Genomic DNA, 126,767 nt, shown 5'->3' with positions numbered 1-126,767 from the left:
CTTGTGAATATCAATTTCACTCGTTTTTGTCCTTCTCAACAAATGGATTGTCACATGAATCTATGTTAGATCACGTTCCAAACAAATTAACAAAACAACAGCCATGTGAAGGTCTGGTCTATGTGCATATTGTGATATATTACATCCGGGGCTGAACTGGGTTTATTTATTTCGCTCCATCATTTCGACATGAGGTCTTTCTTTGCGTAGTATAATTGCTGAATTTGTTAAAGAAGACATGAACAAGGTTTGGAGTACTCTCTGAGAGTCTCTTACCGATGCCACCAATGTGCTTAAAGGACAAAATTTGCATCACAAGCACATGATTCAAGATGGCCAATCACTTCTTCGGCTGCTGAATCAATGAAGTACAAATTATGAGCGTGTTTGACAGGGTAATCCATCTAATTACCTAACTAATGACTGCATGTCTGTTGTTTGTACTGTCAGGTTACAGTACTATTAATCATGTTGACCTTTTGAAGTCGTTTTTTCTCCTCGCACATTCATCCATGCGGGAGCAGGGTCTAATGAACCAACGCACTATATCAAGAAAAGGAGAGAAAGATACACGAAAATGTGTCGCAAATGTTTGTTTGTTTTTATTCCGGTAAGCACTTAAAAAGCGGAATGCAATAAAGTCATTATGTCGACAGTGAAAGAAGGCAAGAGCCATTGAATGGAAGTTCCGAGTGCGTCCTGAGTAAAATGGTATACGTCCGTTGTTATGTTTTGGAGAATTAAAGGTCATCATTTCGAAGTGTGATGAATTTCATGCGACACATATGTCGATTTCATTTCCGGCGCATTGCGCTTAATTGAAAAGGAGTATTTTCCACAATGGCCTCTTGACTCGGGTGATCACACCATGCTTCATTAATAGAGACCAGAATGTATCGTACACAAGTCTTGTAGAATCAGATCGCGACGACTGGATGTCGAACAATATTTAAAAAAAACGCAATGACAAACGTAATTAGAAAATCTATATATAAAAAAGAAAGTGAGTAAGGCTTTTTCTTTAATCGGCCCTTCCTTTTTTATATAGTGTCAATTAACAACATGCATTTTACTGTGGTCTGCCTTTCATGCCTTTAGAGTTTGTTTCCCTTCACTGTGAATAGTAGGTTGCAAATACCAACATCATCTTCTGAACAGATACATAGGAAATGCCGGCTTTCAGTTGTCTGAGTAAGGCACACAACTTAAAGGCCCTAGCGCCTGGTTTGTCGAGTTTGAGATGATTTATGTACCATTAGCTCTGGACCCATAAACAAATGTGTCACATCTGGATAGTTTGCAACATGACGTAAAAAGGTGCACACGATTCATGTCATCAATAAATCAGGTAGCTTTTAGCGTGTTTTTTCTGAGACCATCGTCCGTCACAGGTTTCATAAAGACTGATATCACGCGGGTTATTATCATCTACCCCTAAGTTCGAGGGCAGCGCCTGCTATTCAACTTCTACCCAAATAATTCTTGTTCAATGAATTGTGCATTCAAACTTTTTTTTAATCTCATTGCGCAACGTGTTGACGTAATATATCATTGTTGTCTGCATTTTTCACAAGGTGACATTCCAAAATATTGATTTTGAGTAAAGATCAAGGTGTAAATACCTAAATATAGTAGATCAGATAACGTCATCCATAGCGTTCCTATTCTTCTTTTCCTTCAAGGTGGGTACGAATACACGTAAGACTGTTCAGGTGTTGTTATTTCACTTTCTTTACTGTTCTTGGTTCACCCTGGCGTTTTCCACGTTTTTGCACTGTGCACGAAAGTGTGTTAAATCAACGCTGCGGGACTGATCTAACGTCGGTATACACACGAGCAAAAATGAATGACTTTTGTGCAAGACGTCTTGTCAAAAGAAATTCGTAACTCATATTTCATGCAAAAATGTAGGTTGACTTTACATCTTACTTCCATCACGCTGTGACAACAATGCACAATGCACACATAATTCCCCTCAACTCAAATTTCAATTCTGACGTCATCGACGGAGGCAGTGATCATTGTTTCATTATTTTCTAAAGCCTCAGACAGTAACGTTCGCCGATTTCATTTGGATACCTCGCTGGCAGCCAGAGCACACGGGGCGCGAAGTGAAAGTAAAGATGCTTGTTCAAATGTAATGTCATCAGGACCTAATTTCCCGTTCAGGGCAAAGTAAAACGCATTTCACAGCTTAAGGCGCACAGAAATGCATGTTTAGTAAGAGTCGCTGGTATGTCGCCCCCTCCCCCCCCCCCCCCCCCCCAAGGAAAAGAAAAAAAAAGAGGTGAGTTCTATTTCTTTCTATTTCCCGTGGGAGGAGGAGTTGCACAAAGAAAACTCAATGACGAACCTGTATATCAGGGCGATAGTTCATCCTCGTATTCTGGCTGTTTTGAAGCGCTAGTTCAGATAGCTTGATATTTTGAGTGGGCTTTTTCCAATTTGAGCTGAAATCTTGGCTGTAATCCCGCTGGAAATTGGCCTCCTCAAACTCTCACGATCGACCAATTTTGTTCTCTTTGTTTGTTTGCGTTTGTTTGTTTGTTTGTTTGTTTGTTTGTTAATTTGTTTGTTTGTTTGTTTGCATGTTTGTTTTGATTTATTGTATGATTTCAGAAAGTCTCTCCGAGGTCGAGTCTCCTCTTTGAGGACTCCATGTGTTGTTTGTGAAAGATTGTCTTCATTTCTCAGCCTATATCCATAATATTCCTGTTAGTCGTAAATAGATGCAAGGGGAAAAATGTGCGTGGCCATATCAATCAAAGTTGGGAGTCAGTGCACGGCGAAGTGCGATCCCGCCTACGCCGTAGGTTTCCTATTCCTGTTGAGCGATGGCATAGTGCCCACTAATCCTAACTTTTACAGGACAGTTGGGAATGAGATTTAGAATAATTGCTACTGTTTTACTGGTTTTACACGACACACATTTTTAAAACAAAGCACACAATTACAAATCCACACAATGAAAAGGAGGGAGCGTATATTTTTGGTTTGTCAGAGTAGGCGTTGTTTATCCCCCGACCATCCAAAAAACAAAAGGCAAGAATGTTTTGAACAGCTCTCGGTACACACAAATGTGAAGGCTGTGTGCTACTTTATGATTTGTACAATGTGTACAAGAGCTCGACATGTGAACCAAGCAGTGGACACAAGAAGTATGATCAAGTATGATCCGAGATAAATCTCGCGACGTTACACTTAGCCTTGTACCATTATACTTGATCGATACGTCGTGGCGCAATTTGCATACGCGCCGTACAAAAGGAAAAAAAGATACGGCTACACAGCTAGACTGTACATTACAATAAAACAAAAAAAAAACCCAACAAAACAAGACGAAGTGTTTTGTGGTCGATAGCAACAGCTTTGGGTTTTTATCTGTTTTTTTTTTTCTGTGAACGGTATCTTCAGTGCATCTGAGCTGTTACGTATACGGCTGTTTTGGTTGTACGTTTTGTTTTGACGCACGGCTGTGCTGGATATTTCGCATCGGCGACACGTGGATTTCATGTCACGTTGGGTGGTATTCTAAAAGAAAGGTGGAATGGACAGTATAAGACGCGAATAACTAGAAATTTTTGCTCATCTTTCATATGTCCAGCTAACAAAAAAGGGATAGGCATAAAGGAATAAACTAGATTTAGCTTTGATAGCGATAGGCATCAATAATACCTTAAACTGATATCAGTACAGATTTAGAATATTTTCTCCTCAAGGAAAATTCATATTTAAAAAATTACCGGAGGAATGTTGTTTGCTTTTGTTTTTGCATCTGCTTCCATGTTCTTCTCTGCTGAAAACACAAACAAACAAACAAACAAACAAACAAACAAAGAATATCATTCATCAGCTATTCTCACCATCAATTATGTGAAATTGCATCCTAATTCTGTATCTTTGATAACTCGTTAGTTATCAAGGAATGAGACATGTAATGTTGGCAATGTTTGTAGGCGATGATCGAATGTACGCGTCATCGACAAAAACAAAAAGCTGATAATGAAACTACGATGTACAGAATTTGAAATCGTATGTTTTCTACATGCTGAAGTGAATCTCTCATTTAAGATTACAGTGATTGTGAGAGGTTTTTTGATTAACTTTTAAAGGCCAAATGTAGATTATAATTTGAATTTCTGTGTAACTCAGCGTTGATTGTTTGTGGAGAAGACTGGAAATTTTGAATTGAATTTTGTACTTGTCATATTCTTGCTTTCTTATGTTATTACTGTTTCCAACGAAATGTCGCATCCAGCGTGAGAGACTTTCACGTGTCGGCCGGCAAATAGGGAAAAGTAAGATACAAAAATCCGTTCAATAACTTCGCTTTAGCTCACGAAGGACACATTTTATGAGTTACCACAGCTTAAGTACCAGGTTGACATGGTTTGTAGCATGTCAGCTGTGCTCAATATACTCGAAATGTTCACGGACCGTAAACTACTGGGTTACGATGCGCAGCCGTTGTGATTTCATCTGCCCAATCAGTGGATTACTTTTCTTGCATTGCACTCCACGGCAGCTATCATCAGTTTTCATGATACAATGTTTACCTTTGTAACCTGCACATGTCGTAAAGTACGTGGGGGGGGGGGGGGATGGCGATGGAAATTTTTCAGTACAAGGAGGTTGAAAAGTATTCGCTGATGAGGTGTGTATTATGTGTTTACAGTAGTGCAATATGTACTATATAATATTATATTTGACATGTCGATGATAATGTACATCTTTGTAATGTATTGTATCATACGGAGACTTGCATTTAAAAGTGCTCGTGTAAATGAACTCGCAGATGTGCTTTATATGAATATCAGAACATTTTATACATCAAATAAAAACAAAAGATGATTATTTTTCATCTCACGATAAGTAAGTCCGTCTGTTGGTATTATGTTCCTAAATTTGTCTGTGTTTTATCATCTACTTTTATATAATATCGTCATCCACATCTACCACATGTACATTCCAACAAACAAGACGTTAGTGTACGCCTAAATCATGCTTAACTATAGTGTTCGTACATAAGTATGCATGTATAGGTATGTATTATACATACATTGCATATACATACGAAGGCCCTACGTATAATAATATACAGGACATATATATATATATATATATATATATATACACATATATATATACATACATAATACATATATATACATACATACATAATACATACATAAAAGCATACATACATGCATACATACAGATACACATACATCCATTCATTCTTATATACATATATACATACATACAAACAGACAGACATACATTATGATGTGGGTGGATTGAAATACATGCACAAAGCACTTATCATGCTTATTATGCACGTGTGTGTGCTTCTTTCAATATATGACATGATGAACCTGCCGGCTGGTCAGACATCCTGGTTTCAGCGTTGCTCACAGAGCATCTGATGTTTTCTCTACCGCCACTTCCTGTTCACTCTTAAATGCAGACAGCCTCATTCCCGTCGTGTGTGTAGTACTCGCACGCTCGACGCCAGCGCGACAGCATCGCCCTTGTAAGAGATGGAGGATTACATTTCTGGTCGTTTCGGGTCAAATTTCGTTACCATGGCAACCGAGTGAACGGCGGGTGAGGGGGATACAATGGCAGGTGCGATCCCGGAGAGCGTTATCTTTTGTTGTCGATAAATGATTGTTCTTTTCTCTATCTCTATCTCTTTCTTTATCTCTATCTCTCTCTCTCTCTCTCTCCTCCCCCCCCCCACCCGTCTTTCTCTCCTTCCCATTCTGTGACTATCTCTTTCCGTCTGTCTGTTTGTTTATCTGTCTGTTCTCTCTTTCCTTCTGCCGTTCCTTTCCCTAGCACGTACGGAAGAACTGGTTGACTCTTCCAAGGAGCATCATTTCCTTAATGGTACAATCCCCCCGAGGGTTGCGGTGTGGACTGTCGCAGCTGGTAATATGAATTATGATTTCGTTTCGTGGGAAATTTGAAACTCGCAACGGATGTTGAAAGAGATAACGAAGGAGCGCAACTAGAGCAGGGGATTGTTCCCGTCTTCTTCTTGTATGTATCTGTTGCCTTTGTAGTCGCAATAGTTAACGGGAAAGCAGTTCCCTTGTATTTCTTGTTTCAACGCTGCCGGCATTGAGATCGATTTCGATTCCATTGTGCCTGTCACAAAGAATGATGACTGCACGTTTTTTCTCAGCATAAATAATTACGATGCATCTTGATTATTACTGTAGATCGAATTTCGCGTCATCACAATGAATCTATTGAAATAATCACACTGCTACATTAGATGATACCACTAGTTCTATTGCAGAGAAAATACTTCAAACCACGACAGAGAATATAATGCTGACAAAGACGACGATATCAATGACAACATTAATCCTCACCAATATCACTTCTACAGCTACAATATTAGTTCTTCTCTTACGACAGGTGAGGGCCGGTACATGAACATCTGCCACTGAGATCACGGTTGACGTGACTGCAATTTCTTGGCCCCATTTCATAAGAGATGGTCGGATAGCAACTCTTGCTTGAATGGCAACTCCCTTAGCAACAGCCTATCAGGAAGCTAGATTCTTGTCGTTACCATGACACCATTCCAGCAAGAGTCGCCATCATATCAACTTTTATATGAAATGGGTCCAGAAATAGTTGATCGAAATCGACATTGTGCTCATCTATAAAATACGCGCGCAAACAAGATTAACCTATGTCGAAATAATCCATGTTCATTTAAAATGCCGATTGGAACGGTGTGCACGAGACACCATAACTAACGTAGGCTCTGCACTTGGGTTTTGGTTTAAATTATTCCAAACATATCACCTGAGCACAATTCTACCAAAGCACATGATATAGACCTGTACACAATATTTCTTGCAGGCTTGGCTTTCCTTACGCCGAGATATTATACGCTTCAGAAAGAAAAACTTACGAATGGACGAATCAAATTTACAGGACGAACAAACTCCGTATGGTCAGCAGAAATTAGCAATTAGAATGATAAATTTCGTCACCTGTTCAATATATATTCTGATATATAAATATATATATATATATATATATATATATATATATATGATATATGTATATATATAGAGAGAGAGAGAGAAAAAAAAAGAAGAAGAAGAAGAAGAAGAAAGGAAGAAGAAGAAGAAGAGAGAGGGGGGACACCTGAGGGAGGGGATTGAGTTCGATAACTGTTTTTGAGGGGATAGGCAAAAGCAGGGAAGGAAGAGGCATCACAGAAAGTTAGCATTAACTGGAAAATTTAAAGAGAAAGCAGAAGAACTTGACATTTACATTAGAATAGATGATCGCCGTCTAGAAGTCCTATAAATAGTACCTACACGTTACTTTTTATTTGTCTTTGGAGCGCAAATGAAAAGATAAAATTTTCAACTCAGAAGCATTATCTTTCAGCGATAAAGAATTTTCCAAACCTTTTCTATCTTTTTCATGTACACCAAAATTAAATGTATAACTTTTACAGAGATCTAGAAGTTTCGGAGGAATTGATAAGATGCAAAACTTTTCTGGTCACTAAAGAGATAAAAAGAAAAACAATAACAACAAATCAATCTTCTTTGTCGTCAAGCGGAAGACGCGGGTAGGAACTGAGGCCTTGAGCTATGAGATGGTTTGTTGATGATGTCACGTGACCCTTTGATCCTTGAACATTTCAGTTCTCGTTTAATGTCTCTGTTTTCTCTTTTTCTCTACATTGTGGAGGATTTCGATTTCGATCTCCTTTTAGCCAGTCGGTTTCACGAGTTACATGCCATCCAGCTCACGAAGATTCCTGCATTGTTGCTCTGTGCATTATAGCAGTCTTGTTCCTGCAGAAATATAACGCCGACAAAATTGAACACAAGACAGGTTTCAATGTAAATCACAAAAGTATGTCCGTTTCCTTTATTCTGAATAAGTAATTAGTCTTGTTTAGTTTAATTACAGTTTAAAGATGCATGACGGAGTAACAAGACAAAAAAATACTCCTCATGCCCTTAATATTCTTACAGAGGAAAAAAAAGGAAGCAGAAGAGCTAAGAAATTATTCTTAAACTCCTTGGGAAATCTTTATATCTATTTCCCTGTCATAAAGGGTATGACACACTGGGTCTTAACAAGTGCTCAGTTCCCGGCTATCATCGAAATAATGATTACGACCTTTGTTTTCATTCCGGGACGATATTTGAACACACACACACACACACACACACATGTATATATATATATATATATATATATATATATATATATATATATATATATATATATATTCATGTACTTTTATGATATGATATATAGTGTGCATTTTCTCATTCTAATACACATTATTATGATTATATGTGTATGTGTATGTCCGTTTGTGTGTATGTACAAATATCAAATAATTCACATGGTTTCATTTATAAAACGCATGAGCAGTTAATTTCATTTCATTTCTTTGTTGTCCAAAATATGTATAAAAACATGGTATGGAAAATTGGCTTTGTCACACATTCATCATGGACACATCTTCACATTATTAAAAGAAAACATTTTAAATCGATCGTTCCGTATGTTCTCCTCTTTTCTTTGAAGACAGAACACAAAAGAAGTTTCACTGAAGTATGAAATTGTTTAAACACGTCTTCTTTCTCGCTGCGGTTATCATGCACTGTCTTTATACATCGCTATAAATCTCGCATCAGTCCTTGCCCTCCAAAATTCTTCTTGGCCGGATTGGTAATTGATCGGTCAAAGTTGACAAGTGCACATCTATAACTGCCAACGATTGTCATCTTTTATGATGGCTTCATACTTCTCTCGGGAGGAGATCATTGGCGGAGGAATCCGATGAGGGATGCGGCTTGGGGTCAGTGCTATTATACTCTTCCGTGCTCGGCACGTGATCTATATCGTAGATTAGGAGGAGAGAGAGAGAAAGAGAAAGAGACACAAACAATATTATTGTGGGTATAAAACATTTATGACAGTTCGTGGAAATCCGTTGGGACAATTTTTATTCCCCGCATGCGTCGGAAGCAATTGAAGATTCACCTAACTTTTTACTGTGCGTGATTAAGATTATCAGCATTCCAAACAGAGCAAACAAGGCTTAAAGGGTTATATGGATGAACGCAATCAGCATTTTTGTTTTGTTCAGTTTTGTTTCGTCAGTTGCATTGTGTTTAGTTTGATCGTGTTTAGATTTTTGTTCCCTTAGCATATATATATCTATCTATCTATATATATATATATATATATATATATATATATATATATATATATATACAGTGCGAGGAGAAGAGCAATTGTGGATGTAGCTAGTGGTCAACGTGCGTGTTTGTTGCCGAGCTTTCGGTCCCGTTAGGACCTTCATCAGGGCTGTAACAATACAAAAATTGGATTCTGTTATATAATTACGAATTGATTGATTATAGACTCACGCCAGTTAGGTTTGTATTAGTATATATATGTATTTATGTATTTATTTATTAGTGTAGCCATACGAGTGAGTCATTTTTGTATCGTTACAGGCCTGATGAAGGTCCTTACGGGACCGAAAGCTCGGCAATAAACACACACGTTGATCACTACCATGATTGCTCTTCTTTTCGCACTGAATATAAATAATGAAGGAGCTACACTGGTGCTATAAATGGTCGAGACCCCTTCTCGCAGTTTATATATATATATATATATATATATATATATATATATATATATATATATATATATATATATATATATATTTATATATATTTATATATATATATATATATATATATATATATATATATATATATATATATATATATATTACCAACCATTCTGGCTTTGTGTGTATAAGTGTATGTGCGTGTTGGTAAGTTGCTTGAATGGATTTGTTAAAGACATTGTATCCCTTGTTAATGTACTTATAGTCAATAGATGGCATTATTTTGGCTATATTAAATGTAAGCGCTGCGTATCATATTCAATTATTTGCATAAACAACAAAAAAATGACAAACTCTCATTGCTGAATACATACAACTTAGGCACTATCAAATGAGAGAAAGAGACAGACGGAAAGATAGACTGACTGACTGAAAGACATGCAGAGAGGTAGACGAACATACAGACAGACAGACAGGCAGACAGATGGAGAGAAACAAGTAGTTACAATGTGTTCACGATCGTAATTACCGCATCTTCAATATAACGTTGGAGTCCTCCTACGACGCGGAAGGATTTTTTTTACTTTGACCGATCCTCCCACAAGCTGGAAAAAGAAAAGCCTATAGATCAGTACTTCCGAGAAAGTCGACTTCGTCACAGAACCATCATTCTGTAACAAGGTCTTGCTGTCACAGGAAAAAAAAAGTGGCGGAAGGATTTTTCTACTTTGACTTGTTCTTCCATCAGCTCGGAAGAGCCGGAACAAAGCCTACGTATCAGTACCCCCAAGAATTGCAACTTCGTCACAGAACTATCATCTGTGACAAGGTGTGTCTTTGGCAGAAAAGAAAAGCGATGGCGACTTTACGGCGAAATCGCGGGCGGAATAATGGCTAAGAGCTCAAAGAGACGATTTCGTCGGATATTAAATAAGCAACAGACTGCGAGCTAAAAATAAATATCGACTACTCATCTTGACTTCTTATATTCTCCGACCTACCCAGCTACATTACATCAAGTGGAGTGGTAAGAAGGGTTTAAGATTGATCTTAAATTGATTACCACTCACTTGGGCGCCTTCAATCTGATAGTGACAGAAAAAAGGCATTTTACAATGCTATATGCATGAAGAGCAGCTGTCGAAAGAATTCGACTTGAGACACACACACACACGCACGCACACACACACGCACACACACATACACACACACATACAACAGCAACAGCAGCAGCAGCAGCAACAGCAGCAGCAACAACAACAACAACAAGAAAGCCCATATAAAATACCAACAGGTCAGGAGAAGGAAAGACAGACAGACAGACTTCGTATACTTTCACGCAAATGATTGATAGAAACATAGACAAAATAAATAAATGCACACGCATGTAGCATAATATGTATATATGATATATACATATAGTATATATATATATATATATATATATATATATATATATATATATATATATACGTACCGTATGTGTATATATGTGTGTATACATATATACTGTATGTTCCCCCCCCCCCAAATTAAAAGTTGCAATCGGATTTTCTGTAACGATAACCTGAAAAGTAATGAATCGATCAAAATGCAATTTCAGGGTATGAACCACAATTCGTTACCTACATCCTGTAGAAAAAAAAAATCTATTCAATTTGCTTCAGTGGTCATAGAGAAATGGGGATCTTAGTAAAGCATGTCAGAAGTCCCTTACCTCAATGTTTTGTATAAGGTGACGCATTGTCCATCGTGTTCACGCCTTTACAAGCAAACTTCCCATTGTGTCCTCTCAGGAAATCTCTTTTGAAAAAGTGACTGCTTGGTTCTTTTCATTTTTCACTTAAGAAGTGAAAACGTGCAGATTTTTGTGTTTTGCAGACATTATTAATTTGTGAAAATGAATGATCAAAGGAAGATATGAAATCATTAACCCATGTGAAGACTGTGGACTGAATTCTTCTCCACTTTTGGTTGTTGTGGGGGGGGGGGGTTTCTCTTTTTTTTCATCGAGATGATTGTGACAGCAATAGTTTTATATTCACAAATTTGTATACTTACATATTGATGTAATTTCATACACAGAGTTTGAATTCATATTTTGGCTGCCCTGTCAATTGTGAGCAAAATGTTTTTATTTATTATGGCTGAGAAGAGCATCAACTAGTGCACTTAGGAGAAAATGGACCCATGACATGCAAAACGAAGATCTGTATTTCTTCATGACCATGACCATGGGGTTTTCTGCGATATGTATAGCAAGGAAGCTACATTTTCATACCCTGAAATGGCATTATTTTAGATTTTTTTCTTATAGTTTTGACAGTTATCAATGTGAAAAGAAAAGTCCTATTGTCATTTTAAGGGGGACATACTGTATAGATAGATAGATAGATAGATAGATAGATAGATAGATAGATAGATAGACAGATAGATAGATAGATACATACATACATACATACATACATACATACATACATACATACATACATACATACATACATACACAGAGATAGAGAGAGGGGAGAGAGGGGTGGAGTGGGGAGGACAAGAGAAAAATATACACTTTTCACCCATCCGGAATCATGAAGTAATGAATTGTGAGAGAAAATAATAAGAACCCTTTGCCAATTAGCTTTGCCATTTTCCAATTCTCCGAATCGTGTCCAAACCCAAATAAACACAATCCTCGACGAATTTAATCCAGACCGAGTTTGCCAGGTCCTCCTCCTTGCTTCTACTGACGAGTGATAGTGCAGCTAGCTATTTTTGGCAGCGTATATTTTACATAATTCATCAGACAGACGGCATAACTGGAGGGTCATAATATTGTGTTTTCCTTGCCCAGGCATGATGTACGATGGACGTCAAAATTAATGAGAAATAGCGCCCTCTTTGTCTTCACATCAATTTCATGGTAATGATTGTAGATAATACGTATCAGCATTGTAGGCATATTAGATTTGTTGTTTAATATCTGCTCCAGATGGAGCGAATTGCGGTAACAGGGCAGCTACAAAGCTTTAATTTTCAAAATGTTTATCAGTGCAAAATCTGGCGTGCGACACATAATGATCATAGCTACACCCTTTTTTTTCACATTTGCTCCATTTGACATTGTTAAAGTGACTTTTTGTTCGATTGTCACATATTCCCTAGGCATGCTAGGTATTCAAAGTCCTCATGTACATTATACGACAGTCCTGCCACGACTGCTTCTATAGAATATGCCACACGAAATGACAGTGTGCATCATTATTTAATCCCACAGCAACCGTACCTTCAACTCCGTGAAGTGATATTAGGGAGCTTTAGATTTTATACGCGCGGACGTTCAAAGGGAAAAAACATGGTCTGAGCGTGCGCAGAAGCGCGGGTCAAGTTGACACACGCTTCTGCGCACGCTCAGATCATGTTTTTTTTCCCCTTTGAACGTCCGCGCGTCTAAAATCTAAAGCTCCCTAATATAGTAGCTCAAGGAGGTCGTTCATAGCACTGGTACTTTAGTGACTTCCATTGAAGGGTTTCCCTGACTTCCATTGAAGGGTTTCCCTATTTTTAAATTTCAAGCGTCTATGGGTTCGACTTTAACCCTTTCTGTGCCAGGGACTTCGGACATCGTGCACAAAGCTACTGGGTTTTCTGAGCCAATTTGCAGTCAAAGCACACCAAGAGTTAATCACCAATAAATGCCTTTTTGTTCTAATTTAAGGTACAAGGATTTGATTAGCGACTATTTCTTTCTGGTAACGTGCGAAGGGTATACGCTAATTGGTGACTCGTTCATCTCATCATTGCCATTTATAAGTATTTACCGTAATCATGATTTGTGTGTCTGTGTGCGTGTGTGTGTGAGTGTGAAGAAGCACGTATTTTTTTTTTTATTTGAACCTTATAAACAACTATGTAACTACACTGTATATTGAATTATACAAATAAAACATTATATACATACTAGCGCTCAAAATTATACGCTTAAACCCATTTGTTATAAAAAAAAAACTCTTCTCAAATCTCGGTAAAAAAGTGCGATGTTAAAAAGAAATAATGATAACAATAAAAAAAAAATCTTCTCGTAAACTAGATCAGAATGATTGAGTACCAAAAGATCAATGAGAAGAAGGCAAATTAATACAGTTGATGATATAATTATAAAGCAATCGAAAGAGGACAGATGTAACTGCTATAAAACGGACTATATGTTTACATATAACTGTATATGGGTGAGAATTTTGAATGATGTACAATTGCCAATTTTCGTACCTTATGACATTCTTTCCCTTAGAACACGCCAGGATGATCTAAGAAACCAGATTTTTTCATGTCATCTCAAAGATTGGTAAATTTCCTTTCAGGAAATATATGGTTTGGTTGACTTTTGCCTGATATTTTTCATTTCACAAGGACTTAAAGCGTAAAAATACGGTAAAAACGCTATTTTCACAATAATTTTTGTTTTTCAAACTAATGATGTGCATTTTTAATGGTACGTGGCATCTAATATCTGACCATGTTCTGGATCTGACATATCATGGGTATGTACCACAAAATCATAAGAACTTTATGAGCACGTATAAAATTACAGAGAACAATTGAAATATCAAAGTCCTAAACAGACGAACGTCCGTGATGCTTTTATTTCTATCGCTGCTGCAAATTTTACTTTGTTGTCCCAACTGTAACGTATACGAAAATTTGGTGTTCCACCTAATGAACATATCCTGCAAAAATTGTACGTCTGCTGGCTGTACATGGGACGTAATATTGTTTTATGCAAAATTATACTCAGTTTTCGTCACGGACGTGCTTCCGTTATTTTCTAATAAAGATCGTAGCCCATGAAACGTTATTGGCGATATTGTTCTAAGTCGTAATCAACTAAGATCTAGCAACACGATAATATGTTTGTTTTGAGTTTCTGTCCATCCTTTGTCAAAAAGGGACCGAAATTATATTTTTAGACGAACCTCCGAGAAAAAAAGAACGTCCGTGATGATTAAAGCGTTTTCGAGTGGGACACCATCTTGCTTTGATGGCGAAGGTGCATTTTACCTTTGGCTCTCTAGCCGAGGAGCTGCATGTCATTTTTGGAGCGGACTGAGGTTCGTCCGCAGTTTTTGGACCATGCAATTGACCAAAAACCAAGCAAATAATTAGTATTTTCTCTGAAAATTCACCTCCTGATCCCCCTCTGAGCAATGCATATGTTGTAAGGATGTAAAATTTCTTATAATTTGCATTGACAATACCTTTTCAAATTTTTGAAAGAGTTAGGGAGGCTACGCACTCTCTGTCGATTAGTTATCCGTCCTGGAACATGACCCTAGTAGTAGAACGAACGTCCGTGACAATTCCAGCGAACGTCCGTGACGTATGCAATCCCTCCGATAGGGATAACTTGTCCCGAAAGTGTCCTGTATTCTTTAAAATTTTTGGCTCCAATAGCGACAAATAAAGTTTTACAAAGTAAACAATGAGTTTAGAGCAGTAGTTTCGGAATTTTTAAGGCGTAATGTGATCATGATGAACAAACAGTTGAAAATTTACGCACAATTTTACGCTTGTTTTCCCTCTAATTATACAAAAAACAGCTAAACACTGAAAACAAAGTAATAGGAAAATGGAATTTTGCGTAATCTGTCATTTCTGTGCATTTAAATTTCTTTCTAATGAGGTTCTTGAGACAATTTATACTGTTACAGGTTCTGAAAGTTTCGCTCACGGACGTTCTGTCCGAGAAAGGAAATTTCTGACAATTACAAATATATCACTGCACATAAGATTAATGTTAGTTGAAAATATTACCAAATCACCGAGCCGCTCATACCCGAAAGTGAATAGCTTTCAGCACTCAATTTACCTGTAGTAACAAACGGAAAACGTTTTTTTCACGGATGTTCGTTGGTTGAATAAGGCAATGGATTACATAGTAGGAGAAAGAGGATCAGTGCCACTTTTTAGTGACAGGTGCTCTAAGTGTTTATCTTTTTAGTATGGTAGTTGCCGTCTCAAACAGAACACATCCAGTTTGGGTCTCCATAACGGACGTTCGCTGTAATTGTCATGATATTAAATGCCTTAATTCATTCTTATTTTTCTCTTCATGACGATTTTTCTCTCATTCCCTCAATAGCCTGAACATGCTGCGACCAAACAGAAAACAAAAACAAAACAGAACAAACCAAAACAAATCCGAAAAGTGCTACGCAATCACATTCAGGATAATGACGGAAGAAGTCTGTAATGGGCATGTGTTGAATAAGAAACGGAAAAGTTTCAAAAGGACGTGGAAGCAGTTGAATGAAAATGACTCGAGAAACAGAGAAGGGATCGAGCTCCAACACACAGAGAAAAGAATTGCCAGTGCACTCCCGTTATACGAAATTCCTCTGGAGAAGTTTTTGTTTGTTTGTTTATGTTTTTTATTCATCGAAATGCCGTCACAAGTGAACAAAAATAATGCAGTATACAATTATTGTCTGATGAAAACACACAAATCCTCCGTTTATCATCACATGGTGTTGTTTTATACTCATCAATGAAAAGCAATATTCATTTGTAATTATTTCCAAGATTTTTTTTTTTCATTTTACATTTAAGAGACAGAGAGATCGTCAATTTGTTTGTGCTTTTGTGCTTACTTTGAAAACACATGTTAAAAAAAGTAATGATTAAGAATAGGTTTAAGGTTGCACTTTGATACGTTCACTCTTCCAAAGATTCGTTACTCCGATGTCCAAAGGTTTGTTATTCCGCAATGAAAAAAAAATTGCAGTTAATTCAGGAGGTTTGTTATTACAAATGTTCTTCGCAAAATAGATATTAAGGATCATTATTTTTAGGTCCGTTCTTCTAAAAGTGGAATGGGCCTGATATTCGTTTAGGTGAAAACGATTATTATGAGGTTTTGAAATTGGAGGATTTTAGTTGTTAACTTGTTTCTCCACATTTGGATAAGCGAACATGATTTTTCATGTTCCAATTAATAAACCTTTCGGTTAACCTTCGGAGATTCCTATCATTTACCGAATAAAAAAGCTTCATAATTATACGAACTCTATCAATTTTCGTATTGACAAACTGTATGAATAACGAGCCTCCGAAATGACGCGCTACAAAAGGTTTGTTATAACAAACCATATTGTATAATATTGAAGTCACAAACAACCATCCAAGTTATATGGACTTATTGTGTCTTGTTATGACGAAACTTCGCAGTATCGAACCTATTATCATTTCTGACTAATATAATAACACAAATTCTCCTCGGTACCAGTGTGTAACACAAGGAGCAAACACAGAGGGATTTCTTCCTAATGTATTCGTTTGTCCTCCCCAGCTAAACTTCGTATTTCTATAACGGAGCACATTTCTGTTGTTTTTTTTTTCCTGTATTAATTCTTTGTCATAATTTTAGCTGTGACAATGTTCGTTATATAAGCAATTTTTTTCATTGTAGACTTTATATAACAAGTTTAGGACCTGAATCTTTGCTTCATGATAACGAAATTTTGATAAATATATTCGTTTTCAAGGATGGACTACGTCACTGAGATTACACGTACGTTTGTACGTTCATTTACGAGAGATGGAAAAATTGTTTTCTTTGATTCCTCAGTATGAGAAGATAAGCGACCTTATATGATTGAGAACTGGTAATATCTATTCAGGATTTTGCAGAGGAGATTGTTCTCGACATGAAATTGCTGTTTGTTGTGAGTAGAATGCGTTTCCAACTCAAGAGAGCTGCATTGTTCAATATCCTGTTTGTTCCGAACGTCCGTGAGCTACATGCGAACCTCCGTGATGAAAACTATGCTATGTTTGTTGGGTTATAGAGACTGCCCAGATGAGATACATCTTAAAAAGGTATGTTATTATTTGGGAGTGAGGATTAAAGTATGGGATAGTGAAAAAAGAGGTGAAAATATTGAGTTTCTGTAAAATGCGCGAAAAGTGGAGAAAGTGTTTAGCGGAAGAGCAATATTTCCACAGAAATGACGAATTTAGTTAAATCATCAGTTGTCTACCATTACGTACAGGTTAAGAGTACAAGCTTGATATTCTGCAAGCACGTAAACATGTCCCTTAAGATATTTCGTTACGATTTTGAACTGAATCAGATCTTCGCAAACTATGTTAAATGGTATTCAAATGTATGCGCAGTACTATTCCTCACGGACGTTCGCTGCTCTGGACATGGTAAACTTCAGCGGTGAATAAAAACTTGTTCCTCTGGGAGAATCCTAGTATAATTGGGTTCATATTAAAGCTTGAGTTATACTCTTTCAGGTAAGATGAATGATTTGGAGAATTTCCTACTTTTTAAATTTTGCCTTGTTTTGGCTCAATTGTACATCGTTCAAAATTCTGACCCATATATATTTATATACCAAGCAAACAAGCCCCCCCCCCCCAAAAAAAAAACATGGAATAAAAGGAGGCATGGGATTTAAGACTTCTTTATTTGTTCACCATGCATCTAGGCTTCATGCATTATAGGGTTTCTGAAGTGATTAATGCTGTCCTTCACACGCGAGAAGTCGCTTCAGTAAAAAAAGATGAATATATATTTACACACACACACACACACACACACACATATATATATATATATATATGTATATATATATATATTACATATTATATATATATATATATATATATATATATATATATATGAAGAGTTTCAAAGCAAAAATGAATTACTATCCATTTTATTCCACTTGAAATATTCGAGGTTGAAGCTGCTGAGGAAAATTGTTAAAATGGGACAAAATCTAAAAAACATCTTCACAAATACCCCTTGTTATGAAACGAGTGCAGCATTGTTGAAAAGATTTAACCCTTTCTCAATTTGATGATAACCTTACTATTCCTAAAAAAGAAGACATGGCATTCGTTTTGAGTTCAAATTCTTCATATATGTGTGTGTGAGTATGTACCTGTAAGGTATTTTTCATACTGTTTTAAAGTGCATGAAAAGAGATAAACTTGATTTCAGAGTTTCCCTGCTGCACTTTTTGAAAAGAAAATTGTCACTTTCAGAGAAACGTAGACTCGAAAAATCTGAAAACTAAGAGAAGCTGATAATTATGATATACGTCACATCCCACACGTCAAGAAGTCATATATGCTGGACATCGGTTGACGTCATTTTTTCACGAGAGCACAGATTAACATTGCATTTCTTCCTACCGTACACAGCGCAGGCGAGCAACAGTCATGACTTTGCAAATACACGAAGAGAAGAAATTTCAAATAAATACTGTTGGCAAAAGAACATGACAGTGTGTTATGACAACTCCACGTGCACAGACGTGCACAGACACACACACAGATCCATACAAATATTGCACCCTACATAAGTGAAACATGCTCTTTTGAAACAGCCCTTCATATAACAAAATAACAACTTTATTCTTGAAACGGACAAACATTACTCTTCTTCAGCATTTACAAATTTCAAGCGGCCGACAAAAGGGGATTTGCATTAAATTTAGCCGCACAGCATAAGTAGCGTTTCATTTCTCATTTGGTAAACGAAGACATTTGAGCTCTGTAGGACCATATAGACTGTCTCGACAACAGAATTGTTCGTATAATGTGCTCAAAATAAAACCAGATATTTTTCAACTCTGTTTTATACAAGCTAGCTATACCCTTCTCCCAAGCTTTTCAAATCAAAAGAAAATGCAAAGTTGAGTGAAAATACAATAACTTTATGCACGAAAATAAGTGTTTTAAAGGCAATGCACATATCATTACTACACAAGAATTCTCAATAAAACAAAACCAAGCAGAACATTTCCCTGTAATCATAGCTACTTTAATGAGAGCAACAAAATAAGACTCCTGGTCGGTTGTATGCGCAAAGAGAAATAGAAGTAAAAAGCCGGTAGTAACAATTGGCAATTCATCATCATACTTTATCATAACTCATCCAAGTAGGCATCCACTGAGAGGTCGATATGTTTCAATCATCAGTCCAAGGAATTAAAATTACATTTATTCATTTCAATTATTGAACGTTTTAAGAAAGAAACGTCTCCTATCTTAGGAACTCGTCAAACATCGCGTCCTCGTCCAAGTTTAACTTTAAATGTAATGTGAAATAAATATTATTTTATGCATGCACGAGAAAACATTTGAAACTAATTTTTCATCTTTCATTTCTTGCATAATTTCATCCATTTCACGACTTCTTCAGATATAACCCCTTGCTGAGGAATGTGGGGAATATAGAAAATGGAGCCCTAAATTCTGCAGCATCATTTTGACAGATTACTCTTCTCCTCTAAACTCGAGATGTGTGGAGCAAACACACGACTTTGATTATTCAGACGGAGAAGTTAAACTGTGAAAAATTCATATTTAATATGCCTGAGGGTAACGTCTAAATCTTGACCTCTGTGATGCCGAGGTGTATCCTATAATTTTTCAACGAATTGCTCATTGGGTGTGTATTTCTATATATCTCTTTTTTCTTTTTCAACCTTCTTATGTACAATTATGACGATATTGTACGCTATTCTTTTTATAATTACGTCCCTCTGCGCCTCAGAATAGGCTACTAGATCGAAGGCGCACTACAAATGCTGTACTTATTATTATTATTATTATTATTATATAGCTTTAGCAGGTACAAAAATCGATATTCAGTCTCACACTGATCTATTCACTGTAAGATATATCAAGGCAAAGTCTCCACACACCCTCTCTTTGCACACACAACATAGTGGGAAAAAAAAGATGGTCGACACAGCTTGACATGAGTTTGGTTGAGGAGGGTTGTTGTTGCTGTTGTTGTTGTAATTTTCATGTTAACGAGAAGGATACGAAAATAATTATTATACAGGGCCCTCTGTAACGGATAAGAATAAAATGGTTCAACAAACTTTCATGGACTCAGGCTCCACTCAATATATTACTTTGACCTAGCACACGTAATTCCTTAATTTGTCAAATGACATTTTTACTGTAAATACTGTTAAGACGAGGAAGGAAAGGAGTCATGAACTGCAGATTGATCATGACGGACGCAATTCACCAATAATGGTAGGCCTTTTCTGCTCTTGTGCTACTGCTTTATAGAAAGACTCGGCAAGAATTCAATCTAATAAAACGACACTTTGCGTGTCTTTGTCTGCGGAAATCATCGCCACTCAGAAGAACCAATCACCGTTATACGGCAAAAACGACACTGTTGGACAAAATGTTGGTGTTCATAAAGAAGTGTGTTGCCATGGAAACAACTGACAAGGGGGGTTTTAATATGATTTTAATGGTGGCTGATTATTTATTATATCTTATATACCAATGCGTTGCTGCACTCAGCCTCACAGCCTCATTCAAATGGTTGCCAAAATCATCGAAGTGTTCATAATTACATTATTTGCTCGTAAATAGTAGACCTGCATCACATGTTAAAATGATTTTATTTTTGTTTTCAGATAATAAGCAAATTCGATCACGATAAACTAAACAAATCTACCTGAGTAAGAAATACGTTGGCATTTTTGCGACGATATTTCTCGGGGATAGTCAAATTTAGTTTTATTTGGTTCAGGTTTATTTCTACAATTCTTTTTTTTTCACGTAAAAAATTTCTACAAAGAATGTAAAAAAACACAAGTAAAAGATACAAACACTATAATACAAATTGTGGATTACGTCACAATATTGTCCGTGATAACATAGATCATTGGAAAATAGCGACATTGCATTGCGTACGCTGTAATCATACATAAACAAGGGAGAACACAACACAGGGGATCGTCCTCACAGGCGGAGCATGAATTGGGTGGGGCTACATTATTTTATATAAAATGGGTTAGTCAAATACCGGTTAGTGATTGGCTAAACACAGTCACGTGATGGAGGTACATTCGTTATGTTCGCCCATAGGCGAACATTCTTGTAATGTTCTCCCATGGGAAAACATTTTCACGTAACAAATGACAGGGAAGGCCTAAGACTGCTCGCGCACAGTGAGTTTGGCTCTGCGCGAGCGTATGGCAAGCCATATTACTTTTTAAAAAGATTTTCTGATATCACGAATTCCCTTTCGTGATATCAAAAATTCGAATTTCTGATATCACAAATTCAATTTTTGATATCACAAATACCCATTGGTTTATCACGTAAAACCAATTTTTGATATCACGAAATCGAATTAGTGATATCACAAATTCAATTCGTGATATCACGAATTCAATTCGAGATATCACGAATACACATTCTTGATATCAAGAAATACATTTTGTGATATCACTAATTCCAATTTGTGATATCATTAATTTACATGGAATTTCAGCACATATCTTTCGCAAAGAAATAATTTGATTTCGAGCATTAGTTTTGCGCTGAAATTCAATCGTAAATTCTAGCGTTTGTTGAGCGCAGAAATACACAGGGAATTCGAGCTTTAGTTCAGTGCAGAAAACCAACGGGAATTTGAGCGTTAGTTGAGCGCAGAAATACATACGGAATTCGAGCATTCGTTTTGCGCTGAAATTCAGCTGTGAATTCGAGCGTTAGTTGAGAGCAGAAATACACAAGGAATTCGAGCATTAGTTTTGCGCTGAAATTCAACTGTGAATTCGAGCATTAGTTGAGCGCAGAAATACACAGGGAATTCGAGCATTAGTTTTGCGCTGAAATTCAGTTGTGAATTCGAGCGTTAGTTCAGCGCAGAAATACACAGGGAATTCGAGCTTTAGTTTTGCGCTGAAATTCAACTGTGAATTCGAGCGTTAGTTGAGCGCAGAAATACACAGGGAATTCGAGCATTAGTTTTGCGCTGAAATCCAACTGTGAATTCGAGCGTTAGTTGAGCGCAGAAATACACAGGGAATTCGAGCTTTAGTTTTGCGCTGAAATTCAACAATGAATTCGAGCGTTAGTTGAACGCAGAAATACACTGTGAATTCGAGCATTAGTTTAGCGCAGATATTCCTATGGAATTTCAGGTGTTATCTTTACATAGTATATAACGATCGTTACAAAAAAAAATCTAAATGAAGAGTTTTGGCAACTCGTCTTCATTTAAAGTGATTAGGAATTGGTTTTAAAAGAATCAATGAAAATAAATCGTTTAGCAACATATCTAAAATGCCATTATTTATATGTTGTCAATTACTTCAAAGTCATTATTATATTCTTTTTTTCCCTCCATTTCTCGCCACTGATTTGGCAGAGACTGGTTGACTTACAACTTTTGTTTGCGTTTAATTCTCTTTACTCTGTCATGTGAAAGATATTCTCTCCCGACCTCCCCCTGTTACTCCTCCGAGTTAAAGGGGAAGGCTAGTAACAGATCAGTGGGAATCAGTGGAAATGCTGGAAGATGATTGTTCCAATCCTTATGGGATTCATTCAAGAGTTCATTGTATATCTATTGTTGTGTTAAAATGATTTGCTTCAGAACGGTCTCATATTCAAGTAATGTGCAGATTAATGCTCCGTCACTGACCAGGGACGCTAACCTGGAAGCATTAAACTGCACATTACTTGAATATGAGACCATTCTGAAGCAAATCATTTTCACACAACAATAGATATACAATGAACTCTTGAATGAATCCCATAAGGATTGGAACAATCATCTCCCAGCATTTCCACTGATTCCCACTGATCAGTTACTAGCCTTCCCCTTTAATAAGAGAGATTTCTCATTGCGCAGATTAACAAAATTAAAGTCCTTCGTACCACTGCTTTTTTCTTACTACAAATTCTAACTGTTTGTTTGCCATGCATACTGCTGCATAAACTCCTCATAAGATCTGGATATCTTCACTCTTCTTGATCTGGTCTGAAGACTTTTGGGCTCGTGCGTTCCAGTTTTGTTCTCCCCGGTTTTGGTTCTTGAATAAACTTGCCTATATGATTACACTTTAAATTATTTTACAAAATCATAAACATACTGGGGCAGGCAAACTGTACACCCAACACAATTGGTCTTAATGGATACACCCCTTTGTTCTGGAGGACTGATTTTGAGGAGTGAGAAAATGTCTCTAGGAGAAACACGTTGCTTTATGTGACCACCAGCCGACACCAGTGGTGGACATTAAATTGGCAAGTTTACGACTCCCTCTCGCACCCCGCATGACTCACAGTCTCTCTCTCTCTTATTCTCCGCTGCTGACATACACAGACCAGAGGGTTGATTGCCCTCGGTCGGTCCTCCGCAATACAAACACATGGTATATGCTTTTATAACACACATACACATACAACCACACATATTTATCATCGATTTGGTGGAAGAGTCTACTGTAAAGGGGATTACCACATGAAAAATGTATCATAATTAACAATAATGTAGTAATAGATGACAATTTGAGGACCAAAACGATGAATTAAATGTAAGCCCTAAGTGAACATAGTATCATTGAATTCATGATAACATGTTGCAAAACAATTGATTTGTATCAATAATTCATCGAATATACCTTGACGATCATTTAGGGAATGATGGATGTGTAAATCTCTCATATATAGTTATTGGTATTTTGAACATTGTTCTAAAAAAAGTTAGCAGTAGTATACCTTCCATCTGAATATCAGCTCAAAAGTAATGTTCCAATTCCCTGTGTATTTCTGCGCTAAAAAAAACAACAAACAAAACCGCTCGAATTCACAGTTGAATTCCAGGGCAAAACTAACGCTCGAATTCCCTTTGTATTTCTGCGCTAAACTAATGCTCGAATTCACAGCGATTTTCTGCACTAAACTGACGCTCGAACTCCCTGTGTATTTCAGCGCTCAACTAACGCTCGAATTCACTTTGTATTTCTGCGCAAAACTAATGCTCGAATTCACAGCGATTTTCTGCACTGAACTAACGCTCGAAATCCCTGTGTATTTCTGCGCTCAACTAACGCTCGAATTCACAGTTGAATTTCAGCGCAAAACTAATGTTCGAATTCACTTTGTATTTCTGCCCTCAACTAACGCTCGAATTCACAGGGATTTACTGCACTGAACTAACGCTCGAAATCCCTGTGTATTTCTGCGCTCAACTAACGCTCGAATTCACAGTTGAATTTCAGCGCAAAACTAACGCTCGAATTCACTTCGTATTTCTGCGCTCAACTAACGCTCGAATTCACAGGGATTTACTGCACTGAACGCTCGAATTCCCTGTGTATTTCTGCTCTCAACTAACGCTCGAATTCACAGTTGAATTTCAGCGCAAAACTAACGCTCGAATTCCCTTTGTATTTCTGCGCTCAACTAACGCTCGAATTCACAAGGATTTACTGCACTGAACTACCGCTCGAATTCCCCGTGTATTTCTGCGCTCAACTAACGCTCGAATTCACAGTTGAATTTCAGCGCAAAACTAACGCTCGAATTCCCTGTGAATTACTGATATCACAAATTCGATTTTCTGAAATTCAATTTGAGATATCACTAAATGGAATTTGTGATATCAGAAATTCGCATTTGTGATATCACAAATAATAATTCTTGATATCACAAATTGAAATTAGTGATATCACAAATTTATTTCGTGATATCACAAATTCGAATTTGTGATATCAAAAAATCATTTTGTGATATCACGAATTACCATTGGTTTTTCACGTAAAACCTATTTTTGATATCAAAAATTCGAATTTCTGATATCACAAATTCATTTAGTGATATCTCAAATTGAATTTTAGATATCACAAATTCGAATTTCTGATATCACAAATTTAATTTGTGATATCAAAAATGGATTTTGTGATATCACAAATTCGATATCTTGATATCACAAATTAAGTTCATGTACTACACTTACGGGAATTTGTGATATCACAAATTTAATTCTTGATATCACAAATTGAATTCTTGATATCAAAAATTTGATTTTTTGATATCAAAAAATGGAATTTGTGATATCAGAAATTAACTTTAAATGTAAAAACGGCTTGCCATACGAGCGAGCGATCGAGTGCGTTGTGCTGGTGGTTGACGACGTATTTGACGTATTTGACTAACTCATGTATGATGACTTTTGTTGTCGGGAACATGTACCAAACGTTCCATCCTCAGGGTTTGAAATGCTTACCTCCCTCAATAGCATTTCAAACCCTTCGGGTGGAACATTCGGTAAGTTTCCTCCCCCGCCAGTCATCATCTATATTATAATAATCATTTTGCAGTATTACGTGCAGGTCCTATTAGTATACCGTTACGTATATTTATATCCACTGTTCACCCTACATAATTATGATCGTATTCCTGAGGGAGAGGTGACACGTGGGATAAAAATTTCATGTTTAAGCAAATGGGTTTAGATGAAGTCGTTGTATCATTGACTGCAAGTGTGTGTTTATGCGTGTGTGTGTGCGTGTGTGTGTGCGTGTGTGTGTGTGCGTGCGTCTGTGCGTGTGTGTGTACAAGTGTAACAGTGCAAGTTCATGGTGAATTCTGATGTTAGTTTTGGGGTATAAAGTTTTAAACTTGTTCCCATTTCATTGGTTTAGAATGTAAATTGTTGCCCTTTTCTTGTAATCATAATGATGAGAAGATGAACGAGAGTATGTAAAATCAGAAATAATTTATATTCTACTTCAGGAGTGGACAGAACTAAGAAAAAAACATATCGAGGACACTAGTGTTGACGGGGAACATATTGGATAACAAGTAGTCCTACTTTCTCAGAAGAAAAAAAGGTGATGTACACTACTTCACTGATAGAGTAAGTTGTTTCAGACGAGCTGTAACATAAATATCTGATAGCGTTCTTGGTTAAAACAGTTTTGGGATTCACGAGGTGATAGTCTGTCTAACGGTAAATTGGATTTGTGAAAATATTCGAGTTTACATGAAGTACCTTAGTGAAATAGTGAGGAACGATTTATTTGTGTACTTGCGCATGAACATGCTGGCGTGGATGTTTGTAAAGTGTAAATTTCTTAGAGCTTTGAAGTCTTTGAGCGATAAACTAGAGGTTCCGTATGAGAAAGACACGTAGATTTACAGTCATAATGCTAATAGCACGTTCCTGAAGTAATAACAATGAATTCAGATAAGATGAGTAACGATACAGGTTTCTCAAACAAAATTTGACCACAATATAATCTGGCAGTATTAAGCATGTCATGCTTATTGAGGGACATACAAATGGGGCTTTGATACCAAGAAGGAGCACATCGCACCCTTACGTAACAATTCTATATACAAATTCATATAACAAGTAGGATAATACGGTAGTTGTACGAGATGGTTGTTATGATAAACGGTGTATATTCTTACAACAGTTGATGAAACTCATAACGGCGTACAAAAAAAAATCCTGTACGGGTAGTCTCTCCATTTGCACCATACTTTAAGTATTCTAGCCATACCATATGTAAAGAAATATGGCGGTACCGATGACGGCGCAGGCGAAGGCGTTGACGATGAGGCGGTCTCTCTTTGTCTGTATGACTTTCTCCATTTGCTGCTCCTCGCGCAGCCGCAGATCCTCGTCCGAGATCGTGTCCTCATTGCTCGGCGAAAACCCGCAGAACCAGTTGTAGAATCGCTTGAATATCGATTGCTCGGCTTCGATTGACGCGGCCGCTGTGGATGAATTGGTGAATGAAACATGGATTGATTGATTGATTGATTGATTGATTGATTGATTGATTGATTGATTGATTGATTAAGTGATTTATTGATCAACTGATTGGTTGGTTGATTAAGTGATTGATTGATTGACTGACTACTAGTAATTGATGGATTGACTGATTGACTGATTAACTGATTTATTGATTGGTTGACTGATACCCTCATTGAATTATTGATTGATTGATTGATTGATTGATTGATTGATTGATTGATTGATTGATTGATTGATTGATTAATTGATTGTATGGATTACGGGTTTGTTGATTAGTCGGTTGCATAATCAAAGATTGTTTGCTGAATTGTTGTATTTTAGGCATCACATTGGTGAATTAGCCAAGAAAAATAACTGGACTAATAAGACGAAAATAATAATTCCTTGATAGTTTGAATATTTGGTTTATCACAACAAACCCTGAAAAACATGCACCTATAAAAGAGAAAGATATGCATAAAGATAGGTCATTGCAATAAAGATAACAAGGTTTACTATTTCTAGTCGTCGTATGCCTTGAGGACGTATCAGATATAACATTTTCAAATTATTGAATGTTTGTGATTAAATCTTAGATTAAAAGTGACATTGCAATTTGGACGATTATTCGTTTAATGAAGTTCGAATTTGTCCAAGATTGATTTTTTTTTCCCCACACGGGTGCAAGGACTAGGCTTGCATCTTTCAGAGTAGATATATTATGTTCCCCGTTTCTTGTAGTGTGTTTGTGTGTGTGTTTGTGTACCTGTATTTGTGTGTTATTTTGTATTCATTCATGTTTTGTTTGTTTTAGATTCAGTTGTCGGAAAACTCGAATCAAACATGATTGTATACTCACGAGATCGATCCATGCATTCCACATCAGGGACTTTCTCGATTGCCACCGACGAGGGCGCTGCTTCGTCGTGATTTTTGGCTTCAACCCCGGCCTGTTAATGGAGAAAGTTGGGGAAATGCGGAGGATGACTAGATTTGGAAGTGAGATTTGTGATAGGGGGCAGATAAGACGGAGTTAAACCTAGAAGAAGGAGACCAGATATAGAGAGAATGAAAGAAAGTGACCTTTGCGAATGGAGATGTAAATTGAATCCAAAGGGAAATCTGAAACATTTCGTCATGCCTAGTATGCAGTCCGGCGACGAAAATTATGACCCCCAAAACAAACAAACAAACAAACAAACAAGCAAACAAATAAACAAACCAAAAAGAAGAATAAGACTATTTGAGAGAATATCTACTACCAGGGGAAATGACGTTGCCACTGCTTGAACACATCCGAGATGGTTAATGCTGTTACCAGATGAGTTGCACCATGCCAAGATAACAGTCTTTCATGTCATTTCATTACGTCATATTTTTATTATAAGACATTGTTTTGTGATCCGGTGACGGTCTACAAAAAGTTTCTCAGGCATGTCTGGAGGAAGTAAGGGAAACCATGACAACACATAAACATAATATCAATTTTTGTTTTAGGGGAAAAAACTCAAGAGGAAGGAAATAACGTGGAAAATTGGAGGTACCTCATCGACCTTCCGATAGCTCTCTTTCATTTCCATAGCCTCTTGGTCTACCGGTCCCACCGGGTTGTCAGCCCCGCTGAGCTCGGCGTTGAATTTCTTCTTCTGGGAAAACTCCACTCTCTCCTCTCGACTGAAGCGTGTGCAATACGTAAGTCGATAGAGCTGTGATTGACAACAAACACAACACATAACCACACAAAGGAACGGTGCTGACGATGATAACCATCGTCTTATTTTGTGTGTCTATTATACATGTATAGGGCCTATATGCACCTGTAAGTGCTTTCGTTCATGTATGATATTATCATATTATTATCATATTATTATTATCATTATTATCATTATTATTATTATCATTATTATTATTATTATTATTATTATTATTATTATTATTATCATTATTATTATTATCATTATCATCATTATTATTATTATTATCATTATTATCATTATTGTTCTTCTTCTTCTTCTTTGTTTTCTTCTTGATTATCAACATTACCACAACTACTACTACTACTACTACTACCACCATGACTACAACTAAAAGTACTATAACCATTACTCTTAATACTTCTACTAGCAAACCAACATACATGAATGGATCAATGGTTACCTTGTTGGTTTGATAATGATTGATTTTATAATTGCCGCTACTAACGACACTCACGTATTCTTTAGGAATCGGTTCTGTCAGCAGACTTATGGCAAGCACGATCAGAACTGTCCAACAGAAGAGGAAGAGGGCAAAATACATGTAATGGAACAAGAGGGCTCGAATGGCTTCAGGTCTGTCGTCCACCTCCCCGCAGCCGGGCTCGGGATAGACGAAGTCGAGGATCATTCGTACGGCGCCGATAACCAGCGCGCTCATCAGGCCCCAGAAGGCGCCCGTCTCGTTCACTCGCTCGATGAGGACGGCGAGCGTGTAGATGGCGGCCAGAGAGGGCGCCATATAGGAGGTAACCTGCTGGATGTAGTCGAAGAGTTTGCCGTTCTGACTGTTCTGCACGACGGGCACCCAGAGTACGCTGACTGCTACCAGAACGAGCACTACGATCCTGCAGACAGACAGACAGACAGACAGACACAGACAGACACAGACACAGACACAGACACAGACACAGACACAGACACAGACACAGACAAAGACAAAGACAAAGACACAGACAAAGACACAGACAAAGACACAAACAAAAACACAAACACAAACACAGAGAGGAAGGGGGTTCGGTATTGAGGAAGAATGAGGAGAACATGAAGAGAAAACGGGAGATAGAAACGATGCAGATGATGATTTTACCGGAAAGATCATTAAGTATAATAATTACATTTTGGATGAAAAAAAATTAACCCTCTAGTAATTGGTTAAAATGGCTTCACGTGATTATTATGTATTTTAAGCTATATGAGAATGTTTCCCTGTTTGACACTCCATTGTAGTACTAACACGTCTTCAGCTATCACCTCCAATTTCATGTCAAAAAGCAGGTGTTATGCAAATTGATGCATCAATCTGCCCCCATTCTTATTGTTGTTTTTCGTTTAATCTCCGGATTTGATAAAGCACGAGATTGCATTCTGAAGCTAATATCCTAACAAACAAATCAAATACGGGGATTTTTTATGATAAGTTTATCACAAACTTAGTGATGCAAATTTATGTTAAATATATTTAAATTTTGAACATGCATTGTCTCCCGAAGTGAACTGATTACGGTGCTAACCTCCCAACTATCATGAGCTCTCTGTCATATTTCTGCCTCGATTTGGCATCTATCTTCGCCATGTCTTTCTCCGAAGGGAAGCGCCGAAAATGGCGCCAAATGTCCATGGTGAAGATAGAGGAGCCGCTGTTGAAGATGGACGTCAGAGAACTCATGAGGGCGCTAAGCATGACGGCCATCATCAAACCGCGTGCACCTGTTTGTGTGTAAGACAGAAATAAATAGACGGGAAGGAGAGATCAGTGACGCAATGTTGTGGTTAATGCCAAATTCATGGTGGACAAAATCTAATATCTCTGTTTGTTAACTTATTGTGATTTGAAGAACACAACAGAAATATTTCTTAAGTCTTTTAATGGTCAGTGTTGCATATCGTAAAAGTAGCCTAACAGTAAAGCCAATCGGAAATAATAAAGTCCCTACCACCATTATACTTGAAAATGTCACATATTACACATACAATTACAAATGCATTATGAAATGTGCATATATGAATGTATATCTATATAATTATGATAAGCTAACATTACATTTTTGATGATTATTATATAGCATCATTTCAATTATATCTACATTCATGTAAATTGAAAGAAAAAGTAATAGAAGTTCTTGCGCAATTACGTTTACCAAAATGAATCGCATTCCTTACCTTTAGGAAGTAGATTCATGACCATCAGCGGGTAGGCCAAGTTTGAACAGCCATCTTCACTGCCGCAAATTTCTTCACAGTTTTCAACACAGGCAACAATATCTGAAATATGCAGGGAGAAGCCGCCAATATAATATGTATTCTGAACTTGTATACTTTTGCCTTTGTAGCTTTATCCCGTCATTTAGCCAATGACCTTCAGTATCGGTTACTGCGTAGAATTTTGTACACTGACACCCCCCCCCCCCACACACACACACACGCAACCTTACCACGGTATTGTATTATTGTGTTACCTGTGATAACCACACGCTTATCATGCACAAGTGGTCTTCGTATCCATCTACGATAACAATGAATATGCGTTACTATGGCATTCCATTTCACGCTGCCGTTGAACATGGCAGCCGATGTCCCATGATAATTTACATCAATAACGATATGCCTTATTTTCCGCCATAAACATGACATGGTCACCGGAGTCAAATGTCAAGGGAGGTACGTTTGTTTCCTCTATAGTGGCTTATCAATCAGCGATGAACTTTGAGCATTGTAAGGAACGTAATGCATTGAGCCAGATTTAAAACAAAAACGCATCAGCTCAGTTTGAGAATAACTAGCGGAATCATAATTATGCTTTCATAGGAGGATTAAGTTTCCTTGTTATACAACCTGAAGTTAGTACGTTATGGATAAACACAAGAATTAGCGAGCATGGGGTGTGGGTGGGTGCAATTAGGGTTTTTGTAGTCGTGCAACCTGCTGTATAAATAATTATTCTGATAGTCTCTTGATTGTCGTTTCATGTATCTTTACAAAATGATTGTGTTCAAAGCATCTAAGTCATAATATTTAAGTGGCTCGCGTCTTTTCCATTCAAAAATATGATATTGAAATAATATGATGCAATTCGATAGATTGACACATGTTTCCTTTGCCACTGAGGGCAGTATTGTAAGGGTATTTATCTGTAGGGTATACCAAGAAGGTATCACACACGTATAAAAACGTACCTGGATAGAGAATGCGAGCTACCATGCCAGGCATGACGATGAAAAACAACGGTGTGATCTTACAGATGCCGGCCAGGATTGTGCCCCCCTTGCCGTGGGAGAGATTCTTGGCAGCGAGTGTGCGCTGGACGATTACCTGCGAGTCGAAATAGGGTGGGAGATATATCGGGAACGATTATGATAATCATGACGACGATGATGATGATGATGATGATGATGGTAATGAAAGCAGTGATGATGGTGATGATGATAAAGCTATACAGAGTGTTGGAGAGCGCCAACTTCATTAGAGGGTCACTAACGCCTTAGAATTGTGCGCTCGTCCTCTAACAAAAATCTTCTATTCGGATCGGATCTGGATCATCACCAAAACATTCTCCTATAGTATACCATGAAATTTCCATCTAACTCCGTTCAAAAGTTTTCGAGTCATTTTGCTCAGAGACAAAAAAACAAACAAACAAACAAACATCTAACAACCAAACACACTGTTTTAATTGGATTGACTAGATACTTGGATCTTTGGAAAAGGAAGAAATCCTGACGTCACGTAGTCTAAGTTGCTGTTATGTTGTTGTTGTTGGTTTTTTTAAACCCTGATATGTTAATACCTAGTTGTGCTGCTGTGAATAGGTTGGAAAAAAATACCAACTCACTGCTCAGTGATTTTGACCCAACACTATACATATGATGATAGGTATTATAATGTTTGTGTCATTGAAGAAGGAGAAAGCAGAGTGGATTAGGATAAAGAATAGAAGGAGATGAAACCAGAGATTTGAAATGGCAAGCGGTGCTGAGAATAAAGATTTAGCACAGGAGCTTGGTGAAGTTATGAAGTTAGTATCTATGCCTCGAAACTTGCATCCTTCCTTAACCAACCAGCTAGGATTTTTATAGCTGAATATGTGTTGTCACTTTCAATGCCCTTGACCAGTCAGATGACAAAAATAATTTTAGAGGGATATACATTGTAATAGTAGTTGTAGAAGTAATGGCAGTAGTGGAAGGGATTAGTCGAAGAAAATAGTTATAAGTAGACGCAATACTGTCTAGCTTAAGCACACACACACACACACACACACACACACACACACACATACACACACACACACACACACACACACACACACACACACACGCAAACATCAAACATCAAACATCGAAGCACACTCTAGACGATCACGACCGAATGAGGAAAAAATGGTGTATAATGGAAATCGCTCTCGGCGGCCGGACCTGGTCGGTGGTCCAATACCACAGCGACGCCGTCGTCTGGCCGAAGATGAAGCCGGGCCAAGGGAGGTCGGAGTCGATCGGATCGCGAAGCATCGAGAAGTAGTCGTCTCGCGGCTCGCCACACTCGTTGCCCCCGTACTTTGTTTCATTAGGCACTGCCTCGCCGTAGAGCGGTTCCAAGTTATCATAGCCCCCGATGGCATTGAAGGCTGTGGATAAGAAATAGAGAAAGATATATAATTATGTATAATGTGAAGATAGATAGATGGATAGATAGATAGATGGATAGATGGATAGATAGATAGATAGATAGATAGATAGATAGATAGACAGAGAGGAATGTAGAGAGATAGAGAGAGGGAAGGAGAGAAGGAGAGGCAGAAAGACGGGGAAAAAGAAGAAGGGAGGAATGGGAAAGATTAAACGTTTTTAGATAATAACAGAGATCCTTGCTTTTTCTTCTGTCAGCAGTATACATCTCTTCTGTGAACTTTCCTCTTATCACTACTATTCCTGTTTCTTGTGACGCTACTACTATACCATTACTGCCATTTCTGTTTATTGATTTTTCTGCCATCATTATCTTCTCAAGTGCTACTTTTAACTCTATTTCCTCGGAAGTGTTATCGTTTTTTTGAGGACCAAGCCTTCCTCGAATTGATTCTAATTCTCACTGATTCATCGTAAACTTTCCAAATATTCATCATTGAAGTAACTCGAAGTGAATAGGCGTGACTTTCACACAAGCCCTACCTTCAGTGAACCACAACTTACATTCGATGCACAGCCACAGGGCGCCACCAAGCATTATGATCGCCTGTACCGTGTCCGTGTAGATGACGGCCGCCAGCCCGCCGGTGACCGTGTACAAGGCGGAGATGGCCAGTAGAACGAGAATAGAGACATACAGGTTCCATCCAAGGGCCTGTTCGATGAACAGCGCCCCCGAATAAAGATCCACCTTTAGAAAACGGGGTTAGAAAATAATTAATTATTATTCCGTTATTCATTCTTGATTTTAAGAAGAAAATACAGGGTGACACTCTTTGCTTTTTGTGCGTTGTGGAGTCGGGACATTATTATGGTAGAGAGCATCAATTCCATTTTCCTGTGACCAATGTACAAACAGAATGGGAGACCACCTGTCCCAGTATAGAGTCACCGGTGAGGTGAGAGTTTCTACTAATCAGGGAGGCCTTGGAGAAAGGAACTTAGCATTACAGAATAATACAAATAAAGAAATAAAACCACTTCGAAATGTTATCACTCCAAGACAGCGAGCATCGCGAAAATATTTAATCTTAAACAACCAGCGATTCTACAGGCATGGTAACGTGAAAACAGGGAGGAGTCCTCTCATGTCCCACCGATCCCACCCCATTTCACTAGGACCTCACTTGTTTTTATTGCTTGTTTGAGTAGATGATATGATAAAGATGTGACAAGTGCTGTAAACTAGTTTTATTGAAGCTAAATGGTGCAATTATGGGGGCGAGCCAGTCTGTATGAAGAGGCGATATGATAATTAAGTTAAGAGTAATTATCTAATGGATATGATGAATCAATTTGATTGACCTGACCTACTTTAAGAGTCAATGTCTTGGGTTATGTCGACATTACCCTGCAATTGGCAGTACTTTGCGACTATTTCCTCACATGAAGACAGTTTCTAATCAGTTTTAGATAGATTAAAAAAGAATAAACGATGGAAATTTCCATGACTGAAAATAATTCAGTTTAAATCATCACGAAGAAGCTGAGAGAATGCATAGCGAATAACACTCTGAACTTTGAAACGGCAGTCCAGTGTTCGAGGCTTAACAAGACTTTTCTTTGACAAAGGTTTGTGCCTGCAAACTAACTTTTCATACCAAGTGGTAGCTCAGGTGACGCTGATCGATATTATTTCAAAGTAGATTGTCCTGAAGCAGATCAGATGAAACAAAAAATATTTTTCAAATAGAGGTAGAAGCTTGAAACTTGGCACCAATCTTGTTACAGATAGTTTAGGACAGAATTTAGATCAACCACTCAAAAATCAGGGAGGCCCTGGAGAAAGGAACTAACCATTATAAAATGATACAAATAAAGAAATAAAACCACTTCGAAATGTTATCACTCCAAGGCCCCGTTGCTAGAAACTTTGCGTTTAAACGCAACTTGCAACTGATTGTCACTGGCCAATCAAAATCATTGTTGCATGCATGTCTTCTTAATAGGGTAGACCCTGAGCCAATCAGAACGGTTGTTTCAAAATTAGCAATTATTTGCAATTGATTGCAACTTTCTTGCAACGGGGCCCAGGACAGTGAGCATCGCGAAAATATTTAATCTTAAACAACCAGTGATTCCAAAGGCATGGTAACGTGAAATCAGGGAGGAGTCCTCTCATGTCCCGCCGATCCCACCCCATTTCACTAGGACCTCACTTGTTTTTTATTGCTTGTTTGAGTAGATGATATATGATAAAGATGTGACAAGTGCAGTAAACTAGTTTTATTGAAGCTAAATGGTGCAATTATGGGGGCGAGCCAGTCTGTATGAAGAGGCGATATGATAATTCAGAGTAACTATCTAATGGATATGGTGAATCAATTTGATTGACCTAACCTACTTTAAGCGTCCAAGATGGCCGCCATATATACTGAATTTGTTATTTGAAAGATAGAATTTGATAGAAAGATCAGATTTCAACGAATTGATGTCATATGAAAGAAAATCAAATTTTCTACAAGTTGATACCATTTTTGTGGGTTATTGTGATAACTTAATTGAGATTTTAAGGAAAAAACACTCATTTTTTATATTTGTCTGAAAAAAGGAAAATCATTAAAATGCTTGATTCAGCATAAATCAGAGAAAGTCTGAAGGATTATCTTGAAACGTTTCAAGAATTTTGTTTGACATAAAATTAATATTTGGAGAAAATTAGGGGTCAGTACCATTTTCGGTTCAGGAGTTATAATGTCTCAAACTTGAAAACTCACTATGTAAAAATGGCCACTTTAGTTGTGACAAGACCTTGTGGGTCGTAAAAAAAGTCTGCACGCCAAGACTACTATACGGCACTGGCGTTTGTAGCAGTGCCAGTGGTGCGTGTAGTAGTCTCTACAAACTAAGAAGACCATGCTTATTTTCAAGTTTTTATTGTAACAAACAACATTCCACTGGTCTACCTCAAAAAAATTGTTGCGAAAGCCTCCAAATCCAAGATGGCGTCCAAGATGGCCGCCATATATACTGAATTTGTTATTTGAAAGATAGAATTTGATAGAAAGATCAGATTTCAACAAATTTGATGTCATATGAAAGAAAATCAAATTTTCTACAAGTTGATACCATTTTTGTGGGTTATTGTGATAACTTAATTGAGATTTTAAGGAAAAAACACTCATTTTTTATATTTGTCTGAAAAAAGGAAAATCATTAAAATGCTTGATTCAGCATAAATCAGAGAAAGTCTAAAGGATTATCTTGAAACGTTTCAAGAATTTTGTTTGACATAAAATTAATATTTGGAGAAAATTAGGGGTCAGTACCATTTTCGGTTCAGGAGTTATAATGTCTCAAACTTGAAAACTCACTATGTAAAAAATAATGGCCACTTTAGTTGTGACAAGACCTTGTGGGTCGTAAAAAAAGTCTGCACGCCAAGACTACTATACGGCACTGGCGTTTGTAGCAGTGCCAGTGGTGCGTGTAGTAGTCTTGGCAAACGCAGACTTTTCTTTGACAAAGGTTTGTGCCTGCAAACTAACTTTTCATACCAAGTGGAAGCTCAGGTGACGCTGATCGATATTATTTCAAAGTAGATTGTTCTGAAGCAGATGAGATGAAACAAGAAATATTTTTCAAATAGAGGTAGTAGCTTGAAACTTGGCACCAATCTTGTTAAAGATAGTTTAGGACAGAATTTAGATCAATCACTCAAAAAAAAAATCAAGATGACAGCCATCAAAGTTAACATAGTGTATTGCGCCAAATTAAGTGTATTATTTCGATTTTGATAAATTTCGTCTGTTGTGCTATCTATTTATATGTTTTTATATATTTTGAACATTGTAATGCTATTTTAAAACGTCTTAGGTTTTTATGGAAACATTTTTTAAAACCAGTGATATTCTACTCTACGAAAAAGAAAAAAAATCGAGTGGAAGTTTTCACTTTTGAAGGAGTGAATAACAGAAAACAGTGAATTTAGAGTGAAATTGGGGTGAATTTTGAGTGAAAATGTTCATTTTCACTCATTTTAGAGTGACCTTAGGGATCACTCGTCACTCTTCGAGTGATCCCTGAGGTCACTCTAAAATGAATGAAAATGAACATTTTCACTCTCGAGTGATCCTGATATCTAATACGGGAAAGCATCCACCACTGGCACAAGTTCAGATCAAGTGATACTATAACCCACATGAAATCAGCCTAAAAACAATGTAAAAAAAATCTAATAACAGTAAATACAGTTTCAGCATGCTTATTTGTAAATGTGAATATACAGCACGAATGATTAATTTGGACAATTTTTTTTTTTTTTTTTTTGGGGGGGGGCTTTTTTTTCTCGGATCAAAAGGGCTTTCATGGACATCTACGGATCAGACATTATTACACATATACCATCATCATTTAAGTTTCTACAACAGCAGAGTAACATACAAGTAAAAAAGTATATCTTTGATACAGAAGCATTTCTGTTTTTTAATCAAAGATCGGGCCTTACCCAAACACTGGAATGAGCTCCATTCCCTCCCCCCCCCCCCCCAAAAAAGACCCTCAGTATGGTTTACACTGGTACGATATCGTTCGGATGTATATAGAAACATATAATAGACAGCAATATAAGAAGATTAAAAAATATATCAAATTATAAGTTGAGATTTAACTTTGACGCAACACACTAAAGGTATTGTTTACCATTGGGAGAGATAACACATTCGATTTATATGTGCAGGTTCGTTGTATCACAAAATATTCTACCATGTAAAAAAAAAAAAAAAAAATATATATATATATATATATATATATATATATATATATAATAAAGCCTAAAACATACGGAGATATCACCATTTCTTTTCAAGAAACCATAACCATCATAACTGTTGACAGCTTAGTATTAAAAAGAATTCTTATCAGATCTATTTAGTATATCTAACAATATTCAGCGTTAATTATACTGATTTAAGTTTGTACATTAGTTGTTCTATCCCTAACTCACAGTTTAGAACTAGTTTGAGGAATTAACTAAAGCTGGGTTTTTGTTTCACGTGCACCAATGGTAAATAATGCCTTTAACGACAACCTCGATTAATTACCGCCATCTTGAATTTTGTGTGGATACTATTTTTGTCGCTAAATATGACACATTGGCAAAATTTGTGCCAAATTCCAAGCCCCTATCTCTTTTTGGAAAATACTTTCTGTTCAATCTTATCTGCCTCAGAACAATCTACTATGAAATGCTACAGTAATAGCGACCAGCGTCACATACCACATGGCATGAACAGTTAGTTTGCAGGCACTTGCAAGTCACTAGACCATTACAGTATTACATGCGACCGTGTAAACACATTGTATGCAAAATTTATAATGCATAAATATATATATTTTTTTTCAAGTTTGAGATGTTAATTTGTCAACAATGTATGATATTGCCTGTAATTCCATAAATATGAATTGTGTCTCAATCTCAGTAAATCTCAATCTCAACCACAGGTTTCAAAATAATCCTTCAGTTCTTCTTTGATAAATACTAAATCATGCATTGTTACAATTTTTCCTTTTTTCAAAACAATATAAAAGTATTGATTTCCTCCCCCCCCCCCCAAAAAAAGAGAAGCAAACACCCCCCCCCCCCCATTCATCACAATACACAGCTAAAGTGGTATCAACTTTTAGGAAGTTTTACTCTCCTTCATATGACATCAAATTTGTTGCAATCCAATATCTCTATCAAATTCTATATTTGAAATGTTAAATTCAATAAAAATGGCGGCCCTATTGGACCGCACCTGTACTTTGGAGGTTTCTGCAACAAATCTACTGAGGTGTACTCACGGAATATTACTTATTATGTTTAATATCGTGCATGGTCTTGTTTATAGAGAGAGTGGAACTCGAAAAGTAAGCATGATCTTGGATTTGACCCTCTGTGGAGTCTTTGGGAACAGGTGCGTGTAAATACATGATACTATGTAAAATGGGATTTCAAGTTTGAGACATTATAACTCCTGAACCAAATACAATACTGACCTCTAATTTTCTCCAAATATTAATTATATGGGAAAGATGTTAATTAGGTGATCCGAGTATCCTCTCGGATCACCTTCTGTATCCGTACGGATTCTTTCTTCTTCTTCTTTCTTTATTTCTCCCCAAAAGTTGTGTAGAGGTTAGCTCAGAAAGTGCTATGCCTATCAAGGTCAAACTTATACATGTATGTATCGTGTCCCAAAGACGACAGATCTAGTTTTTACATGGTTTTCATAAACATTTTCAAATTCAATTTTGTTTCCTTTTTAGAGAATATTCATGATGGTGCATTCTGAAAAATGTCTCCATAAAAACCTAAGACGGTTTGAAATAGCATTACAATGTTCAGAATATATAAAAACCAATATAAATAGACAGCAAAAAAGACATAATTGTATCAAAGTCGAAATATTACATTTACTTTGGCGCAATACACTATGTCAGCTTTGATGGCCTGCAATCTTGAATTTTTTGAGTGATTGATCTAAATTTTGTTTTAAACTTTCTATAGCAAGGTAGTTTCAAACTTCTACCTCTATTTGAAAAATATTTTTTTGCTTCATTTCATCTGCTTCAGAACAATCTACTTTGAAATAATAGCGATTAGCGTCACCTGAGCTACCACTTGGTATGAAAAGTTAGTTTGCAGGCACAAACCTTTGTCAAAGAAAAGTCTGCATTTCCCAAGACTACTACACGCACCACTGGCACTGTTACAAGCGCCAGCGCCAGTGGTGCGTTTAGTAGTCTTGGTGTGCACAGACTTTTTTTTACGACCAACAAGGTCTTGGTCACAAATAAAGTGGCCATTTTCACATAGTGAGTTTTCAAGTTTGAGACATTATAACTCCTGAACCGAAAATGGTACTGACCCATAATTTTCTCCAAATATTAATTATATAACAAACAAACTTCTTCAAGCGTTTCAAGATAATCCTTCAGACTTTCTTTGATTTATGCTGAATCAAGCGTTTTCATGATTTTCTTTTTTTTCAGAAAAATATCAAAAAATGAGTGTCTTTTCCTTAAAATCTCCATTAAGTTATCACAATAACCCACAAAAATGGTATCAACTTGTAGAAAATTTGATTTTCTTTCATATGACATCAAATTTGTTGAAATCTGATCTTTCTATCAAATTCTATCTTTCAAATAACAAATTCAGTAAATATGGCGGCCATCTTGGACGCCATCTTGGATTTGGAGGCTTTCGCAACAAATTTTTTTTGAGGTAGACCAGTGGAATGTTGTTTGTTACAATTACAACTTGAAAATAAGCATGGTTTACTTAGTTTGTAGAGAGAGTGGAACTCACTCGAAAAGTAAGCGAGTTTGGGGGGTTTGGCCCTCCGGTTAGGTGTAAATGGATAAGTGGCAATTCTGTGTAGAGCGGTGTTAACTCCTAAGAGCCTGCACTGCGTAAGTAAGACTATTATCATCATTGTTGTTAGTAAGGGTAAGGCCTACCATGTAGGCCTTAGTATAGTAAGGCCTACCATGCACAAAGCAAAAGGTCTTGTGATTGATCACTCGTGTCCGAACAGCGACTCCAGAATCAACCACGTTGGTCATCAGTGCACTATCATTCATCACAACTGTCGAAACTTGCACAACATTTTCTGCCACCATCCAATATTTATTCGTCACCTGTTTTGTTTCTGTTTGTCGTAAAATTGAACCATTGCAATGGTTGGATTGTTGGATCATTGGATTACTGGGCTGTGCGTTCTCCGAGTTTCGTATTCCCCTAACACTTCCATTGTCATCAGTTCATGGAACTCCTGGTTAAGTACATTTTTAGGGATTCTCTTCCCCCTCATAGATAGTGGTTTTCGGTTGGTGCGGATTGATTAGCAAAATTTTGGCAGTCTGTAAATTATCGATCTTAAAGGAGCGGATGCTACGACACAGTTTCAAATTGGACCAACTCGGCGCTACAATGAGTCCACATCTTTCGATGATATTTAATATCATAGACATCTACATTGTGTCGAGTTACACACCTGTCACCTGTGCCAGTCGCAATATAGCTATGCTGTAGGAAAGTATAGACTTGCGTTACAATGGCTCCAGATTATATTAATCATTGTCACTTAGAAATGTAGGATAGCGCCCCCTATTTTTGCATTTCGATAAGAATGCATTTTTATTGACAATATTAGATTAAACCTAAACGATGATTTTTCTTTTGTTTAGAATAGATGTCATTGTCTGAAAACAAATCAGACGGGGCATGTTCAAAAGATAAATTGTACAGAACCTATAACAAACCTACAGAACATTTTTTTTAAAAGGACTAAACATACAAGTTTAAGAAGGCATGGCTTCTTTGCATTTCATGGTTGTGGCTTTACACCTTTCATCTTTGAGACATCACAGCCCATCAGATTTAAACAAAAGCGAAAATGATTTCATCTTTTTGCTGCTGTTTCACGACCACATTCCTCCCGCTTTCATGTTCGTTCGGCGGAAGATAAATTTGGCGTTCATTTCATTTCATTTTCATTTTCATTTTTATTTTAACACGGTAATAAAAGGAAACTTGCTCAGCCATCGACTGTTATTCTGCAAGTCCGTGCATGTATACAATATAACAGAACGAAAACAAAGATTCAGTAACAGCATATAACAATGATTGAAAATAAGAACAAAAGAAAAGAGAGAGAAAAAAAATCACAAGGGAAGAGAAAAGTATATCTACTTATATCCCGTGTATCTCGTTGAAGAAAACTTCATGATTAATATGACCTCTGAACCGCCTCTGAACAATCAATTTTTAATCTCCGAAATAGGCAAGTAATCGAGAAGCGATGGAATATTTTCCTCTCACCGATATTTTCGTGAAGATGTAGAGTATGAGCGAGACGAACGCAATGATCATACGAAGCCGAACTCCACCGAAGCGTTTCTGCAGGTACTCTGGCAAGGTGAAGATCCCGCTGGCCAAATAGACTGGTAGGAAAACCCATCCAAGAATCTGGAGGATGATCAGCGCCTGTTCAAACAGAAACAAATTGCATTTACCCAGAATATGATTTTTTTAATCACCGATTCACAGAATTTACACAAGTCAAAATAGAGGAATTTCAGAAGAAGCTATTTAAATAGTAATATAATATATACCTCTCCGGCAATTTCGAATCTAAGTAACCCTCTTGGTTACTATTTTCACAGCCAATTATAATGCCTGATATACATAATGTAATTTTTGCCATATCTTTGGGTGGGGGGGGGGGGGGGGGGGGTTCGACTAAAAGTTAGATTTTTCTTTCTTTTCAGACATATTCGGATCTCCTTTGCTTTTATTGTAGATTACCATTCTGGGCATTTTGGTACCATTTTGTTTAACGTTACAAATTTGCTCAACTTGAATGTGCAGAGAAATATGGACAACATTACTCTTTACAACATGTTCCCTATACCCAATCGCTGACGAGTATATCACCTTTCTCTATCCATACGGAAATATTTGAAGTGCTAGATTTTGACGGCCATTCAATTTTGGCAGCCATCTTTAACATTTCAAAAACCTCAAAGATGCTAGAGTTGTAGCATCCAGATTTGAAGTCAGCACTCTCTAAATAAGGTTAAACCATCAAAAAAACATTGGATGAAGGTAAAAAAAAGGTTCAGCCTCTGTCAGCCAGATTATAATACAGTTCGTTTTCCTGGAGGTTCGTTAATCCGAAGATTAAATATTAGATTCGTTATTCAGCAGGTTCGCTAATCCCAAAATGCAAAAATAAAAAGTTTGTTATTCCGAAGATTCATTATTTCGAAAGCGAAATAAGGTTCGTTAGTACGCACCTCTTTCCCCCCCCCCCCAAAAAAAAAATGGATTAACGAATCTAGGGAGGAACGAACCCTATCTCATTTTCGGATTGAAGAACATTGGCTGGAATAACGAGCCTTCGGAACAACGCCACAAACCTTTGTTTACTTTACGAACAAACGTTTATACGAATAATCATAGTTTCTTTAAATGTTTTTGAATAACGAACCTTCGGAATAATGAACCTTACTTCATCTAATCTAGTTGAAGATGAACGATTCCTCGAAATAACGAACAATATCATCCGTCACCCAGACCACATATTGTGTTATCGTGTTACGGGGATTCATCGGATGGCAGTATGCTTGTATTCGAGTCAAGTTGAAACGAACGTCGTGTCAGTTTGTTTGTTCAGCTGCAAGTTAGTTTCTTCTCGTATTAACACATTAAATATGAATCCTAACGAAAAGAAAAAAAACTCGGGTGGGGAGGGGGGAGTGGGTGGAGGGAAGGAGGAGTGGAACGATGTTGCGCCCTGCAGATAGGAAGAACGCACAGCACATTGTCTGGAAGTCATAGAATTAGAACAAGCAGGTTTATGACCCATGGTTGATACCTTGTATACTGGAGACAAAAGCAGTGATACTGATTATGACTAGAGTAATAATGATTAATGATATATGATTATCAAAACAATGATTATCATATTAACATAGCAATTCTGAAAATGACAATACTGATGACAAAAATAACATAGTTAGTGTGTAGGCCCACAGGAAACATAATGATATCACAGCGTAGCATCTCACCGTAGCCATAGCTACCCTGGACGTTTTGTGACTTCGCAAATTATCATCTTGCCCATCACTTGTACATCGTAATATGTAACGATTCTTCCTCCCAGAGTGTGTGAAAATAGTATGATTATGCCTAAATTGCATGAAACATGACACAAAATCCCGGAAACATGGGAAACAACCACGCAAGAACTATCATGGCGATAGCAGAGTCCCAGCTGTAATAAACAGACTGAGAAAGGAAAACAAACGAGGGAAGAATAATTATCGAAGTCTTTTTTGAAATGATCATAAAGCAAACAAAGCGTGAGTAAATTGATTAAGTGCACGTGGTCCCTCGTCATCATGTGTCAATTTGCCTTGTCGCATACCTTAACCTATAAATATGGCATGTTGCGTATTTTTCTCGTGATGGAAAATTTTGGAAGTATACGCCACGTTGACAGAGAGACCAATAATTATCAGAGTGCATCGAAGAGAGAAGAAAATGTCTACGTTCGCTACGTTTTGTTTTGCTATGTTTTGCTAAAGAGATTCGGAGGAAAGTATCTTGTTTACTTACCTGTTTTATAGTCTGTATTAATGGTTCATTCGCAAAGCCAGTATCTTATGGAGATCTTATGAGGAAGCGTTTACTCACCGCTTCGCGGTACGTCAAGCGCGCTACAACACACCGTGAGATATAAATATTTTGGAATAGCATTTCATTCACACTTCGAGCAGAATGGCGTGAGACAAGTCAAATCACAACTTCATAACTACAAAGCACATATGTTTCATCCACAATATATGTATATATATGTGAATATATATGGTTTTAAAAATATTTGTATTTCATAGTTCCCCTTATCTGATTTATCACGGGATCTGCGGCTGTATGTACAAGCTTGCTTTTACGCAGGCCCCATCATATTTCTCGCATTATGACCATAGCTCAACTCTCATGTATACAGACCTTGTGTTTATATGAAGACACACTTTTGTACATTCAGGTGAAGTTTCATCTAATTCATGTTTTGTATAATTTTCGTATTGTAGATGTAGTTACATTTTGTGTGTGTGCTATTTGTGAGAAATATGAAAACAAATTGAATTGAATTGTATTATATACATATTTCTTTCACGTTACACACTAACCCATTTCTTCTACTGGTCTGACCTGTCTGTCGGACTAGTATAGGTACACAGTTTTTCCAGTTTTTACTTTAAATTCCTCAAAAAGTTACTGGTCCGACAGTGATTTTCACTGGTCAGGGACCGTCAGACCAGTGCGGAGCATTGAAACAGGCAGCAATTTACTCACATTCAATTCGAAGGCCCCAACAGCTATTCCCGAGGCAGCCCCCGATCCAGCCAACCCGATGAAATGCTCACTTCCGATATTGCTGGCAAAGAGAGAAGCACCAACCTTTGGCCAACATAAATTAAAACAAAAGATCAAAAGAAAAAAGCAAATACTCATATGTCAGAAGCCAAGATATTGAGGCGAAAAGCACTGGCGGCTCTTGATGTCCAAAATCGTTACACCAAGAAAATCAACCAAAATCAATAGGATAGCGCTTAAGATTATTGCACATGATTATGTTATTATCATTCTGCCAAAAAGTTGTAATGAAAATGTTCTGAGACAAATCTCGATGATCACTGATGACTTTACAGAATTAGATCCGACAATTTCTTCTCAGTAGATCTTAAATTGACGTGTAATAACAATGAGTAAAAACAAAAATCACTGGCGGCTCTTGGTGTTTTGGCGAACACTTATCAATATTCTGAATTATGGAAAATCGCAGTGTGTTATGATATTTCAGATAAAATGGTTAAAATTCCTAAGACATGCATTAGACTACAGTTCAAGAAGTCATACATTTTGTCTGTGTTGCTTGCATTTTTTTTTTGGGTGGCGTTCCACGTAAATATTGGCATTCTAAAGGCATTATTTACCATTTGCAGATGAAACAAAAACCCACTTAGTGCTTCAAAATACATTTAGTTCTAAAATGTGAGTTTAGGATAGAAACAATCAATGTAAATATTTCAATTAGTATAATCAATGTTAAGTAATGTTAGATATACAAAATGTGATAATAAGTACAATAAGTATAATAAAAATGTTTCTAGACTAAACCGTCTGCAGTCAGACAGTTGATTTCTATTGAGAAAATGGTGATATCTCCTTATATTTGAGGCTTTATTACAACTTTTGTAATATGGTAAGATGTTTTGTGATGCAGCTGACCTACACATACGCATCAAATGTGCTAACTCAAACACGTTAAATCACTGCTCCTCATGGTAATGTCCCTATAATCATGTAGGGTAAAATCATGCATACAGTTGCGTTGACATTTTTACCCTTTCCTTACGGTACTATCCTTTACACCCATGCAGAACTGAAGGGTATCTGAGCAGCATATATACGCAACATGTCTCGGTAGCATTATAGCTAAATCCGACCCCCGTTTCATAAAACTTGTTATCAATAACAAGTTACAACAATTGTTATAAGCTACTGAAACCCTTGCATCTGACTGGCTGAGAGCAAATTTGTCAAAGAAATGTGGCAGTTGTTACTGATAACAAGTTTGATGTGAGACGGGACCCAGATTGCTTACTTACCGGCAACCAAATCATTGAACCACCAGCAAGAAAATAGCCTTCAGCATTTCCACGGTTTGACCTCAGCATAGACTGAAATGATAAGTTTTAGTTGAAACAACATCAATCACAACAATGATTGGAATTTATATTATCATGCAAAGGTTAAAGCAAATGTAGTGCAGCAGTAACAATATATGCAGACGAAAAAGAAAATAATAATATCAACAGCGGAGGAAAACAATGTCGAAATGCAACATCAACAAAAGTATAAAAAAAAAAACCAAACACCACAGCAATATTGGCTGTTTCTCACTCTTTTTACATGTTCTTGCATTATACGTAGATTTGCAGTAATTGCAGAAACAATACTACCTCAAGGAATTATTTCATCCTATATGTCCTATTGTCTTATGATAAAGATAGAATTAAGAAACACGCACCGATATTCGCCAATTAGTAATCACTAGCTTTAACTTTTAACTCACGAGTCTCGAAACCTTTCGTGAAGAGCTTGTTAATCTACAATTTCAATGTATAATTCTCTAGAAATGTAAATATATAATAATGTTCAAGTTCAAGTTCGAATTTATTCGTTTTTCCACAATAAAGTAATATAAACATTAATCTCACTTTCTTGAGTGACAGAAACAATGCATGTAAATTCGTACAAAGAAAACAACAATATGGGAAAAACTAACAGTATCAATACATTGCAATTGTTGCAGAGGTATAATAACGAAAATGAAAGAATTGTCAATATGCAGTGTGTAAAAAAACGGAGGGACCCACTAAAAAGACAATGCTTGTAGAGTGTGGGCCCCTCTTGTATATAATGTGTTAATGTGTATAACCTAGAAAAGACAAATAAAAGAGTAAAATAATACTTAAAGGAAAAATGCAAATCACTTACCCCAAGACCTACTGATATTACCAACACAAAGTAAATGACAAGTACCCCAATATCAAGGGGGTCCAATGTTGCATTAAGTCCAGGGAGATCCGACATCTTTCGATTACCACGTAAATGAAACTTTGGGAAACTGTATCGATTTCACAAGCTGTCTTGATATCAAAGTCACATCATTTTGTTCGTCCTTATGAGTTTCCGTCAAGATGTCTATTAGTGCGCAAAGACGAAGCACTCCTTCAGGAACAGGTTTGGAGCCAGAGACGCACTTCGGCTAACGAGGGCAAGCTACCAGAGTATTCCACTACTCACGAGGCGGTACGTTGGGTCATCAGCAATCGGCGGATTCAATACCCGTTCAATTAAGAGTCAGCGCCAATCGTATAGTTCCTCTAACTACGTTACGGCAATGTTTCTTTTGCAGTTTTGCAGCACATTCGACATTAACTTTGGGCCTTTCTTGTTATGATCACAGGTTGGGCAGAAAAGTGCGGGAATGCACCTATACCTGTCTCGGTGTGTTATATTATGACTGTGTCTGAATCTTAACGAACAGGGTTAATGAATAAACACTGGGTGGACCTCTAGGACGACCAGTGTAAAGCACACCCGCCTCACAGTGTCTTGCAGCACGGCTGTGTTTGATGTTGATTAATCCTCCTTCACTTATCTGATCATGCCAGCACTACTCTGACTCGCTGTGTGTAAATTAGGCCTTCGCACCAGTTGAGGTAACTGTTTTTAAGGGGTCCATTAGGTAAATACAAATAAGGATCTTTTAATTCCTTACCTCCCACGGCCTACAATGATGTAACAGTCGTACAAGACAAGAACTTTGACCCCCGATCGTCTTCCGTCTAGGAATATTTTCATCAATCGTTTTTGTCAATATCTTGTCAATATATTGTGTTTTTCTGAAGCCAGGTTTCAATGGCTCACCTGTAACTTACGACAAGGTCATCTTGGTAGCGTTTCCTGCCCCACCTCCTTCAAAATCATACCGTGATAACCTCTAGTACTGATGGTAGATTATTGTCGTTCACAGCCAACTGATTTATTTCTTTGCAGCTGATTGACAAATTGCCCTACATCGACGTAAATAAGCACTGAATTGATCAGTGGTTTAATTTCTGTTATCACGAAGAGTACAATCAACACCATTTTGTTGCCAGTCACAGGAAGAACATATATATACACATGTTATGTGCCTAAAACTGTTCATAAATGAATTATTTATGTTGTCATATATTTTATTGATTTTCATTTCAACAAAGAATGTATGTGTACAAAACATGTAATGCTAACAAAAAGAAAAAAATGAGGGAGAAGCTAAAAAGACATGTCTTTTGATATGCATTTCCCTCAAAACCATTATCAGTCGATTAACAGGTACAGGAAAGTGTTGGCTACAGAGAAACTATTATAACTATCATGATGAATTCATATATATATATATATATATATATATATATATATATATATATATATAATACTGAAAAAAACCCACTAACAAAGCCCTATGCAAGGCCCTCTACTAGAATGGATGTAAAATTAAATTATTTTTATTGTCTTATTTTTCATTTCTTTCAGATAGGACCCTGCATTTTACCGTTTTTACTTACTCTTATCGGCATTTATAATATACACAAAATTAATGATACTCCGTTTGAGTAAGTTTGATAACTTGGTGTTATGGAAACACTGTTTACGTGAGGATGGTATTTGATGCCAGGTGACAAAGTCCATCTTGACCCTTACCTCCTCCCCCCACCCAATACACACACACACACACACACACACACACACAAGTACACACACGCACACACATATTCACACACACGCACCGCATCCATCCAACGTATCGTTGCATAAACCTTGTTGCTTTCTTAGACGAACTGAATGATTTTGCGACTAATTGCAACTGTGTTGTAAAGATACCTTATTAAATCAGGGAGGTGATGGACCTCCCTGCTTAAATCGACTGAGTCAACCAAACTGTTGTATTTGATTTTCAGTCTGATTTTTTTCATTTTTATTCTTTTTTTTTTTTCTTCTCGAGCTGGCATAGGCATTATAAGCAGAAAAAAAACCTGAATCCAAAAGATGACGCAAAATGACAAAACTTCGAATTATCTCCTGTTAGATACAATGTATACATATTTAGTGCAAAAGGTTGCAGATTTGATCGAATATGACCATTCTCTATATAACAAGCCAAAAGACAAGGAAATAATCATATCAAATACAATGTAAATCATGGTCTTTCTGAACAAAATGTGTAATCTCACAATGATGTAAATCTAGAAGAAAAAATAAACAAACACAATTTTGAAACTATATTTTAGGAACCAAATGACATGAAAACGAATATGCAAGTATTTTTTGACTCTGATAAATACAATGGCTTGTCGAACATTTTTATTTTTCTGTAGGGTCAATTAACATACATATTAATTGCTTGCAATGCATGTGAGTGATTGACTCTTCTAAGCAAATTTAGACACAACGTGCTGAGTGAATACTTATACCTCTAATGAAAAAAAAAATGCTTTAATATGATTTTTTGGTTTCACATGCCCTTGAGTTTTGAATTTTGAACATTTAAATATTTACTGAGGTGTTGGTCAATTCATACTTTTAAATTCACGCTGTCAATGTCATTTTATCAAAATCTATATTCAAAAAATTCAAATGTGTTTTCGTGAAATGATTGTCATTGGGCATAGGGCCTATGGGAAAAAAATGCGGTTAGAACTATAGTGAAATGAATAAAGATATCAGGTTTAAGGATTTGAAATATGGGTTACTTATCTTTACCAACAGACACACAGACACACATGAATGTGATATATATATATATATATATATATATATATATATATATATATGCAGGAAATGTGCAAGAAATGCTGTGCCAACGTGATGTTTTGTCACTGACAGTGGCGCATTTGTCATTTTGTTTGTGTAGATCCTGATGAAGGCCGAAAGCTCGAACACAAAGTAAAGGAAATAGGAAGAAGAAGCCACGTCTCCGTGAAATACTATACTGTCTTAAGCCTATATACTGATATATATATATATATATATATATATATATATATATATATATATATGCATATATGCACGCGTGTGTGTGATGTGGTATGTTTGTACATGAAACATTAAACAATATACCTTAATGCATTTCGTCGATCTGTACGCTTTTGTAACTTGCATGGAGCTGGCACATAATCAAAACAAGATGTTAAGGTACTTTATGCACATATAATCCTCCCCAAAATGTGTTTATATGATATAATTATGAGTATATTATGAAGTATTTGGAAATCGTTCCATCTATCGTGGTATCCATCTGTTTTTCTATATTTCTATTTGCTTCTCAGAGGGTCATCTTGACTTAATCACTCGGTTGCACAGGCGTTCGGCAACGGCGCGCGTTTTTATAATGCATAATTGGTCCTCTGGGTTCCTAGTATAGGCTGACAAGCCTGTTATATATAATTAAGATATTTTTCCTTCCTCTCGTTTATTCCGATGGCGTACATTTCTGACTTTAAAAAAAAAGGTAGAAAGCAAACAAAGATATTCCCACTTTGCCTTTCAACCTATTCGCGAAAATGGAATATGCACTCACGCCCGATAAATGACGTTCTGCTGTTTACATAATCATATGTTGGGATTCCTTGTGTTTGGTCTGTTCCCACAGCCATGGGCGGACCTCGATCTATCGCGCGAGTTTTCCTCAATGAGGTGGTCACACGTGTCATTGTCTATAACTAGTGACCCTTGCCCTTTCTCTTGTCACGCCCCGTTAGATAGTTAGATCAACCTTATCATTCCGTAAACAAATAGTGGTATACATGCAAACTCTGTATGCACCGCACGTTTACACTTGATAATTTTACCGACAAGAAATTCATTGCCTCTTCACAGGCATCAGGTCCTTGGCATCTTGCTACCAAGGCCGAGCCAGATCATTTTGCTCCTTTACTATTAATAATCGTAATAACTGACACTTATTTAGCGCATAATAAATTCAATACTGCTCTACGCGCTTTACATACAGCTCTCCAATGTCGTTACATTACGATGAAAATAAGTAGTCTATCCTATATGTCTTTACGTTTCTCTTGAAAGATTATGTTGACGTACAAAGCCGTAAATGTGCTGGCAAACTATTCCACAGTACTTTTTTTTTTCCTTTGGTAGAAGATGGCCGTCTTTTCTTGGCGGAATAACCAGTTATTTTTTTTTTATTATCATCATTATCATTATTTTTTTATTATATATATATATATATATATATATATATATATATATATATATATACTTTTTTTTTTTTGGGGGGGGGGGGGGGGGGGGTTGTCTTTATTTCCAGTGCTGAATTTGTCTGTGGGACAAATTTCGGATGTATGGTACCATTTACAGTAAATGATAATTTAAACATATAGTTAGTTATTTATCACTGGGCATTCTCATATTTATGTTGTTATCTTTTATAATATATTCATAATTAAACAAATTCATACCCGTGCATTTTTACCTACTTTCACACACACACACACACACACACACACACACACACACAAACACACTTATACTTATACTTATACAGGTATAATGTAAACAGACAGTTGTTCGCATTGTTTCACATTCATTTACGTATATGTAGGTGTATATGGTTTCAAAGAAACAGTTGCAAACATTTAGGCCATGTATGTATTGCTTTATGTACCAGCGGGCGGAATTATTTCTGAGTTATTCATATACTGTAATGTATTATTTAATGTGTATTGTTTTATATTACTTCTTGCATTTCATATTTACATATACATTGTATACAGTAGCCTTGTATTATGCCCCTAGAGTCTTGAAAATTTTTCATTTTATGGACAGCGAATGAAATGAAATGGGATGAAATTAAATGACATTAAATTATAATGAAACTGCATGCGGCTTTATCGAGCCATTAATACTGTGTACTCGTCTTACTCCAGCATACGGAATCTGGCAGAGATGGTTAAAACGTGTGCTATACCGACTGCCCGATCTATAAACTTTGAATGAAACTTTAAAGTCAATCCAATCGAAACATTATGAATCTAGAGATGGAACGATACTCCTCAAGTTCACGCAAGTTTATGTGAGTGAGAACTGCCGATCAGAATTATCACGCAACAGTCATCTGACGGCCCACCCTGACGTACGCTCACCGACGGAGAGTCAAGCTAATGCCATTTTTTTATGCAATTTCCTACAGTGCATCTAAATGATATTGTATCAATCTCTTGAAAGGAACCTCACTGGCAGTTATAATTTTTATAAATATATGTTGTTGTTTTTTTAAAATACAATTGAGTTTTCTTACTTTGTTACTCATTTTCACATGTACTTTGTTAAATCACGTTTTTGCAATTACTGTATTACAAAATGTTCTGTTTATACATTGTATATATAATCTCTGTTTATTTAATGGAAATGAAAGTACATTTGAATCTTGAATGTTGAATGTTACGTAATTACTATATCCAACGGCATCTGCACAAAATACAACTTTCCTGTTATGCTTATGGATGGAGATATGCTGATTGAAACCTACACACTTACAGTATCTAAACATGGCACCATGTCGTACTTTGCGAAAACTCTGAATTACAAAAAGGTGATGATATGATAGGGCTACATATTATGTTTCAAACAATCCATGCACTCATATACAACAACGCATAATCCTATGCGCTCTTACCGCTCGTGCATAATTGGGAGCATCGTGTATCAAGAAAACAACCTTACATGGGGACAACTGTCTGAAAACATTGCACAATCATGCAACATTCACCTTTAATTTTTCTCTTTGTATTATTTTGATTGTTTGACGTTGTTAGCACATCAGTTACGAAACATGACGTAAATGATAACAAACAAGGAAACTTCGACACAAGTATACAGTGTATATACAATTGTAGCATTAGACCATTGGAGGTCAGTGCATAAGACCATTGGACAGTGATACGATTAGACCGCGCACTTATAAGAGGTTCACTTATACTGCAGCTTTATTCCATTTACAATTAAATGTATCATATTATTATCAAAGCGAGTGAGAAAATCGTCACAGCTGCAGCACATCATTTCATCGCCAATCTGTTTAAGATACAAAGAGTATCTCGAAATGTACTGGTCAAGATATTTTGTGCACGTGAACGGCACGTTAAAACTGAGGTGCCTATTAAAAAGTCAAGTTAGCTACAGTTGCAAAGAACACTCATCAACCAACGAGACAAGGATGACAATGACCCACGTGATCTCCTTTGGACTGATAAGTGAACTGCCCACTACAAATGATGACCTTTTCTCATTCTCACATCAACACATTGGTCAATGCTGCCAAACTACAGTGCGTCCAGCCGATTAAGGATCGTAAAATCGCGAGGAGTCCAATGACATGCAAAAATAAAAGAATAAAAAAGAAATACACTAAATAACCGAAAAAAACAAACAAACCCCAAACACACAATTGATATCCATCACCAGCATTTTCCACATTTGAGACTAGAACTTTCTATTCTATTTTTATAAGGAACACTGATTCCACTACCAACAGTTCGCATATACATACGTATTGTGTATACGCTAGTATACATACCACTGTACCAACAACCTGAAGGTTGTAGGATGTTGATCAACATCAAAAGCACATTCAAATGTCGATGTGATCATTCATCCACGGTCACACTATCAAAACTTCGAGAACTTTGATAAATCTTCGAGAACTTAAACTTTGGGAACTTTAATAATCTTCGAGAACTTCAACTTAGCGAAGTTTTGCCAGTGTGACCTCGGCTTCTGAGCGTTGTATAATGCCGGGTTCAACCATTAAACATACGTCAACATAAATTAACAATTTGAACCTGGCATTTATTCTTTTCTTTTCAGTCGCATGAGCACAACAGTACAATTTTAGCGTTATCGTCTTAACAGTGTGCACTAAGCATCTATGCCACATTTTGGCTCAACCCCCCCCCCCTAAAAACACACGATATGGAACTAACAAAAGACAGTACATTATAAACGCTAAATGAGATGTTTTCAAAGCCATCACTCATTAGTTATTTCAAAGCCATTTGAAACTTCAAATAAGAAGAACTCTCTTTTGTTTCGCAATATTTCATTGAAAATTTCAGAACAGTAAAAAAAAATATTTCAAAAGACGTTTGCTCATAATAAAATATAAAATATATAGGAATTCTTTCAAGACACTTTCTGTTGCTTAAAAAATAGATGACACAAATGGTCAGAACGCCTCGAATGTCAATAAAAATAGAAAAATATCGAGCACCATATGGGTATTCACAGGCAGTACTTTCTGAAGCATGGTTTGGTATATGATTTCAGAGGCTATATACTTTCAGTAGGGAATGAGCCACATAAATAAAAAGTATAATGTATTATATATGAATTTACATGCAAATGCAAGTCTGAAAAAGATCTACGCAAGATGTGTTATGGAGTAACAGAAATTCAAGAGCATAAAGTTTTCCCTTTGTACAATGTATATACTCAAATAAAAAGGATATCCCTATAAGCACACCAGAATATTTCACAAATTTTTCTATTACAAACAAAATACAGAAAAGATAGCCCTGGAAATAGTGACAAAAAATACTCTGTTTCTGGATATCATTATGCTAAAATATAAGAAATTTCGATATAGATAAAGAGTTTTCCAAGAAATGTCGCTATGGCGCCATGCACGTATATGCCTATCGCATTGTTCTCCCAGTAAGTCTACAGTACATCTGGATATGGAGTGACGACGTTTTTTCATGATTGGACATGTCTTTGACCCTTGACCTTTGACTCCCTGGAACAATATCTTTTCCGACAGAATAATTTTGTGGTAATGCATGTATACATACCAGTTTTAATCAAGTGTATAAAGGAGGTATATAATTTTAAAGGTATTGAGACATAAATGGTACAATTGCTGCATTTCAAATTGTCCTTAGAAACTTACTTTTGACTCATTGACCAAAAACTTCCCAATAGATACATTGTCAGGCAATAAATGTATACTCAGTTTCATGAAGATGTCTTGAGCTACTTCTAAGATATAGACAAAAAAAAAAAGAGTAAAATCATAACCTTGGACCCCATAGCCAAAAACTCTTCCGAGAGATTGTTTACATGGTAATACATACATGCTCACTCTCTGTTTCACGAAAATACCTTCAGGCATTGCAGAGATATGGGGAAAAGAGTGAAATTTTGGGATTTGACCTTGACCTATTACCGTTGACCTTGAATGCGTGCATCCACAAGATGAGAGGTGCAGCTTCGTGCATTCACAAGGCCTACATAAAAATTCCAAGTTTCATTTCATAAGGTTTCAAAAGGAAAATGGAACCCCCAAAACACATGTGGATTGAGTAAAAGCCACAATATTAGCGGAACACATTTAGTGAAGACTGAGGAAAATCGAACAATCCGTTCAAAAGTTATGAATTCTAAAAGTTTCGGTGACAGACATTGCTGGACAGGACAACGATATAAAAAAATACAAGGAGAATTCCACGAAATTTCATTTTTAATGAAAAAGTACATACTTAGCCTTTATCTTCCTTCAAATTACGTCGTCCACAAAAATGATTACAGATGAGAGGATGGACGAGAGGAAAGACGGACGGACGGGACGGACAGACAACCCGAAAACATGATGCCTTCATGGCGGAGGCATAAAAATGCTAAAATGTGTAGCAGCGTTGTGCAGCATACAGACATTAATATTCTCAGTGGGACACTTGCTGACCTAAACAGAGACAGAGGAAATAATGAATAAATCAACTCTAACAACATAAATTTCCTCACATGGCCACACCAATATACCTTGTGACTGATCAATTGCAATTTATCCCCAAGCGAGATCCCATCTTTGGAAGACTAGCATCATATTGCAGCTAACTGGCTCCAACCGTGTGCTGTAAAGAGAGTGAGTACATCTATAAACTTGTACTCCTTTGTTTCGGGGAAATTGATGGGTTTCCGATGGGTTTCAGAACAACAACAAAAAAGACTTTGACGAAAACGTGGGACATGTGGTGTAGCTCCAATATTTAAAAAGGTCACTCTCCATGAAAACAATTAAATAATAAAGGAAAACAAAAGATTACTGAACATAGACTTTTGCTAAGAGCAGATAAAGCACTAGAGGGAAAAACTACAATTACTTCATCATGCTGTAGTGTCACTGAAAATATTTGTGTCATGTCCAATTCAAAAACCTTTTTTATTGCGAAGTCTGGTAGCAATGTGCAAACATCAAGATTACTTCTTCCGTTCCCATCGCACCTTTTTCTTTTTGAAAATCACGTTTCTCTCATGAACATCCAGCATGTCTTTTTACCCCTACTTTTACTTTGTCCATGGCTGATTGCAATGAAAGACTTGTGGCATTAAGAGAAATTGTCAGCTATACAGGCACCACGAAGAAAATGTAAAAAAAAAATAAAAAATCAAACTTCGCTAGTCCCTGACTAGCACAAACATGCAGGCAGTATGGTATCACATACCCTGTGCAAAGGGCTCGACAGTGCTTTGAGAATGCATTCACAATGTGAAACGTCTGAACTCAGCACATAAACGCCTGGCCCTATTACATCAATTTGGACTCACGAACAACTGAACAAAATAACTTGATGAAGACTTGCATTTGTACACATAGATATTTGATGTCAATTACTGACTCGACATATACCTTTCTGGCAAAACCACACAGTATACAGCAGGAGATTTTTTTAAAGTCTGCTCGTTCAAAATCATTGTTCAACAAGGCATAAAAAGACTGCTCCCTTATGTGTTCAAACAAGAAATTAACAAATCTGAAATTTTCCTACACTCTCAAAGAGGAAATCCACCCCCAAAATAAATAAACTTCAAAAGAGAAAAAAATATTCCCTACAGAACGATACAAAAATGGAGAAAAAAAATCTTATAAGAAATAAAACAGACACTGTATGACACTTTGAAATTTCATATTTTTTTGGAAAACATTTCTTGACCAGTCCTTATGAATATTCAAATCAGCAAGTTGACGATGTCAAGCTCTCACAATTTTTTTATTCATTTTATATACAGAAATGCCCAAAATCTCATACTTCAGCTGTGAAACTATAAAACTTGTCTTAAAACCACCCAAAATCAAGAAAAACAAATGCTAAAAAACTCGGACATACCATGGTATGGGAACATACTTTTACTTGTATTATAGCTAAAAATAACAATTTTTCGAAATGTCATGTATAACGCACATGAAAATTTATGAGGGAATGACATCATCAACTAATACTCATTGAATATTCATAAGGACTGGTCAAGAAATGATTAAAAAAACACATTTCAAAATGTCATATCTTCCCTAGTTCTTGTCCAATATTTGTCATTTTTGTATCATTCTGTAGGGAATAATATTTGTCTCTTTCTTTGAAGTTTATTCATTTTTGGTTTGGGGACGTTTTCCCCTTTAACAGGCCTGGGATGGATGATACTGCATCAATTCGTCACCGCTAAATATTTCTCTCTATTTCTGATGATATGATTTGCCAAGAAGTACACATATCTATCACATTAACTTGTAATATTCATCATTACACGACATACAGATGAGGTAGAGGAATTCTTTTTCCTTTTCCTTTTTTTTTAACCCATACACCCTCTTGCAAGCATATCGCAGTTACATTAAACTCTTGTAAAAACATGCAAAGCAAAGTTTAGTGGTCTCTTTATGACTCTCACTTCATGAGTGAAAAAATAGTCAGAATGAATGGAATTACATTAAAAAAAGACAATCATGAATTGCTCCTCCTGCCTGTATTTTTTTTTTTCATTTACTATTGCTTCTTTCCATAAGACCCCAATGACAAGCAGTTTGTTAGGAGATTCAGTCAAGCTTGGATTCAACATTGGTCATACGATTGATAGAAGCTTTGTTAAATATATAATCTGCGAGACGTCATTTCAGCCATACTATATTTCCATAAAGCAGCATTTTTTTGTTTCTTTTTTTTTTACTCAGACATTAATGTTGACGAACATTTTGACTTGTAAAAATGTCACACGTACACGTAGCACATATATTAGATTACAGGGATATTGTACATCGCGATATATGATGAGTTGCTAAATATCAGCATTTCCTGGAATGATGTTATGATCGTAGTCAAGATTTGTCAGATTGAAGAAAAAAAAAAAGAATGACAGAGACAATGTAAAATGGTTTCATGTCTATCACAAAGATGTTCTCACAAAGATGCATCGGAAGCACATCACAATGGCTTGCCATTCTCAACCTTCACAAAAACACACGAACATGGTAACGAGATCTTGGAAGCGGCAGCATAAGAATAATGTGGAACAACAATAATGCTTCGTGCATGATAACGTTGGACGTCAAACATTTCAGTATTAAACATATTATAAAAAAGATAAAAGTAGAGCTCTGAAATACAGTGCACTCCCGTTATAACGAACACGGTTATAACGAAATTCCGGTTACAACAAAATAAAATTTAGGGCCGCAACATTATCAACTCTATGTATTTTTATTGTTTATTCATTCGGTTATAACGAAATTTCGTTATTACGAAAGAAAACTGCCGGTCCCGAGGACTTCGTTATAACGGGAGTCCACTGTATATACATTGTTTCATTTGTTTGGTTGCTAGAGGAATATTTTTAATGTACAACATAACATTTCTTCCTCATATTACACCAGAATCCCTTACTAAATGTTTCAGCTAGGGTAAGATAGATAAGGTACATTATCAAAACTAAAAGTTTCTTTTTGAACTCCTGCACTACTGAGATAAATTGTTGACATTTCTTTACAAACTTGATATGAACTTCTCAAAGTTTAGGGAGAGCAAACAAATTTGTCCATTGCATGAAGATTAAATAGCGTGGTCTAAATAATGCTGTTACTAGTAGTTTAAATGTGCTGATTGTTACTATGCAGGCTGTTACTCCACAAAATAATTCACAAGTCTTCCATTGATATTTCGACCACAAGTCTGCCATCATTTTCTTTCATTTGTATGATATTGATCTAGGCTATGGTGATGTCAAATTTTCCCTTGATCTGTAAAGCAAATTGTAAATGTATAGTAAGAGTGACTTGCAAAAAACAAACAAACAACAAACATACAACAGATAATGTTACATGATGTGAAAAATTATTTACAAGAAAACATCCCTAATGGAGGAATAAGGAGATGAATGAATTGCCATCACTTGCATGAAACAATAGGATCATTTTGATTGCCTTCGTTTTGTTTTGTCAGCACAAATATTTCTCTTCCTGTATTAGCCATGATAGGCATACATGCATAGGTCATCAAAATATATCAGCATTAATATGCATACGAGAAAGAGACAGACAATAATGTAAAGCTGCATGTATGTTTCCAACCAGTACATGCAGCATCTATTTTATTTCATTTTTTTTGCAGGATACTGCTGTAATTGGGATGCTAAGATGAATTTGCATCAAGCGAAGAAGGCGTACAGGAACACACCTATCCCGACGACGAACAAGCAGGTGACGTTGAGGATGATCTTGTCGCGACGCCTCTCGATGACCTTTGCCATCTGTTGTTCCTCTCGATGCTGCAGCTGGTCCTTTGTCATCGCCTCCGTGTTGGTGGAGAATCCGCAGAACCAGTCGTAGAAACGGCGCCAATACGCCACGTCCTGCACGTGACCTTGCGCATCACCTTATTGGGGGGGGGGGGGGGGTAAGAGAGTAATCAGGGTAGTGGCGTGACTAACAAGTGACCATATCAAAACCTTCTCAGTGGACACTAAACACGAGCAGACACATGCACTTTACACAACACTTGAATCATGAGCACATCTCCATGGATGATTGATAAGAATTTGCATATTCCAAAGTTACCACACAAAATATACATGCCTTCATATTCCTTATATGTTGTAAGGAATATACTGAGTAAAGGATTATAATACTATTATAATCATATACTAGTACAGTACTCTCCGCATAATCGGGTAGGCTCGGACAGAGCGTTTCTTACCCGATTAAGCGGAGTACCCGATTAACAGAAGAACACGTCTCATTCACACACAATGTGTATTTACATGCATTGTATACTGCACCAAACACCTACACCGTATGCTTAACACCCGTGCTTGCACGGCACATTATAGATACCTTACTCTTGCTCAGTCACGAGCAATATAATTTACACTCTTTTTTATGGACAAATATGTCTTTAGAACACTTTGTCGTTTGACTGTAGACTCTTCGCTAACACACGGACGTTCTCAGAAATGAACGCGTCTCTTTGCGTGCACACGACACGTAGAACGTCGGGTTACTTTTCAAGAAGTGACTTGTGAAAAGCAAAATTATATGAAGCTGGCCAGATGGTGCATGGCCTGATTTTCGTTGTAAACTTCTCGTATATATTGTGAATGTTGTTGCGGAGCAAGGCAGGAGCGCAAGTGTGTTCAACTTCTGTCTGTCTATGCAGTTGTGAGTGCGAGCTACATTTGAAATGTTCGTTTTCGTGTTTGAAGTCGGTATGTGTACAAGTGTTTGCATGTTTAATCACTCCCAAAATGATCGGACTTCTTTGCAAATTAAGCAGAAAATGTGATTAGCCGTGAAAAATTTGACATGCATGATTTCTTAAAGTAGTATATATCTGTGATAAAATGTGGGTAGAAATTAGATTAGAAGAAAATTTTTTACCCGTTTATGCGGAGAGGCAACCCGATTATCAGGTAATTTTAATGTGCATTGGAACTGACTCTGACAACACTACCCAATTAAACGGAGTACCCGTTTAAGCGATACCCGATTACGCGGAGAGTACTGTATGTTACAATTTGGTCTTATTATCTAAAATTCTACACGTGATTTAAGTGAGACAGACTTTCTCAATAACATTGGAAGCCATTTGCAAGCTTACAAGACTTGCAAGTCCAAAATCTTTCTTGCTCTGAAATGTAGAAGGTAGATAAATCAGCTATTTCCTAACCATTTGATGTCATTCAAATTCATGAAATTCTTCCGTCGAGATGTTTTCATTGCAACTGATTGACAAATTGCCCTACTTCGACGTAAATAATCATCCATTTGATGTCAATACCACTTTTTCCAGAAATCAGACAGACTCAAATGTTTGCTTATTTGTCTGTTTTTTTTTTAATAAAATTGCATTGTGTAATTTCTTTGTAGTCAGAGATTATTGAGCTCTGACTAGCTCATCGATGGAAAGAATACACCCTATTCATTCAAAATATAGCTATAATTCTACAAGTCTGGACTTACTTTCGCGGTTCATGGTCTGGTCTTCCACATCGCCGTTCTCAGCCGAGTAAGGCGGAGGTTGCTCATTTCTCATCTCCAGCGTTTCGTATTTGTCCTTGGACTTAACACTGGCTGCTGGGCCCTCGGCATTCTCATCATATTTCGTGATGTCTAGTCTCTCCTCCACGCTGAAACGTGTCCAAAAGGTCAGACGATAGAGCTGCAGCATACAACAAAAATTGAGAGTATAATTATGTAACACTGTCATAGAATTCAAATAGTTATTGGTTACAATTGACCCCTGACTCTCCTAATCAGTCCACAGCCCCCCCCCCCCCCCCCCACCCACCCACACACTAAAAATTATTCTGCATTCCCTGTTTAAAGGGATAGTACAGTTCTGGTTGAGACCTAATTTCAGGTTTCTAACATTTTTAGGTGAGATAATGAGATATCTCATATGAAATATGAAAGAGCATGTAATTCTCTGAGGAATTCAACATTTATTTGATAAAAATTGGTTTTGAAATGGCTGAGATATCCAAAAAGAGCAATTCTAATAAAGTGTGGGACCCACACTTTGTAACGATCGCTTTGTTTTACTTTGTTTTTGGATGTTTCAGTCATTCCAAACCCGATTTTCATCAAATAAACTTTGAATTCCTCTTAAAATGGTATGCTCTGTACTATATCATAAGTGTTTTCTTGGTATCTCGCAAAAATTTAAAAGCCCAATTCTCATCTCCACCAATACTGTACTATCCCTTTAAGACATTTATGGTGACTCAATTGGTGGATCCCATACCCACCCTTCCCCTGTGGAGTATCTCTCTCCATTCGAATCTGAATTCATAATTTTTTTTAATAGACATTTTAGATTATCCAATCTTGATGAGCAATCTGCTTTATAAGGGAAATGGTGGTAATAATTGCTGTACATATGCCATATATCAAGTGAATTCAATCTGAATCACGATTTTCAGCAATTTCACTAGTGGTTAAATTTGCAATTGTGGAGGAGAGTAACGCACAGAGAAATGTATGCATGTATGTAGAATTCATGTGAGGATCAGAGTTGATACAGTTGAACCTCTCGTATCCGGACAAGTCGGGACCGGGGCTCATCCGGATAAGGGATTTGGCCGGATACGGGAGACTCAATGCTTTATACATGTACATATACATACCAACACATGTACTGATGTAGCCCATTGTAGTGCCACATGTAGTAATGTGTATACTACAACCTTTTCATTGTTACACTCAGTAACAGACCCCAAAATAGAGGTTCGTGTTTGCAAGAATGAAATCATTTTCTTTTATAAATTCTCGGGATGATTTACCTAAATAATTATTAAGAAATGTATCAAGTATATGTAATTCATGTGTGTTTGTGTAGGAGTTCTCAAGGAGTTGGGAATCCCCCTTTCCTCCCGTAATTATTTTTTAAAAAATCACGGCGAGATTGCGTCCATATAATAGAGAGATCCGGATAAAGGGAGGCCGGATAAGAGAGGTTCAACTGTAGCTGCATTCGACTTGTAAAATTGGGGGGAATAAAAACCCTGCAAAATATATGGTGTATATAGTTGTAGAAGTGGAAGAATGCTCATCTGACAGTAATCAGAACTTACATATTCCTTGGGGATGGGCTTGGTGACGAAGCTGATGATGAAGATGGCCAGAATGGACAAGAGATAGAGGATGAGGGCAAAGTACATGTAGTGTATCATGACGGCACGCGCAGCCAGAGGGCGCGAGTCGTGCTCCCCGCACAGGGGGGACGGGTAGACAAAGTCGAGCACCATGCGAATCATGCCCACCACAAAGCCGCACGTCAGTCCCCAGAAGGCTCCCTTCTCGTTGATCCGCTCAGAGAAGATCGCCACAGTGAATAGACCTGTCCAATTGGGTGATGACAACCGAGAAAAAAAAGGGATACACACAATTATTATCATACAATTGTAAATCTCTCTCTCTCTAAAAAAAAAAAAATTATTAACGACAAAAGTGGGTCTTTCATCCTTCATAAGCTGGTGGAGTCATGTGCCACATTGGAAAATGTTTTCGACAAATATTTCTAGGAAAAATAAAGCTTCACATGACATCTTGCTATCACGCTTTAATAGCATAAAATTTGAGTACATTGCATGCTGCTAGAATCGCTTCAAGAATTATGAAAATTTGGGTCAAATACCTTAAATCAAAATACCTTTTGCCCATGACCTCGTAAGCTGAGCTCTATTTAGCTTATGTTTCTGCACTACATGTCATTATTCTGATAATACTAAACTAAGACTCTAATACTTGGGATTATACTGACATGTAAATTGACACCCCATCCCCCCCTCCCCCCCAAAAAAAGAAGCCTTAATCAGGACCCCTTGCTAATAGACCTAGATGACAAAGGACAATAACAGGAGGAAAGTGTAAAGATTTGTCAGGTACAGAATTCTACACAATGTTCATCAAAGCTTTCCTGGAAAAAAAAGGAAAGACATCAAATCAAAGTTCATTATGACAATACAAGTCACGACAACCACACACTCATCAACAAAATGGAGCTTGCGGTTTAGCACTGACCAGCTATGGCTGGAGCAATATATGCAGTGACTTGTTGGATGTAGTGGAAGAGCTGACCGCCCTGACCGCTCATGACAATGGGAACCCACAGGACACTGATGACCACTAGGATGATCACAAAGACTCTGTTGGCATGCAAACAGCAAGTGACGACACAATAAAGATATGGTGGGATCTTTAAGGAATCAACAATTGCAATAAGAGCAAAACTTTAAAAGTTCATTTTATATTTAACAGACAACTGGAAATAAAAACCTTGATAGAGAAAGCAGTTTTGAATGAAAAACAAAGCATTAACAACGAATGGAAAAGTGAATATGGATGAAATAGCAGGAGTAAGACAGCTATTAGAAAAGGGGCATACAAATGTCATTGCACCTTACATTTTATTGAAGTGGTCATGCCAAAGTCTTTTTACCTCTGTCTCTGATTTTGCTGATACAGTCAAACCTGTCTTAGCGGCCACCTGTCTATAGTGGCCAATTAAAAAAATTGCTGTAGTATAGACCCTTTACATAGCGGTCACCTGCCTAACGTGGTCAGCAGCCACTCATTTTGTATCCTGTAGAGAATATCTAACTGTGTATAGCATCCACAAAAAATATAGTTCAACCTTTAAATCAGCCATGACTACATTAGCTTTTACGTTCACTGTGTGAATTCTACCGAGTCCTATCAAAAGAACAGAAGTAGGCTAAAAGAAAGTTTAAAATGAAGTGAATTGTACAAAAGATCCCCATAATATCTCTGCTCATGCAAACTTATTTACTGTTTTTTTTTAAAGAATAACATGCGGTATTTTATGCCATTGTACTATGCAAGTGTTGAAATTCAAAATGGCCATCGACCTGTCTATAGTGGCCACCTGTCTAGAGTGGGCACTTTTGTCGTTTCCCTTGGGTGGCCGCTATAGACAGGTATGAATGTATTTCAAAAATCTGGTGCACCTGTGCTAATACAGTCAAACATATACACCACATGGTTTCTCTTTCTCTCGGGGGGCGGGGGGGGGGGGGGGGGGGGGGGCTGACATAAATACACATCATTTCATTCTAGCCTCATCGGTAGCCACTGAAATTCTGGAATTTCACTACTGTATTTATGCCGAATATTACATGAGGCTGTTATTTTTGTGAATTTTGCAAGTCAGGTGCTATTCACGAAAATATTGACTCTGATCCCGATATGAACGGAACGTGCACATATACATTTCTCTGTTCAGTACTGTACTCGACAATCACGAATTTAACTTGCGAAATTGTTGTGAAGTCTCCATTTGTGAAAATTCAGACTTGCTGAATAAATGGGGTATACAGTATCTGACTTGCTCATGACATACAGATTTTGATCCCTGCTGCATTAGTCATGTGATTGCATAATGACCAATCATAGACAAGTATTTATATCATGCATTCAAACCAGTTTAGAAACCAAACCGAACACACTAGAGTTCCAATTCATGAAGCACTTGATACCACCTATGCACATATGCCATGGAAGCATTAGGGCAGTGGCCACTCAACTGTGATATTATATAAACTTCATTTGTTGCTGAGGTAATAAAATTTGATTGTGTTTATCTACAACAATAACAAATGCCTTTATAAAGCAGGTCTCAGATGGACTTTGGTGCATGAACTTGTAACAGCAGCTGTGAATCACAATGGAAGATTCAATGATGAAATGTAGGTATATGAAACTTGTGCACAAATCGATGTCCTCATGAGTAGCTTGACTGTAATGTGGGTGTGTCTAATCCTGGGTAGCAAAACAAAAAGTATAATGAAGAATATATATATCAAATATATATATCAAATATATATATATATATGACATTATGTGTAAGTGCCTGTGTGTGTCTGTGTGTGTGTGTGAGCAGATAGTGACTGTGAGAAAGATAGATGTAGAAAGGGACAGAGAGTACATTCAAATGTAATTTTTTTGCAGGGACAAATGATATGCTTTATGCACCATTTGTTCTTCTTTTTTTTTTTCAAATGTGCCTCTTTTTATTTGTGTTTTTCGATAGAAATGGGACCCACAACAATGTGGAGTAGAACAAACTTAACAAGGTGATATCAATATTCCTGTATCTCCAGGCATTAAATTCAAGCTGCATTAATGATACAATAATTTTGTCAAAGATTGAAGAGAGCCTTTTGGCTAACATATAGAATAAACGTTTATGGGTAAGAGGTCAATTGATTACAAATAGATGAAATATCAAGCAAAAAAGGTTTACCTCCCCACAATCATGAGCTCCAGCTCATATTTCTTTCTCCTCTTTTTGTCAATCTGGGCCATGTCGTAATCGTTGGGGAACTTGCGGAGGTGACGCCAGATGTCCATGGTGAAGATGGTGGAGCCGCTGTTGAAGATGGACGTCAGGGAACTCATGAGGGCGCTAAGCATGACAGCAAGCATCAGGCCCCGAACACCTGGGAAAGAGCAACGAAACGCAGATGAATATTAAACCTTGAATTCTTTGTGGTTTTCTTTCTCTCTGCGCATTACAAGTAGTAAAGAGGCAAACACACGCATCGCATTTTAATTAATTTAAACACAGCTGCCTGAGAAGTATTTGAATATCTCTTGTAACATACAAGGTAGGCCTACTTTACAAAATATAATAAAGTGAAATCAATTACTGCTTTGGAATAATTGAAGTGTTGGGCAAACATGCAAAATTGAATGTATGACAATCATAATTACAGCTGATACATCACACATGACATCCTGTATTCAAATGAATGTATTTGTTGTGCAGTCTGAGAAATGAATTCTAATCAATACCTGTAAATGGGTTAGCATATGAACTGATGCACCAAATTCCACTGAAGAGCAGTCGCAGGTTGACACAGCAATCAATGCAATTTATCACTGCTGATCAAACTGACCTTATCCTAAATTTTTTATATCGCTGTAACATACAGATGAGGGTCCAAGTGTGCGGTTAAGCATAGCCTTGTGGGGTCTCAATTCGCATCATGCTTGTTCATCATGTATTGCACATTTTTTTGTTTTTGTTTTTGTTTTTTCAATACATGGAACTGAATTGAAGTACCATATTGTTGCACAAAGTGACTATCCAATGGGCCGAATGCATAAAACAAGCAATTGCTTGTAAGCAATTGCTTTAAGCAAAAGCACAAGCTCGTCTAGCAAAAGGTCTAGCTCAAGCAATAGCTTAAATCCATATGCATAACCTTTTGCTTGTGCTTATACCCTTTGCTTGTCCCGCACAAGCAATTGCTTGCGTTTCCAACAATAGGGACGTCACGCCTGTGCGAACACAAGAACAAAGGAGTGTGGCTGCATGTATTTGAAGGGGCATGTGTGTGCGGAAACATTTCCTGACATAGCAGAAGAGCTATGAAATGACACTCATAAATGCACACACGGACACATACACACAACTATACACACACATGTATTACTGGCTGATTCTCATCACTGCTTACAGTAGCCCGGATCTTCCAGATCGCACGTCATTTGCACGTGGTGAGAGGTCTCTTTGCTCTCCACCGAAGTCAGATGTCCTACCTGTTTTTCATCACATTTTGCGTGCTAACCACTGGACGTTCCTGTTGTTGAAATGAAAAAGTTTCTTACTCTACTTATGAGTAATTTCTTGTAGATTTGTACCACTCCTTCACAAGTGCAGTCTTTCTTTCATGAATATGAAAATAATACTTAAAAGGGAACGTCCCAATTAAGCAAAAGCTCAAGCTCATTTTACAGAGCTTGGAAAATCGTAAGCAATTGCTAGCAAGAACTAGCAAAAGGTATGTTTTATGCATACGTTTTTAAGCAAATGCTCGGCCTCTAAGCAATTGCTTGCGGGCAGCAAGCAATTGCTTGTGCTTGCTAGCAAAAGCTTCTGCTCGCAAGCAGTTGCTTGTTTTTATGCATACGGATTCGAGTAAAAGGCTAGCACAAGCAATTGCTAGCGTTTATGCATCCGGCCCAATGGATACCCTAAGTGGGACTGGATAAGCGTACAAACTGATGCACCAAACACCACTAGAGGGCAGCATGCAGCTTTGCAAGCCAATCAATAGAATTGCCCACAGCTGAGCATATTGACTTAATCCTATTTGTTCTCATTGAAATGGATACATGAACATCCCACAAACAGTTGCACTGCTTATTTACTGCCTGGATGAATGCATTGTAGATGATAATTATATGGATGAATGCATGAAAAGGCTTTTTTAACCCACGATACAGCACCTACAACAACAACAACAACAAAAATAATAGCAATTGAACAAAAGGTGGATTTCAGTTTGGTACCACTGGGTTCCAAAAACCACATCATTTATAGCTTGGATGTTATGGAAAAACAACAACAACAACAACAACAACAACGACAACGACAACAACAACAACAACAACAACAACAACAACAATAACAACAAATATTTCAACATACAAACCAAAGGAAGAATTGTGAGGAGATTGCACCTTAATCACCCCCATAAAGTCACATGATATACAACAGTGACTGATACATGTATTACTACTTTTGAAATATGTGAAACTCTGCCATTTCATATCTTCAGTGTTTTGCTTTCTTTCTTGTTTTTTTTTAAGTTTGTAGAAACTCCTACTTGTTTGATTTTATTCTTTTTATCTATGAAACTGTATGCAAAGAGCATGAGTTGCTCTTTAATAGAGTACATTTTCATCCAGTTCAATCGTTATGTACTTTTGTTTCTTTTGGCAATGGATATTCAGCACTAATGATAAACACACAACTTGACACCAACCTGGCCACAATCTGGTCATAAGCTCTGAGATCACATGACATTTTGTTGTACCACTTTTGAGTCAAAACAACATCTGAATTAGCAGCCCTGCACACCTATCAATGCATAGATTCCAACCTTGTGAAAGGCATAGCAGTATGCTGAGGGCTGAAATGGTGTAGTTTTGGTGGTAAATGAGTATTTCTAACCTTTCTAAAATAGACATGAATTGTGTAGTACTGGTATGATTTGGTAATACATTGTACAGTATCTTCTATGAAACTTATGGTATACAGTATATATTCTTCTTCTTTCTTTTTTTCAAAAAAAAAAGTGCAAAATACTGCCAAAAAAAATAATAACAGTCGGCATCTCTGACTACTGGGAAACTGATTTTACATGAACTGTGCAAGCACAAAGAATATTGTCTGATAAGTAACCTGCCTGCCCTTGATAACTTGAAATCAATCACATTTAATATCTTCAAAAACACACACAAAAAGAGCTAGAAATAAAGATATATAATATTTCAGATGTATCGTATAATTTACGGCTTGACCAGAGACAATTTCTCAGTGCCATAATGGATGAAATAATGACAGTCTTGTCCTTGGTCTGTAATGGTACATCTTAAAACTGGTTCTGCCAGCATTTGGTAAATATTTACCCTTATTTGTGAGAAATAATCGTGAAACATAAAGTATGTATTCACTTCGCTTAATCTACATTGACATAATGAACCAGTAAAACATCAACTTTTATTACACATTTTTGCACAGTGAATTCAGGGAACTCCCTATTCAGCACCTTGCATATAATTCCAAACAACTAAGTGCAGACTGAGCCTACATGTTCCAATATCATGCACCTGAATATGTAAACAACTAGTGAAGGGTACTGATATATATGAAGTATCTCTCTTTCAGCAACAGATGTAGCACTTGTCTGAAATGATTACATATTTTTCACTCTATCCTTTCACTGATACACACAAAGTATCGACCTGCACAACATCTGGTGGTAACCAGCTGATCAAAGTGGATCCGTTGATACACCTGGAATGGAGCCAATATTTGCATTGACTCACATGACGACCTGGCTTAATCATTGCTACATAACTTGAAGTTGTATAGTACTGAAATTGTTTTCCATTTTCAAAATATTATAATCCTGAATGAGGAATGAGCTCTAAAAGGAATTTGATTGTGAGATTTGATCATTTTTTGGATATTTTCACTAACCTCCTCTTGAACATTTTCAGTAGTCCAGAGTGAGAGAGAGAAAAAAAAATTCCTTTTTTGAAAGAAATTTCTGAGGGAAGAGTGAAATACACCCCATTTTTTTTAAACATTCTTGGGCCAGATTTTGTCATGTGTAAAGTTCCCCTTTAAAAGAGATTTTTGGAAAATGCAGGAATAGAGGCTCTCATTAATAGACAGAAAAAAAAAATCAACAACATACAGTAAATGAAAACAATATGCTGCAGATTAGATTTGGGTGGATGTCTGGAACACTGGCGATTTGTAAGACTGAGCGCTTTTTATCTAACTGCTTTCTTGGCCAACTGTTCTTGTAGTTTAAGCCTAGGACTCTCTCTTCGGTTTCTTGATTTTATCTTCTGTCTGTGACTAATCCTCTTTAATCTACATTGTAAGAGTGCCAGCAGCATGCACTGAAACTCTCACGAGCAATAAATTCTGCCTTTTCAGCCCGACATTACGTCATCATCTCTGCTGGTATGTCACTTTTTGTCCAAGTTTATGCCCCAACTAGGTATGAGCAGGCCATTATGTAGCAACAATCAAATTTTCTTTGGAAAGGCAACTTAAAAAATGCCAAACATACCCATCAATTTGATTAAGAAGTTAAAAATATTTAATGAAATAGAAAATTAAAGCAATGGCAAGAAAAGAGAGAGATTAAAACAAAAGATATGAAGAACGGATTTTGACAAACAGATTACGAGTAAGTATACCTCTGGTACATGAATTAACAAATAAATACATAAGCAAAGAATAAAGAGAATCAATTAAAATGTGCAATTTAAGCTATAGATATCATTCATTTTGAGTCAACTGATCCATGCAACAAGCTGCATTTCTAATCGCTACAAAATTAATGATTGCTTTCAACATAATTACCACCAAAACACGATGGCTGATTATGATGACCTAATCATACTGGATTCATAATTCCAGAAAAGAAAACCTCAGCTTGGGGCACTGTATTTTGGCATGCTTAACCAGTGACCAGTGACCAATGGTCCACAGCAATGGCGAGTTCGAACTCAGCAGCCTTTGGAATAAGAACTGCCGCAGCACTATCTTGCCAACTTGTAGGCAAATAGAAAGGGTACAGTCACCTGATGCAAGTGACCATAGATGCTTGAAGTAGAAGTACTAAATCTTATGGTGATTAGTCTCACTGGTAGCCTTTGACCAAACTTTGAATGCTAGCTGTGAAGGGCACTTTCTGTGACAACTGGGAACAAGAGAGGGTTGCTATTGTTCACACTGTCGAAGGATTAGCAGAAGAATGCAAGTTGAACAATGGGATACCAATGAGTTACAAAGGTCTAAAAGCCTGATAAGGTAAGGCCGGATAAGGCATTGTGAACAAAATGGGGTGTTTCTTCATCTTCTCTCCCAGACCTATACCTGGTCTTTGAGCTTACATGAAGATATTTTTGTCTCCATGTTGTTGTATGAATATGTCTACCGGTCATGCAGTTCCTTGCATACCAATATCAATATTTCCTTTTCACAGGTATTTGATTTCTCTTAACTTGTATCAGTTGATAGTGTATCCTTGAGCTTTCTCCTTACAAAGTACAATGGATTTTTTTAAAATAAAATCATTTTTGCACCCTTTACAAGAAGGCTCTATCATAAGTGGGAGGTACAGTGCATGAACATGTCCTCCTTTTAATGCTTTCATTTAAGTCAAAACAGGGTGGGTGGATTATTGGAAGCAGAGTGCAGGCATCTGTCCTTGCAAGGTTTGTTTTCTAAATGGTCATTCTTGTCATCACTGTGAATAGTTTGGGCGCACTAGACACATTTCTTTTTTTTTCTCACTAGCTTCAGCATTGTTTTGGCTATATACCTCTTGTCTCAAAAACAGTGATACTGGTGACTTTCGTCTTGAATTTAAGCATATGGTGAAGATGATGAAGATGGCGATGTGTCCTTTGCAAGTATCATAAATAGAATGTATAGTGCATGAACATGCCCTCCTTTTAAAACCCGTTGAAGACAAGTCCTGAGAATACTCGGGCAGGTGTCTATGGGAAATACATATAGCAAAAACAGTCCGTCCTCAACAGGTTACAACTTACATTCAAGACAACAACAAAAAAAAAAAAAAAAAAGGGGTGGGGTGGATTATTGGAAGCGAGAGTGCATGTAGGTACATGTATATAGTTGTCCTTCAGCTTTGTTTTCCAAACAGCCATTCTAGCCATCACTGTGAATAGTTGTGCTCACTGGGCAGGTTTCTTTTTGTTTCAATAGCTTCTGGACTGGCTTGGCTATATACTGTATGCCTATTGTCTTAAAAACAGTGTTACATAGTGACTCTTGTCTTGAACAAGCATGTGATAGAAATATACATTATTTGTTCTAATGTTTGTGCAAAGAATTGAATTATTGGCATTTATCTCTTGTAAGCACAGAATGTTTATAATGGGATGGACATAGTCACCTGGGGGTGAGGACGGAGTTGGAGGGGTAAACAAAACATCACCCATTTCCTCTGAATGTTGTTCATTAATGGGCAGTTAGCATCAGAATTGCATGTATCGAACTTACTCTAAGGTCATAGCTTGAGCACCAAGAAGGGAGGAAAACATATTTTGACTTGACTACCAGTATATTCCCCTTTGAATCTCATCTTTTCTTCCATACACTCACAGGAAAGGCTTCTGTTTATGGTATTTCATGAATGGAATATGAATGAAGCACCACACTGATTACAATCTCAACCCTAAGACGCTTGGTTTGAATTTGTTAAACTTTGTTTTACTATTCCCCCTCCTCCCCCCCCCCCCCCCCCTTCCTAAACAACAACATCAAAATCAAGGCCATAACCTCCATCACTCTCAATATCATGACCTTCATGCTAAGCCAGATGCTGGCTCAGGCCAAAAGAAACCAAGGTAGCCAGCAATCAAACAAGACAGCTTGGCCTCTTTGGCTCAGTGTGTCACAGGTGTGTCCATAAACAAACTTGCCATTCCCCATAATCCACTGTGAGCACATTTGGCTGGTACCTTCAAAGTTGCTTGAACTTGAATTAATTTTTTCTTTCCAATCTCAGTCAAAATTGCATGTAATTTCAAATGTTACATGAATATGTGGTTGCTGCTGAGATTTTAATTGACAGTGACGACACTAAATATTTTGATTAACCTGTTGAGGAAGGACTGATTTTGCTTCAACATGCATTTCCTTTAGACACATGCCCGAGAATACTTGGGACTGGTCCTCAATGGGTTAACAAAACAACACCTACCACCAATGGTAAACATCCATGATGATCATGGTGATGATGATGATAATTATGATGATAACAATGACAATAATAATAATCATCATCATCATCATAGTAATAATAATAACAAAAATGATAATGAAAAGAGGAAAATAAAAAGTACATTGAATGATATTAATGGTGACAAACACAAAATACAATTGTACATTGATTATAGTTCTTAGCAATTTTGAGTGAATGGTAGCCATGTACTTACCTGAAGGTAGAACATGCATGACCAGGAGTGGGTAGGCTAGGTTGGAGCAGCCATCTTTGGCACCACAGATCTCTTCACAGTTGTCAGTGCAGGCAACAATGTCTGGGAGCAAAAGGGTTAAATTCCGAGATTAATATTTTAAAAAGGGTGACACGATATCTGCTTCCATGACAATTAATGTGGTCTTATTTTCTTCAAGGACTTAGGGTATGGGTTAATGCTGTGATATTAAGGTTTTCGGGTAATAGTTTGATATGAGGAGTAGTATTAAAGTAAAGGATTATGTTTGAGGGCAGAATTTATGTTTGGCTCAGCGTACAGATATTCGATGGGAACAAGTGTTGCATGGCTCAGTGTGTAGATATTTGATGGGAGCAAGTGTTGCAGGAACAAATGTCATGGAACATGTAAAATGATAATAAGATACAATTGCTGTTGAAACATAATTAGTCTCAATTCAGACACAAAAAGAATATTAATTCAGACCGCATTTGCTAAAGGCTATGCATGACCCAGTGGCCTTCAAGCAAAATCCTCTCACACACATTTGACATTCACTGAAAAATGGGCACAGGTTAATGGTCACATACAAATACAAGAGTCAGATGGATAGATAGATAGATAGATAGATAGATAGATAGATAGATAGACAAATAGATAGATATATAGAAAAATAGAGAGGTACATGTAAGTAGGTAGGTAGGAAGGCAGTTACATTGAAAATTTTTTCTATAGATAGCTAGATGGATAAATAGAAAGATAAAATAGATAGATAGATACAGATGAGTAGATAGATACATAGGTAGGCAGGTAATTAGTAAGATATTTCGATAGATAGCTAGGTGGATAGATAGAAAGATAAAATGGATTGATAGATACAGATGGGTAAATAGATAGATGGATAGGTAGATAGAGAGAGAAGGGCGAGAGAAAGAAAAACAAAGAGAAGAGAGAGAGAGAGAGAGAGAGAGAGAGACAGGGAGAGACAAGGAGAAGTTTATAGGGAGACCCCAAAAATATTAGTTTAGAAACTTGTAATACAGGACAGTAAAGTGTACTGTGTGTTCATTAGGCACATAAACATGTTGATGCTCCTGCTCCTGAAACTTGATCTTGACCTTTGACTCTTCACATCTGTGATTTCATACGAAAATACACACACCTATTTTCCTCACCAAACAATGTCACCAGTAAACACTCACAGCTGAAGTTCAGGCCGTAAAAATGTTTTTTTTTTTTTTTACTTTGACATTCCATCCCAATCTTTCATGTAAATGATTGCACATTTGCTCATATCCATGCAAACAAATTCAGTGGCGGATCCAGAGGGGGTGCACCTCAGTATTTCTTGATAAAAAACAAAAGAAATATAAAGAAAAAACAATGGGGGGGTGCACCCTCATTCATTTTGTAGAGGCGCCTCCCCTTTACGGAATTCCTGGATTCACCCCTGAAATTAAATGATCACTGGGCACTTCTCATAGATTCAAATCATGAGTGGAAATGACAGTTTTCACTAACAATGACCTCTAACCTTGATCCCACATCCCACAATGCAATAATTGCCTCTTTATTTCAACCCTGCCTAAAGTGATGGCACAATAGTCAAAATGGACTTTTCAGCCGATGTCCCATGAACCTGATGTCAAGGAATTTGCCACAAATGTAATCATTTAAACTCCAACTAACATTGTATGCCCGGGTCTTCATGAAAATCCATTGAGAGCTTTTCTGTAACAATTGTGCATCACGCTCCCAAACCTGACTCTGTCAATGGCCCGCCATCTTTGCATATTTTGCTCTAATGCACCACGGGGCACAAACCGATCTGCGAATTGCAAAATACCTCAGTATATTGAAAGCATCACACATGATTCCATTCCTCACAATACAGCTTGTAGTGCATGAGGACTATATGGTAGTGCTCCATAGTGATTTTGGGGGTAAATTCTGAATTTATGTCTATATAGGTTGTGTCTTCAAAAAGTTATGCCTCCTGATCATTAGAGTGTGACACGTTTTCATGAATGACTCAGTTGATGGGCTGCTACCTTTCCATACATTTTGCTAAGTGCACCTGGGGCACAAACTGATTGATTAATTGCAACATGCTACAGTATATTGAAGGCCTCATACATAATTCCATCGATCACAATATATCTTACAGTTCATGGGACTGAAAAGTGGTGTTCCATAGCCATTTTGGAGTAAATTCTGAGTTTCTGTCCAGGTTGTATCTTCAAAAATTCGAGCCTCCCTGATGTGTTAATGAAGCTTCATGTAATGGTGACCACTACTACAGATTTGTGGGGTGTTTTAAGGTTGTGTTTTGAAGATCAGTCATTTGCAGGGAAAAGGTTATGACTCTGTCATGAGGGTTACATCGTACCAAAGCTTACATCTTTGTCATACTCCACTTCAAGCATGAACACTGCTAGAAGAGAGTTTCATGGCTTTGAAAATCAGATTTTTTTTTTTCCAAATGTACTGATGTTTTGCGGCCTCAGAATAATGTAGCACACAGGGGTTCACACTGATACAGGCATGTCAAAGGCTCTGGGTAAAGAGTCTGGGTGGATAAATGGATGAGCTGGAGAGATGCATGGATGGTTGGATGGGTATTAAGAATGGACAATCACAATTTTAAGACATAATGCCTCTGGCACCTTCAGGGGCAATTCCATAAAAATCTGAGCACTGATATTTCATGCAGTCAATATTTATTAGCCCGTTGAGGACAGACTGATTTTGCTACAACATGCATTTCCCATAGACTCTTGCCCGAATATACTTGGGATTAGTCCTCAACGGGTGAATAGATGATGCAAGCTGGGGGCGGGGAGGTACTATTTGTGTTCCTTGCCCCTCTGGTCTGTAGCTCCCCCCCCCCCCCCCACCTGCACTTCATTCCCAGACCACGCACACATCATTCCTTGACCAACACAACTAACAAGCAGAAGTTTAGAGAAGTTTTCCTATCTCTTGGCAAGAGTCAGGAAGCTGTCTGAAAGGACTTGTTTTTTTACTTCTTTCCTGATTGGACATATCACAACAGGAAGAGTAGGACAGGGATGAATCTCTTCAGGCCTACTCATCAAAATTGTTACAACAGTGGGCATATTTCATTCCACACCCTGGGTGCCTCACAAACAGAAAGGTATGCATAGTCCTGACCAGTGCCGTATAATATTACAAAAGAGAGTCTGGCCAACTCGGTTTTCAGCTTATGAGCTTTGTAGCTTGTGATTGGTCAAAACGGGTCTCATGATCTTCATGGAGCCATGTCATTACCAAAGTGCGCTCATATACTGTGCCCACTGTTCACTACCCCTTATTTTGGTAGGTTTTCATTATTACGTCTGAGCATAAACGCTAACCCTGTAACGCGTAACACTGGGGCAACAACATGGCGTCCAATTTAGTAGTTGTCCAGACTATCTTTATATATGGCACTGGTCCTGACTATCAATCCCCTGATCACAATAGTTAGGTTGATGCAACCAAGGAGGTACTAGGCGAGCTCGCCTAGTACCTCCTTGATGCAACCTTCTAATATGTATGATTACATACGACTTAAACTTTGATAATTAGCTTGTAGTTTTAAACTACGACACACATTCACATGCCACCTAATCTTAAAGAACAAACTTTTGAGCGAGAGTCCCACTTGAAAATGCATTCACAGGACTGGAAGAAAAACATACACACAGCGCTAGGGATGGTCAGAGGTTGACCCACCATGAAGGTTGACCTATCAGAAGCTAAGGGAATACAGTTTACAAGGAGATCTTGCTAAATTTCTAATTCATTGATTATCATGTCCACAAGATGCTAAACTAGAAGTGGAGATGCCTGTAGCTCAAGAATAGAGCATGAAGCCTAAGACGTCTTATGGTTCCAATCATCAACTGATCTTTATAAGTGCTAGCCTTCAAGTATGTCCACATGGTGCGAAACTACAAGCTAATCATCCAAGTTTTAAACTTTGAGTTAATTATTAGAAATGTTGTGTGAACCTAAAAAATGTGATGCTCACTTGACAGATCAAGGGGTAGGTACCTCAGTCCTTTTCATCAACTTCCTTGATAATTTTCATTTTAAAAAAAAAATCCACCATCAATATAAAGACAAATTGTCTTTTGCCAGTTTCTCGTTCAAATACATACTCAGTATATGGGATGAAAATGACATTTTGTTCTTCATGGAAACAAAACAGTTTAATATAGGCACCTAGTCAACATACTTAGGATTGATAGGGAATGAAAGTAAAAGATTATCAGAGATTAGCTCCTTGACCCTTGAACAGAATAGAAACAAAAATAAGCTTGTCAACAAGATCTAGTCGAGTTACAAGTGACATGTGAGGAAATGGTGCGAGGAAAAACAGACATCATTACAGGACAGAGACCTTAGGAGGAAATGAACTTTGGTTACCTGGAAAAAGGATTCTCGCAATCATCCCCGGCATGACGATAAAGAAGAGGGGGGTCACTTTGCATAGTCCTGCAAACAGGCAGCCACCCTTGCCGTGAGCCAGGTTTTTGGCAGACAGAGCCCGCTGGACAATCACCTAAAATGGGGGCAATATAAGAGGTCGAAAGGAATCGTTTCCATTTGCATCCAATTCCATTCTTGTATACTGTATAAGCTGTTATTTTCACGAGGGTTTAATTTTCGTGAATTTCGCGAATCGCAGTTGGACGACAGATTTAACAACAAGTGAAAATGTCACCATGCCATGTCACCAAGGTAGTAATGTGCAATATGAAGGCCTCTGTGTCAATATGCGAAAACAACATCTCATGAAAATGTCTGTGACCTCCTCATTCGCAAAAATATCTGTACGCGAAAATAACAGCATATACATTATTTGTGCATCCATACAAGGAACCTCACTATATTTCATCATGTAAAGGGACACATTATATGAAGAATTTCATCACAAAATGAATTGACACCATTCGTGTGAATATGAGAAATTCGCAAATAGAAGCTGTTAAAACATAAAGAAAATATTAAAGGGAACGCAAACCCAAAGAGCAATGTGGATTGAGTGAAAGCCGTAACATTAGTAGAACACATCTGTGAAAGTTTTAGCAAAATCAGACAATCGATGCAAAAGTTATGAATTTTTAAAGTTTTGGTGTTGGAACTGCTGGATGAGGAGATTACTGGATGTTATGACATATCAGTGGACTACAATATAAAGAAAATATCAAGGGAATTCAATAAAAATCCATTTTTCATGAAAATTACACATTCCATCAACTTGATATTGACATATGTTAGGGGTAGCAATTATTCCACCTGCTTTCTGAAAGTGTTTAGTCAAGTACTCATTCATTTTGCTAGAAAAGTACATTTTTGTGGAATTCCTTTTATATTTTCTTTACTTATTTTATTAACTATTTAGAAAACTGAATCTATGGGATGAAGTCAACCTTTGTAGTAAAGTTGCCATCCACCTGAAGGCAGTACATCATCCTTGTGTGATAACAGACAAATTAATGGTAAAATTGATGAAATTATCATTTTCAATATAAACTAGTAAATGTCATGCATCTGGGATTCATAACCTATTGTGATTTTACTATGTATCCTATATGTTTTGATACATTCAATGGGCCTATATGTTTATTCCTTTTTAAGCATAATGTTTTGTGCACTTATATTCTCAAAGTTGTTAAAAATAAAACTTAATAAATGAAAATTATCACTTCTTTTTTGCACACTAGGAATGTAACCTGCTCTGAAGATTAACTAGTATGATGTGATGCAGCATCCAAAAAAAGAGAGTAAATAATAAAATAAAATCTAAGCAGATTACAAAAAGAAAGAATGAAGTGAGACAGATCTTCTATCTTTGTGAAATCAGTGTCCAAAAAGGATATACAAGTGTATCATAGGTATAGCACTGCACCTGAGATACATGCTTTTAGTTTGAAAAATCTCTGTTTTAGTGATTGCTGTTTGGCCACCTTCACATATCAAAGGTCAATACTCAGATCATTTTCCATATGGATAATTATTCAAGATTTGTCACCAGCCGGATAGACTCCTGCAACAGCTTGTTGTATGGCCTTCCTTCTATACACATCCACCGCAATCAGATGCTGCAGAACATCGCAGCCAGGCTTGTCACGCAAACTTCTCGTCAACAAAGTATAACCCATACCCTCAAAATATTACACTGGCTACCTGCTGCCAAATGCATAATGTTCAAACTGATCAAACATTGCTGACCTACAAGGCACAACATAGTTCTTCTCCAACATAGCTGGCAGATTTGCTCAAGCAGTATCACCCTCCTCGCAACCTTCGCTCAAGCACCCAAGCACTTCTTCACACACCCAGAACCGACACGTCATATTACGGGGGCATATCTTTTGCAGTTGCTGGACCTAATCTTTGGAACAATCTCCCACAAATCATTCGAGGTACACACAATTTTTCAAATTTCAAATCCAGTCTTAAAACTCATCTTTTTCATCTTCCTTGATTATTATCAACATTTATTAACCCTTTTGTTAATTATTGTATTTATCACGTTGATTGTTATATTTGTTAGTCATTGGTTTGTATGTTGTATCTTTGTCTTTATTGTACAGCGCATAGAGAAGCATGTGCTTATTATGCACTTTATAAATGTAGTATTATTATTATTAAGATATTTTCACAGTTGTCATGGCAGGAAACTGCAAATCCCCTTGCCTGGTAGCCTGGGGCAACTACATGCACTACATCACTGCAGGTCAAGTGGGGTATTGTAAAACGAGGAATGTTCACATGCATTTTAATTTCATGAATATTGCAAGAGCCTATTCGCAAAATTAAAATTCATGTAAAAGTTCTTGTTTACACTGTAGCAGCACAATGAGTCACACTTTCATTTCCTCACACTACTAAGAATTGTTTTCGTCCACTCGCTGACCATATCCGCTAGTGGTCACTCTACATTGGAATACAACCACATTTTTACGACCGCTCTGGCCCACTGTATCGCGAGCACTCATATATCATTTGTCCGAACATTCCTCGCAAACAACGTTACTTCACCTCCAGTCACTCCTATGGTCACCACGACAATGCGAGATGGACATCCTTTCCATCCTTCTTTTCTTCGCTCCACGTCTCGAAGAAGTTTCGCACGCATGTTACAACTCTCCATTCATAAAAATCAACTTTTCAAGCACACAACACTTCTCGACCAGCTTTCGACGTGAAAGTACGGAAACGTCAAGTTGCAAACTCACCAAACTTCATCATCAAACATCGGACTCGCGAACTTCTCTCACTCTCTCTCTCAATCTATCTATTTCTATCCATCTCTAAATTCGCCGTCTTGTGGAGTGTACAACATTGTGCTTTACATCACTGTGCTACTTCAGGGAATCATATTCTGTGTCGTGTCATGTTCTTGTGTATTTACCAAACAGGAGAAGTGCAATAACTGAACTTTCAATTATTGGAGGACCATTTCCTGCAGCACCACCTACTCCAGGTGCCGCTCAGCAACGTGGGAGATATTGTGTGTATAGAAACAACGAATGGTGAGTAGACGGATACATTCTCTACACTATTAACTATCCTACTACAAAACACTATATCCTCTGATTTGCAAAAATTTCATAATGTGGAAAAGGGCCATTGTCTCCAATTCGTTATAATTTCATGCTGCGATAATATCATGTTTTACAGTAATGCTGTAAATGATTACTCTCTTCAAATGTATGTTTCATGAAAGTAGGAGAAATCCTACATTACTTTATAATGCCCCATCACTAGACTTTAAATTATAAAAATGTTGCATATTTCCGCTTAATTTCAGGGACCATGGAATGTTTTACTGGGTAGGTGGGGGTAGTTTGACAGGTCAAACATATACCTGTTTCATGGCTCTGGAAACTATGATATCTTGATTAAGTTTCCTTATTTGAATCAAATATAAAATCAAGTTTCCTTATTAGTATAAAATATAAAGTCCCACTGTAGATCGAATTCCTGCTCTCTTCTTATTCAAGTTATTTCTTTTCAACAGTTCCAGAAGATGTCACTAAGATATTCTTTTAGTGTGCCAGCAACCAGTCCCCACAAGCAAGCAACACTTGACATGTCAGAGGTTCACATTTGGTCTAAATTCTTGCCAGAAATTCATTACTAAGCTGCTTTACATACCACTATAGTCATTTCAAACAACTGTCTTGATGCGGGGTGAATTTCCGGTAAATTTCCATCCTTGACATAAAAAAGAGTGAGAGTATCAGGTGCTTCATAAGCATGTGATGCCAGAAACCTAGAACATTCCCTTGAACTTAAAGTTATTGGGTGGTTTTATTTTGTTTGTTTGTTTGGTTTTTTTTGTGTTATGTTATATATGTAAAGAATACGGTGAATATTATGAGGACATAATGACAGTCCCAGAGGTAAATTCTTTCTCGAAGGAAAAGTATCAAATTTCTGTTTGCTTATTTTGTTGGAAAAAAAACCACTCGTATCTGACAAGGTCACTTTCTTGTTTATGCTAAAGTGTGCATGTTCTGCGGGTGTGCATGCATGATTGGAGGGCATGTATTTGGTCATATGTTTTCATTATCACGTTTGTTGTTTATTTTGTGTGCTTGTTAGTTTGTTTTATGGTTGCATTAAAAAAAAAAAAAAGTTTCCCCCACTTGGCGTGAACTTTCCAGGGGGTTGGGGAAATGAATAAACGAAAGAAATTACTTCCCAGTATTCTAGCTTCCAGACACAATCGTGTCATTCTGTACCACCACATACAATATAAATTGTGGCAACTACTTGGACTGCACTTATGTATCTAGATCTTCACTGAAATGTACCATTCTTTGTTTTTTCTCCCCTTTTTTCTTGCCTGAATCATTATATATGCTGCTGTAAATGACACCATCTTGGGATTGATGACTGCATGAAATCTATGAATACACATTCATAAAAATACAACAACAACAACAAGTGTTTGGAGAATGCTGGTAGGTCTACTTGTGTTAGCCTTGACCATACAGCTCTGCATGCAACCACCTACCACACTTGCTCATCAGGAATACAGTGGGCTTAAAGAGGTTTACTCCAACTTTACCCACTTGAGATACAACCCTCAGTAGAACTATGAGCTGTAATGTGGACGTGACCCATGTTTTTGTTTTTACATTTTTTTTCTTTCATGATAATAAGCATGATCATTTGAAGCATAAGAAATAAGATATCAGATTTTTAAAGCGTATCATAGGTCATCACTTGCAGGCCCTATCTCCAGTAATGCATCTAGATAAAAGAAAGAAAAACCTCTGAATGAAGGAATTTTGTTTACATTTACGTCTGAAGCCTCTCACTAACTTGAAGCCACTAATGTGTTCCAGAATGCAAGCCTGTGATTGAGGTGAGATGAGTTTCAGAATCCTCCGAGTGTTTGAAACAAACAAGTTGACAGCAGGGAAGGCCTAAACCTTTACTTTGTTCTATATCACTGCTAAACAACATTACATGCATCCTGATATTCACCAGTGGGACTTCTGGAATGTTGCAGTGTAGATGAATATGTAATCTTCCTTAAATATCATAATAAAAGCTACAGAGTCATGTATGAGCACATCATATGCAAAATAACAACAGGTGCTTTTTTTTTATGCATTTACTGATTCTTTGTCAAAATTTTACATGTATGCACATACAAAGAGCAAATGGTTCTTTGACAATCTCGTCAGCAGTGTTGCAGTTCTGGCAAATATCTTGAACTGTAACACTGCATTTCTTGAAGAACTTAAGGGGATGGTATAGTTTTGGGTGAGATTGGCTTCAGGTTTCCAACTTTTTGAGATGAGAAACATCGTATGAAATATGAAATTGAATGTAATTCAAAGTTTATTTGAAGAAAATTGGAAAATTTGTTTTGAATTGGCTGAGATATCCGAAACAAAGAGATCCTAACAAAGGGTGAGACCCACCTTTTATAAGGATTGCTTTGTTTTACCTCGTTTTTGGATATCTCAGCCATTTCAAAACTGATTTTCCTCAAAGAAAGTTTGGAATTCCTCTTAGAATTGCATGCTCTGAAACATTTGTGGTTTCTTGGTATTTCACAAAAAGTTAAAAGCTCAATCCCCATCTCAACCAATACTATACCATCCTTAAAAATGATTTCATGTTCCATCCTGCAATACAAAACACACAAACTGAATGGACATTGCATTAGATGGAGAGGAAGACAGAAATGATCTGAGGAGGATTTGTCAGTAGGGACTATTCAAAAACTGACCTGATCAGTTGCCCAGTACCACAACGAGGCTGCAGTCTGCCCAAAGACAAAGCCTGGCCAGGGGAGGTCAGAGTTGACCGGGTCGCGGAAGAGGTTGAAGTAGTCGCTCCGTGGCTCCCCGCAGCTGTCATTGAAATAGCGGGTAGCATTGGGAATGGCGTCAGCGTATAGTGTCTGGAGATTATGGTAGCCGCCGATTTTCCTGAAACCTACGTTGCCATATGACATAAAAGATGGAATATAGACTTGATTAAATTAAGTGAGTGCTCTAACTTTTGCAATTGTGCCCAGGAATTTTAATAGAATAAAGTATGCAAGCATGTTATTTATGTTTGCTCCATCTAATGACAATGTTCAGGCTTTTTGGGGGGTTACGCTCCCAGCAAGCAGCAAATGAGGGTAATATCCTCTCGGAGGCCTATATAGGCTCTATGATCTCTCAACACACAAAGCTGCAATCACACAGCTTCACCATATTCATGATACCAAAACATCGATGCAATCCCAATCAAATGAAGACTTTCCCTTTAAGCTGCCAATACACAACAAAGGCTTCACACTGAGAGCGCACATCCCATTTCAAAGACAGAATTCCGCTATACTAGAAACCTTTTCAAATGTCCACTATGCAGCCAAGATTCTTCAGAGTTTGCCTTGCTAACTCTGAATCCAACATGCCATCAACGCTACACGAAGTGCAATGTTGCCATTCTAAAGTCCAAAGGAGCGACTATTTCAATATTTGTATGGCAAGACACTAATATTATATCTGAGAATTCTGCCTGAACTGTGCACGCATTCATCACCCTATTTGAACAAATCGCCACATTTTTCCAACATCTAATGTCTCAATACCAATACATTACTAGCATAATCACGGATTGCTTGTGACCAATGCTCGTATAATTAGAGACAATCAAGAATGGAGCAGCGAGACGATGAGATTAATGGCTGATGGGGGTTGGGCTCGTAAACCTTATGCACAAACATGCTGCACTGCTGGTTAGATCCACGCCTTTGGCATTTCCATTTTGCAGTGAAAGCTGTTGAGAGTGTTACAATGGAATAAACACACAAGTAAATGCAAAGATGCAGAAGTTCAGGCCCAGCATCCTGTGGTCCTGCTGAAACATTTCTAACCACACGAGTTTCAAATCCCTACTTGCTTACTTTCCACACACAGCCAGAGGGCTCCAAATAACATGATCATGGCCTGCACCGTGTCGGTGTAGATGACAGCGGCCAGACCGCCAGTCACCGTGTAGAGCGCTGTCACACCGAGTAGGGAGAAAATGGAGATGTACAGATTCCAGCCCAGTGCCTGTTGAATGAAGAGGGCGCCGGAGTACAGGTCCACCTGTTGGGAGGCGGGGAAGAAAGTGGGTTACAAGGCACATTTAAATGGGTGCAAGAATGGTAAGGTAGTGCCACCATCAAGATAATTAGCAAAAATCTACTTGATCCTCTGCACTGTCTGTACACGTGGTTAACATTAAGGATACATACAATAGGTCCTATGCAGATATTGTTTTTACCCTCTATATCGGTAGATGGGTTTGGAAGAAACTGTTAGTTCATGTATGGTTATGCAAAATACAGAGCAGTCGTAACATGTTTATTTGGATACTATAATATAGTATCCAAATAAACATGTTACAAGTTATGTTATGTTATTATAGAGAATGATATGAGTGATCATAATTGACATGGAAATAATAATCACAGTGATTTAAATGAAGACTTTTCTCTTTGCATACAGGAATACATTATTATTGTTAATATTCCATCGTTAGTACTGCATGTATCAAATATTCAGAGACTCCAACTCTCCCGTTTTCGACGGGAGATCTCCCGCCGAAAACCCATTTTTGCAAAATTTCCCGTTCTCCCGTTTGAGATTTAATTTCTCCCGCCCTGGCTCTTTGTCTCCCGTTGGAAAGGATTTCTTACATATTTCTATCGTATGTTGACAAATAAGTTTTAGATAGCACCAGAGAGCATCTAAAACCCTGGGAATTTCGCGCTTCGCACACATCAACTTTGAGTCTCCCGTTTGCTAGGGGTTTCAGTCGGGAGAATCTCCAGATCAGAAGGTACTTTGGGTTGGAGTCTCTGAATATTGATCAGACTTCTGAAATTAAATGAAGATCAACAGCTGTTGTCTGTGAACTGCAGTCTAAAGCATGCATAAAAAACCCATAAAAATGCTAAAACAGTGTTCATCTCAGCAGTAGTGCTGTACTAGCTGCAGTGTCCTTCTAAGTAGTAATAAAAGACAGCATAGGACACTGCTGGTTACCTTCACAGCAGCAACAGTATGCATATATGCCTCTTTAGAATGAATGTGCCATTCCCTTGCTTGAGTTGACTATGTCACAGTATGTGTAATACATAGTGGTAAAGTCTAACAAACAGAATGATTCAAGTTTCATCAAAATCAGACATAGATTTGGAAAGTTTTTGGAATTTCAAATGCACCTGTGTTATTCCAATTTGATACGTGGTAACGTTGTCATAGAAACACATCTCAAAGCAGTTCAGAAAAATCTTTCACATTGTCCTGTTATTTAGACCAAGTTTTACAGAGAGCGATCTTTATCCACACTGCCCTTTCACTTCAGAATGATCAATATTTGAAGGACTCATCCAAGAAATCCCATGTTTAGAAATTCAAAAAGCAATTTGAATGAGTTTTGCTTGCATTCGATAGCATCTTTCTGCCCTTCTGTTTAATTTTTCCTGAGACACAATGGAAGTGATATGCATTATGAAAGCATCATATCATATTACATGATATGATAATTATGAAAGGCTTGAGGCTATTATTACCTCACAAGTCCCAAACTGTCTGTAAAAGAAATTAAGATATCACAACACAATTCATGACCTTACGATCCACTAATGAAATTCGTATTTATTGCAGATTTGAATACCTGGGCTTGTCACACTATCATCATCATCTTACATAAATTTACATATTATGATTGTTGCAGGACATCACTATTTTGTGAAAATGTATTAAAATTTCACATTCCATAACTTCATCCTTTAATGCCAAATTTTGACCAAACTGAGACCATTCTATTTTACTTAACCCTATTTATCAAATACATTTATAAATGGATATGGAGTGACATAATAATTCAGGCTCTCTAGCAATTCTCAGATTAGCATTCTACAAACTACATCTAAACACACAATGGCAGGGTGCGACGGAAAAACACTTTCCTCACTCGAGCTCATCTCTCCCATAATGCAATATGATGATGTCATACATTGCAGATTACCTTAATTTGCAAGGGCACTTTGAAAGTTCTGTTTCAAACATGATAAAAATAGAGATACCAGGTACTTCCTCAACGAAAGCAAGGAAATTGGAAAAATCTGCTAGACTGCACATATCACTAGATATTAGCTGTGAATTGTTTTTTTCCCTTTTTGGTGAAAGGGGCATGTGACCTTTCCCTATAAACATTTGCTGTTGTCCTTTTTTTTTTTTGGGGGGGGCATTTTAGCATCACTGGAATTCTTAAAATAGTCCCATACTACAAATCATTACCGTACTTCAGTTTAGTTTAATTTATTTTGAATTGATTTATGACACATGTACAATGTTAATTCTATGGAACACATCATTTAATAGTCCAGGCTAGATGGCACCTAACCTTGTTTTTTGATATATACAATGTTTTTTGATGGTTTCTTGTCAATTCGAGGGTGCTGATTCCAAATCCGATTGATGCCACTCGCGTAACCTTGAGCATTTTCGGCAAAATGCAAAAATCCAAAATGGCCGCCAAGTATGCTAATTTAATTGGCCGTGATAATCACAATGATGTGCATTCTGTGACCAATTATTCCACCAAACTTTGTACATTTCTGTTCCTAGAGTTACTCCATGTGCATTTGCAAGAAAATTTTCATTCCCATATAGTTTCATTTGGTATTTAAAGATCATTTTCAATTCAAAATGGCCGCCATTCCTATGCTCATGTACAATATGAATGGCAAAAAGTATGCATGGAAATATATAAGAAATTTACTGTATTTCCAGTTCCGTTCCTATGCTGTTATAAAATGTTGCATGTGCAATAGGCCTACTAATATGATGGGTGCCACTTACAATATAGGGGGCCTACATGCATCTTTATTCTTCTAAATGCAAAAATTTAAAATGGTCGCCACTCTTATTCACAGGTCTGTACAATATGAATAGCAAAAATATACGTGGAAATAGAAAACTAATTTGCTGTTTTTTCTGACATGCAGCTACATAGTTTGTTAAGATTTAGTGCTGATCATTATCTCAAGGATGTTCTTAACAGAAAGTTTTTCTTTTGTGATGCAAAAGTCCCAATTCACCACATAAATTAGGATTTTCACTAGGAATTACGGATGGAGTTTCGAGCATTTAACAATCATAGACCTTGCGATGTTTAACACAATGTCAAATCTTTTATTTTGTTTCAACAAAGAATATATATACTAAGTGCACCAAACACCACGCAAAAAAAATCCATAATGTACCATCATATTCTACAAGCAGCTTGAATATAAAAGTGTAATACTAACAAAATATATTAAGAAGCCTAGATGCATATCATTTATCAAGCTTGAAAGCAAAGCTTCTATGCATTCCCCTAAAACCATTATAAATAAGGTACAGAAAAATCATATACAGTACTGTAGAAATACATGATTGCGGACAAAAACATTAATGACAAAACTAACAACCCTTTACAATGTAGCTTTTTTTTTTCCAGCTCGAAGTTGGGGGAGGGGGAGTCCTGAGGCAAGTTTTAAATAGATAATAACCTCCATCGCTTTATTATGATATAATTTAGGAGTGACGCCTTGATATTATCGAGCAAACTTGATTTTCTTCATTTTTATTGTCTTTAAAGATCTCTTTAATTGGATATTTGGCAGCAGGTGACATCAGCCCCAAATTTGCAAGATTCTCAGGCTAAAGATACATATCAGTCCTGCAATTGCCTTAATTGCAACCACATCTGATTATGTTCAGTACTTTCTCCGGGGTCAGAGGGTATTTTCTTTTTTTTTTGCCATAGAAACAGAATGAAGACATCAAAGACTTGCTTCACCACCCTGTGAAGCCCTTTGGCTTTGTCGCCAGGCAAGAGACTGTGTTGTAGGTAACTTGGGTGGTATCAGAGATGACATCAGCCCAGCATCTGCACCACCCTGTTTTGGGATCAAAACTTTGAAGCGAAGGAGGGAAATCTATAGGTTGGCTTGTGGGATTTCAAGCGCATTGATGGCAGGTTGTTCGGGGGGCATGCCATGAAGCGCTTTGTCAGGTTTTTTTTTTAAACAAGCTGTTATAAGCTACTAGAATCCTTGTATCTGATTGGCTGAGAGCAAATTTGTCAGACAAACTTGTCAGACAAAACGTTTCCCCTTGTAAGGCAATTGCAGGATTGCAGGGGTCGCGGAACCGAGGGTTGGGCAGCAACAGAGGTGGGGGCAAGCAGGTGTAAAACAAGCCCTTTGACTGAAATGGACCCATTACACATATATTCATCATGAATCTTCTGCGTTATATTAACATTGGTAAATATTCCATGATTCCACAACTCATCATTGAAGGAAAGGTGTGAGCAAAGTACTCATCTCCAGACAGAAAATTAGTCCCTTTTACAGTGGCAGCATCATATGCGTCGATTCCATTACAACCTTAAGTGATTGCATTCCTAGAGTAAATACAAAATCATTTTTGGATATTTCAAAATAGGACTACTGTGGTGTGGTGGACTTTCTGTTTACTATGATAAAATATAAAATTATAGTGGTACCACTAGCAATACTCTACCAAACTCTTTGTAATCCTCCAAACACACTTGTCCGTGCTGTTACATTTTAATCAGCCTTGAGCAAGTAGGGAAAATCATGCAAGCACAGAACCAGTGGTAAATCTTATCTACGATATACAGATAAGACAGAAGGTCATTTGTCATTCGTGTTTTCAAGCAAATCATATTCTGGGTTAACATGGCAAAATGTGGGGCTTTTTTATTTCAGAGATTTGACGAAAAGAAGTGAGGTGGTCCCTTTGTTCCACTTTCCCCTGCCTCATGTTCTTTCTCGGATGAGGGTGTTGAAAAGTTTATGTAATATCGTTTTTAGATAATGTAGAACAGAACAGTTATTTCGAAATTTCATTTGTGTCATCATCTAAGATTTAGCCTTTCAATTCAAGAAACACAGTGAATATTATGATGTTGAACATCTCAAGCCAAATAAGTATCAAATGTTCATATCTAATAATTTCTGATAAAAGATCTTGATGTTGGCGTCAATTCAAGTTTGGTGGGTTTTTCCCCAATTCCTACGGGAAAAATCCAGATTGAGATACAATGTAGCAAATTTGGATGTTTGCATCACAACTAAAACAGCTTTTTGTTTTGTTAGAGACAACCTTCTGATTTATAATCAGCACCCAAATTGATAACCAGTGTAGCTGCGTGACAGAAAACCAAAAAAAAAAAAAAATTGTTTATTGCCATATGCATTTTGCCGTTCATATTGTGCAGAGGAATATTAGTGGCACCCATTTTGAAGGTTTGTTTTAAGAAGAATATATAAGCCTAAAAACAATATATTTTCTGTTTGTTTGTTTGCTTGTTTTGCTAGTGGCACTCATCAGATGTGCATTGCACATGCAACACTTTATAACAGCATACGGAACTGGAAATACAGTAAATTTGTTATATATTTCCATGCATACTTTTTGCCATTCATATTGTAGGCCTACATGAGCATAGGAATGGCGGCCATTTTGAATGGGAAATGAGCTTTAAATGCCAAATGAAACTATATGAAGTGAAAATTATCTTGTGAATGCACTTAAAGTAGCTCTCGGAACAGAAATGTACAAAGTTTGGTGGAATAATTGGTCACAGAATGCACATCATTGTGATTATCACGACCAAATTAGCATATGTGGCGGCCATTTTGGATTTTTGCATTTTGCCGGAAATGCTCAAGGTTACGCGAGTGGCATCAATCGGATTTGGAATCAGCACCCTCGAATTGACAAGAAACCATCAAAAAACATTGTATATATCAAAAAACAAGGTTAGGTGCACTTTCTATGGAGCCTAGCCTGGACTATTAACAAGATAATGTTTAAAGGGTGTGTACAGTTCTGGTCGAGGTGAGGATTTAGTTTTTAACATTTTGCAAGATATTCAGAAACCACTCTATGAGATGTCAAAGAGCATGCAATTCTAAGGGGTATCAAAAGTTTATTTGATGAAAATCGGTTTTGAAATAGCTGATATATCCAAAAACAAGGTGAAACAAAGAGATCCTAATAAAGTTGTGGCCTGTCACCTTTTATTATTATCACTTTTTTTGATATCTCAGCCATTTGAAAACCAATTTTCATCAAATAATCCTTCTTAAAATTACATGCTCTTTCATATTTCATAAGAGGTTTCTCATTATCTCACTTAAGAATGTTCAAAACATGAATCCCCACCTCACCCAGTTCTGTACAGTCCCTTTAAGTTGCGATTAACACCAGAATAAAACATCCAGACAGGAACACAACACGACAACACTCTAAGCCATGAAGCCAATGAGGCAAAGCATAAGTCTGCTTCCCTGATGGATCTACAAGCTGGGGATACAGAGGAAGCTTAATGAGCAATACTGTAAAAGTGGAAATTTTCGCGGTGTTGTAATTTTCGTGCATTTCGCGCAACCAAAAACTAGCGCGAAAATAAAAGCACGTGAATATTTTGCTTGCCATATGTTCCTGTGCGTGACGTCTTGATTCCGCGGAATTAAAAACACGCGACACTCTTCTAACCGGGCCAAGCGCGAAAAATTAGTCGCGCAAAAATATCCACTTTTACAGTAGTTCAGCTAAAGACAAGAGAGTTAGTTTCAGTGAACACAGATGTTAGTCAGATATGCATCATATGCATGAATATATGAATATCAATTAAGAACAAAACTTTTTTTTCTGTAAGGTAGAATGTCTGAAAGAAAAAGACAATCATAACACAATAATATTCTGAGATTTCAAATGACCTATGATTTTTTTTTTCTATTTATCATGTTTATTTCATGGAAAATTTTGTTTTTAAAATTAAATGAGCAGAACTTGAAAGAAATGAGCTGGTTCAAGGATATGATGGTAATCTGCTTAAGTAAAACAAAATTAAAGGGATGTATATTCTAGCACAAGGTATGTAGACAGAAAAAAAAAAATATATACATGTATATAACTGTGGACATCAATGACAGGAAGTACCGAGTAAAAAACACACTTCAAAAATAGCATGCAGTGCGAAGCAAGAGAATGGATTTAGGTTTCAGGTTTCAGGTTTCAGGTTTCAGGTTTATTTAAGAGAATACATCCAGAAAAATTAATGGAAGAAACTGGAGAGGATAAAAGGAGAGAGGAGAAGAGATATTTAAAATACTTATCAAAAGGCCAGCTGATACAAGATAGTTTTAAAATGTAGTTTGGCAATTCTGTTGTACAGCAGGGTCAAACCTCAATTCAAGTACAATCCAAACTCTCCTATCCAGCCTCCCTTTATCCTGATCTCTCTATTATCCGGATGCAATCTTGGCATGATTTTTTTTTTCATTTTTTCAATCTAATGATTATGAGGAAAAGGGGGATTTTAAATGCAAACAAAATTCCAGCACAACTCACATGAATTACATATAATTCTCAACATTATTGAGTTAAACATACATTCACATCTAATTTTCATCTAAATATCAAACTTGCATTCTGCAAACATTCACTACCAAAAAATCACTGCAAGAACATGGGCAGAAAACTTTTCATTAAATCAGGGCATGACATGGTACAAGCGATCGTTCTTCAGCAGCTGTGGCTGTATGCATTAAACATTGAGTGTCCCATGTGCGGGCCAAATCCCTTATCTGGATTAGTGCTGGTCCTGAGATATCTGGAAAGGAGAGGTCAGACTGCATTATAACAGTATATTTGGGGGAGGGAGTTATCACAGGGAACCGGCCAAGATCAATCTGGAACCATTCAGTACTGGAAAATGTGTTCAGGTTTAAGAGTTGTAGCAAGTCATAAATAGCACACACACAAAAATACAAACAAAGAAAAACCTAACAACCTCCACTACTCCCCTCCCCCACCCCCTTTTTTTATTTTTGTTCATCTCTATTGAACCAGGAAGAGAAGAATTTGAATTTGAATCGACAGGAGCAGTTTCCCCCGAAGACAGAATGAATTTCCAGTAATGCAACCCACTTCCCCATTGCGTTGAAGAGTAATAGTACAAGAATGCTAGGAGGCGGAATTTGGCAGGCGGCACATCATCGACTCGCACACGTTTCAGAAAATCTGTCCTAAGTCGCACCCTGCCACCTTTTCGCTCACTGAATAATTTTTCTGCCGTCAATATAATCCCGTCAACCAACTCAAAATGCCTGCACAGTCTAAGCTGGAAATCTGAATGTGAAGAAAAGAAGCAATGCATGTAGACGGACAGACAGACTGACAGAGAGTAAGATATAAAGCCTGTGAAAAGAAAGATCTCATCATTCTGTTATGCCACATGTATATGACGTGGGATGAATGTACCCTGAACAGCTGTTACTTCCAAATGCAGATTTGCTGGGCTTAATCAAACATGATATAGTAGCTATAGGTAATGAACATAAAGATGAAACCCAAATCCAAAGAGTAAAATAGATGTTTAGCACCAAATGACCCCAAAACATGAATAAATGAACGAACATTGAAAAGCCAGTAAACATGAGAGCACTCTCTATCATCTTAATTTTTTCCTACTTCCCCTTAAAATCAGCCTCCTTCAGTATAAATACATTACATTAGTCATGAAAATGATATCAGGTCTCGGAAAATAAAAGCTTGCCAAAAAAAAAAAGCCTACATCTTGATGAAATATTCACAGTGTGCTCAACTCTACAGGAACATTTCAGCCATTGTTAGTAACATATTGGAGATGAACATGTTGTGTTTTGTTTTTTGCTCTTCAAAGATACTGCTAACTTTCCATAGGACTCTTTCCTATTTTTTTAAAATTCATAATACATCACCATTTGATGTTGATCTGACAAACAGAGACAATAACAATTTTGTATTTTCACGATACATGAAATTGATATTGTTTACATGGTTCAATTAATTTGCTAAAACAGAGTCATTAAAATCTATTGCCACTACAAAATGCACTATTGTTTGAAGACATTTTCATGCATATCTGCTTAATGCAATATTTCAATCACAAGTTGTGGCCATGTAAGCTCATTTAGACCATGGTTATCTTCAATACCTATTTCATTAACTTTGTCTGAAAAAAAAACCAACAACAAACTTCTGCATAACCAAATTCATTGATTTCAGTTACCTTACACATCCATATAACAGTCACAAACTTTGTAGAACAGTTTGGACTCCTGGCTATGTGTGATTGAGTCCTGTGCATGACAAACACTTTTAGATTATTTCAAATTTTAACCCAAGGGAGGGGTTGTGAATTGATTCATATTCAACCACATACATGCATGTCTGTTGGAGAAACCTCAACACAAAAACATGTATTTAAATATACAAATACAACTAGAAATATCACTTAAGGTGATTAATACCCCCGCCCCGTGATGACAGTCTTACCCAAGGAATGATCTTTCCTTGATCTTCTGCCATTTAAATGCCGTTACCATGGCAACGCAGCTTCCGACACGTCCGAAAAATATGTCTTGCACATCTTCCCACCAAGACTATTGTGTGTGCCACATTTCATAAGCTTTTGTCAAAAACTGAGGAAGTAGTTCAATCCACAAGATCTTTCCTTGATCTTCCGCCATTAATATGCCGTTACCATGGCAACGCAGCTTCCGACACGTCCAAAAAATATGTCTTGCACATCTTCCCACCAAGACCAATGTGTGTGCCACATTTCATGAGCTTCAGTCGAATACAGAGGAAGTAGTTCAATCCGCAAGATCTTTCCTTGATCTTCTGCCATTTATATGCCGTTACCATGGCAACGCAGCTTCCGACACGTCCGAAAAATATGTCTTCCACATCTTCCCACCAAGATCAAGGTGTGTGCCACATTTCATAAGCTTTGGTCAAAAAACTGAGGAAGTAGTTAAATCCGCAAGATCTTTCCTTGATCTTCTGCCATTAATATGCCATTACCATGGCAACGTACTTTCGGGTACTGTCAAAAAATGCGTCTTGCACATCTACAACCAAAGGCACGTATCTGTACCAAGTTTCATGGAAATTGGGCAAAAACTGAGGAAGTAGTTTGCAACACAAAATTTTCCATCATTTTGGCTCATAATATGTGAGCTGTTACCATGGCAACATACTTTTTGTCACTGTCAAGAAATGTGTCATGCTGACCTATATCCTAAGACAAACATTCAATATGAATTCCATGAGAATTGGAAGAACACTGATGAAGCAGTTTTGCCATGAAGCATTTTGCCCTATATTTTACCAATAACATGCCGTTACCATGGCAACGAACTTTTTGCCACTGCGGAAATATGTGTCTTGCACATTAACATATTCAGATGAACATCTGTACCTAATTTCATAAAAATTGATCAAAAACTGTGGGAGGAGTTCGCGACGCAAGATTTGTACCCATTTTTGCCCATAATATGCCGTTACCATGGCAAGGTACTTTTGGGTACTGTCAAAAAATACGTCTTGCACATCTACAACCCAAGGCACACATCTGTGCCAAGTTTTATGGGAATCGGTTGAAAACTGAGGAAGTAGTTCGCGACGCAAGATTTGCAACGGACCGACCGCCCGACCGCCCGACCGCCCGACCGTCCGCTGATTCCTATATACCCCCTTCAAACTTCGTTTGGCGGGGGTATAAATGACAAACTGCAGCCACACACAGTCATGGTAGTAAAACCTGAGATAATTCATCCATACCCACAGGAAGCACAAAAACATGTGGATAATAATTTTATCTCATGCACACACGTACACAAGAAGCAGTGCAAAAATGGGTAGAAAGGGCCTGAAGTAAGCTTACAGAGGTATAAGTGAGTATAGACACTCAGCACTGTCATTTTTATACATTTCCGGAGAAATTGAGATGATCATTGAAAAAATTAGCAATGAAGAGACTGTTTTTTTACTCTTTTTTGTGTTTATATTTTCAGAGAGAGTTGGGTTTTTCAACTAAAAGTGTAAATCAAGATATAAGCTATATATGCCCAGTCAGATGTGTTGCTGCTGAGCTTATTAACTGATCCCTTGAAACAATTGTGAACTTAGAGATTAGCTAAATAATTGCTGTTTATTATTTTGACCTTTTCCCCACGATTGCATAAAAAAACAGGAGTATTGCCATAAGAAATGTAAAAGTGCATATGGGCATTTGTTGTTGGTTTGGTTTAGACCAGAAGTGCAAATATTTCTACATTACCATGCACCTGGATTATAGAAAGTGGAGTAACCTCTGTCCGCAATTTACCACTCAATAGTTTCCAGCACACATTCACAAATGGTCATCAACATAGAGATCATTTCTTTCTTAATGCTATTGTTTTTGTATAACAAAAATACCACTGAAAATCGCAAAGTATCCAGTGTTGTGTGTGGGAAAGAAATGAAAACTGATCAATAAATTCTGCCATTTCTTCATGATATAATTTTGTATTTTACAGCATAATGCCACAATGCTCCACATCTCCTGTCAACCGTGAACTACACACTACTGAACTTGGAATTGGCAATCTCTGATTCCACACCCACCCAGAAGCTCAGATGCTGCTTAGAAGCTCTGAAACCTACCTAGGAGAGGTGACCGACTTCAATTTACTCCCTGCAAAAGCATTGATAGCAAAAAATCTGATCAACCCATAACTTTTCTTGTGCCAAACTGCGTGGGACGTGGCCAAAGAACAGCTTCATCACTGCACAACGACACTGCCCTACATTCTTTTCTAGCTGAACTTTTGTGGCCTCGTGTTAAGTCACCCAAGCACAGCATGTGACCATTGATACTAGTCTGCATTAACAGACTGAAATATATGCTCTACTGGTTTTTTTTTTTAGCATTACAGTCATGAATGTACATACTGCCTCACTGCAGGCAAAAGCTAGAACAATTAAGCTGATTCCACTACAAGAGAGTGCAAAGGCAAAATCTGACCATGCCCCCCCCCCCCTCCATTAAAACTTTAATCCTACAGCAACTTTTTATCTATTTCTAGTGGCTATCAACAAAACAATTCTGATACATTGACCCTTGATTCCCCCCCCCCAAAAAAAAAAAAAACAACACACAAAACAAAACAAAACCCAACTTTCCATGGCCTATTCAATTGTTTATTTAAAAAAAAAAGTACATACACACCATAACGCAAAGATACAAAATAAAAAAGTCACAATTGACATCTTTTTCTTGGCATGAATAAAGAATTCACATTAGATGAATAAGAAAATCTTACATCACATTATTTGCCCAAAAGAGAACAAGTAAAATAACCTCCTTATACATTACAAAGTTAAGAATAAAATGGTTATCAAAATGTAGCTTAGGTTAGTGTGGCATCACAGGAAATTAATGAAATGATGAAAGAATGAATTCATGGTATAATCTATTAAAGACTGTTAATACTCAATTTCTTGCAATATGTGCATCTTCAGAACACACAATGCACACACACACACACACACACACACACACACACACACACACACACACACCCAAACGCACACAATTATATGTGCAAACACATAACTATAATTATAATTACACCTTCAGACTGGGAAATGTATCGTGCAGATCATTATCTTGCAGAATATCGTAATATAGGACATGGAGAAATTGTGTTCTTCAAACAGTCTTAACACTTCACTGAACTGTACAAACAGGGATTTCATCTGAGACTTCAGATTCTCACACTAATGAATCCAACACCTTTCTTCAGGTAGTTTCACAAGACATTAAATTTCAGTGGTCACATGTATGGCAGATCATTAAACTTTGGTAGCTCTACCCATGGAGTCACCAGTGTAGCTCCATGCTCTACTAGACCAAAACAAAACAATGCAAAAAAAAAAAGTAACAGGTGTGAAAGAACTTACTGATTAAGAAACAGAATAACAATGTTGATAAGAGTCTGAGGGTTTTTTTTTTCCACATATTCTTATGTTCATTACAGACACTGATGTATTTCTCATTTCCCTTTAGAGACTGATGCAAGGTGATGACTGAACAAATAAAGAAATGTAGGTTAGAATAACATGACCAATTGTTAATAGCACAAGCACCAAGTGAATTAAAGGTAGGTGCCCCCAATGTTGCGTAACTTCCCAATGAAGGGTCAAGATGATCTATATATAGATATAGCATAACCTTGCTATATTAAAAAACACAACAACACCCCATGAGGAGAATGTACTGTATTGTGACACAAATATCATGATCATGAGATGTTTAATCTTTAAATTCAGAGTGTTCCTGCTTTGAGTAGAAGCCATGAGCATTGACTATAGGAGGATAAATTCAAGAAGTACTTTCTACGTTATAATTTACAATGTGAGGAGAGTAAAAAGAAATGAGCCAATATGAATACACATGCAATTTGTAACTAATTTTGGGTGATCAACTATACACAGCCCTGTTGCTGTGAAGAAGTTACATGGTGTCTGGTAAGGTGAAATGTTTATGAACCCTGCAAAGCAAGCTACATAATGAATCAAAAAATTGATTGGATGATTATTTGAACTGTACATTTATCTCAGAAAATTGTTATCTAGATAGAGTGTCAACAGTCTTCAGTGGTTATGATCAAAGAATAGTTTTGGTGAATATAAGATGTAATGAACTTCATGAAAAACATGTCACAAGGAGTTTAACAAACATTTCAATTGACTTTGTTAGGAGCAAAAGCACTCAATGTGAAGGAGTATTTCTTTAATAGCAATATTGAAGAGTAGGTCTACATGTCATGCACTGATTATATCACATGCATGGCTACATGGCCACTACATGGCTTTGTTAGAAATCTTGAGCTAGAGTCTGTAATGTGCACGAGTATTTCCTAACAACATTGATGAGTATATAAGACCATATGAATACATGTATATACCTGCTTCAGCAGATATATCAATAAAACAGGTTTTTGTTGAGATTTCCTCATCAAGATAGAAGGAGGAATTAAAGGGACATTCCGGACGATTTTCATAATTTCACATCATGTAGTGCGTAAATCAACAGCTCCATGTTTAGATTCATTGAATTTGTCGTGGTCCTTGAGCAGAGAAACCAATAAATTGAAAATCTTAAACAAATTACACTGAACAGTGTTGATGACATCAGAGCCTCATATATTTCAGAAATGTAGCAGTGCAATTCCATTACAATACCACTTGCTCAACAAGTTCACCTGTGAAGAATCTATGCATGCCTTCTTCTTTTGTTCTGCTTCCTTGAGCCCCAACTCATGCATTCTTATGGTGAGGCTGCCATGTCATCATCCTTGTTCATTGCAATTTGTTATAAACTCTTTACTCAGTTTAACTGATTTATAGTTGATCAAATGTAAAAGTCTGAAAATCATCCGGAGGTCCCCTTTAACTACCAGAAGAAAATCTCATTCTCTATTGATAGTCTTTCCACTTGACCTACAAAATAAACATTCACTCTTCCACTCTTCCCTTTCCCAGCAGTAGCCCTCAAGTAAAAGTACTCACAGAAATCTTTGTGAAGATGTAGAGAATGAGGGACAGGATGGCCACGTACATCCGGATCCTCACCCCACCGAACCGCTTCTGGAGGTACTCCGGCATGGTGTAGACTCCACCGGCCAGGTAGACTGGTAGAAACAGCCATCCCATAAGCTGGAGAATGATGATGGCCTGGGGGTGTGAAAATGGCAGTGGAAACCATGGAGAAGTGAGAACAGTCTATCGGAAAAGTAATTTTTTGTTGTGTGGATTTCGCGCAACCAGATGCTAGAGCACAAAAATAAAAGCACACAAATATTTCTGCATTCCATATGCTTAAGAAATTAATGTTGTGATTCTGTGGAATTAGAAATTAGCAAGTATCATCTTACTTGCAAAGCATGATAAAATTACTCACACCAAAATATCCGTTTTTACAGGATTTTTTACCAACTTCTCTTTCTGATAGTGGAAATGTATTTATCAACATCACCTGGTTATTCTATCTGTAACGTGTGGCACTACTTCCATGAACAGCATTTGGTTTTGAATGATGATGAATCTGACAATTTGGGCCACTCTCCATTTTAACCCTAACTGCACTGGGGGGGAGGGGGGCCCCCCCCCCTCGACATTTCGCACGATTACTCTGCAACACGCACTGCTCTCACCGCGATGCTCCATGACTTTTTTCTTTTGAGTTTCCCGCACATTTTGACACCAAATTTGTGACGCCTAGGGGTACGGTTCTGAAGTTACATGAATTTTTGTACATGCACGAGAGGCCAAAAATGGCTAAAAAATGCGATTTTGTGTACAAAGTCAATGCAAATTGAGTTTTTTCACATGGTTCATATAAATATGCTTATTTTTACTCTCAATGGCTAAAATTAGTTTGTTTTAGGAGTATTATGCTTCAAAAAGTGTCTGTGACAAATTTTGTTACAAAAAACAACAAAAACAAAAGGTCGAAACAACAAAGAAATACATAAGAAATTCATGAAACAATAAAATAAATAAGAAATTAATTTTGATACCGAATTTTTTTTCAGGTACATTTGCTAAGAATGCCACAAAGAATACCTATACCAAAAATGAGCACTTTTGGAGCTTTATTTACTGATTTAGATGAAAGATTCTGATTTCTTGCATAAATTATCATAATTAATCAAAATAAAATAAAAGAAGACTATTTTGGAAAATTTAAAAACACGATCTTGTAGATTACATCGCACACTAACATTGTGCAAAGTTCTGCGGCGATCGCGCGATCCACGGCCGAGATCTTAAGGGGGGCCCTTGAGGTCCCCCCAGTCTTTCGAGCTACCAAAATAGCCCAGTCTTTTCAGGGTTAAGTCTACGAAAGATTCAGACATCAAAATCTGGAAGATTGTAAAGAGCATTTAAGGGAGATATGCATCACCATAATTATGTACTTTTCTCTTTCTGATTTATTTTAAGTGCATTCCTATGTTGATATGCAGCAATAAATCGAAACGAGGTAATAAATAATTTCTTTGCTGGTAAGAGATAAATCCAAAAAGTTTTTCCTCAGTTTTTATTACTTTCTTGTGGCACTGGTCTCTGTGGGCATTCATTATCAGATCAAGTCATCAAATTCCTATTCTACCACTGTTTCTATTGTAAAACATGATATATTCGCGGCACAAAATTTGTGCAAATTGGAGCCGACGGTCTTTTTTTGTTCATTTTAATGTCTAATTTCACGAATCTTGGCGCTCGCAAAATTCGCGAAATTAAAATGCACACAAACATTCCTTGTTTTACAGTATGTGTTCTTTGTTAACTCATCTTTGTTTGTGTCAAATTGATATGATAGTCATAAAGTCAGCATCTTCCATCTTGTTTACTGTTTTCTTTGTTTGTTTTTTTTCTCTTGTGGCTCACCATGCTGCCTTTGGCATCTTAAAAAAAAAAACACAGTTTCCACACTATGTTTCATTTCCAAAATGTGCATGTGCGCAAAAAAACAAACAAAAAAAAAAACAAAACAGTTTGATGGGATATGTCTTTTACTCAGAACCTGTATTGTCCCAGTTATAGTTGTGACACAAATTTTAATGACAACATGAGTGTTTGATTATGACTGTTTGTTTAGGTGTGAATCACTTTTTTAAAAGTTAGGTCAAAGAAGGAAATGACACTGCTTATGTAAAGATTAATTTCACAAATGCTTTTGGCACAATCTTTCTCTTTGATGGCGGAAGGACAGTGATAAAACAAAAACTAATGTATACCAAACATAGCAGAGTTCAAGAGCGTAAGCATATTTACACGGCAAGCTGAAATTTTTATAGCATTCAAATGAAACCTACTGTAAACCTATTTTAATAAATTCCACAACATAATCTATACACCACAAATCTGCACTTCTGTAACTTAATCTACACACATGCTCTCCTAAAACACAGAGATATACACACATAAAACTTATGGTGTTACCCACTGCAGACTTTCTTTGTAATCCAAATTTGAAAAGAGCACTTTTCACATGATCACAACAAAGGATAGGGTCCTACATTTTGAATGAAAAAAAACATGCCCATAATGTAGTCATTCAAGCACAAAATGTTTTTTCTCCCATATCACAGATTTTCACATATTCTTTTGGCAAATCCCTAAACAGATTTCCTCTGCCATACCTTCAGGAGTATGGATATCTCCTAATTGATATGACACACACACACACACACAAACACACACATTTTTTTCTGTCAATGATATTAATAAATTCTCATTCACTTGATAAAAAGGAAATACATTGTATTACAAACTGGGACTGCTGTACAAAATAGCAAATGATCACATAATTCGGACATAGCAGTGAAAGTTATTATATCTTTGTTTGTTCGTTCGTTTATTTGTTTTTTTTGGGAAGGGGTGTTTCGGTTTGTTTGTTTTTTTCTTTGCTTGTTTTTTGCTAACTTGCAATTTTCTTGCTACTGACATAAGAATAAAAAAGGTCAGTACGTTTGTACGACTTAGGGACATCTATGTTTCATAGTTTTAAAAAAAAAAATCTCTCACAATGACAATCTGGCCAGGGCCATACTATCAGTATACCATAGGCAAGTGTCTATTCTTTTGATTGCTTGATTTTGAGTTATATCTGAATTGGCAAAGCAGACAAGTAGTACCTTTTCTTTCACACTAGGTGTCTTCTTTCAAAATTACGGAAGGATGAAAATAATATTTGCCAGACCATTGAGTTAACATACACAATTAGAAGCATAGAAGTACTTTGAAAATGATCTACATTAGAGCTTGAGAAACCTTGGAAAGACTGTGGAATTTTTTAACACTGACTAAATATTTTCTGTTCATCAAAAAAGACTTCACACTATTTGCTTGCAAGTAGGATTATTTTTTTTAATTTGTATGGCAAATAAGACTTCTCATTGGTGGCCTTACAGTGATAAAGTTTCTAATAGATTGCTAAAGGAATGGTTCTATGTAAAAGGGCAGCAATGTCATTTGCTTGTTCAAGTATTTTCACTTTGCTTTGCACAGTACCAGTTAATACACACTACCACTTAATACACACTATCCTATCATTGCAAGAAATAGCCTGAACTGATTTCATCTTTGAGTCAGTTGAAAGTTTTAATGTGCATGAATTATTTCCAGATAGTCTGCTTGTTATTTTTTTTTCTCTCTCTTTCCATGGACGAAATTTGGTTTCTGGTTCATGCTTTTAGACAGCCAAAGGCTATCGTATGGCTACAGTCTGTTGTCCAAAAATATATCTACCCTACACTTTGGGGCATTCATAATATCCATCAGATCAACATAATTTTCTGGGAAGATATTTTTAAACCTGTCGAAGATGAGTCCCGAACATATTAGGGCAGGTGTCCATGGAGAAATGCGTAGCAAAATCATTCCGTTCCCAATGGGTTAAAAGTAAAAACTCCTTTTTTCTTATTGTGGTGGTGGAGGGAGGTGGGGATATAACACATTTTGTCTATACCCCCTTGTGGTTCTCCTAAAAACCTCATCAGATCATTTATATGCATTTCTGGTATCAACATCATTTCCCCTGCTGTTCAATAAAATTTTTGTACAATTAGTGTGGCCACTCCATAAATAATGCAGCATTCAAGGAAAACTCAGATAAATATTGTGTCAGTAGTCATTATATATAGATTATAGACCCCTTATTCGATAAGGACATGGATGTGTCTACACCATATACCCTCTGCAAACATTTTGTGAAATCTGCTCTTCAAATATTGCTGTCATCAAAAAGCTCAATTTCGATCCTATGTCTTACTTAATCAACATCCATAAAAGAGAATAGCTAGAAAAAATATGTTTCAAGCCCTACTGAGATAGAAGACATGAGGCTTAAGATCTGGAACACATGCACTTTCAAGCCTTGTTCTTCAACAAGTTGCCCTTGTTGTGGTGACCAGGGCATCGCATCACTGAAAAAAGAAAGCTTTTCAAAGCTTTTAAACATCTATTTTTGACACGGTGAAGGCAAGAGCTCACTAATACATTCACAATTCCACACTAAGCCCTTTATTTTCTGGCTCCTCTGCAAACACAAACATAGGAACAAGCTCCCCTCCCCTACTCTCTATCTCTGTCTGTTTCACACACACACACACACACACACTTTCTACCATATCTGTCAGTGCAGTCAAAGCAGAGAAATGGTGAATGGAGCTACACCCATTGTGAGCTCACATGTGAACTTCCAAATACTCTACTATCTCCTGAATAGGGCTAATCTTTCTGCAAATATTCACACTGGCTTTTGTTATTTTGCCCCTTCCTTTTCCTTCCTTTTTGTCATATTTCATTTTTCTATATATACATCAAATTATCAGAAAATCTATCCATCTATATTCTTAATATATTTTGTATTTATCTTGTATCAATTACTAATATCTTTTTATGTCTATCTATCTGTTTATCCGTGTGCCTATATAGATGCTTACCTACCTATCTTTTACCTTATAATGTATCTACCTAGTTATATCTTTCGGCCTATGCAGTGTCTGTATCGACATAAATCTCTTCATAATAATCTATCCATCTACCTACAGTGTACCTATTGATTTTTATGTATATCTACGGATCTTTCTACCCACCTATCTACATGTTGATCTATCAACCTATAGTAATTCTTATCGATCTATTTGCATATAATTACATCAATCTTTCTCTCTCTCTATCTATATATCTATCTACTTTTCAATCTATCTATCTATCTATCTATCTATCTACCCTTTTCTATGTTTATCTCTCTATCTATCTATATCTATATCATCTGGTACTTCAAAATTATGTAAACCCTAAGAGTTCATCAACACCCACCAACACAAAGTTTGTCTTTCTTCCATTCAACCAGGCTGGATTTAAGCCCTTGTGCAAAGGTAGGACTTCCTTTCTCTTGTGTCCTCTACCACCCATTCTGTAAAAGACAGAGGAATGAATACCACTTACATTGAGCTCAAAGGCACCAACGCCCAACCCTGAAGACGCTCCAGAGCCAGCCAGGCCGATGAAGTGTTCACTGCCGATGTTACTGGCAAAGAGAGAGGCTCCTACCTATGATTGGAACATAAATTGTATATGGGGGACCAATATTCTCAAACAAGCAATTACTGGTACCATGATTGCACAAATGGGAGGATATACTTCACTGTAACACAGATTTAGAGTCAAACAAACATCACATTCTTAAAAGGTGATTGGTTTCAAAACACAAACACATCCTTGTCAGCAAAAAGGCACTTTGTACAACAGAAAACATGATGGTGATAATTTATTGCAATAATAGTCAATATTCTTCAGTAAACACATGCGCAAATATGCATTCTCTCCATTATCATAATAATTATCATGTCTGTATGAAATATGACACAGATATAAAGGTTCTGAGTAGTAAAAGCATGGGGATCAGCAGATACTTAACTGTTTAATACCTAATGATGAAATACTTTCAAACCACTTAAAATTGGTTTCACGAAACACTAGTCCCATTTAATATGCAGACTAATGCACTTTTGAAATAATGCCACAAATGTATGGATTAATGAATCCAATTTCAATTTAATGAGCATGTAGGTAATATGGAATATGTATGTTTTGGAATAATGAACCCCATTTCAATTTGGGATTTTTTAAATTCAAAATGAACAATGAACACTTTTATTCAAAATGATCAGGAATAACGAAGATCATTCATGAAATCATCATCAAGATCACTAATAAACATGGATTTGATTATAAAAATTATGTGAGCCATGCTGGTCCTTGAAAAAAAAGGTACATGTTGGCACCATCACCTGGAAAAGACAAAGCTCTACTCACAGGAAGCCATAACATTGCTCCTCCAGCTAGAAAGTAGCCTTCTGCGCTGCCGCGATTGGATCGAAACATCGACTGTCAAAGAAGAAGAGGGAAAAAATGTAGAGATATTCACTTTGGCCTTTTAGAAGTCATACATTTTCAACAAGTATGGAAGAAAATCAAATGTATGACAGCCCTATCATTCTACTCTCAGTTAAATGCATACGAACAGAAGCATTCTTGTTTATGCAACCATCACATTTGCACATTATATTCAAACTCATCTGTAACATAAACCAAAACCAAGCAAGCATAAATGAGCAAGCATAATTTCAAACCAACTCAATGTAACATTTGTATATCTCACATGGCGAAAACACAATCAGTTGCTGATGATCGTCACTGAAAATGGATAAACTTACAATTCTAACTTATATGAAATTCAGCACCATCCTTCTTCATTTAGTTTCATTTATTTCATTTCATTTCATTTATTTAATTTCTTGGATTTGTGTTGCTGAAGAGGATTGTTTAATACCTTTTTCATGTGGGTTGATCACTTTCTGACGATGAATATGGAGGAGCGAAAATGATTATACCTCATGTTCATGGTAGAATTTATATTTTCATGGGGTATTGTGCACGAATTTATTATGTTCATCATTTGGAAAACATGCAATCATGAATGCGAGCGCAGATATCGGGTGGAGGAAGGGTGTATGGAGGGAGGGCATCCCCTTTCCACTAAATGCAAGGGAGTATCTGCATTTTTGGAATTGAAATTCAATAATCTGGTGCACATTTTTGGCGGAATATCTGAAGTTTTCATCCAAAGAGAAGAACAGAAAAGAAAGATGATGTGTTGCTCTATCTATAGTGGTTACCAAAAAAAAAAAAGACAAAAACTGAGATCTACCATTTTTAGTTATTGGGATAATGGTGTTTTTGGTTTTTCAGGATATTGCGTTGTCTGCTCTACGACCATCCGATAAAACCGAAAATATATAGATGACACTATCAATTTACTGTAAAATCAAATCATCTCGAATATCCCTTTAACATCACACGGAAAACATTCTGCATGTCCAAAATAAGTAATACCAAATTACTCAATGTTTGAAAAGACACCCACGTTTTAAACACACCTCCTTCACGGCACAATCTGAGATCTGAAATCTGATTACACTACCACTGGTACAACCTTGTATCCGTCATTGATCTTGCAACAAGTGTAGCAGAAGTAAACAGGTCACTGGAGAAACATATTTTTTTTTTTTTTTTTTTTTGCTCTATCAAAGTTTTGGCACGCAATTTGTGTACAGTTCCCACTATTCAACTCCTTTATACATGCACGGGTGTGTGAAGAACCATTGTGTTTAACATTATGTACTTTAAAAACAGCAAAGTTTCACAATACATTCAGAGATGGCTTGCAGTGACAAAATATTTTGAACTACTACCAAAGTAGGCCTACCCCATTGTGAGACAGTGCAATGAAACTGTGCTTTGTCCTTGAGATGACACAAATATTGTGGGATCTGAAAACAGAATAAGGTTCCTTTTTCCGACGGATTGTTAGTCCAACAAGACAAGTCCCCAAAGGTGTCTTGTACATTCATGTAGAAGAAATTAATGTTTTCTAACTCCCGAAAGTTCATTGACCCCGCCTATGACATTTGACCTCGTGGTGACCTTCATCTCCCCAAGGAACATTTACCAGCCAAGTTTGGTCACAAATGAACATATGGATCAAAAGTTATGAGCCAAATTGAAACGCGCTGTAAAAACTTAACATTGGGCCCTAAAAGTTTGTTAACCCCTGTCTGTGACCTTTCACCTTGTGATGAACTTCAACTCCCCAAGGGACATGTACTATCTAAGTTTGGTCACAAATGGTCAAAGGGATCAAAAGTTAAGCCATAATCGAAACACGGCATAAAAACTTAATAAGTATTCATCATTCTCCCCAAGGAATTATTTACCAGCCCAGTTTGGTCACAAATGGACACATGGATCAAAAGTTATGGGCCAAAATCGAAACGCGCTGTAAAAACTTAAGATTGGGCACTAAAGCTTTGTTGACCCCTGTCTGTGACCTTTGACCTTGTGATGACCTTCACCTCTCCTAGGGAAATTTTCCATCCAAGTTTGGTCACAAACGGACATAAGGACCAACAGTTATGAGCCATAATCAAAACACGGCATAAAAACTTAATAAGTAATTCGTTCCTAAAAGTTTGCTGACCCCTGTCTGTGACTTTTGACCTTGGGGTGACCTTCAACTCCCAAAGTAACACCAACCATCCAAGTTTGGTCACAAACGGACATAGGGATCAAAAGTCATGAGCCATAATCAAATCGCGCCGTAAAAACTTAACATTGGGTCCTAAAGTTCATTGACCTCTCCCTGTGACCTTTGACCTTGAGATTACCTTAATGTTAACTTCGTACAACCACTCTTCTCTCCAAGTTTAATGGAATTTGAAGTCCTCAGTAGAGAGTTATTCAAATTTTTGTAACGTTACGGACGGACGTACGGACGGACGACGGACGTACAGACGCAGCAGGCGATCCCTTAGTCTTCCCTAACCTCCGGTGGGCTTGATAAATATGAAAAGAAAGAAAAAAGGTTCATAATTTCAAAGGTTCGTTAATCTGAAAACAACATAATGTTTGTACACTTCCGAAGATCAGTTAGACACTTCCTGCTCATTTCCGATCTTTTAGTTGAGGATTAGCGAACAATATGTGTTTCGAAATAAAGAACCATTGGAATAAAGAACGGTATCAAGCTTATTTCATTTTCGGATTAACAAACATTTGGAAGAACGAACATCACCTGATAAGTTGGCACACTGGAGTAAAGTCTTGAGTTCGAATCTTATGAGTGCACCTCAGAGCACACGATTTGTTTGTTTGTTTGTTTGTTTGTTTGTTTGTTTGTTTGTCTCTCCACCCAAGTGTATACATGGGAATTTGTCAATGCCAGGTAACCATTGGTAAGATTTCTTTTTGCAGTGTAGTGGCAAATTAAAGAGGCTACCCTGGACAAATTGGGGAAAAAATGTCATTATCATGGCATTGAAATGAATGCAGAAAGTTAAAAATCCTTTGTAACTGGGATGACTCCGACGATACAAGAGACCCGCAGGTCACCCGCTCACCTGAGTATCGCAAGTTCACCTTTCACGCAGTCACTAATCTAATCTATTCACAGCTCTACCAAAATTTGACCAGGCATTCTCAAGTAGAAGATGAAAATGTACAATATGGGTCTAAATTTTTTAAGATTCCTTAATTTTTTATTTATTTTTTTTTTTATTTTTTTTTTTATTTTTTTTTTTTTTTGGGGGGGGGGGATTGGAGGCCCCCTGGATCCCTCCCGGGTGGGGCATGGTGCCTATTTTAGCAAATTGAGATCCTAACCACCTAGGGATGCTACCTGCTAAGTTTGGTGAAAATCCATAATGAGGTTTTCAAGAAGAAGATAAAAATGTACAATGTAGGCCCCCATTTGGACCTCACCACCCCTCCCCCCTGCCCCCAAGAGGGGCATCCCTGGATCTGCTATCAACAAACTTGAAACTACAGTAATTAATGCACTAATTCATAGTATTATCTCAGCCCTATCACTTTTGATTCTAGAGAAGATTTTTTAAGATTCCTTAATTTTGGGAGGTCTTGGCCCCTTGGGCCCTCCAGGTGGGACACATGCAGTGCCAATTTGAACAAATTGAGATCCTATGCCCCTAGGAATGCTACCTGCCGAGTTTGGTAAAAATGAGTCAAGGGGTTCTTGAGAAGAAGTACAAAATGTACAATCTAGGCCCCATCAGGACCCCCCCCCCCCTCCCTCCCCGGGTCCCAAGGGGAGGGGGGCATCCCTGATTCCGATTCATCAATATACTAACTCATAGTATATAGCTCTCTCACTTCTGGTTCTAAAGAAGAAGATTTTTAAAGATTCCTTAATTTGGGGGGGGGGGGGGGCATGGTGCCCATTTTAACAATTCGAGATTCTAACCCCCTAGGGATGCTACCTGCCAAGTTTGGTGAAAATCGGTCATGAGGTTTTCAAGAAGAAGATGAAAATGTAAAAAGTTTATGCGCGACGCACGACGCACGACGGACGCCGGACGAAGAACGATCGCAATAGCTCACTTGAGCCTTTGGCTCAGGTGAGCTAATAATAATTATGCCCCCTCACTATCTATTGCTTTGATTACATTGATTTTGAAAATTATCCCATACAGCATGAAGGAAATATTTTCAATTTTATTCTATCCATCACATCAAATAACGATATTGCACTAATTCTAAACTCGCGTATTCGGCATTTATGGCTTTAGAGGGACATTTCAGCTAAATTTGGTAAATTACGATCTTGACCTTCGAACTTCTTCCCATAATATTGTCAGGCAATTCATTACTATTGTATACTTCTTGCCTTCTAATGATTACTTATAGCAACAGACGGTTTACAGTTCGTTATCCCTAAAATTTGATATTCCGAAGGTTTGTTATTCCGAAGGTGTTCATTTGGAAATCCACGCATTAAACAAGATTCGTTAATCACAAAACAAAATAAAGCTCGCATCCTCTTTTTTGTATGTTTGCGTGTATTATCTTTTGTTTTGTTTTGTTTTCTTTTGTTTTTACGAACGAACGTACTAAGTAGTAAACGTTTGTTTCCTTGTTTGTTTTTCTTTTCTTTTTTTCTTTTTTTTTTGAATGAGCGAACCTCCGGAAAAACGACCGTTATATCATTTTCGAATTAAAGAATATCTGTAAGGTATACATAATTTGTAGTATTTGGAAATAACGAACCATCGGAATAACGAAAGTTTGGAATATCTAACGAACATTATCCCATGATTCTTTTTTTTTTTCATAGATAATATTACTTTTCTTTCGGTCTCCTGATTGCGAAGACACTTTAAAACAATGTCTATTAACTGTGTAAACACGAATATATGAACGTGTATTCAAAATTTCGCACGAAGCTGCGGAAACTACGGAGATGGATACGATACCTTCATCCGAGGATTCCCACGCATCCCTTGTGAAGCGTGCAATGCATCCCGTCAATAGCCTTTCTCAAAGGCCTTGCTATTATTAGCCGTTGCCGGTGCTATCAACAGCGTGGGGGGCAGGGAGGTAGAACCACCTCCCTGGTGGGGCATTCTTGACAAATCCTCAGCCTCAACCCCACGCTGGTTCTTTCATTGAAAGTACGTTTGAAGGGCTATCATTATGTACTACTACTAGTAATTATGCTTCACACCAAACGTGTACACTCTCTGGCAACAAGTACAAAGAATGACAAAAATAAGTTGTATATTTGAATGCATAGGGGCAATGCATGGGGGGGGGGGGAGGGGGTGCCTGATTGTTTTATTTTGTCTTGTCTTGTTTTTTATTTCTTGCATGGGTAAAATATGAAAGCTTCACTCATCATACGTTTTGCGGAAGACAATGACTACGTAATATCGCTGTACTACTAAACATAAGTAGAAATGCCTTACGCTTCATCACAGACCTTTCTTCACTTTAAAATAACTTTTTTCCTCTTTATTGCGAAAAGAAAAGAAAAGAAAAAAGGCAAGTACCAAAATATGTCTCGCCCATTATACATATCATGTAAAAGAAATAAATATTTTCTAACTCCCGGAAGTTCAGTTACCCCGCCTGTGACCTTTGACCAAATCCCCAAAGGACATTTACCAGCCAAGTTTGGTCACAATAAACAGATATAAATGGGGATCAAAAGTTATGAGCCATAATTGAAATGCGCCATAAAAACTTAACATTGGGCCCTAAAAGTTTGTTAACCCCTGTCTGTGGCCCTTGACTTTGTGATGACCTTCAACTCCCCAAGGGACAGCTACCATACAAGTTTGGTCACAAAAGGACATAGGGTACAAAAGTTATGAGCCATAATGGAAATGCGTCGTAAAAACTTAACATTGGGCCCTAAAGTTTGTTGGCCCCTGTCTGAGGCCTTTGACCTTGAGGTGTACATCATGTTTGGTAAAATGTGTAATTTTGCATAACCACTCTTCTCTCCAAGTTTGATTGAAATTGAAATCCTCAGTAGAGAGTTATTCAAGTTTTTGTAGCGTTACGGACGGACGACGGACGGACGGTCGGACAGACGGCACAGGCGATCCCTTAGGCCGATAGTCTCTCCGTACCTCCGGTGGGCTCGACAATAAGGGCTGTTAAAAACATCTTCGCGGCTACTCAATAGTGCACACTGAAGTTGATTTAAGTTGAGTTATGATTGATGTCAAAAGATTTTGTCCTTCTGTATGCATAATTCGTATGTCGGCCAGGTAATGAGCGAACATCACATGAAAACCGTGAATATTGTATTACAAAATATACGATTTGGAAAGAATTAAACAAACTTTTATATTTTGTCAAAAATAAAACCGCGACTTTTACACATCAAACTTTGAGGAGTCAAACTCATGGAATATTGAAAAGCGTGTTTCATGATCGCCATTATCACGCTACACATGGCTCATATTTCACACACTAGTGCAAGTCTTCTTTTAGCAAAAGCAAAATCATGACAATACAACATCTAGCTGTTGAATTATCCCGTATCCGGGCACTTACCCCCTGGGCAACTACCCTCCAGATAACTACCACCCGGATAATTACCCCCCAGGTCTATTCCCCCTTAGGGCAACTACCCCCTGGACAATTACCCTCCTAGGGTAATCACCCTCCAGGGCCATAACCCCCTAGGACAACTACCACCCGGTCATCTACCCTCCTAGGGCAACTACCCCCAAGGGCAATTACCCCTAGGACATCTACCCCCTGGATATCTACCCCCTGGGTAACTACCCCCTGGATGACTACCCCCCGGATAATTACCCCCCAGATAACTACCACCCGGATAACTACCCCCTGGATAACTACCCCCCGGATAACTACCCCCTGGGTAACTACCCCCTCGGATAACTACCCCCCGGATAACTACCCCCGGATAACTACCCCCAGGATAACTACCACCCGGATAATTACTCCCCGGATAACTACCCCCAGGATAACTACCACCCGGATAACTACCCCCCCTAACCATACCCCGAACCCCCCCCCCCCCCCGCCCCCTCCTGATACGTACCTACTGGACAACCCTCCCTCCCCGCCCCCCGAAAGTTACCACCCGTTGTAATTTTTCTATAAGTTCATAACACCATATCAGAAGATGCACCTTTCTCTTACACTGTCATCATTTACTCTTTTGGCTTGTCATTTTCTACCGTTATAACACATTAGACGATAAACATAAGAAAAGGAGAGTGGATTTCACTGCAATTCATATTTCCTTAACATTAGCGAGGGACCCTTCGATATAAAGCCATACTTTCTGATAGGATCCGGGCACGGTTTTATGAAAGTTATCAGTCCTGACAAGCTGTCAGTTCCACACAATTACCAATCGTTGGAGGTCGATCAAAGCAGGTCCATGGTAACAAGTCAGTGACTCGAGCTTATCAATCAAGCAGAACCCATGGTTTTATTGAAATTGTTAGAGACTAACAAGATGTCATAACTGGCAACTTTTATCAAACGGTGCCCTAATCTGTCATAAGAGTAAAATTACAGCTTGTTTTACATACAAGTAGAATTGTGCTAGTTTTCAAATTAAATGTTCTCGACACTTTAAGAGGAAATCCAGTTCAAATATAAGTTAGTGTCATTAGAAAGAGTAAAATATTACGAGTTTAACGGTATTTCTTTTTTTTTTTATAAAACACCCCTAGTTGTTAACGAAGTCTTTTGTCCTGCACCCTCTTTTTGAATAGATCTATAGAGAGTTGTAGTTGACAGAATCCTTTTTACATTGTAGGGCTGCTCTGTTTTATCCCGGCCATTTCAAGAGTATTTTTTTTTCACAAAAACTTGAATCCTTCTTGGAATAACATGCTCCTTAATATTTCGTAAGGGGTTTCTAATTATCTCACCCAAAAGATGTTTAAAACCTGAAGTTAGGTCTCGACCAAAACCAGACGATATGATTTTTTTTTTCAATTCAAATAGCAAACGTTGTTCGAAAATAACAATGAGAGACGTACTTTTCTGGGGGAGAGTTATTGTAAGAGGGGTGATTGTTTGGAGCCAAATTTTAATAAGGAGTAATTGTCAAGGGAGGTAATGCTCTGCGGTGATCATACCAAGGAGGTGACAATCTCTTCCCACATCCTTGATATACTAGTTGTTAATGCCCAATAATGCAGTAGGGCAATTCTGAAATGAGCGTTAACGGTATAACAGTAATATAGTTACAAAATTGATGAAACAATACAAAGAAAGCACATTAAGACAGAGACGAAATACACAAATAAAGATACAGTGCACTCCCGTTACTAACGAACACGGTTATAACGAAATTTCGTTATAACGAAGCAAAACTTCTGGTCCCAAAATCATCGCCATTAAAGTCTATGGTACAAAATTCGCTTATAACGGAGACGGTTATAACAAAATTTTCGTTATCACGAAGTCTTTTCTGAGCGCCACTGACAAAGAAAAACAAAAGAAATGTGCTCCGTTATAACGAAATGCTGATCGCATTCGAAAATGCATAGCGGAACAAGCATTTTTAAAGCGTCTCTGCATGAGCGAACGCATCATTGAAAGTTCACTCCCGTGTATCACGCACAGTTTCCGAGGGGAACTTGCGTTATTGTAATCCAATAATCTGAATTCAGATAAGGTTTGTTTCATTCTTCCGAAGTCCTTTAATACAAAACACACAGATTCTGATACAACTAAATGTCCGTTAGTTCGGAAATGAAAGAGGGTTTGTTATTAAGCACATTTTGGCGTTATTCCAAAGGTTCGTTAATCCGATAATAAAATATGGTCCTTATTCTTATTCTTATACGGTTCGTTAGTCCGAAAATGAAAGGAATTCAAAACGTTCGTTAATCGGAACATTACAAAAAGTATCGTTAATCAATGGTGGAAAAAGGAGAGTACACTAACAAAGCTTAAGAATTGCAATTCTTATAATCGTCTTAAGATAAATAAATCTTCGAAATAACAAACCTTTCTCATTTTTTTTTTTCATCAACAAAATTTCTTCGGAATAACGAACCTTATTTCATTTTCGGATGAAAAAGCCTTCGGAACAACGGACTTTCTGAATAGTGAACCTTTCTCTTTTTTTTTTGATTTATAAACCTTCAGAATGACGAACCTCATTTCATTTTCAGATCAACGAACCTTCGGAAAATGAACAATATATTATTTTGATCTAAATTATGAACTCTCGGAATAATGATTCTGCGGAAATGCGAATCTTCACATAAACAAACCATCGGAATCCCGGGGATGGCGAAACTTCGGAATAAGGAGCCTTCGGAGTAACGTACTTTAGTAAGAAAAAAACCTTTGGAATAGCGAACTGTAACCAAATCGTACACCGTCATTTTCTACACATGTGTGACAACACAAACAACTTTATGCTCTTTTTAAAATGTAATATTTAAACGAAATTAAAAAGGTAATCTCCCATTTCACATAGCTTTCCAGCGTATGATGAGGATTCAACAAACATAATTTTTTTATGCGTGGTTTCCTTCTTTTCGTTATGCATTGCATATTATATTTGTTCGGTTATAACGAAATTTCGTTAAAACGAAAAAAAAATGCCGGTCCTGAGCATTTTGTTTTAACGGGAGTGCACTGCACATGAACACAAACGAGATAAATCCCTTGTAATGAGAGAAAGAGGAAAGGTGAGTTATGAATGACAGGAATAGACTACCTTCACGGTGGACAGAGAAAAGCGAGAGGGAAGAGGAAGATGATGGGTCAAAACCAGGGCACGTGAGGCATGAGATATAAGCGCCTCAAAATAAAGAAGTGTTACATGGAGTTGTGGTAAACGATAGACGACTGTGGTAAAAAAAAATATAGTGCAAAAAGTTTAACTCATTCTGAAGTGTAACATTTCTTCAAAATGTCTTTAGTTCAATGGTAAAGGCATTCAAACTTAAAACTTTTTTATACTATCACTATCAAGAGAAATTCAAGATTTCGGAACAGTAAAAGAAAATACAGATTTAGCGAAAATAGTTTTGGTTAAAGGCATTGACATTTACTGTATTACCGGGTAGGATATGAAGGGACAGCTTCGTTTTTTTATGAACATAGAGTCAAAATACAGAGGGAGAAATTAAGCTTGTACACAAATCGTCCTAAATGCAAACGATACAAATCGTAAATCCTTAAGATGTTGTTTTCATAAGATGATGTATCAGTGTGGCATCTCCGTGATTCCTGGCAAATAATACAAAGAACTTCGTTTCCTGTAGTAATGATATTCTTTTTATTAAAAGTAAGATTGGGGGTGGGGGGGGGTGGGGGCAATGACCCGGAAGGTAGTTACCCAGGGGGTAATTGGCGTGGTGCACTGTCCTGGGGGTAATTTTCCTCTTGATATAGGGGAGGGGGGAGTTGTAGGCCTACTTATCCGGGGTAATCATCCATGGGAAGTTATCGGAGGGGGTAGTTATCGGGTGGAAGTTATCTGGGGTCTAGTTTTCGGAGGAGGGGGTAATCAACCTGGGGATAATTATCCTGGTGGTAATTATCTGGGGGGGGGGGTAGTTATCCGGGGGGTAATTATCCGGGGGGTAATTATCCGGGGGGTAGTTATCCGGGGGGTAGTTATCCTGGAGGTAGTTACCCAGGGGGTAGTTCTCCGCGGGGTAGTTACCCAGGGGGTAGTTCTCCGGGGGGGGGGGGGGGGTAGTTATCCAGGGGGTAGTTCTCCGGGGGGTAGTTATCCAGGGGGTAGTTATCCGAGGGGGTAGTTATCCAGGGGGTAGTTATCCGAGGGGGTAGTTATCCAGGGGTAGTTATCCGAGGGGTAGTTATCCAGGGGGTAGTTTTCCTAAGGGGGAATCGCCCTAGGGGGTGATTGCCCTAGGAGGGTAGTTGTCCGGGGGGTAGTTGTCCTAGGGGGTAATTACCCAGGGGGTAGTTCTCCGCGGGGTAGTTACCCAGGGGGTAGTTCTCCGGGGGTAGTTATCCAGGGGGTAGTTCTCCGGGGGGTAGTTATCCAGGGGGTAGTTATCCGAGGGGGTAGTTATTCTGGGGTAGTTATCCGAGGGGTAGTTATCCAGGGGGTAGTTTTCCTAAGGGGGAATCGCCCTAGGGGCGATATTAAAGGGAACACAAACCCAAAGAGCAATGTGAATTGAGTAAAAGCATTAACAATAGTAGAACACATCAGTGAAGTATGAGGAAAATCGGACAATCGATGCAAAAGTTATGAATTTTTAAAGTTTTGGTGTTGTAACCGCTGGATGAAGACTACTAGAGGTTATGACGTATGAGTGGACAACAATATAAAGAAAATATAAAAGGAATTCCACAAAAGTTCATTTTCTAGTAAAATGAAAGAGTACTTGACTAACCGCTTTCAGAAAGCAGGGGGAATAAGTGCTACCCCTAACATGTCAGTATCAAGTTGATGGAATGTGTAATTTTCATGAAAAATGATTTTTTTTTTGTGGAATTCCCTTTATATTGCCTTCATGATTATTGTAGTCCACTCATACGTCATAACCTCTAATAGTCTCCTTACCCAGCAGTTCCAACACGAAAACTTTAAAAATTCATAACTTTTGCATCGATTGTCCGATTTTCCTCAAACGTTCACTGATGTGTTCTACTAATGTTACTGCTTTCACTCAATCCACATCGCTCTTTGGATTTGCATTCCCTTTAAGTCTCAACCAAAACTATACGATCCCTTTAACACCACACCTATATTGTGTCACTATAATGACACTCTGGAGGCGCCATATAAAACGGTCCCCTTAAAACGACTTTTTTTGGTCACGCGATCATGATACACGGCTCTCCCCTGAGAGGAATAAAAGAGTTCCAATCATGGCTCGACTTGACTTACTTCTCAATTATGTCGTGGCCGATGATGAGGCACAAGCAAAACATCTTATACATAATTATCATCAAAGCTATAGTGCGTGTGTATAACTACAATAAAAAATCAAACATCACGACACATAATTAGTATGTCCGCAGTAACCTCGTAAAAAGAGTATACCATTCAACAATAAAGAAATATATAAAAAATGACATTAAAGAAAAATGAACTGTGTAGGGTCTTACACTTCCAGTGCACATACGATTCGAAGAGTTTCGTATGCGACTGATCCACTACATAAGTTGTGAAATTTGGAGGCTCTGTTTTGCTTTATTATTTGTTTTTATGCACACGCCCCGCTCTACTGTGAGTGTGATGTTCTTTTCCACTCGTGAAGTGTACACGTGTGCATGTAAACGTTTTTCGGGCGAATCTATCCACCGTGACCGAAACAAAAGCAGCTCTCCAAAAATTTGAAGAACGGCAGACGAAGGGCTTATGCTTGAGGTGACGAAGTGTTTGCTTGTATTTTGACTAAGAATTTTTACAGCTTCAAACCGAAAAGTGGGTAGCTCCATCGCGCTGCCTGGTGATGCCGTAGTTTTCCAATAATTTCCCCCAATCTATTCTACTATCCTTTGTACCAAGGTGATATAGTTCAGAAATCTTAGTATCCATACGCGTATATTTATCAGACCACTGAACAATAGTCACTACTGAACTTACAACCTACCGGTACTGTTTTGTATCATTATAATCACAGACAATTTTTCGCTGTGCCCTATAATTATGGAGATAACCGTCACCATAATGAGATTCGCGGTCGTAAAATGTCAACGGGTGGCGGCGTATGAACCCCGTTGCATTTCCCCCCTATACCCGCAACGCTCAGCTCTGTATACACTGGAAGAACTCGATTGGTAAAACTTTTCAAGTAAAAGAATTGTATGCATGAAATCGATTTAATCGTGGTTGACTTCAACGTATCACAGCGACGAGATTTATTTGATCCACCCCACTAATATTTTATAGATTGTGCTTCAATGTAACTTTCTTTTGTAAAACAAAATAAAGGCAATATCTATGCATTCTAACGGTGTACTTCAACAAAGGGAAACGTTTATACAAGGTCCAACTATACATGAGAAATTATGTAGTTAATCACATTTTGAGCTCACATTTCGTATAATATATATGCACACTGGGAATGAAAATGACAGAGAAAAAAAAAAAGGTTATTACGATATTTACCAACAAACAGTAAAATGAGCAAATACACTACCAAAGATTGACTTGCTAATGAATGATAATCTTGTCAACAAAATGAATCTTCCTTTAATAATTTCAACAAAGTCGACGATGCGCCTTGCGCATAATGTTATTACCATACGCAACGAAATCTAAACCCGTGTATATCACGCAGAAAAGCAAACCAATTATATGAATAAAATAGACGAGTTGCTGCCTCCTACAACGTTTGCTCACACACTCTTCTTCACCCAGATTACAGTTATTGCCGCTTGAAGTATTTTCGCTTCACGAACATCAAAGACGCGAGTCTTTTGAGCGATATTACTCACCCCTAATCCAACAGCTAGCACTACAATGAAGTAGAGAACAATAACAGCAATGTCAGCCTTTGCTAAATTCTCCCTTCCCTCCATGATGAAGTAGTGATCAATCGCGAGTTAGTGCCACAACTAAATGATTCCCAAGGTCGGATAATCGAAAATGAAATTAATATGAATAATATTGTAAACTTGCACAGTTCATTAGAGCTGTGAAGTATAAGCACTAATGCGGTGTCCAAGTGCTGTCCGTGGTTTATAATCAACGAGCTCGAGCTGACGGGCGCACAGTGGGCCAGAATGAGCTCAAAGTGCGCCAAAATTATATGCCGTGGTTTCTTTTTACCCAAATTTGGTGTCTAAGGGTAATTGGGGGCGTAGAATTGATTGAACATAATTTCAACCTCATATGACGTCACTGTGATGCTGTTTTTTCATTGGCTACCAAAAATCTGTCTGTAAATGACGAATAAAGCAATGCAAATCTTAGGCTGTTATTTTTTTTTCTTTAAAGATTAATTTATCTTTTCACATTCACTGACACTGCTTATCTACTACCATTGAATACACGATGCTTACATGTCATAGAAAGTGTATAAACATTCGGGTTTCGTTAAAAGAATCGAATTTATGCTGAAAGTTCCATGTTACACACGTACTGCAAAATGATACTGTTGTCCGTGTAAACTAGTTAGAATATAAGTTTATGATGTACGCTGTACGTTTGGGTGAATTTATTCACTTTATTCTATAGCAGGACATAAATGCGCGATATAAAATCAATCTCCGATATAGTTCTAATCTCTCTACTTCATATATAACCTTAGGCCTATGCCATATCAATTCATACAAGCGCAAAAACAATTTTGTCTAATTTTAATGGAAAGATAACAAATTGTGAAGTCAGTAATCAGGAAAATGAAAGGTTATGACTTAGCAGCTAAGAATGAGTCTGCCGTGTATGAAAGTTTACTTGGAAAAGCTAAAATAATAATTTTTTTTTTCATAATGAAAAATTTATCGAAATCACTATCATATGAAATTATAAATTCATCCACGTTCCACGGTGATTTTTTTTTTCTCATCAGCCGTCGGAAGCAAAGTTTTTTTTGCTTCCGACAACCCACAAAGTGTATGGGATCACAGTCTGATGAATCCGACTTGTATTGGTCGCCTATCAGGTCAATGTCAGACATGTCAGGCATGATCCGATGAGGCAAGATCGTCCGATGAGGATCACGCTAGCAATGTCTGACATTGACCTGCAATCGGATTCACAAACTGCGATCCTATACACTTTGCTGAGCGGCCGGAAAGCAGCAGACTTTGCTTCCAACGAGTAGCCGATAAGAATAAAATCTCTGTTTTGGTGTTTAACGTTCTATCTGCATATGTCAAGAGTAGGATCGAAGTACATGTATTTAGGTGTCCATACAATATGTATCGCAGTGGGAATACCTATGTTTACAGTAGTGGCTATGACAATTATGGACAATATGGCTATATGGCCTTGGCTATGTGCAATTATGTACTCTTTTATCTTCGGAGGAGGGGTCTTTTAGGTGCCGGACTAGCCCTATACATGTATTTTATAACTCTGTTTGCCTCTTATTCAGTGTTATTCATGTTTCTGTGCCTTTAACGTGCGAGAAAAAATAAATAAATAAAAAAAAATGCCGCCCTCATGCGGCCCCGTATGATATAACAGCATTCCTAAGCGGCTGCAAGGTCCAAAATAGGCGTAATGTGTCGCGGAAAATCGGCTCTAACACAAAAAGTGGCAGAAGGTGGCAGCCAAATCTGGTATCAGCTTAAAGCTAAGACATCAGGGAATGTGGTGGTAATAGAATTTAGTTGGAAATCCGTGGCAATCTAAACTTTTCATTAGGGTATATTAAAAAGACAAATAATTAGCCTCTTTTCCAGGATATTTAGCGTAAAATATTCATGAACATTAAGTTTCTTTGCATTTTTATGGCATTCATAACGTAAAATGAACTCTGAGAAATATGTGGGAGAAATTACAGGTTGATATCTCAAAAACTACACGTTGAAATTACTTATTTATTAAAGAGGTTACAATTTGCTTTGAAACTCTTAAAATATTGTATTTTGCTACTTCAGGTAGGAAATATACCCCTAGCGTGTACAACTCCCAACTTCATTCAGCTAAGAGGCCGTTCGAGGTTGTGAATATTCATGAGGGTGAAAACTACCCGAGATTATAGTGAAGATGAATGAAGCTGAACAGAAGTCATGTTGAACAAACGCCTTCCGGATAAAGTTTCTGTAACGCAACGCATGTGCTAGAATCGAGGCACCGATACACATTGGGTATAGATTAAAGAAAAAAAAAAAGGTGGGGGGGGGGGGGGACAACCGAAAAAGTACATAAGGAATTCCCAAAGTGTACAAACAATAAATAGGCATATCGTTATTAACTGTAAGGTGAAATATCATCGTGTATCTTCTTATATTACCAGATTCAAAGGAGACGAGATAAACGATAGAAACGTTAGCATTGAAAATGCTTTCCTCAGAACTATGGTTTCAACCTCAGACATAATATAACTAATATATTTATATAAACAAAGTTTGCTTTTACCCACTCTAAATGATAAAGATGATAATAAACATGAAAACATCAAGGCCTAAACGGACTTTAATGATCAATAATTATTGCATAATGAATATAACTTCAATGATACAGGTTATTATGAAGTATACACGTAACGCGGGCTGGACGAGAATCACACATTTACTGTACATTCATTGGCTATCGGTTGAAAAATGAGAATTTGAGATCTTGTGATCAATAAGAAACATCGAGAACAATTAGAATAAAAACTAAAAGTTAAAATATTGTGCTGAATCGACGAGCACCCAAGGATAAACAAGGCATTGTGATCCTGTGTATAATTATAAGGTATAGGCCTGATATAGGACACGCCATCTTCATAGATTATTATTCGCTGCGAGTATTTCCAAACATCGTGTACACGCTGGTTAATGATCGTCGCTTGAGGGGGGGGGGGGGGGGGGGACTCACGTGATAGCCTACACTTTCGGCTTTTCACTATCAAGGCAATCTTCCAAAATGGAAGCATCGTTAAGTCAAGTGCTAGCTCGACATTTTTTTTTTTGCCTTTATTTTATTGCTCATAAAGATGATTCATCTCGAGGAGAAAACAATAATAGCCTGACAAGGAAGTCGATATATAACGAGGTTGCCAGATAATTATTACGCTGTATGCACGATAACAGTGAAAAAAAAATGAAATGAAAAATTAAAAAACAACTATGTATTACAGTGCATGTATACTTCATTCTTAATGTATTACCACGTGTTATTCGTTTAAACTTCACATACAAAGAAAAAAAAGGAAAAAAAAGACTGAAAGCACTGGATGTGAAGTGTGCTTTACTGCTTATTTGTATTGTCTTGCGTCTTTGCACTTTCCTTCTAACTATAGACCTACCTGCACAGTGTCAATAATAACAACAATAATGATAATAAAATGGCAATGATAATATCAATAGTAATAATCATTGTAACTCTTACTGGTGGGTTATGCGTGTGTGCGTGTAGCTCGTAGATACATTTTTTTTTCATCGTATGGAAATTCTAATATAAATATTTGAAATTCTGTTATAAAGATTACAAACCCACTAAAACAAAGACCACATGCAGGAATCATTTCTGAGTGTGCCGGGAAGGAAGGGGGAGGGGGGGGGGGGGAGGGGGGAGGTGAGTGGGAGGGGCTGGGGGAGGGTGCCAGTGCTACCTTCTGACCTTGACCATGCCAAGCATTGCGACGGAGCGCCCTTATCGAAGATCCAACCCACCCACTATACCCCCTAACACAAAGCACATACATACACACACACACATACACACACATGCATACACAAAGATACAAATTGGGAGTCGTGTAAGAAACTATAATACAGTTGTACATGTACTTTTCTTTACTATTGGAACGCAATATAACACCCCAGACGTACAGTTACAAAAAAAGTTACATATTTTATGCTGGTCTATTATCTCTGGGGCCGGGCGGGGATGGACCGTGTGAGCAGTGAGCAGCTAGCAACTAGCAGGGGGGGGGGGGGGGGGGGGGGTAGTGTAATCGTAGATTCACGATCGTTCGATGCGTTCGCAAAGTTCTATTCTCCCATTTATATTTCATCAATCAGGCTTGCGTGCGTATACCGTACATGATAATGACTGTTAATATCATCGCAACCCCCCCCCCCCCCAAAAAAAAAAATACATGGATTTAGTCACAACACTGCATGCATGCCATATATCTATCTACTAAATACTGTATGCGATGCAATGACAGTACGTGTATACCCCCTCACCTCACCGACCGCGGCGAATGCTGTGTTGTCATAGCTTTCATTTCATCATCAATTCCTACAACTTTTCATTGCTGATAAGCAGTGATAGCTGGATCATCGCTTTAGGATCATCCAATTATTGGAACATTATCCTGACCAATGCAAAATGTGTACACCGAAACATCAGAGAGAGCGGGGGGGGGGGGGGTGGGGGGAATTACTACGGTCTACGTGCAAGGGACATGTTTACAAACACATGAACACGTGCATACTCTTCGTAGTACCGCGCAAACATTCTGCAACCATCTGGATGGTTCTTTGACCACTGTGTTTGCGGCCGGTGTGCACTCTTCATTCTCGTTTACGTGACTGAGCCACAGGCCGCCGCGGGTTACATTGGTTATGTCCGCTCGTTCAGGCGCACGGTCGGGGAGGGAAGAAGCGACGAAAGGCGGGGAAGGGTGTGCCGCGACAGGGGGAGGAGCGGAGGAGTGACAGTAAACAACAACGGAAAAGAAAACATCAGTTTTCTGCATACTCACCCCTAAACCGACAGCTAACACTAGCACAAAATATACGACGATGACGCCGACATCGACTGCGGCTAAACTTCCTGTTCCGTCCATGATGTGGGATCTTTCCGATCTGCTCATGCACCAATTTGTATTTTCCGCTGGGGCTTTATGGGAGATATTCGCCGTCTGTTAGCCCACGCAGCGCTGCAGTCGCTCGTCGCGCGCTCATCATACTCATAGCCGGGTACAGTGTACTAGTAGTTTGCCACGCATTCGCTCAGTCGAGGATTCACATGACGTGGACAACGCAACGTTGTTTTGGAAGGGTGTATTAAAGTACCCGAATTCGTATCCAGGCAATTACCCCCAGAGGGCAATTACCCCCCGGGCTTAATACTGGTTAGTGGTAAGGTTAGAGTAAAGATTAGGGTTAGGTTTAGGTTTAGGGTTAGGAGTTTGAGTTAGGGTTAGGATTAGGTTCAGGATTAGGATTAGGATTAGGGCCAGTTGAAGGGTCCGGGGTAATTGCCCAGGGGGTAATTATTACCCTAGACCCGTTTTGGGTGTTGGGAGCTTCCACCTCTTTACTAAGTTCGTGTTTTAAAAAAAAAACAACAAAAAACAAAAACAAACTAGAGAGGGGCCGTCAATAGTCTGGCTTCCAGACCCTCTGCCCATACTATTTCGCTATCCATGATATTGACGCCATCAACGTCAAAAACTAGTATAGTTTAAGTTGATTTTCTCGCGCCTTTGCCTTCGGCAAAGGCGGCGACTTCGTCGCCGCGGAGTCCAGTTGGCAAAGGGTCTGGAAACCAGACTAGGCCGTCAAAGGCGGCAGACCCACGCCTAAGTACAAAGTCGGGGTAAACATAATGTGCATTCGGTCATCTACCAGAATTCGGCCACTTAATTGCCAGTGTGCTTTATCACCAGCCAGTGAGTTCTACCAAAGATCGTACACTGAAGTGTACGATCTTTGGTTCTACAGTCACATCACACGCAAATCACATCATTACACATACGGTATTAACACTCATTCACGTACAGGAAAGTCCTTAAGTCTCCTCCACAAATCCATCGAAAATCCCAAATTCCACCGTCAAAAGTGCAGAATCGGAACTTTTCCAAGCGCGCGCGAATTAAGTCCAGTTTTAAGAGTATTGTCTACGCGACGGGTCGCGGAAAAAGCGCTAAAAATCGAGAAATACGCCGTTTTCTTGCGGGATATTTTGATTATAGCAAGCCGAGAGTGTGATGATATCAAAGGTCGTATGAGTGTACGATCTTTGATGGTATCCACAAAAGCGCAAAAGAAAAACAAAATTTACGTACCCCCTCGGCAATTACCCCTATGATTAGTGTCTACGGGAATTATTCAATGCGAGGGTTGAATGCAAATGTCTACTGCACCAGTATTCGGCCACCAACGAGCGCCGCAACGTCCCCGGTGCAATTTTGCACCAACAGTGTAGAGCGCGATGCATTTTCAGCGGCCTTGCACACGCATTGACATTGAGCACGCATATCGTGCAGTGTGACTGCGACCGAGCAAAATGCTCCTCCAACGAAAAAACAATCAACGTTAATTTGAAAAATCATCAAAATACGGGCCAGTTTGTGATGACGGAGAACGAACTTTCATAAATCTAGAAGGACATAGTCCCTCAAATAGGCCTAAACGTAAATTTCGGAATTCTTACAAACATTTGAGCAGCGAAGTCGGATCGTTGGGGAGTTTATGTTTTCGTATGGTAGCGGAAAATCGCAAAGTGAGAAACGGGAAATTTTCGGAATGGTCACTATACCATGGGGTCAAAACTTCAAGGTCACTCAGAATTTGCAAGGGTCAACCGATTATCACCAAAATCTAATCGATTCTTTCCTGCCATTATCCAAACATCCCCATAACATTTCGTGCAAATCCGTTTACCCGTTCTCTTGTTATCTTGTACACAAACAAACAAACAAACAAACAAACAAACAAACAA

At 37.6% G+C, this 126,767-nt stretch overlaps 2 protein-coding genes across 2 annotated transcripts; both read right to left on the bottom strand.

The window, feature by feature from the left end:
* Nucleotides 1-26,981: 26,981 nt before the first annotated feature.
* LOC139720739 (sodium/glucose cotransporter 4-like) lies at nucleotides 26,982-46,905 on the bottom strand. The gene is made up of 12 exons (XM_071632094.1): nucleotides 46,834-46,905; nucleotides 45,518-45,622; nucleotides 42,476-42,640; nucleotides 34,171-34,357; nucleotides 33,397-33,605; nucleotides 32,158-32,293; nucleotides 31,145-31,246; nucleotides 30,496-30,691; nucleotides 29,439-29,829; nucleotides 28,772-28,933; nucleotides 28,087-28,177; nucleotides 26,982-27,208 (listed from the first exon to the last, which is right to left on the bottom strand). The coding sequence occupies exons 1-12, from the start codon at nucleotides 46,900-46,902 to the stop codon at nucleotides 26,982-26,984; spliced, it is 2,040 nt and encodes a 679-aa protein (XP_071488195.1). The 5' UTR covers nucleotides 46,903-46,905.
* Nucleotides 46,906-58,256: 11,351 nt separating this feature from the next.
* LOC139720726 (sodium/glucose cotransporter 4-like) lies at nucleotides 58,257-124,943 on the bottom strand. The gene is made up of 13 exons (XM_071632082.1): nucleotides 124,804-124,943; nucleotides 106,451-106,522; nucleotides 105,581-105,685; nucleotides 100,133-100,297; nucleotides 85,573-85,759; nucleotides 84,403-84,611; nucleotides 78,567-78,702; nucleotides 74,133-74,234; nucleotides 66,877-67,072; nucleotides 64,635-64,759; nucleotides 63,686-63,951; nucleotides 62,073-62,271; nucleotides 58,257-60,489 (listed from the first exon to the last, which is right to left on the bottom strand). The coding sequence occupies exons 1-13, from the start codon at nucleotides 124,885-124,887 to the stop codon at nucleotides 60,263-60,265; spliced, it is 2,073 nt and encodes a 690-aa protein (XP_071488183.1). The 5' UTR covers nucleotides 124,888-124,943; the 3' UTR covers nucleotides 58,257-60,262.
* Nucleotides 124,944-126,767: the final 1,824 nt, after the last annotated feature.

This window comes from Diadema antillarum, unplaced genomic scaffold (genome assembly GCF_040938485.1).
Source record: "Diadema antillarum isolate AM-2024a unplaced genomic scaffold, OU_Dant_1.0 scf00000132, whole genome shotgun sequence".
In the NCBI taxonomy this organism is placed as follows: domain Eukaryota; kingdom Metazoa; phylum Echinodermata; class Echinoidea; order Diadematoida; family Diadematidae; genus Diadema; species Diadema antillarum.
This window is presented reverse-complemented; position numbering and strand designations above follow the sequence as displayed.

What these genes read in the sequence shown, in the direction of transcription:
- LOC139720739 (XM_071632094.1), bottom strand. Translation starts at nt 46,902, where the DNA reads ATGCTGAGGTCAAACCGTGGAAATGCTGAAGGCTATTTTCTTGCTGGT. An exon ending in GGTATTGGACCACCGACCAG is followed by an intron (nt 32,294 to 33,396) that starts GTCCGGCCGCCG and finishes TTCGACTCGCAG; the next exon opens with GTAATCGTCCAGCGCACACT. An exon ending in AGCTCGCATTCTCTATCCAG is followed by an intron (nt 31,247 to 32,157) that starts GTACGTTTTTAT and finishes TGCATATTTCAG; the next exon opens with ATATTGTTGCCTGTGTTGAA.
- LOC139720726 (XM_071632082.1), bottom strand. Translation starts at nt 124,887, where the DNA reads ATGGACGGAACAGGAAGTTTAGCCGCAGTCGATGTCGGCGTCATCGTC. An exon ending in TGTTAGCTGTCGGTTTAGGG is followed by an intron (nt 106,523 to 124,803) that starts GTGAGTATGCAG and finishes CTTCTTTGACAG; the next exon opens with TCGATGTTTCGATCCAATCG. An exon ending in GAGCAATGTTATGGCTTCCT is followed by an intron (nt 105,686 to 106,450) that starts GTGAGTAGAGCT and finishes TTCCAATCATAG; the next exon opens with GTAGGAGCCTCTCTCTTTGC.